General features: G+C 38.4%; 2 protein-coding genes across 8 annotated transcripts; both read right to left on the bottom strand.

Moving 5' to 3' along the window:
* Positions 1-6,337: 6,337 nt before the first annotated feature.
* Positions 6,338-121,623, bottom strand: RMDN2 (regulator of microtubule dynamics 2). 7 transcript variants are annotated; one of them, XR_001894023.3, is made up of 15 exons: positions 91,489-94,352; positions 89,578-90,546; positions 67,714-67,888; positions 66,592-66,694; positions 62,046-62,106; positions 53,544-53,619; positions 52,183-52,260; positions 45,500-45,598; positions 38,934-38,987; positions 38,761-38,841; positions 20,483-20,555; positions 19,614-19,750; positions 12,538-12,668; positions 12,233-12,418; positions 6,338-12,118 (listed from the first exon to the last, which is right to left on the bottom strand). XR_001894023.3 is itself a non-coding variant. In XM_017947438.3 (12 exons), the coding sequence occupies exons 1-11, from the start codon at positions 91,503-91,505 to the stop codon at positions 20,526-20,528; spliced, it is 1,743 nt and encodes a 580-aa protein (XP_017802927.2). In that variant the 5' UTR covers positions 91,506-94,352; the 3' UTR covers positions 19,508-19,750; positions 20,483-20,525. The 7 variants fall into 7 exon arrangements, 6 of the variants coding, with proteins under 6 accessions (XP_017802927.2, XP_017802928.2, XP_017802930.1 ...); XM_017947438.3 differs by lacking the exons at positions 6,338-12,118; positions 12,233-12,418; positions 12,538-12,668 and having other exon boundaries at positions 19,508-19,750; XM_017947439.3 differs by lacking the exons at positions 6,338-12,118; positions 12,233-12,418; positions 12,538-12,668; positions 19,614-19,750; positions 20,483-20,555 and adding an exon at positions 23,638-27,081.
* LOC116270266 (peptidyl-prolyl cis-trans isomerase FKBP1A) lies at positions 76,000-77,639 on the bottom strand. The gene has a single exon (XM_031655085.1). The coding sequence runs from the start codon at positions 77,502-77,504 to the stop codon at positions 77,178-77,180; it is 327 nt and encodes a 108-aa protein (XP_031510945.1). The 5' UTR covers positions 77,505-77,639; the 3' UTR covers positions 76,000-77,177.
* Positions 121,624-125,085: the final 3,462 nt, after the last annotated feature.

Here is a 125,085-nt window from a genome sequence, read left to right as displayed (position 1 = left end):
TAGATTTAAAAAGTGTGGTATATACCCAATGGAATACTGTTCAACCATAAAAAAAGTAAAATCATGTCATTTGCAGTAACATGGATGGAACTGGAGGTCATTACGTTGAGTGCAATCAGCCAGGCACAGAAAGACAAATATCTCACGTTTTCATTCATATACGAGAACTAAAAACTTTAATCTCACAGAGGTAGAAAGAGAGAGTAGAATGAAATTGGGAAAGGTATGTGTGGGGAGAGGATGAAGACAGGTTGGTTAATGGGTACAAACATACAGCTAGATAGAGAAATAAGTTCTAGTATTTGATAACAGAAAGGTGAGTATGGTTAATAACATATTGTATATTTCAAAATAGCTAGAAGATTTGAAATGTTCCCAACACAAAGAAATGACAAATGTTTAAGGTGATTGGATATCATAAATACCCCGATTTGATCATTACATATTTTATACACGTATCAGAATATCACACGTACCCCATAAATATGTACAAATAGTACAAATCGATAAAAAATTAAAAAAAGGTCACTCAGAATTTTTCCTTCCACCTGATTGCATTATACGAGGGAATTTAAAGTTCCATCACCATTCACAAGTGCCTCCAGACACATTCCAGTTGAATATGAGGGACGTACTATCTCTTAAACACTCCTCTCACAATTTTGTTTTTACGGTGAATTTGCATGGCTCTGAAGAAAGGGTTGGCAGACTTAGTCTAATCGCATAAATTCCAGATTAATGAAGCCTGATTCATTGAGGTTTCATGCCCTCAAGTCTAGCTTAATCCTTGTCACTGGTGTTGGTGATGTCTTTCCTAAAGACGCTCATTCCTCGGGGCACAGCCAGCCCCACTAGGCCATGTTACAGCTTGCTCTTCCTTCTCCACAACTCTTATTCTGGCACTTGTACATAATGTGCCCTTCATGATACTTTCTAGGTAATTTTTCTGGTTGGAACGTTCACAAAAGCAAAGGATTGCCCATGCTCCTTCTTCGTGTGGTGCCTTCTCTTTCTTACCACCTTCTTACTCATTCTTGCCCAGCTTGAGTTCTAAAATCCAATGAATCTCTCTCAGATCTAGGAAGCTGGATTCACATAAAGAATTACGATTCAGCCGGGCGCGGTGGCTCATGCTTGTAATCCCAGCACTTTGGGAGGCCGAGGTGGGCGGATCATCTGAGATCGGGAGTTTGAGATCAGCCCGGCCAACATGGTGAAACCTCGTCTCTACTAAAAGTACAAAAAAATTTGGGAGGCCGAGATGGGCAGATCACGAGGTCAGGAGATCGAGACCATCCTGGCTAACACGGTGAAACCCTGTCTCTACTAAAAAATACAAAAAACTAGCCGGGCGAGGTGGTGGGCGCCTGTAGTCCCAGCTACTCGGGAGGCTGAGGCAGGAGAATGGCGTAAACCCGGGAGGCAAAGCTTGCAATGAGCTGAGATCCGGCCACTGCACTACAGCCTGGGCGGCAGAGCGAGACTCCTCTCAAAAAAAAAAAAAAAAAAAAGTACAAAAAAATTAGCCGGGCATAGTAATGAACGCCTGCAATCCCAGCTACTACGCGTGATGCTGAGGTGGGAGAATTACTTGAACTCCGGAAGCAGAGGTTGCAGTGAGCCGAGATCGTGCCACCGCACTCCAGCCTGTGGGACAGAGCGACCCTCTGTCTCAGGAAAAACAAAACAAAACAAAACAAAACAAAAAAAACTAAAACAAAAAACAACCATGTAATGAGATTGTTCTTTGTTCTGTTCATGCAGAATTGTGTTTTCTCTCAACTCTAAGTTCTTAGGAGCTCTACTGGAAACTGAACCATGGTAGGATATCTAGGTCAGCTTTTCTGCCTAACTAAAACTATATTGGATCCCAGTCTGGCAGCAAGCACATAGGCCCTATGGGCTTTTTAAGGCTCTGCAAAAATGTCTGGGACCTGAAAAAATATGACCGGCTAGTGACATTGCTTGCTTTTTCAGGAACACAAAAGGAGTATCAGAGAAATTGGGGCTATATGTGGGGATATATGGTCAGGGAAGTTTTTATTTATTTATTTTTTTACAGGGGATAGTTAGGCATGTGTGTACACTGGTGATATTGGTGCAGCAGGGAGACAGAAAACGATGAGGCAGGGCAAATAAAAGTTGGTTGTAGGAGTGAAGTCCCTGAGGAGGCAAGCGAGGAGGGGAGGCACATCATGTGGGGTCATGGTGTGAGGTCTCACAGAGTTCATTTAATGTATGCTTAAAACTTTTCTTTAAATCTTGGGTTCAAATCCTCTTTCTGCCAGTTTATAGAAATGTGGGAATTGCAAGTGAACCTCTTCAAGTGGCTGTTTCCTCATGTGTAAAATGGAGATAAATAAGGTCCCAAATTCACTGATTGTTGCAAATATTCAAGTTAATAACACATGCTATTAGCTTAAGCATAGTACTTACAATAAAGTAAGCATGCGGCAATGATTGGCTGTAACAATAATAATTATTGACAGTATTAGGTGCAGGGCTGGGGAAGCAAGATAACAAATAGATGTATAAACCATCAATAATCTTGTAATCACCTGTAATCCTAGCATTTTGGGAGGCTGATGTGGGAGGATCACTTGAGGCCAGCGGTTTGAGACCAGTCTGGCAACATAGCAAGACCCCATCTCTACAAAATAAAAAATTAGCTGGGCATGCTGGCATGTGCCTATAGTCCTGGGCGTGGGGGCATGTGCCTATAGTCCTAGCTACTTGAGAAGCTGAAACAGGAGGATTGCTTGAGCCCAGGAGTTTGAGACTGCAGTAAGCTGATTATACCACTGCACTCCAGGCTAGGTGACAGAGTGAGACCTTGGCTCTAAAATGAAATAAAAAAATTTAAAATGTTATAAACCATGGAACCATGGTCTGTGACTGAGGATATGAAAATCCAGTGTTTGAGAGAAATGTGTAAAAAATGGTAATAAAACACAGAATGAAATAATCACTTCCACAGCCTTCACATTTCATTCTTAGCAGGGATGTGAAGGTCTGTGAGAAGCCTGGGGTGCCATCTCCGAGGACACAGGACAGGGCCTCCAGATGTCCATTTAATCTGGGATGGTCCAGTTCATTGTGAGAGCTTTGCTGCTTATGCTGCTTCTCTGACTGATGGTACTACCTTTCCCTCCAAACTTCCCTTCCTTCCTTCTACTCCCTTTTCTTTCTCCCCCATGGAGGAGGAAGGCTTCTAATGAAGTAGACTTTCCAGGTCTGACTTGCTCCATCCTAGGCGACCATGTAATAAGTAATGATCCCTCAAACTATGAGAGAGCTAGACTCATTTGAAAACCAGCTTCCTGGGAAACAAATGGGACCATATTTTCCATATTTTACAGACTCAAAAATAAACAGAATGATTTAAAATGTCAACAAGCAGGCTTCTAAATAGCATTGGCTAAGTTTAATTTTTCTTATAGCCCTATCACCATGTCTAACAGTAAGCAGATACTCAGTACCTATTTGTGGAATAATCATAAGGAGTTAGTCAATCAATTAAAGCCACATTTAAAATCTTTTGTGCAACTGAACATAGAACTCAGGTTTGCCAACTCATAGATTTGTAGTTCTCCCTGCATCTAAGCTGCAACAGTGCTAATAATCTCCACCCCTTCTCTATTGTCCATGTGGGATGGTGCAGTCCAGATGTTTGTAAGACTTGCTTCTTCTGCAGATCAGTCCCAAAGGTAGCAGATTTCACTGGGAAGGATCCCTGACTATCTGGTGGTTCTGTCATTTGTCGGAGGTCATTTTCCAGATGTGTTGACTCCAACTCTGAGTCCTCAGGTTTCTGTTTACAGATGTAGTCTAGATCCACACTTTTGCAGATCAGCTCTGGTACAGGAGAAGGGCAGAGCCAGTTCACATGACAGGTAATTTCTAGAACACAATGGTTCTCCTGTGCCCCTCTCTGGAGCATGAAGCCACAGGTAATCCTGAAAGCTTCCTGAAGTCCCTGGAGGCTGTTTACCTTTCTCTAGAGGAGACAGGGAATGGGGACAAGGACAAATTTGTAAAGTCCTGCCCAAGAAATAGCCACTTCAGTAAAGCCCGGTGTTCTTCTGGGGCCCATATCCCAGGTCTGTTATTGATTTATGTTTTAGCATCTGCTATATACACTTAAATGGAAATGGACCCAATCATTTCACTCTATCTTTAGGAAGAAGGAGTGTAAGAAAATGTAGCATATACAGAAGTCCCAGACAGGGAGGACTGTAGCAAAGCCAACTTTACTGCCTCCTATATATCTCAGTAACTGATTTCATACAAACACATTTGCCAAAAAAGGAGAAATGAAGTTTAGAATTATAGATCTGAAACTTTCATCTCAATAAAATGAACATGTGTTACATCTCAGGTAATCAGTACATTTGGCTAACCTCAACCCTTCATTTCAATGAATTTTCTGATTAAAGTAAGCGTGATCAGAGTATTTTTGGTAAGAAATAGCAGACAAAATTTTTGTCTCCCAAGTGCAGTGAACCATATAAGGAAGAGGTGGAATGAAGACATAGAAGAAAATAGAAAAAATGAATGAGATTGGGATGATAAAAGAGAAAGAACAGCCTTATATATCTGCTATAAAGACTTTGCTTCAGGAACTCAAGGATTTGCCATGAAGTGCAAACAGTTAACTGTCATGGCAGAGGTTTTTTATTTCAAAGTTTAAAATATAGAAAGTCAAACTTTTTTTCCATTTACATAGAAAAGAATGCAATATTTAGGAAAACATTTAACAAAAGAAATGCAAACTTATACTCTAGAAACCACAGAAAAAAATTGTTTAAAGAAATTACAGAAGGCCTAAGTGGTAAGAAAGACATCTCATGTTCAAAAATAAAAAAACTCATATAATATGTGGGGTTTTTTTGTGCATCTAGCTTCTTTCACTTAGCATAATGCTGGGAAGAGTCATCTATTTTGTAGGATGTATCAGTAGTACATTTTTGTTGTTGTTGAATGATATTCCATTATATGGATATACTACATTTTTAAAATATCACTAATTGATAGACATTTGGATTATTTCTACTGTTTGGTCATTATAGATATTGCTGCTTTGAATATTCACATACAAATCTTTATGTGAACATATTTATAGAGAATTATTTTTACTTAGGTATTTACCTTTTCAAGTATTCTTTACTTTTTCATGTGTATTTAAGTTACCATATGATGTCATTTCCTACTAGTCTAAAAACATAGTATTTCTTCTGAGGAAACTCAGCTGGCAATTAATTCTCTCTTTGTTTATCCGAAAATGTCTTTTATTTTGTCTTCATTTTCGAAGGACAGCTTTGCTGGATATAGAATTCTCAAATGACAGTTGTTTACTTTCAGAATATTTAATATTTCTTCTATTTTCTTCTGGTCTTCTGGGACCCCCTTTTTTTTTTTTTTCCAAGACGGAGTCTCACTCTGTTGCCCAGGCTGGAGTGCAGTGGCACAATCTCGGCTCACTGCAACCTCTGCCTCCTGGGTTCAAGCGATTCTTCTGCCTCTGCCTCCTGAGTAGCTGAAACTACAGGCATCCGCCACCATGACTGGCTAATTTTTGTATTTTTAGTAGAGACGGGCTTTCACCATATTGGCCAGGTTGGTCTCTATCTCCTGACCTTGTGATCCACCCGGCTCGGCCTCCCAAAGTGCTGGGATTATAGGCGTGAACCATCGCGCCAGGCCTGGACTCTTATTTTTTTAATGAGAAGTTAGCTATTAATTATTGTTCTTCTGAAAATAAGAAGTCTTTTTTTCTCTTGTTGCTTTTAAGATTTTTTCCTTTGTTGTCAGTTTTCAACATTTGACTATGATGTGCTTAGTATGTGGGTCTCTTAGATTTGGATTTCTTTGTGTTTATCTTATTTTAAATTCTTTGAGCCTCATAGATATGTAATGTTTTTCATCAAATTTTGGACATTTCTGGTTACTATTTCGTCAGATATTTTTCTGCTTTTTTTCTCTGCTGCTGATATCTTCACTCAGTTTTTTAAAATATTATTATTGGCTGGGCGCCGTGGCTCACGCCTGTAATCCCAGCACTTTGGGAGGCCGAGATGGGCGGATCATGAGGTCAGGAGATCGAGACCATCCTGGCTAACATGGTGAAACCCCGTCTCTACTAAAAATACAAAAAAATTAGCCGGGCATGGTGGCAGGTGCCTGTAGTCCCAGCTACTGGGGAGGCTGAGGCAGGAGAATGGCGTGAACCCGGGAGGCGGAGCTTACAGTGAGCCGAGATCATCCCATTGCATCCAGCCTGGGCAACAGTGCGAGACTCCATCTCAAAAAAAAAAAAAAAAAAAAAAAAATATATATATATATATATATATATATAATTGTTCTTATTTAAAAGCATGGTTTCTTTGGGGTTTCCCAGGAACAGCATAGTTTAGCAGTCAGCTGATGATGGGTTAGAGATTGTGCTTAACTACTTGCAGGCAGTAAGGCTTATATCCTTTGCTAATGAATCTTTGAGTGGGCTGGGATATGTTCTCAAAGGTCAGACAGTTTACAAGTCTACCCCAGACTTTTACTTTCTTGAAAGTTCTTATGTGTCTTCTCTGTGCATGTGGAAAGCTTCATATTCAGTCAGGGATATGTGAACAGCTAGGGCCATCTCTGGTCTCTTCTGAGTGGATGTGTAGCCTTGGGTATGTGTGCAGTCTTCCAGACTGCCAGGAATATATGAGAACTTAGATGAACTGGACTAATTCTTTGAAAAACACAAACTATCAAAACACACACAAAGAGAAATAAATAATTTAAGTAGGCCTATATTTACTAGAGATACGCAATAAATAATACATAACCTTCCAAAGCAGATAGCAGCAGACTCAGATGGTTTCTCTGGTTATTTCACCAAACAGTCAAAGAAAAAAACTATACCAATTTTCTAAAATCTCTTGTAGAATACAGAATGAACACTTCCTAACTCATTCTATGAGGCTAGCATTTTCAAGTACCAAAATCAGACAAAGAGGGCACAAGAAAGAAAAACAACAAACCGACATCTTTTATGAAAATGATAAAATAATCCTTAAGAAAATATAAGAAAATTGAATCTAACACTGTATAAAAACAACTACAACCATACTCTGTGACCAAGTGGGGTTTATTCAAGGTTTGCAAGGCTTAGTCTACATTTGAAAATTAATTAATACAATCTATCGCATTAACACACTAAAAAGGAAAATTCATATAATCGTATCAATCAATGCAGAAAAACCATCTGACAAAATCCAACACCCATTCATGGTAAAAACTCTCAGCAAAAACTCTCAGTAAAAAGGAGGAATTTTCTCGTCTTGATAAAGAAGATCTATTCAAAAGGCCTACAGTTAACATCATAGTTAATGGGAAGAAACTGGGTACTTTCTCCCTAAGATTGGGAACAAAGCATATATGTCTCCTCTCACCAGTCTTATTCAACACCATACTGGAAGTCCTACTTAGTACAATACATCCAAAATAAATAAATAAATAAATAAATAAATAAATACACAAATGAGGAAAGAAGAAATAAAACTGCCTTTGTAGATGACACGTCTGACTCAAATGCATCATGGACATAAATATAAAATTTGAAGCCACAAAACTCTAAAAGAAAACAGGAAAAACCAAGGAGGAAAAGATGCTAAGAAGTAGTAGGAGAGGAGGACAGATAGTAGACACAGTGTGCATTTGTCAGACACTGTGCTGGGTGCCTTAGTGTTTACTGTCTCATTTAATTCTTATAGCAAGGCCTGATGCTTGACATCCCGGGTCAGATGGTGAAACTGGACAAGTCAGTCTATGTAGAAAACCCCCCAAAATGGACCCAAATCTCCTTCAACTAATAAACAATTATAGCAGGATACAAGGTTAATATACAAAAGTCAATTGATTTCCTATATACTTGTAATAAACAACTGGAATTTGGAATTAAAAACACAATAGCATCCCAATAGCACAAAAATGAAATGCCTAGGTAAAAATCTAACAAAATATGTACACAATCTACATGTGCAAAAGTACAAAACTCTGATGAAAGAAATAAATCTAAATAAATGAAGAGATATCCCATGTTCATGGATTAAAAGACTCAATAGTGTTAAGATGTTAATTTTTCCTAACTTGACCCATAGATTTAATAAAATTCCACTCCAAATCTAGGCAAACTATTTTTAGATAATGCCACTTTGATTCTAAAATTTATATGGAAAGGCCAAAGACCCAGAATAGACAATACAATACTGAAGAATGATGTTAAGAACTAAAATTACCTGACTTCAGGACTGTCTTAGTGTGTTTGGCTATTATAACAAAATACCTTAGACTAACTAGTATGTTTGTAAACAACATAAACTTTTTGTTTACAGTTCTGGAGGCTGGGAAGTCCAAGATCAATGTACCAGCAGATTTGGTGTCTGGTGAGGACTTGCTCTGCTTCATAGATGGCACCTTCTTGTTGTGTCCTTACATGATGGAAGGGACAAGGGAGCTTGCTTTTATAAGGGCACTAATCCTATTCATGAGAGTAGAACCCTCATGACTTAATCACTCTCCAAAGGCCCCATTTCTTAATACTATCATTAAGTTCCAGCATGTGAATTTAAGGGGGATGCCAACATTCAGACCATAGCAAAAATAACTAAACAGCTATAAAGTTATAAAGACAGCATGGTATTGATAAAAGAATAGACACATAAAATAGAAGAGGCAAGAAAGTTTAGAAATAGATACACAAATATAGTCAACTGATCTTTGACAAATAGTAAAAGGCAATTCAATAAAGACGAGCCTTTTAACAAGTAGTACTGGAAAATTTGGATGTCCATATGCAAAATAATAATAATGAATCTAGACACAGGCCTTGACTCAAAATGCATCATGGACCTAAATGTAAAATTCAAAACTATACAACTTCTAGAAGAAAACAGGAGAAAACCAAAGAGGAGGAGATGCTAAAAAGTAGTAGGAAGGGGCAGGTAGGGAACACAGTATGCATTTGTCAGACACTGTCCTGGGTACCTTCGTGTTCATTGTTTCATCTAATCCTTATAGCACGGTCTGATTCTTGACATCCTGGGTCAGATGGTGGCACTGGAAAAGTTAGGTTCATGGGAGGGCAGGGCCAGCCTGGCACCATTCCCTGCTGTCCCTTCTGACCCCATGTGCACCTTCACTCCCTTCAGGGAACCCATTCTACAGCCTCAGACACTGGGTGATTTTCTGGCAAGGGAGTGAAAGAAATCTTCCTTCTTCTGTTCTCAAACCTAATTTATCTCCAAGTGGAGTCAGGGCCTTCTACTTAATGACATGAGTGAAAAGGCAGAAAAATGACAAAATCAGGGTGAGGGTGAATGTTCCCATCAAAGCAGAAATGATATATCAGAACCTTTTGTATTTTCCCAGAGAAGTAGGGGTTGTAGATAGCAGCAACGATGCTGCTTAAATAAAAGAAGGGTCAGCGACTTCTGAGCAATGGGAAAATGGAGTGCCTGGGAGTGCCCAAGAAAAACTGAAAGCACTGTGTGTTGGCTTTCATCCGAGGCTGATCTATGGACTTTGGGATCAGCCAGGTGTGAGTTAGAATCCCATTTCTGTGACTCACCGGTTGAGTGAAATTAGGCAAGTTCTTTATCCTCTCTGAGCCATAGTTTTCTCATTTGTAAAATAAGGACAATCCCAAATGACTAAATGATTTTAGGATTAAAACTAATCCATATGATTATCATTAAATTATATGAATATATAATCTTAATCCATGAACATTTAATCTGGTGTGTGTGTATAGCATCTGCCTTTTAAACTGTTGCTCAAAAAATAGTATTTTCATTGTTACTTGCAAAGCTCAAATCAAAACTGAGCAAAAGGGAACTCCCTTCTCTGTTTGGCTACCAGGCGGTACACCTCTATGGGAACCACTAGCCTGGCCCTCCGAGTGCTGAAAGCGGGGAAACCTATCAGGGCAGGGATGGGATAGCAGATGCCAAGAAATGACCCGGTGATCCTCCCCAGGATCAGGCCTGGCCAGCCCAAAGTGTCTCTGCCCTTACTAATGACAGAATACTTGTCAGTCTCAACCCTGTGAGCTGTGAGAAGCACCCAGTGTAATCAACCCACCTTCCATTCTGATTCCAAAAGGCTTTTACTGGGTTCCTGCCATGTGGCGGGTTTTATTCTAGATGCTGTGAATAGAGGTTGATGATGCGTGGTTGGTTTGGCGCTAGCATAGCTCAGCAACATAAAAGAGTGCAAACCACGCCTTCAAAAGCTGAGGCTTTAGCTCCAGGCGCAGCTGGCTGGGGCGGCGGGGGTTGCAGGCAGCGGTAACCGGGCCTGAACCGTGCAGGAGACAGTTCAGTTTCCCAGAAAACAGCTTGCTCAATACGGGGTATCAGTTTTCCTCCTGGCACTTTACCTCTTGTACCGAGATAACTGAATTAGTAACACAGAACTCAGCTTATTCTATTGTTGGGGAATCCCAAAAACACCCCAAGGGAGAGAAAGACAAAGTGCTGCACAAAGAGACTCGCAGTCGGCGTCCGCCCTCGCTTGACCACGTCCCCCTTGAGTCCGGGGGACGCTGCACTCCCTCCAGGAGAGGATGCTGCGTCTAAGTGTAAGAGCCTCCAGTGGAAAGTCCCTGAAGCCCTCCCCCGGGCTTGAGATTTTTGCTGGCTGAAATGGAGCCTGGAAGCTCTTTTCTGTGGTTTAGATGGGGAAGGAATGGGGGAAAGAAACGGTTCGGGAAAGGGGAGAATGGAGGTGAGAACAGGGAAGGAAGGTGGCAGGAGCCCCGGACGTCAGGCTTGCAAGCCAAGTAAGCACATACCAGGTCCCCGAGGCTTTTGCAGGCTACACAACACCGAGTTTCGAGAGAATCACGTTTATCTTCTCTTAAAAATTCTCATTGTGAACGATCTGGATGTGACTCAGCTCACGCAGTCGCTAGCTGTGGCACCGTGTGAGCTACTCAACCTTAGGAAGCTTGCCTTTCATCATCAGTAAAATGGGCATCATGACCTTGTGGAGTGGATTAAAAGAGCCGAAGTGCATAAAGCTCACGCAGTATCTTTTATAAGCAGTTTGTGGGTTTCCTTCCTTGAATTTCTTTCAAGCTCCCAATAGCCAACGGGAAGCTGAACACACTTTCACACTAAAAAAGGGAATTCATGGAAGTATCACCAGGTTCTGAACTATGTTTTAAGACTCAAGTCAAAAACCGAAACTGAGTCACCACCTAATATGTGTGCAGCACGTGTTAGGGGCAGTTTGCTATGTGATGACTTGAATGACAGCTTCTCTCTCCTGGGACTTTCATAAAATTCCTTTGGTGTTGCCACACACTTCTGGGATTCTCCACAATGAGCCCATTGCTGAGCCTGTTTCTGCAGCTGTTTATGAAACAAGCAGAATCTAGGGGAATAGTCAGCAAGCCTTCACCAAGTTCTTTTATGTGGGCAGCTTTGGTGGTGCGGCCAGGGTATGAGGATAAAGAGCAACTTGGAAAAGTCTGGGGAGAATTTAAGTAGCTAGAAGAATCTCTGCCCTCAGGGAGGAAAGCTGAGAAATCGTTTCCATATTTATGTGTCAATTGCTTTGTGTCCATTTATTTGATCTTCCTTACAAAATTTTGCATAGTAGAAAATTTTATCCTCATTTTGCAGATGAGGAAACTGAAGCTTAGAGAGCTTAGGTCACTTACCCAAGTTCATCCAGGTCATAAAGTGTCAGGTCTGGATTTAAATCAGGTTAAGAGTCCAGTACCTTTTTCTTGTTTATATCATGCTGCCTTTCCCTAGAAGCCAAAATTTCTAGAAAAGGACTGCAGTGACAAAGCAGCACATTTTCCCATGTTCTTTGCTCTTGATCCCTACCTACTCTTTTCCCAGAAATAGACGATAAAGCCACCAGGATACCTGAGACAGCCTTGGTCATCTTTGTACCGTAGCCAGCACAGTGGATTTTTGCCTAGTTACCTTCCCATCCGATTTTAGAAGAAAGAACACTATACTTGCCAGCTCAGTACAGCATATCTCTTGCTCTGTTTTCTCCCCAGCAGGAACCCGAGGGTCTGTCTCTTTATGTGCTATCATCAGACTGGTAGAGTTACCTGTGTCAGCAAAGAAGAAAAGAGCTTTGATGTGAGTTCAGCATGTAAGAAAGTCTTCACTGCTGTCATGCCCTGGCTTGAGCTCTGTCTTTCATCAGGCTCCCCATGACCCACCACTGCCTGCCAAGATGAATGTTAATGAAGCCGAAGTCTCACAGGGTAAATTCAGCTTCCCAAGACCTGCAGTTGGACAGGGTGGCAAGGAGATGATGATAATTCCATGGTTCCCAGCTTAATTTCTCTTGGGGAAGTGTATGTGGACTCTTGCTAGATCTACATAGTCCACATCATGCAGGACTCCTGTGAACATAAAAGGCAACAACAGTGAAGTGAGTGCATGTTACAAACAAGGCTCAACTCAAAGCTAACACTTCTTCTTTATTAGGATACCACTGATCAGAGCTGCAAAGTGTACTCACATTTGTCATTGCATGTCATTCTTATGTAAATCCTGTAGCTGGGCACAGCAGGAAGAAGTATTTTCATCATGGGCACTTGGCTTGCTCGAGATTACACAGAGCCATGCCTCTGGTTTCCTGGTGCGGTGCTCCTGCAGGTGACAGATACTCCTGGGTGACGTATCATGGATCTCTCTGAGATGAGATCTTCATGATTCTATATCATAGGCATCTCTTTATCTTCAAGTTGGGCAACATCAACAAGGTTCCCATGAGTATGTGCCCAGTGAGGCCATTCCGTTCCTCTCATCTTTTTATTTTTCTACTTGTCCTTGTTTTTCCTGAGATTTTATTTCCTTCCTAGCTGGCATACCTTTCCCTGCTGTAGTATTCAGACCTAAATAGTGTGTGCACCTATTACCTCTGCAGAGTAATTACTGTTTGGTACCATGGGAGAGTTACTGTGTCCAGATACAGTTGTGAATGCTTGGAATGTAACATTAGGAAAGACAGAATTATTGCTTGTAAGTGGATTTGTGGACATCATGGTGCTATGAGAAAACTGAGTTGAAGGTGCTCCTGCATCTTGCTGGTTAAACTAGATATAAACCAGTTGCTTAATAATTCACAGCCTATCCCATCTGTTTCCCACCCTCCTTATCTTCCAGGGACTCATTTATTGAATAACTCATTTTACATGCCCCTTTTATCATATACATTTTTATGTGTATTAGGATGTATTTATGGACTTTATATTCTATTTCACTGATTTGTCTATTTATTCATATTTCTTCGAGTATGATAGCCTTACGTATTTTTTCTTGTCTGGTAGGTATTGTTGCCCCTCATTGCTTGACTTTTTTCAGTATTTTCACAACTACTCTTACTTGTTTGATTTTCCATTTGAACCTTAGAACATAAAAAGAATCTTGTTGGTATTTGTATTGGAATTATATCAAATTTGTAGGTTAATTGAAGGACATTGGATAATTTGAGGATGTTGTCTTCCTAATCAAAATGTAGTGTGTCTTTTTATTTGTTCAAACCCTTGGGGTTCCTTCAATTTCTGCTTGCCTATCAGACATGATTCTTATGTTTATTCCTAGATATTTGATCTTGTTTTATTGTTAGGGTAAATGAGGCATTACCTTCTAGTACACCTTCTAACTGGCTGTCATCTGTATTTGTCATGGCTATTGATTTCTATATATCAATTCTTTTATTGTTGAACGCTTTGTAGTTAGTTCTTTCAGGTTTTTCACACATGTGAGTTTATCTGCCAACATAAATGATACTTACCATACTCTGTTAATGTATTACTTTCAAATATTCTAATTTGTCTTTTCTAATTAGAGCTAGTATCTCTAGAATATTCAATAATAGTAGTGACAGTGTCATTTTTCCTGTCCTTACTTCAGCATAAATGCTTCTAAATACTTTGTTAGTAGGCATGATAAGCTCAGATAAAAAGCTTTTTTTTTTTTTTTTTTAAATAATAAAACAGTATTCCTTTATTTCTACTTCAGGAAATTTTAAAATCAAGAAAACATTCTTGCCCTTTAAAATATTTTATATTTGTATATGTTTTATGATGAACATTTTAGTAGGATATTAATATGTATAATTTATAAATACATAAATAGATATAAATATATTAGGGGATGCCAATTTTTAAAACTGATTCAAGCATAAAATAAAGTTTGCAGACCATGGGTTTAGAGGATTATAATAAATTTTTAAAATTAAAATATCATTGTTTACCACATAGAATTTAATCCTTTTTGATAATGCTAAAGATACTTCAGGATCTCTAATGCTTTAGGATCAGCATTAGGGATATTGTTTATCTTATCAGTTGGTTGAAGGTTGGTTAACTAAGGATAAGTCACTGGAAGTTCACTTGTTCGCCTCTGAAAAAGTCCGATCTTTATGGCCCTCTGAATGTCTTCCTCTATGCCAGACAGTTCCAATAAAACATCTGTAACTAGGCTCCCCTAGCCCTCCTGATCTCCCCATCATGCAGGAACCTAATATGTCCAAGATAGTGGTAGAGGGTGAGCCTATGTGGCCTGGGCCCAGCCTCTCTGGATCATCCTCACACAAGCTGAGTGTCATGGCTGAAGGAGTGTCTTCTTCTCAGCAGAAGTGGGGTAAGAGCTGATACATCTACAGGCAGAGCAGTCAAAGGGTGGGAAGAAACCTGACCTCCTAAAGACCCACTGCCTTGCCTCAGCACAGTGGTGACTTCCTGTCGAGGACACTGCTAGAAGTCTTTCTGAGTAGATGATTCTGAAAAGTAAAGAAACACTAATATTCTTTGTAGTTACAAAAAAAGGAAAAGCTAGCTGGAGGGATAAACATCAACAGATTCCTTTTATGGGATGTCTGGCTTTCTGCAAATTTTTACTGAACCAAGACATGTGTTCTTGGTAGATTAATACATGCAGTGCAAAAACTCAAAACAATATGCTAATATATTCCGTAAAGATAATTCCCAGGCTAACTGTGGTTTGTTTTGCATTGTCAACAAGAGCAGGAGGATGGGGGAGGAATCTCATGAACTCCTGAACCTGGAAAGTTTGGATTCCCATGAAATGACTGATCTGAAATCTAGATCTCAAATTCTCTCTCTCTCTTAATTATATAGTGAATATTGCAAATTCAACTCAACTTTAAAAGTATTTATTGAGCCCTATGAAAACACAGAAGCAATATCGGATGTAGTCTTTTAATCTATGTGGAAAATGAATATGTGTCCATATGGAGTAGATAACAATTCAAAAAATATAGAATTGGATAACAATGTAAGAAACATAGATGGTGTTGTGAAAGGTCAGAGAACTCATGACTGATTGTTGGGATTTTATCACTAGGAGTTTCTTTAAGTACAGCAGAGCAAGAGAGGAAGAAAGACACAAGACTTTCATCCCTCTTCCATCAACAATGTTCTCAGACTACAGGCTCAATCTACAGGGGGTTTCTGAAGGTTTGTTTTGATGATCTCACCATGGAATGGGAAGGAAAGGAGAGCTACTTTTAACCAGTTTATGTACTGCCAGTGTTAATGCAAGAAAGAGAAAGTAAAAATCTGCTAGTAACTAACAAGGGTGCTTTTGGCTGCAGAATTATCAAATTTGGTGTCACTGAAGCCAAATGAGCACATGAAAGGATGCTTAACATCACTGGTCAGGGAAGTATGAATAAACCACAGTGAGATATTATTACATGTCTGTTAGAATGGCTAAAATTAAAGACTAAGACTGGCCATCACAAGTGTTGATGAGAACATGGAGCAACTGAAACTCTTTCACTGAGAATGTAAAATGGTACAGCAGTTTGGCAGTTTATTATAAAGCTAATGTATATTTACCATGTGACACAACAATGCCACTTTGGGGTTTTTATGTCCCCCTTCCCTCACCTTTGACCCAAAATAAAAACACGTCTGCCAAAAGAATTGTATGTGATTTTTTTTTAAGTTTTTGAGATGGAGTCTCGCTCTGTTGCCCAGGCAGGAGTGCAGTGGCGCGATCTTGGCTCACTGCAACCTCTGCCTCCTGGGTTCAAGCGATTCTCCCACCGGAGTTTCCTGAGTAGCTGGGATTACAAGCACCCACCATCATGCCTGGCTAGTATTTGTATTTTTGTAGAGACGGGGTTTCACCATGTTGGCCAGGCTGGTCTTGAACTCCTGACGTCAGGTGATCTGCCTCCCTCGGCCCCCCAAAGTGCTGGGATTACAGGCATGAGCCACTGTGCCCAGCCTGTATGTGAATGCTCATTTCAACTTTATTCATAATGTCAAACTGTAAACAACCCCAAATAGGTGAATTTATAATCAAACTATGGCACATTCAAGCTATGCAATATTACTGAGCAACAAAATGGAATGAACTATTGATATATGCAATATCATAGATGAATCTCAGAAATGTTCAGCAAATGAAGACGGATTTAAAAGAGTGCATGTTGTATGATTCCATTAATATGGTATTGTAAAAAAATTAATCTATAGTGACAGAAAGCAGATGTGTGGTTGCCTGAGGCTGGGGTGCAGGTAGGTGGGACAGCAAGTGGGAAGGAAGCCAAGGGAAGTTTTTGGAGTGATGTTCATGCTGTATATCTTGGTTGTGGTAGGGGTTACACTGGTGGGAAAATTTGTTAAAACCCATCAAACTGTACAATTAAAATTTGTGCATTTTACTGTATGTAATTTATATCTCAAAAAAGTTAATGTAAAAAGAAAATGAGGCACTCTTTCTATGAATGGGTTTTAGGGACAGGTAAACCAGTGAGAGAGAGAACATTCACTTTTGTTTTCTTTTTTAGAAGACTGAGGCTGAGTCACAGGCAGGGGCACTGTTGTGCACAATCTGCTTTGTTGCATGATTCTTTTGAGACCTGACTCAATTTATGGGCTCCTTCCTTGAGCAGAAAACTTAAGTTGAGGTCTCACTATTGTGTCCTGGGAGCGTTAGGTCACTGCATTCCTCATGGGCTCCGGGCATCCCAAGGAAGCGTCTGCTCAGGAAGCATGCTTAGCCTTGAAACCGAGAAAGGAGGTCAAAAGAGGATGCGCAGCTATTGCTTCCGCACCTCCAGTAAGTTCTTTGCTGTGTAAAGAAGCCAGGTGTTGATAATAGTCATTAATGGCCGGGCGCGGTGGCTCACGCCTGTAATCCCAGCACTTTGGGAGGCCGAGGCAGGCGGATCACGAGGTCAGGGGTTCGAGACCAGCCTGACCAACATGGTGAAACCCCATCTCTACTAAAAATACAAAAATTAGCCGGGGATAGTCACGTGCGCCTGTAATCCCAGCTACTCAGGAGGCTGAGGCAGGAGAATCGCTTGAATCCGGGAGGCAGAAGTTGTAGTGAGCAGAGATTGCACCCCTGCATTCCAGCCTGGGTGACAGACTGAGACTCTGTCTCAAAAAAAAAAAAAAGGTCGCTAATACTTAGTTGAGTGAGTGTAGGAAAATCCAGATGAACTTTCCTCTCACCCACAGATTTCTCTGGCCAGTTCAGGGAGACAAATGGAAGAGTTCAAGTTTGGGGGAGGGGATTTGCAATGGTTAGGTAGATCATAGTCTCAACTACTTTATGAAATGTAAATTACAGTTCTGTAGAAGTGAAAATTCACATCATTACATCAAAATAAAAAAGGAAACAAAGCACTGGTCGGGGAGGCTGGGAGGTGGGAAAGGGACCTGTACTTTCAGCTACTTGGGAGGCTGAGGTGGGAGGATCACCTGAGCCAGGAGTTCAAGGCTGCAGTGAGCTATGATTGCATCTGTGAATGGCCACTGCACTCCAGCCTGGGCAACATGGCAAGAGCCCATCTCTAAAAAAACCAAAGTATGACTATGAGCAACCCTCGTATGGAGAATTGGTTAGTATCCTATGCAAATAAGGGTTTCTTAAGTAGTACAGGGCACCTTACTAGGCCATTCCCATGAATTTATCTCATTTAGAAACCAAACTTCCTATCCAAGGCCCATCTTAAATTACTGTTTTCCTTTCCAATGAACCATTTTTTCTCCCTATGGGAGACACTTAAATGTTCTTGGCCAATTAAACAAATTTCAAGAAGTCTTTTTTTTTTTTTTTAGAAATCTATCTTTTTTAGCTGCCCTAAGCACTTTTTAGAAAAATGAAAACAAAGGAAAAGGAAACAATCAAGAAGTCCCTAAGGACACTAAATTTTAAGTAATTTAAGACATTGTATGGCTCTGAATGTGGTTATTTCCTTGCTGTGCAGGCTAGAGCTAGAAGTCAGTCACCTGGGCTTAGTTTTCACTATCTTAGGAACAAGGTGTGTGACCTTCGGCAAATCTAACCTCTGTACCACTTTTCTCCATGGTCAAATGATGGTGATATCATTTTCTTAACCTATCTTAGTGAGCAAAAAGGTTTCATTGAAATACTAGATGCGGTAACAGTTTGAAAAATTAAATGTTTAATAAAAATCCATGTAAAGCCAGCTTTTTACAATTAAAATTTTTAACATGTTATAAACATAATAAATGTGCTTTCACTGTATGGACTGGATCTCTAAAGCAATAAACATCATCAGTCATCTTTTACTTTTCCAATACTCTTAACAGGTTGTTAAGAATGATCCTCTGTGACTGCACTAAATCTTTTTTAAGTTTCATACTGAGGTGTTGCAGAAGTTACTTTATTATTAAAACAATAGACTGGGAACTGAAGCCTAGAAATGGGATAAGAATTATAATTTCAAGACAAAAGAAAGTAACTGGGTCACAGAAATGATACAATGATTAATCTTCGTATGTGGTCTGTACTCCATCCAATGAAGGGGGTAACAGTAAAAAATAAAGTAGAATGTACAGAGATCTGTAATGTTTTTGGAGGGAGTAAAAGAGTGTCATGAATTTGGTCTAAGGCTGGCACTGACATTGCCACAGACTCATTGTCTGATATGGCTTGGCTGTGTCCCCACCCAAATCTCATCTGGAATTGTAGCTCCCATAATTCCCATGTGTTTCGGGAGGGACCTGGCGGGAGATAATTGAATCATGGGGGTGGTTTCCCCCATACTGTTCTCATGGTAGTGAATAAGTCTCATGAGATCTCATGGTTTTAAAGGGGAAACCCCTTTCGCTTGGCTCTCATTCTCTCTTGCCTGCCACCATGTAAGGCGTGCCTTTTGCCTTCCACCTTCTGCCATGATTGTGAGGCCCCGCCAGCCATGTGGAACTGTGAGTCCATTAAACTTCTTTTTCTTTATAAATTACCTAGTATCACGTATGTCTTTATCAGCAGCATGAAAATGGATGAACACACTGTCTCTTGTGCCTGATCTGCTAGGCTTCCCCACTTCCTGCCCTCCCCTCCCCTCCACTCTCCCTGCTCCCTAGTCCTCCTCTCCCTCTTTCTCTAGTCTCTCCTTGTCACATCAAAGCTGAGGGTAGAAATTACTTTTAGTTTTTTTTTTTTTTTAATGAAACTTAGGAACACGTGAAATGTTTTTCTTCTACTTGAGTTGTTTAATTTGGTTTAACAAATGTTAATTGAGCACAGGCTGCCAGGCAGGAGATACAAAGGTAAATAATACAAGGTCCTTGTCCTCACCTTACTGAAGATCTTAGGGCAGGTCAAGCTAAATGAAGACACAAAAAAGTGCCCCATGGCTTTGAGGTGGGTGAGAGCACAGCTGGCCATGTGGATCAGAAGCTTTCGTGGCAAAACATCCATCCCTTGGGCCAGGCCTTGAGTGGGAAGGGAGATTTCTATGAGTGAACATGGGGGAAGGTGGCCCCAAAGGTAGAATAAAAACCAAGCAAAGGGTAGAAGAGCGACAGGTGGGTTTTAAGCAGCACTCAATCCCGTGTGCCTGGAATGCAGACAGTGTGCGTGTGCAGTCGGGGGTGCTGGAGATCTGCTAGAAAGGCAGACTGGGTGGGAGCGTGGGGAACACGAAAGGCCTGCTGAGAACTTCAGCCTTTATACTGTAGGTATTATGGAAGAAGATGGGAAAATATTGCTGTTAGTCTGCTCTTACTCACAGGACTTTATTTGCATGGATATATGCCCACTCAGTCTCTTGTTCTTTGCTTCCCTGCCCCACATAAAAACCGCTGCAGCCTCAGGACAGTGGTTTGAGAGAGCCATGGTAGATTTGGCTGTGAGGATGGTCAGGAGGCAGTTTCCAACCTCCACATCAGCTGGCTCTAGTTACAGCTTGTTTCTGGGGGCCTGCATTGAGCTTCAGACCCTGACTTTGACCCCCAAGAAGAAGGATATAAAAAGGGGCTTGCTTGGATCCCTGCTCAGAGCCCACAATGACTAAGGCTCTTATTGGGACCCACCCACGACTGGAGGTGAGATGGGGGTAGGAAAAGGAGGTGCAGAGGCTGGGCAGAGCTGGATCAGGGGCTGCAGCACAGCCATCTGCACCCAGCTCAATGGGCTCGAAGGGCTGGAGTTCTTGGAAGACTCACCCTGGGGAGAAGGGCTGCTGAGGAAGTTGCTGCATGCCATTACTCACAAGAAGTGAAGCTGAGAGGAGCTTTTCTAAATGATCCATAATAAGAAAGAAAAATGTCAATTAGTTGTGTTAGTGGAAAAACCAATATTTCATCCTCTATCCTTTCAATAGAAAATGACATTAAAAATCAATGCCATATGATGAAGCAAACAAAGAGTATGTAAAAGAAAGCATTCTAGATGTACCATGCAGTTAATAATAAAATGTTATTTTTCTGGATGTGATAACTGTGGTATTTGTCAGCTTTGAAAATTTTATAATTTGTCATGACGTCTTTTGCATTCTAAATAGTCACTCTCATACTTAATTTTGTGTTTGTAATTTTGTATTCTTTTTCTTAAGATTCTCCAAATTGTGTAAGCTTCAGGGTCCCTGAAATTTGGATTAGCCTCTGGATTGTCCCCATAATTTTAGCTCAATAAATGTTTGATTAATTACAATTGCAAAGTACACTGAGCTCCGAGGACTGAAGAACACAAGGGAAATAAAATGCATTTCAAACAAAGAGACAAAATAAATAAATGAATTAGTGGCTTGGCTGGGAAGTCACTATCGTTATAACTGGGATGTTTTAAAGATCAGGACAGTCAATGTTGGGCTCCAGATGAATTCCACACCCTACATGGTGGGGCCAGTCTGTCTGAGAGTGGCAGTCCAATTAGGGCTTAGCTATTAATGCCACAGTTATGTGGCATTAACAATTTCCAATGGCATTTCCACATGCGATTTTCAGCAGATTATTTTCCCAATTAGATTTCCCAGTTTTAAATTAGGTGGGCTGTGTAAACATAAAGTATTCAAGAAGGAGGAAAAGTATAATTTAACTCTCCCCATGCAATCTTATTTGCCAAAGCACAAGGTTACTATTGAAAAATGGACAAACAAAAAATTGTCTCAGAGCTCTAACCAAAGTCTAGGTTATTTAATAAGTAATTCCATAGCACGAGTGTGCCAATTTGCTTTATCGAGTGGAAGCATTTGAAACATTATAAAAACTTGTTTAAAAAAGAAATGTAATACTTTCCAGTTTTTTTTTAATCTATAAAATAATGGTTTATAGGACTGGAAAGTGTGGTGAGGAGCAGATTTTTAAAATATCACAATGCTACAAAGTTACAACTTTCAAGAGTTACAACTTCTGGCTTTCAAAATCTGAAACAGGGACACAATATAAAAAGAATGGTTTTCAAGATATTGGACAGCAAGAAAGAAAGTACAGCCACCCCTGAGAGATGGGTAACAAACAAGATGAACGTTCTAATTGTCTCAGCTTACTGCTTCAAGAGAGCATCCAGGCCCGTGTATGGAGCAGGAACACAAAAGGAGTCCAGAAGTCTCCTCGTGCTGAGGAGACACAGGGCTGAGGCTATGGAGAGACTAAAGCAGGTAGAGGGCTTGAAAGACACTTGATGTAATTCACCTTTAAAGAATATGCATGCTGTTTCAGTGTACATGGAATGTTTACCAAAATAGAACATATTCTGGGCCACAGAACAAGTCTCAACAAATCTGAACAGATTCAAGTCATCCAAACTGCTGACCATGATGGCATTAAATTAGAAATCAATTAAAGAAAGATACGGCCAGGCGCGGTGGCTCAAGCCTGTAATCCCAGCACTTTGGGAGGCTGAGACGGGTGGATCACAAGGTCAGAAGATCGAGACCATCCTGGCTAACACGGTGAAACCCCGTCTCTACTAAAAAAATACAAAAAAACTAGCCGGGCGAGGTGGCGGGCGCCTGTAGTCCCAGCTACTCGGGAGGCTGAGGCAGGAGAATGGCGTGAACCCGGGAGGCGGAGCTTGCAGTGAGCCGAGATCCCGCCACTGCACTCCAGCCTGGGCGACAGAGCAAGACTCCATCTAAAAAAAAAAAAAAAAAAAAAAAAAGGCTGGGAACTAAACAGACTTTTAAATAACCCATGAATGAAAGAAAAAAGTAAAATAGAAATTAGAAATTATTTTTCATTGAATGAACATGAAAACATAACATATCAAAATTTGTAGGATACTGCTAAGGTGGTACTTAGAAATTTATAGCACTAAATGCTTACAGTAGAAAAGAAGTAGACTAGGGATAGCATTAGGAGAAATACCTAATGTAGATGATGGGTTGATGGGTATAGCAAACCACCATGGCACATGTATACCTATGTAACAAACCTGCACGTTCTGCACATGTATCCCAGAGCTTAAAGTATAATTTAACAAAAAAGAGAAAAGAAGTAAAGTCTTACATCAATGACTTCAGCTCCCACATTAAGATACTAGAAGCATAAATAAAACCCCAAGTAAGGAGAAGGAAGAAAATGTTAAAGTTGAGAGTGGAAATCAATGAAATAGAAAATAGAAAAAGAGAAAAATCAATGAAACCAAAAGTTGTTTCTTTGAGAAGCTCAACAACATTGATAAACTTCCAGCCATTGGTTATAATGTTACCTGTAGGGTTTTTGTTGGAAGAAACATATACAAAACAGGAAATAGGGAAAACACAAATTATGAATATTAAGAATGAAAGAGGTGGCATCACTACATATTTTATAGATAATAAAAGAATAAGGGAATATTATTAAATTTGTGCCAATACATTTGATAACTTAAATGAAATAGAAAAATAGACAAATTCTTTGAAAGATACAAACTACCAAAGATCACTCCAGAAGAAAGATAATCTAAATAGCCCTGTATCTCTTAAAAGAATTGAAGTTGAAATTGCACTTGAAAACTTCCCCCAACAAAGAAAACTCCAAGTTCAGATGGGTTCACGAGTGAATTCCACTAAATATTTAAGGGAGAAACAGTATCAATTCTACATAAAGTTTTCAAGGAAAATGAAGACGGGGGATACTTTTCAACTCATTCCCGGAAACCAGTATTACTCTGATACCAAAACCAGAAAAAGACTTTACAAGAAAACTACAAACCAATATCCATTGTAAATATTTATGCAAAAATTTAAAATAAAATTTTAGCAAATCCACTGATACAATAAAAAGAAAACATGTTAGGACTAAGTTAATTTTATCCCAGGAATGCAAGGCTGTCTTAATATTTAAAAATTCAATCAAATATAATTCATCATATAAACTAAAACAGTAAAACCATATGATCATCTCAATGAACACAAGTTTGACAAAATTCAGTGTTAATTCCATAAAAAAACTCAGCAAAATAAGAAAAGAGAGTTTCTCAACCAGAAAAAGGGTATCTACAAAAAAACCTACAGGTAACATTATGATCAATGGCAAAAAATGGCATGCTTTCCCCTCAGATCAGAAATAAAATAAGAACGTTTGCCCTCTTATATTCAATGGTGTATTGAAAGTTCTAGTCTGTACAATAAGGCAAAAACAAAACAAAACCTTCAGATTAGAAAGAAAGAAGTAAAACTGTCTTTATTCACAACTAATATAATCACAGTTGTAGAAAATCTAATGGAATCTACAAAAAAGCTACCAGAAATAATAAGTGAGTTTAAAGAGGCTGCAGGATGCAAGATCAGTTTACACTATTGAATTTCTATATACAATAAAAAATCAGAAATTGAAATTGAAAATATAATATATAATAGCATCAAAATATGAAATACTTAGGCATAAGTTTGACAAAAATGTGAAAGACCTGTACATTGAAAATTGCAAAATATTGCTGAAAGGAACTAAAGACCTAAATATATTAAGAGGTACACTATATTCATGGGTTGAAAGACTTAAAATTGATGCCGATTTAAATTGATCAATGTAATCCCAATAAAAAAAAATCAGAGCCACTTTTTTCTTGATGGAAATTTTAAAAACTAATTCTAAAATTCATATGGAAATGCAAATAACCTAGAGCAGTCAAAACAAAACAAAAGCAAAGTTGGAGGAGTAACACTACCTGGTTTCAAATCTATAAAGCTACATTAATCAACATGGTGTGGTATTGGTGTTGAGATCAATAAATAGATCAATGCAACAAAATAGAAATTCCAGAAACAGACCCATGCATATATGGAAAGCTGATTTTGAGAAAGGTACAAAGCCAAGTCTATGGAGAAACAATAGTCTTTTCAACAGATTTGGAGGCAAAACTTCATTAGATATGTTATAGAGTATTAGACAGATGGCAAGTTTGTAAATGTAAATGTTGAAATAATTAGATATTCAAATAACAAATGAACTTCAAGGCACACTCCAGACTATATACAAAAACCAAAATGTCTCAATTTAAATAATGGGCAAAATATTTGAAGAGATACTTCACCAAAGAAGATACACAAATGACAAATAAATGCATGAAAAAATGCTCAACATCATTTGTCATTAGAGAAATACAAATTAAAACCCCTATCAGATATACTACACGCCTAGTGCAGTAGCTAAAATTAAAAACACTGACCCTACCAAGTGTTGTTAAGACAGTCAAGCAAGCGGAACTCTCAGGCACTGTTGGTGAGAATGTAAAATGGTAAAACCACTCTGGAAAACAGTTTGACTGTTTTTTATAACGGTAGATATAACATCTACCATACTTCCTACTTCTGGGTATTTATCCAAGAGAAATGAAAGTATATGTACATTCAAAGACATTTATATGAATTTTCATAGATGATTTGTTTGTTATAATCAAATACTGGAAACAGGCCAAATGTCCTATCAATAGAGGAGTGGAGAAACAAACTATGGTATATTTCTGTTATAAAATACTACTCAGAAATGAAAAGAAACGAATTATCAGTACATGTTACCACATAGATGAATCCTAATATAATTATGGTGAGTGAAAGAAGTCAGACAAAAGGGTATATAACACATAGTTCTACTTAAATAAAATACTAGACAATGTAATCTATAATGACAGAAAGCAGATGAGTCGTTATTTGGAATGCGGGTGCAGAGAGAGACGCAAGAGGGAAAGATTAGCAATGGGCATGAAGAAATATTTGAAGTGATGAAAATGTTTGTTACCTTAACTGTGGTGATGGTTTTGTGGGTGTACACATGTCAAAATTTATTAAATTATACACTTTAAATACATGCAGTTTTTTGTATGTCAATTGTATCTCAATATTTTTTAAAACTCAACCTTATGATTTGGCTTCAAGTATCTAAAGCAAAATATAGGTTGAGGGGCTTCAAAATCACAGTACTTCAAGTATTAACTTTACTTGGCTCTAAAATGTATCTTGTCTTTGTGAAATCAACTATTCTTGTTAATTTCCCAATCAACAGGCCACAAAGTCCATAACCAAAGCTTTCTCAACACACTCAGTTCAAGTAGATCAAGTCATTAAAAACAGGCTTCACTACCTTATCTTGTGGAGGAGGGGAAGGAAAAGGCGGGTATATAAAAAAATTATAAGATACAAAATACATAAATACATTGTTGGGAATTTATGATGCAAAACTAGAAAATGTCTATCAATATTCAAAATATAAATATAAGATTTTTCTTTACCTTTTCTCCCTTTTTCTTCTTTCTTTACTGCCCTCTACTTTTTAAAATTCTTTTTTCCCTTTCCCTTGTTTCCTTTTTTGCCTTCTGTCTTTCCACTCTTTCAATTCCCACAACTCAATTCTCCCATTTGCTGGCAGGATTGTACAGCGGCTGACTGCAGCATGGACTCTGGAGCAGTCCGCCCCAGTCCAAATCTTCTGCTCACGGGGTTAGACATGGTAATACCCTGTGCTTTAGCTCCCCTATCTTAAATGGGGTAATATCAAATGTTTCTTCCTCATAGGTTGCTGTGAGGTTCAAATGTGTTAATATAGGAAAAACACTTGGAATAGGTACTCACCAGGTAAGTGTTAGCATTTTACAGCCTCCATTCTACATCAGATACACTGGACTCCAATCAATTAGATATAAACAGCCCCGGACTCAAAGAAAGCAGAAGTGAGATTCCAAGGGCTGGAACTCAGTCCTGGCTTGGTCACTACAGTTGTCTGACCCCAACCCTGTTACTTACACATCAACGCTTAAACCATTTATTGGTAAAATGAGTTTAGTGTAAAAGCTAACCCCATTCAGCTTGTACCACTGCTTTTTGAAATTCAAAAGTATAAAAATATTATCAAATGAAAAGCCTTTTGATAACTTTTAGGCACAAATGAGAAGTGGCATGGATTTTCATATTACAATGAAGGCCATTTGTTATTTAGTAAGAAAGATAACATCGCAATTACATGGACATCACTAAAATTTTAGTGGACCACTAAGTTACCTCTTTAATGTTTTATGAGAAATTGCAACATACAGTTTGATTCTTATCTTCTGAAACCAAACATATTCAAAGTTTGGGTCAGAACTCCCCCTTTCCAAAGTTGTACACGAAGTCTCTTGAGAAGTTAGCAGTTTGGGTACTTCATCTGTGAGCGGCAGGTGTACCATCAGCTTGGACTTCGTGATCCAGCAGGAACAATCCTCATTTCAGGAACACTCTGCAGCTATTCTGTCTTCTCTGAGGTCAAGCAGCATGAGTGGTGAGTGAAGTAACCATAGAAAACCAGAGTCCCCATGGCTCACTTTGCATGAAATTCCTTGGAATAAGTGTAATATTCTACATATAATCCTGTCATTCAAGAAAATCACTCAGTTTTTAGAAAGTAGGGGTATTAATATAGAAACCATTTTTACTTGGCCTCATTACAGATAACTTCTTTATTTTGGTTTGTTTCCTCATCTTTATCTACACAGTACCTTTTATATATCTGTTGTGAGTAACTAAGACTAGACTAATGAGTCGAAATAAGCCATGTTTAAGTACCAACTCTTTCCACTTGTTAAGAAAGGTCTTTGGCAAGTTATTTACTCCAAGCCTCAATTATGTCATTACCTATATGGAAAGACCACCACCTCCCTCATTGGATTGGATTGAGGATTAAATTGACAAAATAGGCCAGGCGCGGTGGCTCATGCCTGTAATCCCAGCACTTTGGGAGGCCAAGGCGGGCGGATCACAAGGTCAGGAGATCGAGACCACCCTGGCTAACACAGTGAAACCCCGTCTCTACTAAAAATACAAAAAATTAGCCAGGCATGGTGGCGGACGCCTGTAGTCCCAGCTACTCAGGAGACTGAGGCAGGAGAATGGGGTGAACCCAGGAGGTGGAGGTTGCAGTGAGCCGAGATTGCGCCACTGCACTCCAGCCTGGGCGACAGAGCCAGACTTTGTCTCAAAATAAAATAAAATAAAATAAAATAAAATAATAAATAAATAAATAAATAGACAAAATATCCTATGTATCCTCTATAGCAGGGGTCCCTACCCTCGGGCCACAGGCTGGTAGTGGTACTGGTAACTGGCTTGTGGCCTGTTAAGAACTGGGCCTCACAGCAGGAGATGAGCAGTGGGCAAGTGAGCAAAGCTTCATCTGTATTTACAGCTGCTCTCCATTGCTCATATTACCACCTGAACGCCTCCTCCTGTCAGATCAGTGGTGGTATTAGTAGGGCGAATCCTACTGTGAACTGTGCATGTGAGGGATGTACGTTGCACACTCCTTATGAGAATCAATGCCTGATAGGTCTGCCACTGTCTCCCATCACCCCCGGATGGGACCATCTAGTTGCAGGAAAACAAGTTCAGGGCTTCCACTGGTTCTACATTATGGCGGGTTGTATAATTATTTCATTATATATTACACTGTAATAATAATAGAAATAAAGTGCACACTAAATGTAATGCACTTGAATCATTCTGAAACCATCCCCCTACCCCCGGGTCCAGGGAAAAATTGTCTTCCACGAAAATGGCCCCTGGTGCCAAAAAGGTTGGGGACCACTGCCCTATAGCACACCCTTCTAGGTTATCAGATTCTAGTCCTGTTCACGGTTTTTGAGCTATTTAGCAATTATTTCCAATGTTTTTAATTTTAAAAAATTATTTTTAAATAAAAAAAAATTTTTTTTTGAAACAGAGTTTCACTCTGTCACCCAGAGTGTAGTGGAGAGTGGAGTGGAGTGGCGCAATTACAGCTCATCCCAGCCTTGACCTCCTGGGTTGCAGTAATCCTCCCACCTCAGCCACCCGAGTAGCTGTAAATACAGGCATGCACCACCACGCTCAGCTAATTTTCGTAGAGATGGGATTTCACCATGTTGCCCAGGCTCGTCTTGAACTCCTGAGCTCAATTGATCCTCCAGCCTCAGCCTCCCAAACATAATTTCTCTGATTATATATGGCTTTATAAGGAATACAGATATGACAGTATGACTCTGGAAGGGGGCATACAGCAGGGAGTTAATGCTCTTTTGAAGGGTTATTACCATAATGAGGAGGGGAATTCCCTCTGTTAATACCCATTTGTAGAAATGGCCACATGTGTCAAAAACTCCTAATTCTCTAAAGAGTGAATTATGAGTACTGCATTTCTATTGGGTCAAGCCCATATCCAGAAATAACTATGCTGATTACCCAGTCAATGGACATCAACTTGTCCATTGAAGACACATTGAGAAACAAGAATTTTATTAAAATATAATAAATGAACACTGATTAGATCTTATGTCAGGTTCCAATTATGAGTCCTAAATCTCACTGTTACCCACCAGGAGTGTTTCTTGATAGTCCTCATAATTCATAAAGGAAGTGTTTGTACCACTCTGCTGGAATGAGTTGCTCCCACAAAACCTACAACATAGTTGATTCTATGTCATTTGCTCCCAGCTGGATTCACCTTTCTATACTTACATATTCCTTTAGCTGTTTAGAGAGCCAGAGGTATCCATAGCCTCTCAGCATATCCATGACAGAACCAGCAAGACTCTTGCCCTATCTAGCCATGAGTTTCAACATCAGACCAGTTGTCAGAGGAAAGTGGGTGAGAACCAGCTGGACTGATTCAGTATCTTGATTGACCATTATAGAAGATGGGGCTAGGGGGTTGCTTAATTTACCTACTAACCAGAATGTCTACATCAGGGCTTGAAAATTTGAGTTTATAAATGTGTGTGTGTGTATGTGCATGTGCGTGCACACCCATGTATTTGGGACAGTAAACAGAAAATCCAAGTTTTTACTCTGATTTCCAAGATTAGGCTGATTAAGAGGTAGCAGGGAATCTTTATAGCTCACTGCTAAGTTCAACCTAGAAAATCATTTTATTTATTATTAAAAACTGGGAAATATAGGAAATAAAATAAGCTTCACAGAAACATATACTACTACTATTTTAGTGTATTCCCTACCAGATGCTCTTCTGTGCTTATTTTTATACTGTTGAGATCCTATCGTTACCTGGTGGGGGGTGGGGACGGTCCTTGCTCCCAGAGCTCTCAAGATGGTGGCAGGCCACTTTCAAAATGGCAGTGGGCCACTTCCAAGATGGTGGCAAGCCTCGCGTTCTCTGACCTGGGGTTCTTGGCCTCACAGATTCCAAGGAATGGAATCTTGGGCCATGCAGTGAGTATTATAGCTCTATTAGAAGCCCTGGGTCATGGAACAGAATCATGGACCCCAGTGACTAGTGTTCAGCTCGATTAGGATGAACCCAGGCACTTAGCTGTGCAGGAACAATAGCAAGCCTTCAGCCCAATCGGGAGTGGCAATGGGCGCCTCACTGGATCAGCATAGCGGACACTCTGCTGGATCCGGAGGGAGGGAAGTCAGCGGCGGGTCTGTGACGGCGGCAAACAGCAGTGGTGGACGGCGACCGAAAGCTCAGCTCGAGCGGTAACAAAGCACGGACCAGAAGAGTGCAGTTGCAAGATTTAATAGTGAAATAGAGTGAAAACAGAGCTGCCATATAAGGGGAGGGGACCCAAAGGGGGTTGCCTGCTGGCTCGAAGGCCTGGGTTTATATCCTGATTCTTGTCCCTCCCGCTGTGCTCTCAGGCAATAGATGATTGCCTATTTCTTTACCTCCTGTTTTTGCCTAGTTAGCATTTTAGTGAGCTCTCTGATTGGTCGGGTGTGGGCTAAGTTGCAAGCCCCCTGTTTAAAGGTGGATACAGCCACCTTCCCAGCTAGGCTTAGGGATTCTTAGTCGGCCTAGGAAATCCAGCTAGTCCTGCCTCTCACTATGTATGTACTATTTTTGACTTATACTTGCACTTAAGATATTCTGTGCAGTTGCCTATATCATTTTTGTAATTTTTAATGTCAAAATGTTATTCAATTGTAGTTATATTTCAATGTGGCTGCTTTCTTACTGTTGGACATAGTGTTATGCTGTTATGAACATTTGTGAATCAGTCACTGCACTTTACTCTTTATGATTATTTCCATGACTAAAGATTTAATACTTTTCAAAAGCTGTCAATAAATTTTACCAAAGGTTTGTGCCAAAGTACTTTTTAAATTTCTTTTATATTTTCATATTTGATGTACCCAGGTGACAAAATATTCTCTCACTAACTGTGTATGAGAATGCTCCATCTCATAACAATACTGCCAGTGTTGAATGCTTCCTGAATGAAGAAAATAATCCTTGCTAATGTCAGGCCTCTGAGCCCAAACTAAGACATCGTATCCCCTGTGACCTGCATGTATACGTCCAGATGGCCTGAAGCAAGCAAAGAATCACAAAAGAAGTGAAAGTGGCTGTTTCCTGCCTTAACTGATGACATTTCACCACAAAAGAAGTGAAAATGGCCGGTCCCTGCCTTAACTGATGACATTACCTTGTGAAATTCCTTCTCCTGGCTCATCCTGGCTCAAAAGCTCCCCCACTGAGCACCTTGTGACCCCCACCCTTGCCAGCCAGAGAACAATCCCCTTTGGCTGTAATCTTCCATTACCTACCCAAATCTGATAAAACAGCCCCACCCCTGCCTCCCTTCGCTGACTCTCTTTTCAGACTCAGCCCGCCGGTCCCCAGGTGAAATAAACAGCCTTGTTGCTCACACAAAGCCTGTTTGGTGGTCTCTTCACTCGGACGCAAATGAAATCTAGTTTGATGGTAAAAGAGTATTTTATTGTAATTTTATTCACATCTTTTGATTACCAGTTACAATACTAAATCTGTTTGTTTTTTTCTCTTCTGCCAACAACTTGTTCATGTCCTTTGCTCAGTTTTCCATTTTTCATCCACATTAATGAAATTATTTTGTTTTATGAAGTCTCCATTGAAACAATAAAATACTCATGAAAATTCATTTTATTGGATTTAAATATTTAAAGAAATATTCTGAAGGCTGCAGTTTATTGATAAGAAAAATACAAAGCATACATGTTTATAGATTATGTATTGACATTATAGTATATAGATTCTCCAAATAACATAATTAATTTTGTAGTGCTACTAGTGGAATGCATTCTGCAGAAACATGGCTTTACCTTCAAATCTGAGCACAATACCCTTACATCAAAAATGAAGAAAAGGATAATAAAACTTTGATTCGTTTAAATTTTGGTAGATCACGTCTGATTTGTTGAAGAGTAAATTTGGTTATTTACCTCTTCAAGGAAGTCATTATTTTTTGCATCTCTTTCTGTGCCTCTTTATCCTATAAAGAAAATACAAATACATAAGGAAATTTCATGCATTCATCTTGATACTCTAGTATGCTGAAATAGACTTACATTAACTTGAGGAGATTCCCCAACATGAGAACTTCAAGGTTCACGAAGGTACGTGCAATCACCAAATACTTTCCCTAATTCAGGTCACTGACAGTGTTTTATTATTTTTTTTAATAATTTTCTTTTTTTTTATTTTAACAAGTTGCTTTTGTCTTAGTGAGTGTTTTATACAGCATTAATCCTCACATGTCCTGGAGTGTTGCTCTATGAGTAAAGGGTTTATCGTGTTTATTTCACTGAATTCCTTCTCCAGCATGAATTATCTAGTGTTTTCCCAACAGGTTTCTTCCTCCTGGAAAAAACTTGCCACTTTCTTTCCTGTTTTACTCTAAGTTTTTTCTGCATATCAAGGCTTGAGCTTTGCCTGAAGGGTGTAGGGTTTAGCCCTGTGGGAGCTCTCTGGTATCTAAAAGATGGCATCTTTCAGATAGATGGAAACTTGAGTGAGACCGCCTATAAAGGTTAGGGCTGAGGTTGAAGGCTCTTCCAAATGCTGTACATTTATAGGGTTTCTCTCCATGTGCATTGTCTCATTATAAGATGAGATCATTAAATGAAGACTTTCTCACATAGATCATATTCATATGGCTTCTCTCCAGTGTTAATTCACGGTGTTGTTTAAAGGATAAATGGTCACTGAAGGCATTTCCACACTGATTACAGACAGAGTTTCTCTCTTGAGTTCTCTGGTATGAATAAGTTAGCTCTCTGGATTAAGTGTTTCCTACATTCATTACATTTATGGAGTTTCCCTCCAGTGTGAGCTAACACACGTTGAGTCAATGTTGAGCTGTGATAACTTCCTCATACTTATTATATTCAAAGGGCTATTCTCCACTGTAACATCTCTGCCACTGAGGACATAACAGGCTGTTAAAGCCTTGCTCAAGTACCTTCATTTATTCATTTATTTTCCCACATATGAATCTGATGCCGAGCATTCAGTATAGTCCCTAGTTAACATCTTCCACGTTAGTTACATTCATGTGGTGTATTACTCTCCTTTGCATACAGAAGTTTTCTCCTTTGTAGTAGGTCAGCTGCATAGCTATATGATTAATTTTAAGATTTTCATTATATTTCAAGCACTAAATATATTTGCTATATTTATGCAATTGTCCTCTTATAAGAACTCAGGTTATGGTTTAGGGCTCCGGTTATTCCTTTTCTCCCAGATTTGAACTATCCACACCTTTGAGCTGAGATAGCACACTTTCTCTAGTCTCAAATTAAAGTCATGTGATTGTGCTGCATTCCTAATTTGGCCCTCCCCAGGCCAATTCTGCTGTGGAGGAACACAGTTCACCCTTACAAATCTCAGTGTTGACATGTTGTTAGATCGCTCCTTCCTGTAGATATTCTACATGGAAGTTCTGTCTTTGTTTCTAAGACTTTACTGCCTGGATGCTGGTTTTGAGGATTTTCTCCAGAATCACATGTCTGTGCAGCTTCCTCTGAGATGGGTCTAGCAGGGCCTGCTCTTTCTGAGTAAAATCCAAAGCCATATCCTTAAAGGTCAACATTTCCTTTTTTTTTTTTTTTTTTTTTTTGAGATGGAGTCTCTGTTGCCAGGCTGGAGTGTAGTGGTGCAATCTCGGCCCACTGCAACCTCCCCCTTTCGGGTTCAAGTGATTCCCCTTCCTCAGCCTCCTGAGTAGCTGGGGCTACAGGCACATGCCACCATGCCCAGCTAATTTTTGTATTTTTAGTAGAGACGGGGTTTCACCATGTTGGCCAGGATGGTCTCAATCTCTTGACCTCGTGATCTGCCCACCTCGGCCTCCCAAAGTGCTGGGATTACAGCCGTGAGCCACTGCGCCCAGCCAAGAGTCAACAGTTCCTATGGTTGCAATGTCAAGAACTCAGTCACCACCTGTCTTTCTCTGTAATCTCACCCAAGGGCCATCTGAGCACTAAGCTTCCCAGACAGAGGAAACTTGAGTGAGACCACGATGATACTGAGGTTGGGGTCACCACATTCGGGAGCTCAGAGCTTCTTTCTAACTTTCTAGAAAAAGCCAGGAACCTGTATTTTTAATGAGCCTTCTACTGTCCAAGCAAGTCTTAAATATTTAAACAACTGGGTTTAAATTCTAATTTCCTTAGATTATATATAGCAAAACCTCAGGATGACCTTTCCTGGCCTGTGGCCCAAGTTGTAGTACCAGTTTTATTTTCTCACAAATCTCTGTGCTTTTATTTCCAAAATACTCATCAAATTTTACTGCTATGACTTTTTCAGTGCCTGCCTTTCCCACTACACCACAGAATTCATGATGGCAGAGGTATCTGTTTTTTTCTCTTTGTATCCCAAGCCTCTAGCAGAGAACACCTCTATAATTGTAAAATAACTGAATAAAGATAATCTCCCTCTTTCACCCAAACACACACATTCAAAAATACAGATTTATTTCATCTGATAGTGTTGGAAAAATACGGTTTAGAAAACTACATCAATGCTCTCTGTTAAAGACTTTGGATAAATAAGAGACTTATTTACATTGAATTGTCATTATTCTCCTAGCATTTGGGTAATGATTATCACACACCAACTTCATGAGACTGGGTACTGGTTAAGAACAGCTAGTCCCAAACTGATGCTGTATCATCAATTATTTCAAGAAAATAAATAAAAGGGTTCTAAGAAACTTCTTTAGAGTATTTTTAAGATCAATTTAAATAACACAACCAAGACCATTATATATATTGCAAAATCTTAAGAAATAATACATTTTAAATGCAAATGACAAGAAGGTAAGAGTCAAAACAGTAGAAATATGGGGTTGTAAACAGACTTTCTACAAATCATGAAAATGTCCGTTTAGAGAGTGGGAAAAGTCTGTCTATACTATCTATACTATAATAGCCTTATTAATTTTTTTTTTTTTTTTTTGAGATGGAGTTTCACTCTTGTTGCCCTGGCTGGAGCGCAATGGCACGATCTCGGCTTACCACAATCTCCGCCTCCCAGGTTCAAGCGATTCTCCTGCCTCAGCCTCCCTAGTAGCTGGGATTATAGGCATGTGCTACCACGCCCAGCTAATTTTGTAATTTTTTTAGGAGAGATGGGATTTCTCCATGTTGGTCAGGCTGGTCTCAAACTCCCAATCTCAGGTGATCCACCCGCCTCAGCCTCCCAAAGTGCTGGGATTACAGGCGTAAGCCACCGCACCTGGCTGTCTTATTAATTTTTTAGAAAGTACTAGGAATAATTCTCCAGGCATGGATAGCACAGATGAGTTAATTTACAAGAAATAAGTTTCAACAGGAAAGAAATGGGCAAACAAGAATTTCTAGCAAATAAGACAATATTACAGGATTTTGGCAAGTGACTCATTTATTACCCTGAGTAGCATTTCTAAAACAGGAAGGCAGAGTGAATGGATACAAATTCTGTTTTATAAACCTATCCAGAAAACCAATGTCTTAATTCAGATAATCAAATATGATATCGTAACTCAGAAAGAACATTTAAAGCAGAATTAGGATTTTGTTACTAAGAGCAGTTACCAATGAGAATTGTGCTTCTCAACTCATAAAACAGGTTAGAAATATAGCTCAGAACTTCAATCAACAGGCCATTTCAAAGACAACTATACCACTTGCTAAATATAATGAGCTCTTAACTTTTAGCACTCCCAGAGTGCACTTCTTTTTGTGGTTGGTTTCTGGTAACATTGGATTTACTAGTCTATGAGTCTGTTTGTCTTAGAAAGGTGATTAATGCCATTTCAAAATGTTTCAGCAATTTTAAAATACGGGGTTTTCTTTACCAGCTTAGCACATCTCTTATCATAAAACAAAATATTACATAATGCTTTTTATATTTGAGCTTTCTCAGTAGGCTCCAAGTTGATGAACTTTAATACTGCCTCCAGGCAAACAATTTTCAGGTTGCCAGTGAAGTCATTATTTCATTCAGCAATCATTCTCACACTGTCTCAGACACAGAAATCCCTTTTTAAAAAAAAGAAATGTTTCTCAGGATCTGAGATTACTTTCCTAGGGTCAAGAAAAGTCCACATGAATAATAAAAATACCATCGTTCCAAATTCTGGGAATGTAAAGCTGCTTACACCTATGAATCTGGGCTCTAGAGACCAAATGACTGACACTCCCAATATCAAGTAGCAGTGTGATGAGCTGAGAGTTCCCTAACAGAGGACAAAAGACAGGTCCACAAATGACTACAATGCAAGGAAGAAGCTATAAATGCCACAAGAAAGAAACAAACATGTTATGAAATTTCACAAGAGAGAGCAAACTGATGGCTAGGTTGTCTTCTTGTAACTAGTGGCATTGCTAGACATTTTGGAAATGAATAAACTTGGTTAGCAAAATCACTAATGGGGTATATTTCAATCTGAAAAAACTTTATAGAGATGGAGGGGTATTACACATAACTCACTTCATACTATTTTCTCATTGAAAAAGAAATGGAAATATTCCTTACATACCTTTACTACTTGGAAAAACATTGCTAAGAATACAAATGGAGACATCACTGAGGGAAAAAAATGCAATGTGAGAAATATTTGCTCAAACTATTTTGCTTATTACAGAAATACTTCCAATGTCTAGCCTTCTTACATTCATTATGCGTCTTCTTTATTATTACTATTGACACTACTATTTTTATTTGCATGATATTAATGTCTTGGTTCTTTCTATGAACACTTACCGAGTGCTTATGATATGCTAGGCAGTATACTCAGGATTAGGGGTGTAGTGATGAATGACACAAACCTGGTTGTTACTCTCATGGAACAATCACATTAATAATGACATAGTAACTGTGTGAAATGATAGTAAGGAAAAGCATAGGGGGCTTTCTTGCCAGCAGGTGTCAAGAAAGTCTTTCCTGAAGAAACAGCATTCATGGTGAGGCCTGGAGGACAGGATGGAATAAAGCTAGTGAAAGGAGCGGAGGGTGGGTAGGAGTGTTTCAGGAAGTGGGAACAGTATGTTCTAAGGGTGAAGGGCAGGTTGGGCGGTGGAGGGAAGAACAGGGAACATATGAAGCTTGAGAGACTGTTAGGAGCTGGATCAGAGCCTTGAAGGACATGCTGAAAATTCTGACCCTCATCTTAACAGCAAAGGGTTTTGAGCAGGGAAGTGACATGTTGACGTTTACACTTAATCTGTTGCTTGGGCTGCTACTGGGAGTCAAGAGTGGCCTGGCGGGAGGCAAGGAAGCTGGGAGGAGAATGGCTGGGAGGCTGGCACACACCAGCTGTGGTCCGGGGAAAGTGGGCACATTCCTTTCGCTCCAGGCAAACAGAGCTTTGCTTTCTTTTGTGCCTCTGTTCATGACGTGCAATGTACTTGTCCACAACTCCATATTATATAGATCTTTCAAAGTCTGCCTCTGATGCCACCTGGCCTCTTCTAGGTGAAAATAATTTCTCCTTTTTCAAAATTTCCATAACTGAGGATTTGTACTTCTCTTAGTACCTCATGCTTTCTGCTTTGAGCTACAGTTATTTGGACACACACCATATGTTCCCTTCTAGGCTATAGCCTCCTAGAAGGCAACAGGCATGTCTTATTTGTTTATAGTTCAGATCACAATAAATATTGGAACCTGTACTGCTCCAACACAGAAAAAGAGGTGGGTTTTTTTTTTTTTTTTTTTTTTTTTTCTGGGGGCATTTCTTTTCTGTTATGATTTAGAGGATGATAATCTTTGGTGGTACGAGAAGAGGAGGAAAATATATACCTATTTTTTTTGTTGTTGTTCCCACAACACCAGTCAACAGCTCATAGGAGCAGACTGAGTTGTTAAGCCTGTGGAATGCTTGAAACTTACAGCATACCCAGAATCCTGAATTACTGAATAAAAGGGCAAGAGACAGGGCAATAGTTTTTTTCATTAATGGCAGTGTCCAAAAACCAAAAACATGTTATTACGTATTTTTCATCTTTGTCATGGCCTTGGATAGCCATAACTGCTGTGAGTTGGGCACCGAGGATGGCAACCCATGGTCGCTCCCCTTGCTGTAGGCTGGGCCACCTGTCTAGCTTGTTTGTTGCCTATATAGTTAATCCTCAGCTCCCCAGAATTATGCTGCGCCACCTCCTTCCCACTGAAGGAATTATGCTGGCTTCACTCCCTGCTGTCTTATATCTAACAAGCATCAGGATGCTTTAACCGCTAGGGCCTCCTGGTGACAGGTTATCTTACAGAGATACAGCAAATTTTAAAACTTCATAGTACATGTAAAATCCAAGTCAAAGGTTTTAGTATGAAAGAAAACTCCATCATAGAAGGAGAGAATAGAAGGGTGGCTGTCAGGGGCTGGGAGGGTGGGAGAAATAAGGAGATATTGGTCTAGGGTACACAGTTTCAGTTATGCAGGATGAATAGGTTCTGGAGATTTAAAGGACAGCAATGTGACTATAGTTAATAATACTATATTGTATATTTGAAATTTGCTAAGACAGTGGATCTCCAATGTTCTCAACAACAAAAAAAGTAACTATGTGAGGTGATGAATGTGTTAATTAGCTTGATTGTGGTAGTCATTTCATAACATATATGTCTATCAAAACATCATGCTGTATATATATAGTTTTTATTTGTCAATTATACTTCAATAAAGCTAGAACAAAAATAAATACATAAAATTGAATAGAGAAAACTACAAACGTATCTAAGGAAGTTATTCATATTTTGAGCTTGAATAGTACTAATAAGACAACAGCACTGTCACTTTCTGGACTTACCTCTTTGGTAACAGTAGGAAGCAATAATGCCAAATTACAGAACTTCAAAGCATTCTGGTTTTCCTCAAGATCAGCATAACACTGGAAATGAGAAATAACCAATATTAAACATAATCATGTTTTTATGTGACGGGTTCAAAGTGATCTTAAAGCAGAACAGTGGTCTTCATTACCTTTGCTAAGTACATGTAATTGGGATTAGAATAACCAGGGCATAGTTCTTCAGCCTGATTTGAGAGAAAAACAGGAGAGAATAAGAGGGCAATATTAAAATAACAATAACCACAAATGAAGAGAATATATTTAAATAAATCAAATATTATGAACCAAACTGCCGTAAGAATTTAGGTTGGTTGTTTCACATTTGAATCACTTGATCAGTTTAAGTATCTTTTGAGTGGAAACATAGCCTTTGCATTTAGCCATTAAAATAAAATTGATTACCATGGTCATAAAGCTTACAAAGCAATGAGATACTTTATGGTTTTGAGGTTTCTTTACATAATAATTTTCCTCAGTCTTCTTTCTCTATTCTTTTCAAGAACAAACAACTGGTAATATTTCTAGGACAAGATCCATCCATCCATCCATCCATCCATCCATCCATCCATCCATCCAATCCATCCATCCATTGGATCTTGCTCTGTTGCCCAGGCTGGAGTGCAGTGGTGCGATCTCAGCTCACTGCAACCTCCATCTCCTAGGTTCAGGTGATTCTCCTGCCTCAGCCTCCCGAGTAGCTGGGATTATAGGCACCTGCCATCATGCCTGGCTAATTTTTGTATTTTTAATAGAGATGGGGTTTCACCATGTTGGCCAGGCTTGTCTCAAACTCCTGACCTCAGGTGATCCATCCACCTTGACCTCCCAAAGTGCTGGGATTACAGGCATGAGCCACCACTCCTGGCCTCACTATCTATTTAGAAAATGAGAGTAGAGCATGACTGGTACCCCATGGCAAGCATCTCCCACTAGATTAATATTTGATTTCTTATGATTTCAACATATTCCACAGGAGTTAAATAATATCTGAAGTCCATCAAATCATGGACTTTTAAAGGAAAGACAGATCCTTGAAATAACCAATCCAGGTAGTAGACATGAGTGGGTATTATAAAGGTATTTTCTATTATCTACTAATCTTTTATGTACCAGTTCCTTTATCTCTGGGAAATAAGAATTATTTCAGGTATGGTATTGTTATCAGACAGCCCTTCTTAGAACCTAGGTCAGTCTTGTTATGTACCAGTTCCTTTACTTTATCTCTGGGAAACAAGAATTCTTTCAGGTATGGGATTGTTACTAGACAGCTCTTCTTAGAACCTAAGTCAGTCTTGCTTCAGAGTCAGCTTTCGCTGTTTTGAAGGCCCAGGCAAGCAAGCTTACAACCTGGAGTCTCCACCCTAGAGCGGGGTAGAACACAAGAGAAGAGGATGCTTTTAAATATTTACAAAAATATCCTTGTTTCACAAGATACGAACAATCCAGACATTTCCAAAATTAAAAAGTGAAAATTTCTCCTTCCTAGTTTTATTCTCAACTTCAATCTCATGCCCCAGGGGTAACCACTATCAGCAGTTTGACATGTATCCTACCAGACTCTTTGCCAAGTATAGGCAAATAAAAAAACAGATATTTGGCTTTTGAAAATGAAACAAAATGGAACCATTTTACATATATATATAATTTACATATATATAATTCTTGTCAATTATACCTCAGTAAAGCTAGAAAAATACAAATAAATACATAAAACTGAATAAATGTGCACATTGATAGAAAATCTACATATTGGCCCCAGACTTTTTCCCCATATTACAAACACATTTTCATGTTAGCATAGATATACTTCATCATTTTTAAGAGCTGTATTTCATATTCTGCATGAATCATAATGAAAGGAAGCATTTCTCATTGGACATCTTTATTTATTCTCCATTTTCATTATCGCTACTAATAATCAATGAACATACTTTTTCTCATATGTTTGTGTATATGTGTGTATATGCCTATAAGGGAGATTCCCAGAAGTTGAATAGCTGAATCAAAATAATATATATATATTTTAAAGAGATACTAATGAAGATAAATCCAAATCAGGGTGCTGAGGAGTGGTCCAACACCTTATGAGGGCACATCCCTTTTAAAAGACATTTTATTCTGTACAGAATCCAAAAGAGAAGGTTCTAGAAGGAGGAGGACAAAAATCTCCTAGGGTAGGGAGCCAGACTCGGTATAAAACTTTAAAATCAGGTAGCTTCACAGTGTCTGGGCATGGAATGAAACCTGCTGGAGAGACAGCAAAGCTACCAACAGATTAAAGGAAGTTGTCAATTTCAATCAAGCCAGAGCCTTGACCATCCTATAGTGCCATCCATGGATTCTGGTTCTTCTGCTTCTCTCTTGTCTAATCATCTCCATTTCAAGGCTTCTAGTTTGGTAAGAGAATTTCTTGAGCCATTCTAATAAGAGGGACTTAAGACTGAACTTTATTCAATTATACCTTCTTCTATGCCCGGTAGTTGCCTCAGCTCTGTCCGAATCCCATATTGGGGACAACTTGCCCCAATGTATGCATGTAAAGAGCTTATTTCTTTAGTACTGGCATTCTAATTCTGCATATATACCTTAACACCTATGTTTAGTAAACTAAAGTGATTATAAATAAGAACACCTCTTTTTGTTCTCATGGTTTAAAAAACTGAAGCCCAACAGAACACAGACAGGCAACTAACAACACTGAATTCCTAAGGTAAAACAGATTCTGACCTTTCATAAAAGGCCTTGGATGAATTACAAGGAGCGTAGCATTACTCAAATGCTAATGTTTCAATGTAATGTTCCAATGATGAGGCAGTTTCTAAAGAGGCCCTTAGAACATTCTTTATCATAACACCTGGCAAAGAATATTACACATATTTAATTTGTCTTGGCGATCCAAGTTCCTTGAAGACAGGAACTATGTTGGTCATTTCTGTGTTCCCAGTATTTGATGCCATGTTTGGCACTAGTTATGTGCTTAATAAACACTGTTGAATAAATTAGCTCTTCTTTAAAACATCTTATAAGCTCAAGCAGCAGCCTTATACCATATCAGGACACAGCTGAGAGTTCTGCAGCTGGGGAAGCCACTAGTACAGACTCAGGGATCATATGATTGCAAACAGTAAGTGCAATCAGGGTAGCCTGTCTCCCAACATTGCCACACCTGTCGTTTACCACACACACCCATCCTCTGATCCAGTGGTTTCCAGCCATGCCATCAGCTGCCATTGGAATCAATAGCTTTATGATCTTTAAAAACACTGATCAAGATTTAATAGCACATACCGTATGACCCAACAATTCCACCCCTAGGTGCTCACCCAAGAGCAATAAAATATGTTCACACCAAACTTGCATTTGAATGTTCACAGAAGCTTTATTGAAAATAGCATCAAACTAGAAACAACTCAAATGTCTATCAGTAAGTTAACACATAAACAAATTATGGTATAACCATATAATGGAATATTACTCAGCAATGAAAAGGAGCTGCTGATACACTCAATAAAATGAATGAATCTCAAAACAGTATGCTGAGTAAAACAAACCAGATATACACAAAAGTACATGTTGTGTGATTCCATTTATATTAAATTTTAGAATGGGCAAAACTAATTTACAGTGATAGGAAGCAGATCAGTGGTTGCCTGGGGCAGGAGATGGGGGAAATTGACAGCAAAGGGACAAAGATAACTCTCTAGGATAATGAAAACGCTATCTTGAAATGGTGGTGGTTACAGTGGTGGTTACATAGGTATATAAGTTTGTCAAACTTCACTGAACTGTACACCTAAAATAGGTACAATTTATTGCTTATAAACTACACTTCAAGATACCCAGAGGTTCTGAAACAATGAGTCTGGGTCATGGCCTGGGCTGCCATTTTGTAAGGTGCCCCAGATGACTGCAATGCACAGCCAAGGTTGAGAACCACTGCCCTAGGGAATCATGGCAGCATTTTGGATGAGGTGGGAAGCATGCTATAGTTTGAAAGAATTTCCCCAGGGGATTCACAGATGATTCATTCCTATAGGTGTCTAACCCACCTTCCTAGATGCTTTGAGGCTGTGGAGGGCCAATCTTCCCCTGCTATAATAGCAAAACAATAGTAGCTAACATTGATTTTTAGAAAGAACATTTAACATGTTAGACCCTGGGCCAAGAATATAAAATACATTATTTTTGTAACCATCACAAAAACTGTACAAAGTAGGTATTATTATGGCCATTTCACGGATGAAGAATTTGAGAGTGGGAGAACTAAGGAAATGTGTCCAGGTCATTCAGATAGGAAAGGCTCAGGTCTCAACTTCACTCATCCAACTCTAAACTCAGTGTTCTCAACCTCTACAGGACCCAGCTGGATGGTTCTAGAGACACATTCCTGGCCCCTGTGAATGCTCTTTGGAGGGGTGAATTCAGGGCAGGAGTCTTACAGTCTGGGTCCCAACAACACGGCCTGCTGTGCTGTAGGACCTAGGGGGTTGCAGACTCTCCTGGATGTGGGAGCCAGGGTCTGTAGCTGTTTCCCTTTCCTCTCCTCCACCTCACAGATTTCTTAGTTCCACCACAGCCTTAGCCTCAGCACTCCAGACCCCTCAGTCCCCTCAGCTGTTCTAGTAAATATGGCAAGAAGCATTCCTGATGCCTCCTCTCTTTCCTTTGACAAACAACATGGAATGCATTTTGAGACTAAAGTCTAAGTAATGACCTAATGCGGGGCTCCCCAGGATGGTTTGCTGAAGTGTTTAAATTTTAATGAAATTAAAATTCTGCGAGTTTTTGCTGAGGACTACTGGGTACTAGGCACACTCTAAGCAATTTACTTGTAGGAATGTAGATAATCCTTACAACACCACTGTGAGGTAAGTACTATTATCTCCATGTTATTGATTAAACTGAGAGAGATATTAAGCAATTTGCCCAATGTTAATCAGCTGGTAAGTGGTAGAGCTGAGATTTAACCAGGTAGTCTGTTTCCAAAATTTGCATTCTTTACCTCAACATTATTGTGCTACTTACCCACTTTTGATTTTATCTGTGTATTATTTCAGGCACATTAGCATCTCAAGAACTTTTCTACAGTGTTCTGAAAACCTGCTCCTCAATTACAACTTTGATATTATGAGGAAATGAGTTTTGAGTACAAATAATATTTTTGCTAGTTAACGTGGTATCTTTTATATAAATATTTTATCTTAAATAGATCATAATCTACATTCTTATACAATTTAAAATGAGGGAACTAATTTTCAGTGGTAGGAAAAAGGTGAAGACATGGGAGTGATACAGTCTTAGCCTTCACTCATATTTAAACCAAATCTTTGATTGCCATTGTGTGAAATGGAACAAATTAAGTTCCTGAGGTCTTGACTCCCTTTTTATAAAACAAAAAAAAGGGATCAATTACATAAAAAACAAGAAATGTACAGCCCTTTTCTTTTTTATTTTTTGAACTCTTTTCTGCTGGGCTTGTGCTTGATTTCAGGACACTTACTTTTTCACTTGAGGCAGCCACTGGCCATTGGGGGTGACAGAGAGAAAGTGAGAAGAAACCTACTCACCATCTTAGACTACATGATCTACAAATTCCCTCTCAGTTCTACAAAATTGACCCCTGAGGTACAGCACAAATATTAGCATGCACAAGACTTTTATTATTATTATTATTATTATTATTATTGAGATAAGGTCATGCTCTTTTGCTCAGGCTGGAGTGCAGTGGTGCGATCATGGCTCACTGCAGCCTTGAACTACTGGGCTCAAGTGATCCTCCTGCCTCAGCCTCCTGAGTAGCTGGGACTGTAGTTATGCCACCATGCCCAGCAAATTTTTTTACTTTTTGTAGAGATGGGGTGTTGCTATGTTGCCCAGGCTGATCTCAAACTCCTGACCTCAAGCAATCTTCCTACCTCAGCCTCCCAAAGTGTTGGGATTACAGAAGTGAGTCACCGCATGCAGCCTTGTCTGCATTTTTATAAACTTGAAATAGGTAGGTTGGGAAGGAAAACACATTTAGTAACTATAAAATTTTGAAGTTGGTTCCAGAGAAAGGTAAAGGGATTACTACCCCAACAGGAAGTTGATTATATGGGTGGCTATATTATACATTTACATGTGTGCTCACACACACATATATTACTGCTTGGAGTTGTACAGTACAGCGATTATACATTTTAAGACAGGATTGAGAATACTGATTTGGTCTGATATCCCAAGAATCTTCCAGAGAAATGTCTGCAACTTCAGGAGGTAGCTTTTAAAATAACTCCTCCTTTTGGCACTTTTATTTCTTTAAGATTAAACTGGTTCTGTGTTAGGCTAATCAGGAGTACTGGGACTAAGCCTAACCATCAGTGCGTGACTGTTTCTGCACATGCTCACATGACTCACAGAGCTGTTCTTGGACTTAGTAGTAAGGGCTGTCATACCTAAACCTTCATTTAAGCTGCTGAGTTATTTTTAAAAAGTAGTTTGTAATTCCTAGAACCTAGGGCATAACTAGCTGTTCTAAGGAGTTTAGACTTAAAACATATTAATAACTTGCATTATGAGGGGCTTAAAACAGAACATGCCAAAACTAGGATTCAAACTGAGGCTCTACATGGAGAAAAGATTTCCTTGACAATGGTAGCAGGGATTGGTGCAGAGGGTAATCAGTCTGACACTAAAATAATGAATAGACAAAATGTACCTTAAGGAAATTGTGTAAAGCTTCTTGCACAGTTGAAGATGGTATCTTTCCAAACAGAGTAGCAGCCATTTTTTTCTCAATCCAGCTCAGTTTTGAGACCTGCAAATACACAACAATATCACTCTTAGAAAGTTGTTCCCCTTTTGAATGGATTATCTCTCCCCAGTTAGATGTGTGTGTGTTATATGTATATACGTGTGTGTGTACATAGATATAACATATACAAATATAAATATATATCCATAAATAATATATATTAGAGATACCACCCTCATGGCATTAATGTTAATATTTTACCTTCCTTTTTCACAATTCTAAGGAACCATGGGGTCCAAAAGCACTGGTTTCAAAACCAACTTGAAATACTTTTGATAAGAAGATTTATGTCGAATCAGAGGAAAAAGGGATGGGGTGGGAAATAATGCCGATCCTGTTTGTTCATCTGATTCTGGATTCTGAGGCAACTATGGTGTATTTCTTCATACAGCACATAGGGGCTACAAGACTGCCTTTGCTCTCCTCCTGCCTACTCCATGCTGCCAACTGGCCTCCTGACCCAGAAGTAGCATCTCAGAAATATAAATAGAATAGGGATTCTCAAGCCAGAAGGAGTGGGGAATGGGGACCCACCATACATATTTTACAATCCTGAAGATTTTTTAAAGAATCAATAACCACCAAAACGAAATTTCATATTACCATTGATTTTTTGCTTTCTTCTAAAAAGTTTTCCTTTTTCCCCAAATAAAAATATTAGATGTTCATTCTAAAAGATTGAGCTGGCTCAAAAATGAAACTTAAGAGGGTATTGACCCTGTTGATGCTCTGTACAAACCCATAAAGTATCTTCCTTCTCAGTCCCATCATCTAGATACCTCGGTAGCCAATATCCTCTGTTTTTTAAATTTTTTTGACAATGTCTCACCTCATTGCTCAGGTTGGAGTGCAGTGGTATGATAATGGCTTACTGCAGCCTCAACCTCCTGGGCTCAACAATCCTCCTACCTCAGCCTCCTGAGTAGTTGGGAATATAGGTGTGCATCACATGCTCAATTAATTTTTTTACATTGTTTGTAGAGACAGGGTCTTCCTATATTATCCAGGCTGGTCTTGAACTCCTGGGCTCAAGAGATCCTCTTGCCTCAGCCTCTCAAACTGCTAGGATTACAGGCATAAGCCACCTCACCCAGTTCATTATTCTTTAATTAAAAAATCATTTCCTTATTTTTTGACATAATTTTTCATATTGGTATGCTTATTTTTGCTTTGCTTTGAACTTTGTAAAAAATAATATACTGCTTATTTCCAGTATGACTTGCTTTTTCACTTAATGGTATGGTTCTAAGATTTCATCCAGGATAATGAGTATGACTGAAGTTCAGTCATTTAAATAACTGAAATATTTCATCATTTCAACAGACATCAGCAATGTTTTTATCCACTGTTTTGTCAATGGACATTTGGGTCTTTTTAATTTTTTTGCTCTTAGGACCAAGGCTCCCATAGCCATTCTTGCACATGCCTTCTGGAGCACATTTGTGAGGCTCTGTGGGTAGGCATGATCACATGGCAGGCAAATATTCAAATTTAAAAGACACTACTCAATGGTTCCCAAGGTAGTCATGCTGATTTATGTTTCCACAGCAATGTAAAAATTCCTGTTGCTCCATATCCTTGCAACACCTCATACTGAGATTTTAAAATTTTTATAAAATGAGTAGGAATCGGCCGGGCGCGGTGGCTCAAGCCTGTAATCCCAGCACTTTGGGAGGCCGAGGCGGGTGGATCACGAGGTCAGGAGATCGAGACTATCCTGGCTAACATGGTGAAACCCCGTCTCTACTAAAAATACAAAAAACTAGCCGGGCGTGGTGGCGGGCGCCTGTAGTCTCAGCTACTTGGGAGGCTGAGGCGGGAGAATGGCGTGAACCCGGGAGGCGGAGCTTGCAGTGAGGAGATCATGCCACTGCACTCCAGCCTGGGAGACACAGCGAGACTCCGTCTCAAAAAAAAAAAAAAAAAAAAAAAAAAAAAAAAGAGTAGGAATCAAATGGCATCTACTTGGAGTTTTTATTATCATTTTCTATAATTTTGTTTTTTAAATTTTTAGTTTAATTGCATTATGGTCAGAAAAACTGCATGACATCAATTCTTTGAAATATATTAAGATTTGTTTCCCGGCCTCATATATGGTCCATTTTAGTACACATTCTGCATATGCTTGAAAAGATGTCCATTCTCCAATGGTTAGCCACATGGCTTCATAATTATTAGATCAGGCTTGTTAAATGTGAGGCTCCATGTTTTACAAACTAATACTTTTTTGTTTTCTTGTTCCATTAATTACCAAAAGGGGTGGGTGAAACTACCAGCATATGGTTGATCTGTACATTTATCCTTATAATTTGGTCAATTTTTATTTTATAGTTCTGAGGCTGTCATTAGAAGCACACTAGTTTATAAATACTTTCCTTGTGAATTAAACTTTCTATATAGTTATGCTCTTTATCTCTAGATATACTTTTGCCTTAAAATTTATGTGTGTGTGTGTGTGTGTGTGTGTGTGTGTGTGTGTCTGTAGTAGTAGTAGTCATCCCCTCTTCTTCATGGAGTATATTCCAGGACCCCCAACAGAAGCCTGAAACCATATATATATATATATATACACACATATATGTTTTAGTTCATTATTTATTTGCTTACTATTTGATATAACTTTTCTACATGTTTACTATCTATGTTTATTGGTCATTATGTATTTTTTAAATTGGCTTTATTGAAGTATAATCTACATAAAATCTCCTCCATTAGAAGTGTACGGTTCAATGAGTTTTGATAAATACATACAATCCTGTAACTGCCACAACAATCAATATATACTACATTTTCATCATCCTAAAAAGTTCTCTCATATCCCTTTGCTGTCAATCTCCTTAACCTGCTCCTAGCCCTAGACAAATACTGATCTGACTATAATTTGCCTTTTCTAGAGTTTCATATCAATGCAATTAGGTAGTCTTTTGTGAGCTTTCTTGGTATAACACTTTGAAGAGTCATGCATGTTGTTATGCTGCTAAAGTTGCTATGAAAATTCATATGCTAGTCTTTGTGTGAGCATATATTTTTATTTCTCTTGGTGAATACTTAGGAATTGATCATATATTCATTATTCACATATTCCCATTGAAACATGTGAGTTTCAATTGCTTCATATCCCTGCTGGTACTTGCTATTGCCATCTTTTAAATTTTAGCCCCTTTAAAAAGTGAATATATAGCAAGCAGTCTTTCTCTGTGGTTTTAATTTGCATTTTTCTAATGACTACTGATGACCAATATCTTTTCATATGCTTGCTTACCACTCACAGACTTTCTTTTGTGAAGTAATTGAAATGTGATCTGGAAAACAGTCAAACATATGTGGAAATACTTCTAGTTTTCATCTTTTCGATTTAATTTTATGGCCATAATAGGTGTTAGACAAAATGCTGTAATTAGCATAGGTAATGTTATAAAGACTGCCTGACATCCTGGAGTAAGAGAAAAGCTGTCAAGTCCTTTTGAAAGTTCTAGCTTGTCCTGTTACATGGCCATAACAAACAGTTTATTTTCAGAAAGGACTGAATTTTGCTTATGCTGTTCATCTATCCCCTGCCAATTCCTCTTATTTTAAAAAACACATTATATGTAGATATTTAATATTCTGTATCCCATATTTCCAAAATCTGAAGTCCTTTTAGGTCCACTGCTGGTTTTTTGTTTTGTTTTGTTTTCTGCTGTCATTGTTGTTCGTTTGTTTCCTTGTATAGTCTATAATTTTTGACTGTGAACTCATCATTGTTGGGATACTTTCTGTGAAAGTTTTACAAAGTCTATCTAAAGGTACCTTCTTCTACAGAGGATTGGCATGTGCTTTTGCCATTTCTCTATGGCATGAAGATCAGAGTCCATTTTGAATAAAAATTTCTTGGGCTTTTAAGCCTAGACAGGTAATGCACATTGAAGTTCCAGAAACTTGTGAGGTTGGGTAAATGGCTTTTAAATCTTAGGAGCATTTCCTCTTTTCAGCTCTATCTTCCCAATTGTTACAGCTAAAAATGAATTTTCACTGCTATAAGCTTCTGCTGAATAAATTTCATTTAAGTTCATCTTTTCCGCCCCCCCGGCCATTGTACTTTTTTGAGTCCTGTATATTTGTGGCAGTCTTTAAGCTGCTCTCTGCTCTGCTCAGGTCTGTAGTCCCCCAAACCCAACAAAGGTCTGCAGACTAAGCTTTAGGTTACCAACCTTAGTAAACGCCCCTGACTATCAGGTGGTTTCAAGTTGGTTTACCAGTCCTTGGAACTGGTATTCTTGCTTTGTTTCTGGCCTTTGGCTGTTTTATTTTATTTTATTTATTTATTTTTCTGTAGGTTCTTATTTTATTTTTATTTTATTTATTTTTTTTCTGTAGATTCTTTCACTGACCTGATTAGAAATAGACATACACACTTCAAGCTAACACACACTTCAAGATATTGTGTGGCCAGAAAATTCTGAGTTCTCTATTCTGCATATGCTGGAAACATTCTTTACACATTTGCTCATACTTGCTTTATTACCTTGGCGGAAGCTGATTCCCCCTGATGGAAAGAGTTCCAACTTCCTCTCCCACAATTCATATTCATTACCTATACTTATAATTTGTAGGCAGTAGAGCTTACTAGTCAAGAGCAAAGACTTTAGAAGCAAACTGCCTGGGCCAGGTGCAGTGGTTCATGCCTGTAATCCCAGCACTTTGGGAGGCTGAGGCGGGTGGATCATTTGAGGCCAGGAGTGTGAGACCAGCCTGGCCAACATGGCGAAACTCCGTCTCTACTAAAAATACAAAAAAAAGACTACCCGGGCATGGTGGCACACGCCTGTAATCCCAGCTACTCGGGAGGCTGAGGCAAGAGAATCACTTGAATCCAGTAGGTGGAGGCTGCAGTGAGCTGAGATCATGCCACTGCACTCCAGCCTGGGTGACAGAGCGAGACTTGGTCTCAAAAAATTTAAAAAAAGAAAAAAAGAAAAGAAAAAGAGAAACAAACTGCCTGTGTTTGAATCCTGTTCTACTTATTATCTACTGCTTATTAGCTGAGTGACTCTGGGCAAATTATTGACCTTATTAACCTTATAGGGTTTTTGAAAAAGTGAGTGAGCTACAATATATAAAATGTTTACAGTCACATAAAATGCTTACAAGAGCCATGTACATGTTAGCCATTATTACTACTGCTTTTCATATTCTTTGATTTTTGTACTTTTTCTCTAGTTTTAGTGAATCAATCATTTAAACAACAAATTCTTGTAGAAGCAGCTTATTTTAAGTGCCAAAAAATTGAACTAGATGCTGAAAGAAAATTATCAAAAAGTGTAAAATGTGGACTCATTCCTTGAAGAGCTTTCAGATAACTTTGGATCAACAGAAAATAAACAGTAAGTAAAACATGTGAGTTGTTGGGAGGTAATACAACCTTAGCAAATTAGTAGTGTACTCAACAGTGCAATATTTCACAGCATGAAGGCATCATTGTGTATTTTACAGCATTGAGTAGATTATAAAAATTTGAGTGTCATTCTATTATTTGACTTTGCCGTCTTACAACTAGGAAAAAATGAGAAAAACAGATGATATACCTTTGCTCCTTTTTCCTTAACAAAATGTAAGTTTTCTTTGTATGTAACACAATATAAAGAGCATAAATTTTGGAATTAAATTTGAATTTCAATGCTGCCTCTTTCATTGACCAGTTAAATGGACTTTGGGAAAGTTCTTAACATCATGAAGACTCAGATTTTTAATCTTTAAAACTGGCATAATAACAACTGCTTCATAGCACTGTTTTAAGGATGAAATGCAACAAGAAATATAAAGAACAAAATGCATATTTGGCATAGAGCAGGTGTTCAATAAAAGCAAACTTCTTTCTTCACCTCTAATTCTCTTTCAGCTGCAATGAAGAAGTTATCTCTTTGCCTACCCTAATTTTATCATTCAAAAATGGCATTGTCCTTTCACAATAATTTTTTTCACATATTCTTAAGATACATTTTCACATTCTGTAATTTTCTATAAACTAATAGTGTCATTTAAGGCATGGACCAACTGCTTTTATTTGAGCTATATATGTCGCGTAACCCTTCCAAATTAAGTTCCTTAAAAGCACGGAGTGTTTCATTCATCTCTGGCCAGTTAGTTAGCACATAATTTGTGCTCAGTATACACTACTGGATGAAAAAAAGTCCTCTTACAGAACTGTGAGTAGTGACCTAGACACAGGGCATGTGTGTGGATGGTTGATCCCAAACTGAGATATCTACAAAGGGAGGGAATGTGACTACTGCAAAAAGAAATGAAAGAGCAGGAAAGAAAAAGGTCACATATATATAAAACATGGCATATAACATACAAATATATATAAATTACAAGTTTATAAATTATAAAATCCTAGAATATAGATTTTAAAATTATAATGTATAAATTATAAATTCACATACAATTTTAACATATGTATTATACATTAAAATAAAATTTATATTGCTATTATAATTCTCCCTAAAGTAGGCACTGGGTAAAAATAAAACAACAAGTCATTGAAAATTTATCCTATAATCATACTACATTCAAATAAAGTTTATAAATAAAGACGTTCAACTTACAGTATAACAGTATCTTCCTTTGAGGTAATATAGAAAGGGTTCCTCTGGTAAAAGTTTGATTGCTATATCTAGATGTTCCTGAAAGAAGCATCCAAAGGAAAATCATCTCCCAAGTTTCAGATATTGTTGAATGGAACTACACCACAGCCTAGTAACTCAAAAGTGGTTTTAAAATGTTGTCTCAGTCCTCGCCATCTCTATCATTAATACAATGAAATCTTATGAATAATTAAATTACCAAAATGATTGCTTTCAACCAGAACTGGAACTGTGACTAGGATTTAATAAAGCTATGTGTAATTTAAAGCCAAAATACTGTTATAAAATTATAAAACACCAAAGTCATATGTTTGCCTACCTATGACTTAACTAGTGAATAGTTACTGATTCTGAGGTGAGCTTACAAATATCAAATGACATGGAATAGGGGATAATGGCAGAAAAAAATAGAAGAGTTAGATGGGAGAGAAATCTATTCCTTTGGCATTATCGAATGGTTATAGGGAGCTAGAAAATAGGGAAGAAATGTTTACTCATCTCTGTAATTATTGACATTGAGGGTTATGTATTGAGCTATGGAGGCAAATAATACATTATGTGTGTGTGTGGATTACTTACTTTATTTGTCTATCATGGCAAATTTGAATCCTAGATTGGATCCTACTTTTCCTCCACCAAATCAATATGCAGAGATTGTTAACTACTTAGTGCTGGTCACACTCATGCTGTTATTGAGCTTATGACCAAAAGGCTTTTTTTTTTTTTTTTTTTTTTTGAGACAGAGTCTCATTCTGTTGCCCAGGCTGGAATGCAGTGGCATGATCACGGCTCACTACAACCTCCGCCTCCTTGGTTCAGGCGATTCTCCTGCCTCAGCCTCCCAAGTAGTTGGGAATACAGGTGCCCACCAGCACACCTGGCTAATTTTTGTATTTTTAGTAGAGATGGGGTTTCACCATGTTGGCCAGGCTGGTCTCGAACACCTGGCCTCAAGTGATCCACCCGCCTCAGCCTCCCAAAGTGCTGCGATTACAGGTGTGAGCCACTGCACCCGCTGGCTAATTCTTAATCTTTGAAAAGGTAATACTCATCTACTCTGTGACTTCTTTCAGAATCTGAACTAATAATAATCTTTAATCACCCAAATAATTCTTTTTGTCATAGCACTATTTAAAGAGTATCATATTTCATTTTCTGATGTTTAAACAAAAAAGCAAATTCCCAGAGCTTAATCTGTTGAATAATCTGGTTTATGTCTGTTGATGGAACATATGGCTACATTAAAACATTTTTATTATTAATAAATACCCTTCCATAAGTCTGGATCTGAAAAGAAATATGAAAAAAAAAAAAAGAAATACCTTGAAGAGGTGCCCATAGTTGATTTTGTTTTGTAAACCCTCAAACTCAGACACATAGCCACACAAAACTGCATACCTGAAAAGGATAAAAACAGTGGCCATTGTGTAAATTTTCAATAAAATGCTACCAAAACATAACATTAAAAGAAACTCTAAAACATTCATTCATATTTAACAAGAGTATTCATATAAGGGCCCTAACAATAATAAATACTTGACATTAACATGAGGCTAGTTTTCTCACCTATAACTGGGGATACTAACAATAGTTATATGTATATTGTGAGGGTAAAATAAGCTAAAACAGGTAATGTGATTAGAACAGTGCCCAGGACATAGGGAGTTTCAATAAAAGCTACCTGCCACTATCATCATCATCAATATTAAAGTCATGAAGAAATTCTCACAAAAAGTCTAATCATTTTAAGTATTAAATTAGAAAAAATATAGTCAACAGATTTATAACATTAAAAACAGTTCAAATCAACTTAAAAAATTCATTCCCTCTTTTAAAAAACTTAAAATTTCATGAGCTCCTTTAATATGAATATGCAAATAAATACCATGATTAAACCAAAATCAAAGGTAATTTTAAAATATGCTTTTTCAAAAGATTTCCCCTTCTCCTTCAACCCTTCCTGGAAACACTGCATTACTAGAATAGTGCACCCCATCGGTCATTTATTTGTTTTCACTGGGAATACAAAATCTACACAAATAATTATTTGACTTTAAGTTGCGTGCAATATTTGTTCCGCAATTTGCTTATTTACTGGAAAAATTGAGGATATGTTGCTTTTCACATTCGGAGTGTTTCTATCTGTACAAAAATCTTTGAAGTATTTCAGAGTGTTTTTGTCTAAGGTAAAATATCCATTTACTTAAATATTTCAAGAGTAGGTGTTAATTTTTACTTGCATTATCATAATAACTAAGATGAAAAATATAACTTCAGATGTTATTTATCTCAGTCATTTCTGTGAATACACATAACTTCCAAGTACAAAAAAGTGAACAATTTTAATTTGGAACAGTAAGACCATTCCCAGACACAAATCCATACCACCTATGCACAACCAATAAAATGGACACTTTTCAGTTATGACCTTTTTGATCTCTGTTTTCAGTTTCTGTATAATCAGCAGAATCTGCTATAGTAGAAGCAAGGAGGAAGACCATACCAACCTATTAAAAACAACCTCAGAACTTAACTAGATTAGGATACATTACTACTCACAAATTCTAAAATCAGACTGAATTTCATGTACCTCTCTAGATCCACAATAAATCTTTCCAGAGATTTCAAATTCAAGAAAAGCAGATTGACAAAAAATGACTCTCAAACTGTTTTATAAAAACTGTTATTGTTGCCTCAGGCCTATGTTCTTTTATTCAAAAAATTAATAAACTACATTTTAGAGCACTTTTAGGTTCACAGCAAAACTGAGCAGAAAGTACAGAGGATTCCCATGTATCTCCTATCCTAGCCCCCACAACTTCCCCCACTATTATTTATTTATTTAGAGACAAAGTCACGCTCTGTTACCCAGTCTGGAGTGCAGTGGTACGATCTTGGCTCACTGCAACCTCTGCCTCCCAGGTTCAAGCGATTTTCATGCCTTAGCTTCCCAAGTAGCTGGGACTACAGGCATGTGCCACCATGCCTGGTTAATTTTTGTATTTTTAGTAGAGATGGGATTTCACCATGTTGGCCAGGCTGGTCTCGAACTCCTGACCTCAGGTGATCTGAGGTGATCTGCCCACCTCGGCCTCCCAAAGTGCTGAGATTACAGGCATGAGCCACCATGCCTGGCCAACTTCCCCCACTATTAACATCCCACCTGACAGTGGTACATTTGTTAAAACTGATGAACCTACACTGACACGTCAATATCATCCAAAGTCCATAGTTTACAGTATGGTTTGTACTTGGTGTTTGATATTCTACAGGTTTTGACAAATGTATACTGTTGTAATGTGTTACATAAAAGTTTTACTTCCTGTGAAAATCCTCTGTTTTCTGCTTATTCATCCCTCACTCCCCGCAACCCCTGGCAACCACTGATCCGTTTACTGTCTCCATAGTTTGGTCTTTTCTAGAATGTCATATAGTTGGAACCATATAGTATATTGCCATTTCAGATTGCCTTCTTTTACTTAGTAATATGTATTTAAGCTTCCTCCATGTCTTTTCATGGCCTTGATAGCTCATTTCTACTTAGCCCCGAATAATATTTCATTGAATGGATATACATAGTTTTATTCATTCACCTGCTGAATATTTAAGCATTTCTCATAGAGATCTTGTACATACTTTGTTCATTTTTATCTATGTATTTCAATATTTTTGGTGCTCATGTAAATAGTAATATGTTTTTAATTTCAAACTCCACTTCTTCATTGCTGGTATAGAGGAAACTGATTGACTTTTGTACATTAACCTTGAATCCAGCAACCTTGTTATAATTGCTTAATTCCAAGATATTTAAAAAAATTTTTTTTTACAAAGACAATCATGTCATTTGGAAATAATTTTATTTCTTCCCTCCCAATCTGCATACCTTTTATTTCCTTTTCTTGTTATATAGCGTTAGCTAGAACTTTCAGTATAATGTTGAAAAGCAGTGGTGAGAGGGACCATCCTTTCCTTGCTCCTGATCTTAGTTTCTTAATGGTTGGAAAGCAAGTTTCTCACCATGAAGCATAATGTTAGCTGTATGTTTCCTGTAAATGTTGCTTTTTTTTTATCAAGTTGAGGAAATTCCATTCTATTCCTAGTTTGCTGAGAGTTTCTCTCTTTGCATTATGAATGACTGTTAGATTTTGTCCAATGCTTTTTCTGCATCTGTTAAAATAATCATGTGATTTTTTTCTGCTTTGGTGTGTTAATGTGATGGATTATAGTAATTGATTTTCAAATGTTGAACTGGCCTTGCATACCAGGAATGAATCTCACTTGGTTATGTAATTCTTTTTATATATTGTTGGATTCAAACTGCTAATATTTTATTGAAGATTTCTGCTTCTATGTTCAGGAAAGATACTGGTCTACTACAGTTTCCTTCTAGTGTCTGATGTTGGTATTAGGGTAATGCTACACTCAAACAATGAGTTAGGAAGTGTACCCTCTACTTCTATCTTATGTAATTGGTATAATTTTCTCCTTAAATATTTGGTAGAATTTACCAATGACCCCGTCTGATCCTGATGCTTTCTGTTTTGGAAAGTTATTAATTATTTATTCCATTTCTTCAACAGAAGTAGGACTATTCAAATTGTCTATTCACTGTGTTATTTTGAAACAGTCTCTGCCATTCTGTTCAATCATTCCTCCCAACGAGTTCCAATTTGGGGAACAATTCTAATCCTTCCAAATTCAACACAACTACCTCCCCAGACTCTCTCTTTTTGTCATGGGCATTATCATTTTCCAAATTATCTGGACTTAAAACTTTAGGCCACTTTCTATTTAAATATACTTTTAGAATAGCTTTGAATTTACAAAAAAATTCTCATAGTACAATTTCTTTATATGCCACACCTAGTTTTCCCTATTGTTAACATCTTACATTACTACAGTTCATTTGTCAAAACTGTACCAACATTGATATACAATATTGATACAAAATTGTCACAATGAACCAATATTAATACACTATTAACTAAAATCTATACTTTATTCAAATTTCTATATTTCCCTATTATCCTTAGTCATTTTTGATACCTTTCTCTCCATCCTTCCTTTCATTTTTATTTCTATTAAATCATAACTTGTTAGGTATCTTTTTCAACATGTTAAAATCTTTTGAGTTACTGTTGTCATCCATCATATACCCTGTTACTCCTAATTTTGTGTTCTCTGTAACTTTTATAAGCATACCTTCTATCTCTTCCCCCATCAACAAAATTACTGAACACACTGGGGACCAAGATACAGATCTGGCCCTAGAATCGCCCCCAGACTGACAGTGATCTGTTGAATAACCAAGCCTCAAACTGTTCAGTCAGTATGGGTCAGCTGACTCAAAGCTGGACCACATTTCTACTTGTCCAAAGAATGTTATGAGTGAACTTGCCTCAGTGCTTTACTTCAATCCAGGTATACTGGATTGATTTCCCTAGTCTACTAGCAAAAAAAAAAATTAATTAATTAATTAAATAAATAAATAACAGATCATTTCACCTTTTTAGAAAAATCTATGTTGGTTCTCTTTCAACTTACACACTTATCTAGACATGCACAAAACAACCCATCTAACTCTTTGTGCTGGAATGAAAGGCATAGATGCTATGTTCACTGGTCTACAGTGGTAGAATCTATCTTCTGCTATTTTCTGCAAATCAGAACTACTTATGCACATCTCTAGGCTTTTATTTTGCTCTCTCAACATATTCTCTCCAAGTTACTCTGAGTCAAGGGAAAAAAACTCCATGATTTATAAATACAATTATATGAAATATATAATTTTCCTTTTTAAATAATCTGCCCTTAGAGTTACATTTTTCATATTTTTTTGGAATCTGCTTCTTTAAAGTTTAAAATATTATCTATCTTTTTATGTATCATAAATTCAAAGGTACCTGGTCACTTTCTCCCAAAGGGTCATTACTCCTTTTCTTTCAATCAATTCTACCTATGTTTGTGTGTGTATATGATTTTTAAATACTGTTCATTTAAAATACATAATTTTATGTTTTATTTCTCAAATACACAGGCTGATGGAAATTCTGAAGAAAGTTAATTCACAACACGGTATATTACCTCCATCTAGAGGTCATTCTAACTACGTACGTTTTGACAAGAACCCTGTATTTTCCTTTACGTTGATAGTGAATATATCCTTAATCATTGACTATCATACTGTTTCAACAATTACTAAAACAACTCCATGAATTTCCCTGCAGTATTTCTGATTCAGCACCAATGCCGTTTATACTATGAAAAAGCAGAGGCAGCATACTGTTAACAGAAAAATGACTAGGCATATAAGAATACAAAACTGGGTTCTAGTTTCTGTTTTTCCACTTATTGTGTGGCTCTGATTACTACTCAACACACACTCATGCGTGCACGCACACATACACACAGTACCTTGCTTACCCCATCTATAAAGTGAAAACAAGCTGTTCTGTGAATCACATGTTCTAAGACATGTGGATATAATTTGCAAACAGTAGAGCACAACCAATATGTAAGACATTACTTATAATTAAGGTCAGGTTTATTTGGCCAACAAACTGCAAATCCATTGGTCACTTTATTCTCATTCTCTTGATTCCAGAAGTATTAAATATTTTTTGTCAGTACAACAAAAACAACTGAATCTTATAGAAAGCATATACAGCCCTAAAGTTACAAAGCCATTTCACTTAGGAAAAGATAGAGATAAAACTAAGTCACTAAAATGATCTGTATTTTTCAATCATTTCCAAATAATATTAACCCTTTATGAAAATAATTCTTAAAGATTACATCTTTTGGACTGGGCGCGGTGGCTCAAGCCTGTAATCCCAGCACTTCGGGAGGCCCAGACGGGTGGATCACGAGGTCAGGAGATCGAGACCATCCTGGCTAACACGGTGAAACCCCGTCTCTACTAAAAAAAAATACAAAAAAATTAGCGGGGCGGGGTGGCGGGCGCCTGTAGTCCCAGCTACTTGGGAGGCTGAGGCAGGAGAATGGCGTGAACCCGGGAGGCAGAGCTTGCGGTGAGCCAAGATCACGCCACTGCACTCCAGCCTGGGCAACAGAGCGAGACTCCGTCTCAAAAAAAAAAAAAAAAAGATTACATCTTTTGTTTCAAACTGAAGGTTTATAAACCATCATATAATGCTGTAAACCACGGTCTGCAAACTCTTGCAGTAGGGCCAGATAGTAAACATTTTAGACTTTGGGGCCAGTCTTTTGCAATTACTCTGCCGCTGTGCAAAAATGCCTGTGTGTGGCTGTGATCCAATAAAACTTTATTTACAAAAACAGGCAGTCGAATTCATCTGCAGGCCATAGTTTGTCATTCATGCTGAATGAATGAGAAAACGTCTTATTAACATACTAATAAATTCAGTCTTAATTCAGTTTTAACATAATTAAAGAGAGTCCAGCAGAATAAGATTTCAACATTTTATTATAATTAATTATAAAATCAGACCACCTAAATTTCACCCATTGCTTCTCAAGTCAAAGTTTAAATTTTTTTCATCACCTCAAATATCTACTATTTAAGGAGGACTTTTGCATTCAGTAGGATATAGTACAAGAATTACGATTAAATTGACATTTAAAGTTCTTAAACCTTAATCAACTGATTAGATTTTAATTTTTTAAATTCAAAACTGATACTGAATAAGAAATTAGGTGAAACACAATTGGATCACTACTCTGTGTTTTGATAAGATTTAATATTGGGGTTAAATGCTATGATTATAAACAAGGCATTTGGTTCTCAACAAAAAGTAAAAGAAGATGAACAAAGGAGATGTAACCACATTAGTGGAAGACAGACTGGGAAAACCAGAGTTCAGCATAATTTATGTTCACAAGATACATTTCAAGGTACTTAATGAAGCCCTCAGAGAAAATTCAACATTGTTCCTCTATAAAAATTTGGAAACCCACACTGATAAATAACCTCAAATTGAGGATTTACACCAAATGCACATTTTTAATGTGATTCTTCGTGGGTACAGATGCATGTAGGAGAGAAGGAAGAGGACAGAGGATGGGAAAGGAAGAGCAATAGAGGAGGGGGAGAAAGAAGAGAAGGAAGAGGAGGGGAGGGAACAGAGGGGCCAGAGGTAAGAGACAGGAAGAGGAGGGGAGGAGGAGGAGTTGAGAGTTAAAAGTAGGACTTTAATGTTCTTTCTGCATCCTTATTAGGCTAACCAGTTTCCAAATACCTCCATTATCAAAGGAGATGAAGAGAGACAGTAGGGCTTGATCACCACAAATTTATTACAGTTACTACTAAAAGTAGAAGAACGAAAGTGCTTTAACATATATGTTAATCTACTAGTGTTATTATGTAAATTAGATTATATAGGTAAACCTGGCTAATATAATAGCCAAGACCCTCTGTTCTAGGGAAATGATCTTAAAAGTCTGTACCAAATTGTTACCTGGAAAATTACCTTTTTCCCTAGAATTTTGGCAGAGGCATCAAGAATACAAAACAATACTTTATCTATTAGGTACTCCAATCCCTAAAGCAAGATCCTCTATTACTCATCCGTGACATACTAAGAAATTATTCCCAGGTTTTGCCAGATTTAGCCCTTCACTCTTCTCCAGGCTACATAAGAGAAGGCAAAGAATTCACCGGAGGGAGGAAAAGACTGGGAGTGAGGATTTCTCCAGGGTTAGGGTGCTGTGGGTTCCAACTTCCACCCTCTCATGACAGAGGGCAGGGGCTAGGCTCGCATCTCATCTAAAACTATGGGAGGGCAGCATCAAAAAATCTATTCATATTTTGGCATGTGTCCTTTTGAGTTTGGACAAATAAAATGTTACCGGATTCCTCCCCAAGGAATTTGAAGTGAGAGTCTGTGAATGGAGCTCCCCCTGCTGGTGGCAGGTGAAAAAACAGGTCTACTTTGAGAAAATGGTTTGTACTTCAGATTTTGGTGGGAAAAAAATGAGTCTTCTGTGGGACAACTGTGGACCTGTGGAAAGGGAGCCATTTTAAGAGAGATTTTGCCTAAGAGTGCCCCTACATCATAGGGATGGGAAATAAAGTAATCGCAAAGAAGGGTGGATTTCTGGAAACTTAGGGCTGAAGAAAGCGTCATACATTTATTTTTGTATCTTCCCCACTATCTGGGGCACCTGTATTGCTGGAGAGAAAAAGAAACCAAGGAACTATAAATGTAAAAATGCAACTACAAGTAAAAGGAAGAATAATAATTAAAAACAATATATTCCTTCTTGTGTTTTATAATTTATAATTTATAATTTATATTTATAAAATAATGTTTACATAAACATACAAAGGGTCCAAACACAAGAATGATTTTTTTTTTTTGCTCTAAGAATATTTACCTATACCAATCTAACTAATTAGATTCTCTTTGTTTGAACTTTTTATATCATAAATGGCTTTTCCTTGATCTGTGGAATTTGTATATTACGACACATCAATGCATAAGAAATGGTTGACGTGCTTTTCTACATTTCATTTAGAAACATGCTAACATTTTAGCATTTGTGTTCAAACAAAATGTTATGCTGAACTAGATTTAATTATAACATATCATCTTCAAAGCCAGTAGACTTCGTAGATTCATTCAAGAATTTTTCAATAAGTTTCCCTTAAATATATTTAAAAGATGCATAATAACAATATGTGAATAAACAGAATAAGAACAGTTACTGTGCTATTATATACATTTTTCAGTGAATGTGACTGACAGATTAAACGTATGGGTCAACAATATTTTGAAAAATCCATTTAATTTATAAAGAGGCAGGTTAGAATTTAAAAGACTGCATAAAACCTATATACTTACCACAGATGACAATGTCCATTCATGGGTGCTCTATTAATAGCCCTTTCACTTAAAGTTCTTCCTGAAAGATAAGAGTGCTTATACTTAGTACCTTCGTGTGAGTTGGTAGGAGGTGGATTATTGAATTAGCTCAATGGTTCACAAAGTATGGTCCTAAGACCAGAAGCATCAGCATCACGTGGCAACTTTGAGAACTTTTCAGCCACATGGGAGATCTACTCCATCACACACTGTGGGATTGGGGCCCAGTAATCTGTGGTTTAATGAGCCTCCAATGATTCTGATGTATGCTAAGGTCTGACACACACTAGACTAAGCAACTTAACCAAGTGCAAGAAACGTCATTTAATTATTGCTTACAAAGCGTAATAGAAATTTTTTGTATTCCATTCAAACAACATTTACTGAGTACCTACTACGTGCTGTACTGTGTCTGGGAATAAAATGTCAAATAAGACAGAGTCCTTGACCTCCAAGGGCTCACTGTTCTGTATGCTGCAGGTATATAAACAAATAAGTTACATGCAAAAATAAAAAAGTAAGAGCACGATGAAAAAGAGGGCACAGCAGAGTGGGTAACTAACTCTTCCTGAAGGAGTAAGGGAAGGAGTCTGGGAAGCCTGAGAAGTTCCTGCCTAATCGTTCACAATAATGAACAAGTTCAGTGACATAAATAATTCCCCCAAATTATTTTACTTAGTTTTAGAGTAATTTTTAACAATGTAATAATTAATTTGGGGCCGGGCGTGGTGGTTCACGCCTGTAATCCTAGTACTTTGGGAGGCCAAGGCAGGTGGATCACCTGACGTCAGGAGTTCGAGACCAGTCTGGCCAACATGGCGAAACCCTGTCTCTACTAAAAACACAAAAATCAGCTGGGTGTGGTGGTGCATGCCTGTAATCCCAGTTACTCAGGAGGTTGAGGCAGGAGAATCGCTTGATCCCAGGAGGCAGAGGTTGCAGTGAGCTGAGATCACACCATTGCACTCCAGCCTGGGGGACAGAGCAAGACTCCATCTCAATAATAATAATAATAATAAATAATAATAATAATAATAATTTGGATACAGGTTTGTTTATGGCTTGGAAAATCAAAATACCTGCAATAAAACAGAACTGTATTCTGAGAATCTTTCTCAAAAGAGGCCATTTTGTTTTATAACTTCTTTTCTCCCTGATCCATTATTATTATTATTATCTTGAAGAGACTATCCAAGGATATGCAAAATGCCTTTCTAAATAAGTGGCCGAGATAATCTTTATAAATACAAATATTTTATTCTGAAACCACGGTTCTATTTGTTAATTTGTTAAGGTGCCATTCTACAGCACTATCCATTAAGAGAAATATTCCGTGTAGAAATCTACATAAATTTGAAAGAATTAAAAAGTGAAGTGTTTTAATAATAATTAACTGCACTGTGAACAAATATTAAAGAAATTAGCAATTTTAAATGATTAAAAACATGTTTTTTAATGTAGAAAACATTAAAAACTAAATCAATTTTTTAGCTACATTACCAAATGAATAAAACTTTCAGCGTACTACCAGAAGCCTGAAATAGAGGTGATTCCATCACTCCAAGAATATAAAAAGAAGCTGGGTAGTATACAAACTAGATTCATAGCCTCACTTACGTAGTCAGGACAAAAGTAAAGCTATTTCCTTTAGATAACTGTATTTTGTCATCTTTATGATGCATTCATATCGATTACTTAATTAGGAAAATTAGAGTAATGTTTCTTTAAATATAAGATTAATATCATAATACTTCAGAAACATACTGCATAATGATATACTCACTTTCAGTTTTATCAAAGAATTTTGTACTCTCCCGTGATCAAATCTTTCCTAAGCATAACAACCTTAATAATGCTATTATGAGAAGAAATCTTCTGCACTTCCTCCTCCCTCATGCTGAATCCCAACATTCTTCCATGGCTGGTCTGAGCCCCTGCCTTGCTCTCAGCTCCAGTGTACCTGGCTATTACCATTACTAAGCACTTACTCCTTATACACTGAATATAATTGGCTGTCCCTTTATTATCTTTTCCATAGAGTAAGTTCCTTAGTGTTGTGCAGCCTTCATCACATTTATGCCTCTCCTTCTCTCTCTCCTCCACTTCCCTCCACCCTTTATTTTCATACTGTTCCTTGACAAAATAATTTTGAATAAATATTTATTAAATGGATAAATTAAAGGAATTCTTTTACTTTTATTTCAATATCTGAATGAACACATCTGAGGCTTTTTCTACTCCTTTTTCTTTGGCACTATAAACTCTTCTCTCTTTTTTTTGGATATATCCTATTTCAATCCTATGCTTCATTTTTGCCCCTGAATTCCCTTCAACCTATTTCTTTATGAATTTCACCACCTAAGACATTAACTCAATTAAACTCCCATTCCATTTAAGAGTAGAGATCCAGAGCGATTTTACCTATGGGAAACTGTAACTTCCATAAGAAAGACTTCCCTGCATCAACCTCCATCCTCTGCCATCATATTCTCCTTTCTGCTACATGTGCTTGCAAGCAACCTGTTCTCTATCTATCTATCTATCTATCTATCTATCTATCTATCTATCTGTCTATCTATCTATCTATCTATCAATCAATCACAGGGTCTTGCTCTGTTACCCACGCTGGAGTGCAGTGGTGAGATCATGGCTCACTGTGGCCTTGATCTCTTGGACTCAACTGATCCTCCCACCTCAGTTGTGTGTTGTTTTTAGTAGAGACAAGGTCTCCCTATGTTGCCCAGGCTGGTCTCAGACTCCTGAGCTCAAGCTATCTGCCCCTCTTGGCCTCCCAAAGTGCTGGGATTACAGGCATGAGCCACTGCATCCAGCCTCTGTACTCTTCTTTAATAAGAGCTTACTTCCATTCGTTTTTGTATATGTATGATTATTTGAATAGTGCTGCCTCCCCTACAAAGCCATAAGCTCCCCTGTAGTCTGAAAACATGTCTATTTTGCTATCCTATTCCTACCTTAGCACATAATACCCAGGGTAGGGCAGGTACTTATGAAAAAAATGTATCTAATATTGATGAATGTTGGAACAGTTTACATAGATATACTTTGATTTTCTCAGTAGATATGAAAATAAATCTCCTTGTTCTCCTTGGTTAAGTTTTTATTCACATTGAAATTAATACATCTCTGCTCTAGAATTCTGTTTTGTATATGGTCTGCAAACTGGATTGCTACAGAAAAACTCCACAAAGATGATGACGAATATGCAAACAAGAGGGGGAAGCCCTCTCATTCTCCTCCCACTGGGGGAAACTAAAGCACAAAGGTCATTTAGCAAATGAATCTCCAAGTGGAAAAATATAATTACAAGGAGTTTAGTAAAACTTTCTACTTGAAAATAAAAATTACAGAGAACTAGACTGGGTAGAAATCTCTCTTGCTGTGTCTTCCTCTGGCTATCTTTTCTAGAAGAAAAGCCTGGAAAAGAGAAGCCTTCGGAATAAATGAAGAATTCAAAGGATTTTGATGTCAAAGTACTATACTGACACTCAGAGAGATGGCAGGTAAGGGCTTTTGCAGGAACACATTTTGACATCGAGTAAGAGTCAAGGTGAGGTATAAAAATAACAATTTGACATTCTATTTAGTTGTTCTTGTTGTGATGAAAAATTTCAAAAACATACAAAAAAGTATAGATGACAGAATAATGAACCAACATGTAATCATCGTTCAGCTTAGACAATTATCAGAGTTTTTAACAAGGTTAATCTTGTTTCATCACGATACATTTGGAAAAATATTAAAGTCTGCAAGTTTATTCTTTGTGATCCCTGGAGTTCTACATTATAGAAGTAAGATGTGTTACTTTAACTGTGGTTGACAATTGCTGAAGACACTTGTCCTCTGCCTGTTGTTTCTCAAACACTGCCACTACATTTCTTGTCTTTCTATGTTTTATGAAGTTAAAAGATGAAATTTAAGTTTTTTCAGTTACCTATTCTAATATACTCAAATATTTCTGAAGGACATACACTTTAGTCCTAAAATGCCTTTCTGTTCTGAGACTGCACATTTTTTTGCACCATAATATATTAAAATAGATTAAACATTTTGGTTTTAGCTAAGATAATTTAGCTTTAATTAAAATTCAGTAGTGGTTTACTATAGATCTTTTGTTTACTATACTTTAAGTTCTGGGATACATGTGCAGAACATGCAGGTTTGTTACATAGGGATACACGTGCCATGGTGGTTTTCTGCACCCATCAACCCTACATCTACATTAGGTATTTCTCCTAATGCAATCCCTCCCCTAGCTTCCCACACCCCAACAGGCCCTGCTATGTGATGTTCCCCTCCCTGTGTCAATGTGTTCTCATTGTTCAACTGCCACTTATGAGTGAGAACATGTGTTTGGTTTTCTGTTCTCGTGTTAGTTTGCTAAGAATGATGGTTTCCAGCTTCATCCATGTCCCTGCAAAGGACATGAACTCATCCTTTTTTACGGCTGCATGATTTACTATAGATCTTAATTGCTAGTTGAGAAAAATCTTTACAAAATGCTTACCAATATTAGCATAATGTTTCTTTTCTTGTGTGTTTGTAGATAGTTCATACATGTCTCCATAAGCACGAGCAAATCGCCACATAAACTCTATTTCATCTCTAAACTGAAAAAAAAAGATGGAGTTGCCTGTTAAATTAACTTGGTAACTTGTCTATTCTATTCTTGTTTTCTACTGCAACTTTGAAAAAACTTGGGCAGCTAAACTGGTATTTATAGATTATTGAATCTATGTATATGCATATTTCAGTGTGAAACATTTTTAATCCAAATACTCATGGCTAAGAAATATGACCTAATGTAGTGTTACATTTGGATCTTAAAACCAATTAATATTATCCAGACACTAGCTCCATCTATGCAGAGGAGAGATTTGATAGGCACCAAAATCTAGAAATTCTTCCTGAGCTGTCGTATCCTTTTCTTCTTTTCCTTTCCAAGTTATCTATTATCAATATAATGAGCATCTCAGTTAATATCTGTAAGTTGAAAATGCATACACTCAAAAGAGCAGTCAGTTTTTTTACTTAAATTACCTAAATATAATCCTGGAGATCTATCAGGTTTTAGACAATGTGTTTAGAGTTGCTAAATCCTCAGAGAAATAGAGATTTCTTTCTCCATGGGACACTGCAAACTCTTTTAATTTTAATTTTAAATTTTTTTTTAGTGGTGGTGGTGAGAGCTCTGGACAGGCTTTTCTTATTCAGACCCAACATTAAACACTGCAAAATTAACAAATGACCATTGGTAGAAATAGCTTTAAATACCCATAGCTGTCTCAAAATATTTGTTAAATATATAAATTAGTAAAAAAAAAAAAAAAAAAAAAAATCAAATAAAGGTAAATCTGCATAATTATAGCTCTGGTTCTCATTTTTATGACCTTAGAGTCTAATAAACGTTTACATTTACTTTTATAAATTTAAAAAAAAATTTTAGCCATTTTAAATAAAAAATAACATAAATTTAAAACAATTTTAGTCATTTTATAGAGAAATTTTACATCAATCATTTAGCTTGTGGGAAGGAACCATGACACAATTATTGTAGTCATAACTGAATGAGATGGCAGATTAAATAAAAAAATGAAACTATACGAAGTGCTATTGTCATGTCTCTTACCTTTTCTTTGTGGTCACAAAGTAGTTCAAAACTCTCCGACTTGCCAGACTCGTTCATACGTAAATGATCTACCTTCTGAAGAAGGACATCTAAATTTAATTCCTCTACATGTGTGTTAAATGCCTTAGGGACTGGGAAACTCTGTTCTTCTGTGTCAGTATTAGCTGTAATATACCTAAAATCGCAGAAATAATCATCAACTCCTTTGAAAGTTATGTATAACAGCCAGAGCAATCTTTTTAAAATGCAAGTCAAATCATGCCCCTCTTATGCTTGAAACTCTGCAGTGGCACCCACTCTCACTCAGAAAAAGTTCTAGTCCTAACAGAAGTCTACAAGTCCCTGCGCAATTTGCCCTCGATCCCATTACCTCTTTTCTCTCATTTTCTACCACTCTTCTCACTCATTCAAATCCACACAGGTCACCTAGCTGTTCCTTCAATATTCTAAGCATGTGCCTACCTCGGAACCTCCACTTGCCTTTCCCTCTAATGAAATGCTGTTCCCTTAGACAGCCACATAACTCTCTCCTTCACGTCTCTGCTCCAATTTCATTTTCTCAATGTGGCCCATCCAGACCACTCTAATACCGCAATCCCCATATTCCCTTCATCTCTAAACTCCCTTATCATGCTTTTTCTTTTCCCCCATAGCATGTATTACCTTCTAACACACTGTGTAATTTACTAATTTACTACATGTGCTGTTTGTCAGTATCCTCCCCAGTAGAATGCAAGCTCCCTGAAGGGTAGATTCATTAATTGATGTATCAAGTGCCTAGAACAGCACTGTTCACTGAATGTTGCTGAATGGATGATATAGAGTTGTAGGAACTCAGCAGGCACTCAAAACTGTGAGTATGTAAACTCACACAAACACATATTTATAGTTCAAGATGACGTTCTAAATTTAAATTTTAACTTGGTTTTTAAAAACTAATACTATTACCCATATTTCATTTTTGCCAGCAAACAATGCAAACAACTTTTTTTATTAATTCAGACTCTGTTCTAAAGGTTTTAAGGAGGTATACAAGGATATATAACATATAAGAGAATAAATTAGAAGTAGTGAAAAAAGAGAAAGGCCAAATGTGAATGAAGTCAATATGAAACACACACAAATTTTAGATAGCTATATCTTTGCTACAAAGGACACAAATGTTCTTCATTTTCTAGCAGGCAATGCAGTTTCACAACTTGCAGCTCCCATTAGATAGAAACAAACAAAAATACTGACAAAGCAAGTTCTTAAATTTCTTTCATATGCCTTATAAAGAAGACGCTGTATGAACTGATCTCCCACTTCTTCAATAACATTCTTTACTAATGGAAACTCTACTCTTCCAATTGCTCAAACCAAAAAACTTGTAATCATCCTTGATGCTTCTTTGTTCTTTCTCTTAAGCAATACCCAGTCTGTTAGCAAATCCTGTTGGTTCTATCTTCAAAATACATCCAGAATCTAGCCACTTCTCCCCACCTCTCCCCACTACCACCTTAGTCTAAGCTTCCATTATCTCATGTGGATAACTGCAATGACCCCTTATCACACCTCTTTGCTTTAATCCTTGACCCTTATATTCTATTCTCAACACAGTAGTAAGAATAACTCAGATCATGTCACTCCTTTGCTCAAAACCCTCCAACAGATGCCCAAGTCAGAGTGAAAACCTAAGCCCTTTCAGTGGTCTACAAGACCTAACATAATCTGGTCCAAAACCTCTGGCCTTATCTTCTATCACTTTCCTGCTTGCTCACAGCATTCCAGAAACTCTAATTCTTGATATTCCTTGAACATATCAGTCATGTTCCTGCTTTAAACCCTTTGTATTTTCTTTTTCTTCTGGCTGGTATGTTCTCCAGATATTCATATAGTTTACTTCTTTGCATATTTCATATCTTTGTTCAAATGTAATCTTATTATTGCAGATGTTATGATTATTTATATAAAAACAAAAAATCTATAAATTATGATTAACAGGAGTTTACCAAATTGGCTGAATATAAGATTAACTTATGAAAGTCAGTTTAATTTCTACATATCAGCAAAAAACTACAAACATAATCACATAAAACATTCCATTTGCAATGACCTCAGAGAATATCAAATGGCTAGGAATAAATCTAACAAAAGACATATGAAAATTTGATGGAGAAAATTATAAAAGCATATTAAAAGATGTTTATAAAATGACCTAAATTCATGGAGAAATATATCATGTTCATGGTTTAGAAGACCTAATATCATAAATATGTGAATTATTTCCAGGTTAATCTATAGATTCAATGCAATTCAAACTTTATAAGTCTAATAGGAATTTTCATAGAATTAAATAAGATGATTCTAAAAGTTATATGAAAGAGCAAAGAGCCCAGGACAGCCAAAGCACTCTTAAAGAAAGGGAACAAGGGGAGAAAACTTACCCCACCAGATATTAGGACCTACTATGAAGCTATAATAATTAAAGACAGTGTGGTATTGGTACAGGAATAGATGAGTGAATGATGAAACAGAACAGAGCCTAGAAACAGACCCACACGTATACGAAAATGTGGTACATGGGAGAGTTGGCATGTAAGATTAGTAGGAAATTCTGGCATTCAGCTGGGAAAAATGGTTATTTCTATGGAAAAAGATGAAACTGAAACTCTACCTTGTATTTTTAAAAAACATAACTCTGGATAGTATAAGAAAATATTATATATTTTAAAAATCTAGTACAAAATACAGATGAATATATTTTAGTCCTTGGGGTAAGACATATGAAATAGACATTATGGATCATCTATTCAGAATTAAGGGTCGAGAAATAAATTCTTAAAATTATAGTTTATTTTGATGAGTGCCAAGACAATTTAGTAGAGGAAACAATACTCTTCAACAAATAGTGCTAGAACAAATGGATAAGCAAACGCAAAAAATGAACTCTCACTTCCTATCATATATAAAAATTAACTCAAAATGTATCAAACCTAAGTGTAAGAGCTAGAACTATAAAATGTTTGACAACATTTCATATGTATACGTTTTCGTTCTCATAAGAAAACACAGGAGCAAATATTTGTGATCTTGGATTAGGCAATGGTTTCTTAGACACGACATCACAAGCACACGTGACCAAAAAAATGTATAAATTGGACTTTATCAAAATGAAAAACTTAGGTGCTTCAAAAGACACCATTAAAAAAGTGAAAAGATAACCCACAGAATAGAAGAAAATACATTATGAATCATGTATCTGATAAGAGACTTGTATACAAAATATATATAAAACAATTCAACAAAAAGACAAATAATTCAATTTAAAAATGGGCAACTCTGCAAATAAATTAAAACCACCAAATTAAATAATTTAAAAGATGGACCTTTATGGTAAAAAATAATATATAGCTTTTATAAAGGTACAAAGCTATTATCTTTATGTTATTCTTTATAAGAATAAAAACTCAAATGTTGCTATAGCCATTAAATGAATTACATCAGAATTATGTATCTACTCCAACTTGCTATCTCTTGCTCTCATTCTGTCTCTCCCATGCACACACAGAATAGTTTTATTGTGAAATCTGCCATATATCCAAAGAATTAGGCTTATTCAAATTCTTCTAAAGAATTACTAAAGATGGAATGCCCCTCAGGTTTATTTTAGCAAACTAATATAACTCACACAAAAACCAAACATGAATATTACAAAAAATAAAAATTATAGGCCAATCTTACACATAAACATAAATGCAAAAATCCTCAATAAAATATCAATCGAGCAATTGTAACAAACATAAAATTATGTATCACAGCCAAATTGAGATTATACTAGAAATTACAAGCACCGTTTGACATTAGACAATTTCTCCGGCGCAACAGATAAGACCTATCTGATCATTTCAGTCATTACCAAAAAAATTTTTTTTCCAATAAATTCCAACACCACTTCAGGACAAAAGAAATACCAAAACCTTAAACAAGAAATAGAGGGGAGCCAGGTGTGGTATATACATTCCCAGCACTTCAGGAGGCAGGAACATCACTTGAGCCCAGGAGTCCAAAACCAGCCAGGGCAAAATGGCAAAACACTGTCTCTTCAAAAAATAAAAAAATTAGCTGGGTTTAGTGGCCCACACCTGTAGTCCCAACTACTCAGAAGGGCGAGGTGAGAGGATTGCTTGAGCATAGAAAGTTGAGGCTGCAGTAATCTATGATTGTGCCACTGCACTCCAGCCTGGGAGAGCAAGAAACTGTTGAAAAGGGAAAGGGAAAGGAAATGGGAAAGGGAAAGGAAGGAAAGAAAGAGAAAGCAAGGAAGTAAGCAGGAGAGAAAAAAAAAAAAGAAAGAAAACATAGGAAGGAAGGGAGGGAGGGAGGAGACTTTCAAACCTGAAAAAGGCTATGAACTAAAAACAGTAATACATTTCACACTTAATTATGAAACATTAGAAGCAGTCTCTTCAAAATCAAGAATAGAAAAAGATGTCCAATATTGCTTTTCTATTCGACATTGTACTGGAGGTCTTCTTGGAACAATATTAAAAGAAAAGCAAAAAATTATAATAATTGGAAAGAAGAAACAATCTTATTTTTTGAAGATTATTCAATAGAGGACCTAACAAAATTTACATATAGGTAATTAGAACTAATTAAGATTTATAATCAATCTTCCAAAATCAATTGTGCTCTTATACTCTGTAAAACAAGAAAACAAAATTTTATAAAAATATAGCATTTATAATAGTAGGAAAAATATAAGATACCTATGGAAAAAATTCACAGAAGTTTTAAAATGACTTTTCTGGAGAAAATTACAAAATAATATCTGAGAACATTAAAGAATACCTAAGTAAATGGAAAACAATATATTCTTGGATAGGAAAATTTAATTAAAACAATTTCATAAGGCTCTATATTAATTAACACTTTTAATGCAATTCTAAGAAAAATTCCAATGGAATTTTCTATGGAACAGACCTGACCCTAAAATTAATATGGAAAGGCAAGTGCAAGAAGAGCCAACACAAGTTTGAAGAAACAATATCAGGACTGCAGTATAAAGGACAAAGCTAAAGAAATTGGGTCAATGTGGTATTAGCATAGCACCAGGCAAACTGGGCAACAAAACAAAAGAGAACATGTAGGCTAGTCTCTTCCCACATTAAAAAAAAAACCAGCTGTGGGAAAATTGGTTTCCTACTTTGAACAGGGATCTTCTATTTAAAACTGGGTATTTCTCAGAAAATTATGATAAAGTTCTGAAAGAGAATTTTAAAAATAGGACATATCCATGCATCATTGGGAAAATTTGACTGTCTTTATTAACTTTGGGTTAGAAATTAGATTTGTACTACCTAGCCCTCCTCCCAAAAGCATTTCATAGATTATCTGATGTCAAACCTAGAATTTTCTAATAGCCTTTCAGCAGGTCTAGAGAAGTTCATCTTAAGATGTCAAATTTGTTTACAAACATTTGTTCTACATATACTTTTCTGGTCCTTTCTTCTGCTCTAAATTTTCATAAAAACTATGCCTATCCCTTCAACTCTGCATGATCAGCTGTTTATTTCAATAGCAACAACAGCATCCCTGAAAGCATAGTTGCATTATTTAGGGAGAAAATGACATTATTTACTGTGAAAATAAAAGTGTATTTACAGAAGTACATCAGGAATGAGTTACATTGAAAGAGGTCCTCATTTCCCCATGAAAACACCAAGTAAACAACAACAGACTTTCTCTTTTTTTTTGAGACAGAGTCTCGCTTTGTCACCGAGGCTACAGTGCAGCGGCGTGATCACGGCTCGCTGCTGCCTACGCCTCCAGGTTCAAGTGATTCTTCTGCCTCAGCCTCCTGAGTAGCTGGGATTACAGGTGCCCGCCACTGTGCCCAGCTAATTTTTTTGTATTTTTAGTAGAGACCAGGTTTCACCATGTTGGCCAGGCTGGTCTCGAACGCCTGACCTCAAGTGATCTGCCCACCTCATCCTCCCAAAGTGCTGAGATTACAGGCATGAGCCACTGCCCGGCCTTGAGCCACTGCACCTAGCCTAACAACAGACTTCTGAAGTATCTTTGTGGGAGACCTAGAAACTATCACATACAACATATCCTGAAATTTTATGTCATCTAGAGCTTTGGTAAGTATGAGGGGACTTCAAAAAGTTCATGGAAAAAAGGAATTAAAAGATAAAAATACAATACATAAACTTTATTTCTCAGCACATAATTCATTAAGGTCAAGACAATTTTGTAAGTGAAGATACCAGCCATTTAGTCCATCTCTAAAGAACTGAGGGTCCTGGGAATTGAACCATATCAATGTTGTCTTTTGTACATTATTAACTGAAGAAAAATTGGTGCTTTAAAAAAACTTTTTTTTTAAGATTAGGAAACAAAAGTTGAAAAGAGTCAAATCCAATGAGGACTCTAAGGTGGAAGCCTAATGATTTCCCACCGAAAGACACTCTTGCAAAATTGCCCTTGTTTGATGAGAGGAATGAGCAGGAGTATCATCATGGTGGAGAATACTCTGATGACGCTTTTCCCAGAATTTTCCTACTAAAGCTTTGACTAACTTTCTCAAAACACTTTCATAATAAGTAGATGTCATCATTCTTTGGTCTTCCAGAAAGTCAACAAGCAAAATACCTTGAGCATCCAAAAATCTGTTGCCACGACATTGCTCTTCACCAGTCTGCTTTTGCTTTGACTGGACCACTTTCACCTCTTGGTAGCCATTGCTTTGACTGTACTTTGTCTTCAGGATTGGACTGGGAAGGCCATGTTTCATTTCCTGTTACGATTCCTTAAAGAAATCCTTCAAGATCTTCATCCCACTTGTTAAAAATTTCTCTTGAAAGCTCTGTTCTTGTCTGCAGCTGATCTGATGCAACAGTTTTAGCACTCATTCAATGGAAAGTTTGTTTAATTTTTTAGTCAGAATAATACAAAGAGAACCAATAGAGATGTTTATGGTACTAGCTATTATTTCTGCTGTTAATCATCGGTTTTCTTCAATTAGAGGACACAAACAAAATTAATTTTTTCCTTGCAAATTGATGTGGATGTGTCTCTGTGGGCTTCATCTCTAACATCACCTCATCCCTTCTTAAAATGAGTTCTCCATTTGGCTTATTTCTTTTGGGCACTGTCCCCATAAACTTTTTGTAAAGCATCAATGATTTCACCATTCTTCCATTCAAGCTTCACCATAAATTTGATGTTTGTTCTTACTTCAATTTTAGTAGAATGCATGTTGCTCTGATAGGGGCTCTTTTCAAACTAATGTTTTATCCTTCTTAGTGTCTCAAACTAGATCCTTTTCAAATATATTATGGTGAGTTAGCATAAGCTTATTCTGGTGCAAAAAACTGTGAAACAAGTGCATAGCTTCTTCATAATATTCATTTTCCATGAACTTTTTGAAGACCCCTCATATGATAACCAAACTAAAAATTTACTGGAAGGGACCAACAGAAGACTGAAACAGGTAAAAAACAAACAGCCAGGCAAACTTTAAGACAGGTCATTTGAAAATATTAGTCCTGAGGAACAAAAAGAATAAAAAATGAAAAAAAAAAGTAAATAGAGCCTAAAGGACTTATGGGGCCTCATGAAGCAGACATATACACATATTGTAGGGGTTCCTGAAGGAGGAGAGAGAGAAAGTGGCAGTAAGCTAATCTGAAGAAACAATGGCCAAAGCCCAAATCTAGGAAACACAATGAAATACAAATGCAAGAACTTTCTTTTCTTTTCTTTTCTGTTTTTTGAGACACAATCTCGCTCTGTTGCCCAGGCTGGAGTGCAGTGGCATGGTATCGGCTCACTGCAAGCTCTGCCTCCGGGGTTCATGCCATTCTCCTGCCTCAGCCTCCTGAGTAGCTGGGACTACAGGTGCCCACCACCACGCCCGGCTAATCTTTGTATTTTTAGTAGAGACACGGTTTCACCATGTAAGCCAGGATGGTCTCGATCTGACCTCCTGATCCACCCGCCTCGGCCTCTAAAAGTGCTGGGATTACAGGGGTGAGACACTGCGCCCGGCCACAAATGCAGTAACTTAACAAATTCCAAGTGGGATAAACCCAAAGAGTTCCACACCAAGAACATTATAGTTGAAGGACTGAATGCTAAAGACAAAAAGAATCTCAAAAGCAGCAAAAGAAAAGCAACTCATTACATTTAGGGATTCCTCAATAATAGATTCTCAGCAGAAACCTTGCAGGCCAGAAGGCAGTGGGATGATATATTTAAAGTGCTGAAAGAAAAGAGAAACCTGTCAACTGAGATTTCTTTTTTTTTTTTTTTTTTTTTTTTTTTTTGAGAAAAGCCAGCATAAAGCACTTTTATTGCAATAATAAAACTTGAGACTCATATATGGTGCTGGGGGGAGGGGGCAGCAATGATTTCTCTCACCAAATCACTACACAGGACAGCAAAGGGGTGAGAAGGGGCTGAGGGAGGAAAAGCCAGGAAACTCTGAGATCAGCAGAGGGAGCCAAGCATCAAAAAACAGGAGATGCTGAAGCTGCGATGACCAGCATCATTTTCTTAAGAGAACATTCAAGGATTTGTCATGATGGCTGGGCTTTCACTGGGTGTTAAGTCTACAAACAGCACCTTCAATTGAAACTGTCAATTAAAGTTCTTAAGATTTAGGAAGTGGTGGAGCTTGGAAAGTTATGAGATTACAAAATTCCTGAAAGTCCATTAGAAAAACCACAGGACGAAAAAAAATAAAAACAAAAAAAATAAGCCAGGCCACAAAGAAGGCTTCAGAGGTCCCTGCTGGCCCAGGGACAGATACCTGTAGTGTCCAGCATCGCAGTGAACATGATCTGCTTTCAAAGGCAGAGGGTTTAAGGGGAGGATGGGGTGGGAATGGTGGAGGCAAAGGCTCTCCCCATCCCCACCTCAGTTATAGGTAGGGCTTTTAATTTAACCCAAGGACATCTCCCAACTTGGAGAATAATTCAGTCCTCAACAGCGCCTCAAATCTGCTATGGCTTTGCAGCGCAGCAGCAAGAATGTTTAATATATAATAGATAAAAATTTCATCCAAAAAATTAAAATAAAATATTCTTGCAACCCCCCCAACACCAATTCCTATTCTAACGTTAACCTATCACTTGTGCTGTTAATACTTGACCATGTACTTAACTGGAAATCTATATCCAAAAGACTGAAACTGAATCTTCACCCCAAAATGAAAACAAAATAAAATGAATAACTTGAGGTTTATGGCATATAGTTTAGGTAAACACACATACGAGGAGAAAGGGGAAGAGGAAACGGAGGTGTCAGAAGCAAAGCTGAGTGACAGAACACATTCAGTCAGGGCAGATGTCTATACAGAGTGGAGTGGAACACCAGGAAAAGCTCCACATGGATTCATGTGCACACGTCTGGAGGCACCAGATCCCTCCATGGCAGATCCAAGAACAGGGAGCTAAGGGAGGAGGCCATTCCTGTCATTCCAGTTTTAGAAGCTCCACATCGAAGACGAGAGTGGCATGTGGTGGGATGATGCCTGGGTGCCCAGTGGCACCATAGGCATAATCTGGAGATATAGTCAGTTTGGCTCTCTGACCCACACTCATCTGGGCAACCCCTTCTTCCCAGCCTCGGATCACCTCCTGCTTGCCTAGCATAAACTTAAAGGGCTTGTTTCTGTCCCGGGAGGAATCAAATTTCTTTCCATCTTCAAGCATCCCGGTGTAGTGCACCACGCAGGTCTGGCCGCGCTTCGGGAAGGTGCGCCCGTCTCCTGGGGAGATGGTTTCCACCTGCACTCCCATGGCGGCGGCGGACGCTGAGCGGGCGGGCAGCGCGACGGGAGGCGTGGAGCGACAGCGACCTGCCGATGGTTCCACGGCTCTGCCTAGTCCCTCGGCTCGTCGCCTGCGCACGCGCACGCCCCCTCACGCCCAGCCCCGAGATTTCTATAAACAGCAAAACTGTCCTTTAAAAATGAGGGAGAAATTAAAATATTTCTAAATAAAAGCTGAGGAAGTTCATTATCACTAGAATTTCCCTACAATAAATGCTAAAAGGAGTCCCTCAAGTTGAAACAAAAAGGACCTTAGACAGTAACTTGAACCATACACAAATATAATATTCTCTGGTAAAGGTAAAGACATGGGCAAATACAAAAACCAGAATTATTGTAAGTTTGGTTCATAACTCCACTTTTTATTCTTTTACATGATCTAAACAGAAAAGCATAATGTAATTATGAATCTATATTAATGATTATACAACATAAAGATGTAATTTGTAATACCAACAAAATATATGAGTGGTGGAGTTGGAAAGGAGTAGAATTTTTGTATGCAATTAAAGTTAAGTTGGTATGAATTTAAAATATGTTGTTATAACTTTGGGATGCTATGAATAATCCCCATGGCAACCACAAAAAATATTTATAGAATGTACTTTAAAAAAAAAAAAAAAAAAAAAAAAAAACCAAAAAACTAAACACAAAGAGAGGCAACAAGGGAGAAAACGAGGGACCAAAAAAATCTATGGTATATACAAAACCAATAACAAAATGAAACAATAAGTCCTTTCCTATCTGTAATGACTTCAAATGTAAATGGGATTAAATTCCTCAATCAAAAGATATATTGGCAGAGTGGATTTTAAAAATTGGGATTTAACTATATGCTGTCTAAAAGAGACTAATTTTTGACGTAAAAACACACATGTTGAATGTGAAAGGACAGAAAAAGATGTTTCATGAAAATAGTAAACAAAAGAGAGTAGGAGTGGCTATACTATTAGACAAAATAGGCTTTAAGTCAAAAATTGTACAAGAGACAAAGAAAGGCATGACATAATAAAAGAGCCAATTCACCAAGATATAACAATAACACTAAATGCACTCAACATCATACTTCCTAAATATGTGAAGCAAACAATGACAGAATTGAAGAAATAGATAGCAACACAATAATAGTAAAAGTAAAATAATAATACCATAGTAATACCATTACTTTAATAATAAAGTAATAGTAAATGAATTCAATGACCCAATTTTAATAATGGATAAAACAACCAGGTAGATGATTAGTAAGGAAATAGAGGACTTAAACATCACTATAGACCTATAAACCTGCAGGACCTAACAACATACATAGACAATGTCACCCAATAATAACAGAATACACATCCTTCTCAAATGCATGTGGAATATTCTCCAAGTAGATAATATATTAGGCCACGAAATAAGTCTTAGTTAATTTAAAAACAAAGAAATTATACAAAGCATATTTTCTGGATCACAATAAAAATGAAACTAGAAATCAGCAGAAGAAAAACTGGAAAATCCATAAATATGTGAGAATTAAAAAACATACTTTTAAACAACCAATGGACCAAAGATGCAATCACAAGGCAAATAAGAAAACATCTTGAATCAAATGAAAATGAAAACATAACATACTTAAAACTTATGGGATGTAGCAAAAGAGGTGATAGGAGGAAAATTTATACCTGGAAATGCTTACATTAAAAGGAAGATTTTTGTATAATGGACTCAACCAAAGAAACTCACGTGTATGAAGCCAAATTAATAAATCCAAGGGTATAGTAACAGAAGCATCTGGAGAAGCTCAGGCTTAACTGCCAACTATTAACCACAGATCAACGGCTTTCAAAATGTTTCATGGAGCCCTAGATTTGAAAAAAGATGCTTCCATGGTTCCAAGCAAGATGGCTGATTAGGAACACCTCCAGCCTGCAGCTCCCAGCGAGACCAACACAGAAGGCAGGTGATTTCTGCATTTCCACCTGAGGTAATCAGTTCATCTCATTGGGACTGGTTAGACAGTGGGTGCAGCCCACAGACAGTGAGCTGAAGAGGGTGGGGTGTTGCCTCACCCGGGAAGCGCAAGGGGTTGGGGAACTCCCTCCCCGAGCCAAGGGAAGCCATGAGGGACTGTGCCATGAGCAATGGTGCTATCCAGTCTGGATGCTATGCTTTTCCTATGGTTTTTGCCACCCACAGACCAGGAGATTCCCTCGGGTGCTTACACCACCAGGGCCCTGGGTTTCAAGCACAAAACTGGGCAGCCATTTGAGCAGACACTGAGGTAGCTGCAGAATTTTGTTTGTTTGTTTGTTTTTCATACCCCAGTCGTACCTGGGATGTGAACCCCAGAAAGACAGAACTGTTCATTCCCCTGGGAAGGGGGCCAAAGCCAGGGAGTCAGGTGTTCTTGCTCGGGGGATCCCACCCCCATGGAGCCCAGCAAGCTAAGATCCACTGGCTGGAAATACCCACTGCCAGCACAGCAGTCTGAAGTCTACCTGGGACATTTGAGCTTGGTGGGGGAAGGGCATCTGCCACTACTGAGGCTTGAGCCCCAGTTTTCCCCAGACAATGTAAACAAAGCCACCAAGAAGTTCGGACTGGGCGGAGCCCAGGGCAGTGCAGCAAAGCCACTGTAGTCAGACTGCCTCTCTAGATTCCTCCTCTCTGGGTGGGAAATCTCTGAAAGAAAGGTAGCAGCCCCAGTCAGGGGCTTATAGATAAAACTCCTATCACCCTGGGACAGAGCACCTGGGGGAAGGCGGGGCTGTGGGCACAGCTTCAGCAGACTTAAACGTTCCTGCCAGCTGGCTCTGAAGAGAGCAGCAGATTTCCCACCACAGCACTCGAGCTCTGCTAAGGGAGAGATTGCCTCCTCAAGTAAGTCCCTGACCCTGGTGCCTCCTAATGAGGAGACATCTCCCAGCAGAGGTTGACAGACACCTCATACAGGAGAGCTTGTCAGCATCTGGCAGGTGCCTCTCTGGGACAAAGCTTCCAGAGGAAGGAGCAGGCAGCAATCTTTGCTGTTCTGCAGCCTCTGCTGGTGATACCCAAGCAAACGGTGTCTGGAGTGGACCTCCAGCAAACTCCAGCAGATCTGCAGAAGAGGGAGCTGACTGTTAGAAGGAAAACTAACAAACAGAAAGCAAAAACATCAAAATCAGCAAAAAAGACACCCATGCAAAACCCATCCTAAGGCCTTCACCATCAAAGATCAAACATAGATAAATCTACAAAGATGAGGAAGAACCAGTGCAAAAATGCTGAAAATTCCAAAATCCGGAATGCCTCTTCTCCTCCAAAGGATCACAACTCCTTGCCAGCAAGGGAACAAAGCTGGATGGAGAATGACTTTGATGAATTGACAAAAGTAAGCTTCAGAAGGTGGGTAATAACAAACTTTTCCGAGCTAAAGGAGCATGTCCTAACCCAATGCAAGGAAGCTAAGAACCTTGATAAAAGATTAGAGGAATTGCTAACTAGAATAACCAGTTTAGGGAAGAACATAAATGACCTGATGGAGTTGAAAAACACAGCACAAAAACTGCATGAAACATACACAAGTATAATAACCAAACCAATCAAGCAGAAGAAAGGACATCAGATATTGCAAATTAACTTAATGAAATAAAGCGTAAAGACAAGATTAGAGAAAAAAGAATGCAAAGGAACAAACAAATCTTCCAAGAAACATGGGACTATGTGAAAAGACCAAACCTATGTTTGATTGGTGTACCTGAAAGTGATGGGGAGAATGGAACCAAGTTGGAAAACACTCTTCAGGATATTATCCAGAACTTCCCCAACATAGCAAGACAGGCCAACACTAAAATTTGGAAAATACAGAGAACACCACAAAGATACTCCTCGAGAAGAGCAACCTCAAGAAACATAATCATTTGATTCACCAAGCTTGAAACAAACAAAAATGTTAAGGGCAGCCAGAGAGAAAGGTCACGTTACCAACAAAGGGAAGCCCATCAGACTAACAGGAGATCTCTCTGCAGAAACTCTACAAGCCAGAAAAGAGTGGCGGCTAATATTCAACATTCTTAAAAAAAGAATTTTCAACCCAGAATTTCATATTGAGCCAAACTAAGCTTCATAAGTGAAGGAGAAATAAAATCCTTCACAGACAAGCAAATGGTGAGGGATTTGGTAACCACCAGGCCTGCCTTACAAGAGTTCCTGAAGGAAGCACTAAATATGGAAAGGAAAAACCAGTACCAGCCACTGCAAGAACATACCAAAATACACAGACCAACGACACAATGAAGAAACTGCATCAACTAATGTGCAAAATAACCAGCTGGAATCATGATGACAGGATCAAATTCACACATAACAATATTAACCTTAAATGTAAATGGGCTAAGTGCCCCAATTAAAAGACACATATTAACCTTAAATATAAATGGACTAAATTCCCCAATTAAAAGACACATATTAACCTTAAATATAAATGGACTAAATTCCCCAATTAAAAGACACATATTAACCTTAAATATAAATAGACTAAATTCCCTAATTAAAAGACACAGACTGGCAAATTGGATAAAGAGTCAAGACCCATTGGTGTGCAGTATTCAGGAGACCCATATCATATGCAAAGATATGCGTAGGCTCAAAATAATGGGATGGAGGAATATTTATCAAGCAAATGGAAAGAAAAAAAAAGAAAGATAGAAAGAAGGAAGCAGGGGTTGCAATCCTAGTCTGTGATAAAACAGACTTTAAACCAACAAAATAAAAAAATCAAGGTCATTACATAACGGTAAGGGGATTAGTGCAACAAGAAGAGCTAACTATTCTAAATATATATGCACCCAGTACAGAAGCACCCAGATTCATAAAGCAATTTCTCAGAGAACTACAAAGAGACTTATACTCCCACACATTAACACTGGGAGACTTTAAAACCCCACTGTCACTATTAGACAGATCAATGAGACAGAAAATTAACAAGGATATTCAGGACTTTAATTCAGCTCTGGATCAAGAGGACCTAATAGACATGTACAGAAATCTCCACCACAAATCAACAGAATATACATTCTTCTCAGCACCACATAGCATTTATTCAAATACTGACCGCATAATTGGAAGTAAAACACTAATCAGCAAATGTAAAAGAACAGAAATCATAACAAACACTCTCTCAGACCACAGTGCAATCAAATTAGAACTCAAGATTAAGAAATTCACTCAAAACTGCACAATTACATGGAAATGGAAAAACGTGCTCCTGAATGACTACTGGGTAAATAACAAAATTAAGGCAGAAATAAATAAGTTCTTTGAAATCAATAAGAACAAAGATAAAACACACCAGAATCTCTGGGACACAGCGAAAGCAGTGATTAGAGGGAAATTTACAGCACTAAAGGCCCACAAGAAAAAGTGGGAAATATCTAAAATTGACACCTTAACATCACAATTAAAAGAACTAGAGAAGCAACAGCAAATAAATTCAAAACCTAGCACAAGATGAGAAATCTAAGATCAGAGCAGAACTGAAGGAGATACAGACACAAAAAACCCTTCAAAAAAATCAATGAATCCAGGAGTTGGTTTTTTGAGAAGATCAACAAAATAGATAGACTGCTAGCAAGACTAATAAAGAAGAAAAGAGAGAAGAATCAAATAGACACAATAAAACATGATAAAAGGGATATTACCACTGATCCCACAGAAATACAAACTACCATCAGAGAATACTATAAACACCTCTATGCAAATAAACTAGAAAATCCACAAGAAATAGATAAATTCCTGGACACATACACCCTCCCAGACTAAACCAGGAAGAAGTCAAATCCCTGAATAGACCAATAACAAGTTCTGAAATTGAGGCAGTAATTAATAGCCTACCAACCATAAAAAGCCCGGTTCCAGACGGATTCACAGCCGAATTCTACCAGAGGTACAAAGAGGAGCTGGTACCATTCCTTCTGAAACTATTCCAAACAACAGAAAAAGAGGTACTCCTCCCTAACTCATTTTATGAGGCCAGCATCATCCTGATACCAAAACCTGGCAGAGACACAACAAAAAAAGAAAATTTCAGGCCAATATCCCTGATGAAGATCGATGCAAAAATCCTCAATAAAATACTGGCAAACCGAATCCAGCAACACATCAAATAGCTATCCACCACAATCAAGTCAGCTTCATCCCAAGGATGCGAGGCTGGTTCAACATATGCAAACCAATAAACGTAATCCATCACATAAACAGAACCTATGACAAATAAGAACCTATGAGATAATCTATTGATTATCTCAATAGACGCAGAAAAGGCCTTTGACAAAATTCAACACGACTTCATGCTAAAAACATTCAATAAACTAGGAATTGATGGAACATATCTGAAAATAATATACTGAATAGGCAGAAGCTGGAAGCATTCCCTTTGAAACCCAGCACAAGACAAGGATGCCCTTTCTTACCACTCCCATTTAACACAATATTGGAAGTTCCGGCCAGGGCAATCAGGCAAGATAAATAAATAAAGGGTATTCAGAAACGAAGAGAGGAAGTCAAATTGTCTCTGTTTGCAGATATCATAACTGTATATATAGAACACCCTATCATCTCAGCCCCCAAACTCCTTAAGCTGATAAGCAACTTCAGCAAAGTCTCAGGATAAAAAATCACACGCATTCCTACAAACCAAAAATCACACGCATTCCTATAAACCAATAATAGAGAGCCAAATCATGAGTGAACTCCCATTCACATTTGCTACAAATAGAATACAATGCCTAGGAATACAACTTAGAGGGGATGTGAAGGACTTCTTCAAGAAGAGCTACAAACCACTTCTCAAGGAAATAAGACAGTACATAAACAAATGGAAAAACATTCCATGCTCATGGATAGGAAGAATCAATATTGTGAAAATGGCCATACTTCCCAAAATAATTTATAGATTCAATGCTATTCCCATCAAGCTACCATTGACTTTCTTCACAGAATTAGAAAAAACTACTTTAAATTTCATATGGAACCAAAAAAGAGCCCATATAGTCAAGACAATCCTAAACAAAAAGAACAAAGCTGGAGGCATCACACTACCTGACTTCAAACTATACTACAAGGCTACAGTAACCACAACAGCATGATACTGGTACCAAAAAAGATATATAGACCAATGGAATAGAACAGAGGCCTCAGAATAACACCACACACCTACAACCATCTGATCTTTGACAAACCTGACAAAAACAAGCAATGGGGAAAGGATTCCCTGTTTAATAAATGGTGTCGGGAAAACTGGCTAGCCATCCATACACAGAAAACTGAAAATGGACTCCTTCCTTACATCTTATACAAAAGTCAATTCAAGAAGGATCAAAGATTTAAATGTAAGACCTAAAGCCATAAAAACCCTAGAAGAAAACCTAGGCAATACCATTCAGGACATAGGCATGGGCAAAGACTTCATGACTAAAACACCAAAAGCAATTGCAACAAAAGCCAAAATAGACAAACTGGATCTAATTAAACTAAAGAACTTCTGCACAGTAAAAGAAACTATCATCAGAGTGAACAGGCAACCTATAGAGTGAGAGAAAATTTCTGCAATCTATCCATCTGACAAAGGGCTAATATCAAGAATCTACAAGGAACTTAAACAAATTTACAAGAAAAAACCAAACAACCCTATCAAAAAGTGGGTGAAGAATATGAACAGACACTTCTTAAAAGAAGACATTTATGCGGCCAGCAAACATATGGAAAAAAGCTCATCATCACTGGTCGTTAGAGAAATGCAAATCAAAACCATAATGAGATACCATCTCATGCCAGTCAGAATGGCGATAATTAAAATGTCAGGAAACAAGAGATGCTGGAGAGGATGTGGAGAAATAGGAACACTTTTACACTGTTGGTGGGAGTGTAAATTAGTTTAACCATTGTGGAAGACAGTGTGGCAATTCCTCAAGGATCTAGAACCAGAAATATCATTTGACCCAGCAATCCCATTAATGGGTATATACCCAAAGGATTATAAAGCATTCTACTATACACATATATGCATAGGTGCCATGTGCCATGGTGGTTTGCTGCACCCATCAACCCGTCATCTATGTTAGGTATTTTCAGGGACATGGGTGAAGCTGGAAACCATCATTTTCAGCAAACTAACACAGGAACAGAAAACCAAACACTGCATGTTCTCACTCATAAGTGAGAGTTGAACAATGAGAACACATGGACACAGGGAGGGGAACATCACACACTGGGGGCTGTCAGGGGGTGGAGAGCAAGGGGAGGGGTACCAAATACCTCCATCAGATCTCGTGAGACTTATTATCATGAGAATTGCACAGGAAAGATTGCCCCCCATGATTTAATTACCTCCCCCTGGGTCCCTCCCACAACATGTGGGAATTCTGGACATACAATTCAAGTTGAGATTTGGGTGGGGACACAGTCAAACCACATCAATACAACATAAACAAATACAAATAAAATACAACATAAACAAAATGAAGGGAAAAACAACCCATGATCATCTCCATTGATGCAGAAAAAGCATTTGACAAAATTTATCACCCTTTTATGATAAAAGCACTCAACAAACTAGAAATAAAAATTAACTGCTTCAATATATTAAAGGCTATATGTGAAAAGTCCACAGCTGACATCATAGTCGACGGTAAAAAGCTGAAAGCTTTTTTTTTTTTTTTTTTTTTTTTTTTGAGACGGAGTCTCGCTGTGTCACCCAGGCTGGAGTGCAGTGGCGCGATCTCGGCTCACTGCAAGCTCCGCCTCCCGGGTTTACGCCATTCTCCTGCCTCAGCCTCCGAGTAGCTGGGACTACAGGCGCCCGCCACCACGCCCGGCTAGTTTTTTGTATTTTTTTAGTAGAGACGGGGTTTCACCATGTTAGCCAGGATGGTCTCGATCTCCTGACCTCGTGATCCACCCGCCTCGGCCTCCCAAAGTGCTGGGATTACAGGGTTGAGCCACCGCGCCCGGCCCTGAAAGCTTTCTTATTAAGATTAGGAACAAGACAAGGGTGCTCTTCATCACTTCTAGTCAACATAGTACTAAAAGTCCTAGCCAGTGCAACTAGGCAAGATGATGAAATAAAAGGCATCCAAATTAGGGAGAAACAAAGTTATCCTCTGATCACAGACAACACAATCTTATAGGTAGGAAAAAAACCCTAAATATTTCACACACATACACAAAATAAGAATTAATAAAATTCAGCAAAGTTGCAGGATAGAAAATCAACACACAAAAATCAGGTGTTTTTCTATGCATTAACAATGAGCTATCTGGAAAGAATTATAAAAATACTCACATTTATAATTGCATCAAAAGTGTAAAATACTTAGAAATAAACTTAACTGAGAAGAAAAACCTGTACACTGAAAACTACAAAACACTGTTGAAAGAATTTAAATAAGATACAAATAGAAAGACATCCCATGTTTGTGGATTTGAAAGTTTATAATGTTAAGATGTCAATCCTACCCAAAATAATCTACAGATGCAATGCAATCCCTCTGAAAATCCCAATATTTTTTGTAGAAATAGAAACATCTATCCTGAAATTCATCTGGAATTCCAAGACACCCCAAATGGCCAAAATAATCTTGAAAAATAAAAACAAAGTTGGAGGTCTCACACCTCCTGGTTTTCAAACTTACCACAAAGCTACAGTAACCAAACAGTGTGGTACAGTGTGGCGTAAAGACAGATGTATAGGCTAGTGAAAGAAAATGGAAAGCCCAGAAGTCAACCACACATATATGATCACATGACTTTTGACAAAGGTTCCAAGACCATTCAATGGAGAAAGGGTAATCTCTTCAACAAACGGTGTTGAGAAAACTGGATATTCACATATAAAAGAATGAAGTAAGACGATTACTTAATATCACACACAAAAATTAACTCAAAATGCATCAAAGACCTAAATGTAAAACCTAAAGCTATAAAACTCTTAAAACATAACGCAACAGTGATTTATTGATTATCAATGATTTATTGATTATGGCACTAAAAGCATAGGCAATAAAAGAAAAAACTGATAAACTAGACTACCTCAAAATCTAAAAATTCTATGAATCAAAGGATATAATCAACAAAAAGGCAACTTACACATTGGGAGAAAATATTTGCAAATTATGTCTTTTTTAAAGTGTTAATATCCAAAATATATAAAGAACTCCTACAAATCAACAACAAAATAAAACCTGATTTTAAAAAAATGGTCAAGAGACTTGAATTGGCATTTCTCCAAAGAAGATATACAAATGGGCAGCAGTCACACAAAAAGATGTTCAATGTCACTAATCATTAGGGATATTCAAATAAAAACCCACAACGAGATGCCACCTCATACCCATTAGGATGGCTACTGTAACAAAACAAAACAAAATAATAAGTGTTGGCAAGGTAGTGGAGAAACTGGAATCCTTCTACATTCGTGGTGCAAATGTAAAATGGTGCAGCCACTATGGAAAACAATATGGTAGTTCCTCAAAAAATTAAAATGTAATTATCATATGATCCAATAATTCCACTTCTGGATATATACGCAAAAGAATTGAAAGCAAGGTTTCGAACAGATAGCTGCATGCACATGTTCATAGATAGTGCATTATTCACAATAGTTAAACATGGAAGTGCCCCAAATTGTCCACTGATGGATAAAGGATATGCAAAATGTGATATATACATACAGTGGAATATTATTCAGCCTTAAAAAGGAAAGACATTCTGACATATGCTAAAACATGGATGAACCTTGAGGACATTATACACTATGCTAAGTGGAATAAGCTGGTCACAAAATACCGTATGATTCCCCTTATATGAGGTACTTGGAGTAGCCAAAATCATATATATAAAGTAGAGTGGTGGTTGACAAGGGCTAGGGAGAGAGCCGAGTAGAGAGTTCTTATCTAATGGGTGGAGAGTTTCAGTTTTGCAAGATGAAAAGAGTTGTGGAAACGGATGGTGGTGATGGCTATACAACAATGTGAATGTACTTAATGTCACTGAAACACACATTTTAAAATGGTTAAGATGGTAAATTTTGTATTTATCACAATTTTTAAAAATTAAAATCAAAAGACCATTTTGTAAGACACACGCTAAGAAGAAGAGAAAACCACAAAAGTAAAAATAACATCTTAGCCCCATGATACAAATTTGGGGGATATTTTATTAGGATAATTAGAAATAATGCAAATTCCTTTCCTCTATAAAATCTAATTGTATTCTAACTTAAATGTTTTCAATTGCTTACACGCATTTTCATTCATTAGCTACTTTGATAAATGCTTTATAATAGTCTTTGTTCAATATGATGGTAAAAAAATGAAAAACATTCATTTTTAAAAATAAAATTTTGGGAGACTAATATACATACTTTTTCCTGATTTCAGAATTCCTTGAATGCCCAGATTTGCACAGACATGAATGTGTATTAAAATTACTTAGTTAAAATATCTGGTTACGAAATATTCTACATATTCCGCTAAACATTTTTAACTTCTAATTTGATTCTTGTGTTAATAAAAACATCATCTGTCAGTGGAACATCGGGCACGAGAAATCTAGCAAGGCTGATATATATGAAAATGTGTGTACTGATGAATATAACTCTAGAGATTATGTAAGAATACTGTTTCTAACGATTAGAGTATGATAAAAGGGGATACTAAACTCCCAAAGAATGTATTACTTTTAGAAGGTCCATACACCAAGGCTGATGTTATTTTTAGACCACAAAAGTATTACAACAGTCACTCAGAAATCTGAGATTAGCCCATCTTTAAGCAGTAAATCTGAAAAAAACTTGAAACAAAATCATCTTTGACTTCCATACTCCAATAACATCAATAAACTAACTTTCAAAAGTACAGCAATTAAATTTATACTGCAATGTAGGAATCTTTTTCAGAAAATGCAGTGAAGCTTGGTGAGGAAAGGGGAGTTATGAGAAATGAGTTCTACAGACTATGACAGTGACTGGTGGGAAAACTATTTGAGGTGCCCTTCTAAGACAGGGTAAAGTCTGAGGTGACCTTATTTTAGGAATTTCAATAGGCGAAGATCTGTCTTCATCTTGAAACAAGACAGCAAAGTCTTCATCTTCAGATGGGCCTGAAGTTACTTCGTTTTGAAATGGGATAAAGCAACCAGAATTTTTATAAGATGAAGAAAATCCAGCTTTATGGAGGAATGGGAAAGTTCCACTTTGAGAGGGATGCTGTTGAATCGTGATTGCAGAACGATCTGTGCTGTAACTTTCAGTACCAGGATGAAGGAAATCTTTTAAATCTTTACATAATTGGCCCCTTTGTTGAATATCAGTGGCAATTCCATTTTGTTGATCGGGAGAGGAAACATCACTTGCAAGAGAAAAGAAGGATGATGTGCTTTGTTGATAGGAGGCTGTATCAATAGTGTTTCCAAAGGCTGGAGAAGTAGTGTTTGTTTCAAAATTCTTAAAATTTTTAGTGTTATATTCAGGAGCAGAGATGGTTATATGTTTTTTAGCATCAGTATTATTTGAGGTTTTAGAAAAGATTTCGATTTCTTTTAGATTAAACACATTCTGGCCACTTGCTTGAGGATCAAAAAAATTGGCACTCTTGTAATAGGAAACTATACTTAGTTTACGGGATGAGAAACGTCTCCTGCAGGACATAAAGCTACCAAAATGGTCTGAGGAAGATTTTAAATCAGTGAAGCTTGTGTCTTCTTCAGAATCAAAGTTAGCTCTACTTTGTTGACGGTATGAGGAAGCATTTCTTTTTTGAAATCCAACAAATAGAGAACATCTTCTTTCAGAGAAAGATGGACTTGATAGAGATAACAACCTTCTACTTGCTTTGGCTGAATTGACTTTACATGTTATAGGGGAATAAGACATTTTATGACCAAGAGATACATTTGGTTGTGAAATAGAAGAGGCTCCACGATGCTGGGCGTCTGTAGTAACTTGATCTTCTGGAGAACATCGCTGGAAGCTCTGGTCCTCTTTGCAGCAGCTAGAGTGAGAAAAGGGTCAAATGAGGAAAAAAAAAAAAAATAGGGAGCAGAGTGGAGACCTGCCAAGCCTCCTGAAGGATAATATCCACCTTTTGGTGTCTACCAGCTGGTACTGTTTCCATACCAATACGGAAACAGCAGGGAATAAGAATAGGGGAGCTGAAGTTAATGGTCACACAGATGTACTCAAAAGAACATACGAGTCTAAAAGCTTATTTCTGCCTACATAGTACCTACCCACTCTATTAAACCTTGGGAAGAGAAGTTGATAAAATCAGGGAAGCAGGTAGAAAGATCAGGGGAAGCATATGCCAGGATACCAGAACAAAAAGATTCCCAAAGGAAAAGACAGAACTGGTTTTAAAAATAATAAACCAGGCCGGGCTCGGTGGCTCAGGGCTCTAATCCCAGCACTTTGGGAGGCTGAGGCGGGTGGATCACAAGGTCAGGAGATCGAGACCATCCTGGCTAACACAGTGAAACACCGTCTCTACTAAAAATATAAAAAAATTGGCCGGGCGTGGTGGTGGGCGCCTGTAGTCCCAGCTACTCGGGAGGCTGAGGCGGGAGAATGGCTTCAACCCAGAAGTCGGAGGTTGCAGTGAGCCGAGATTGCACCACTGCACTCCAGCCTGGGTGACAAGTGAGACTCCTTCTCAAAAAAAAAAAAAAGTAATAAACCACAATATCTGTTTGAGACTACTAAACTACTGTATTTAAAGGAGGTAAGGAGAATAAACTTATATTCTGTTGACTAATTGTATTTTAAAATATTAACCATGGATGAAGCAGAATCTCTCTGGGGATAATGATTCAAGTAAATATCCGGACAGTCCAGGATATCCAGTTATTATGGGAAACTAAAGGAAGCACTAAAGGTTGGTTTATGAATATTTTCAATGTTCCTTTAGCATATGTTGAAGTTTTTTTCTAAGGCTTACCTTAAGCATTTTCCCATTTTGAATTTAATCCAAAGTAAGTCTCTCCCCTCCCTTCTAGGCCATCATCTTTAAGCCATAAAATGCCCTTTGTAGGTGGAACAGGTCAGAAGACCGAATGCTCAAGCTGCATATGGAGTTAACATGGTAACAACACAGAATGTGATGACAGCAGACTCTAGAATCTCATTACATCAGTTTATATTAGAACTGTTCTGTAGCTCAGCTTTCTCAGAAGTTGGAATTCACATGGCTGTGGAATGTGTTTCTACCTTCACTGTTCAAGGAGTTATCCAACAAATCCAGGGGTGGGAAAACAGCTGTATGAGGACAATAACATATATGACACCTGCACAATCCTTTACCTTGGACCATCTCTCTCACCAGCTGCCTTCTACATCCCTGTCCTACTAACTCCTTCTTCTTTCACTTGAACATTCTTTACCCCAGATTTTTGCATCCTTCAGTGATACGGAAAAGCAACTGTTAGAGACTTTGGCCTAAAGATACATTGAGAAGGGAAAAAAAAGTTTAATAAGTAGCACATGTCCTTGCCCCCACAAATGAAACAAGCCTCATCCACCTTAGCAGTAAAGTATGCCATCTGACTGCTTGGGCCATTTGTACAGATTACGGGGATATGCTGTGCCACTATTACTCCTCAGAACAACTGATACTCACCTAAAGGCAAGGTTAACAGAGTTATTAGAAAAGAAACACTATCCTTTCTTACCCAAACCAATTTGGGTTACTGTCCCCATAACAGGTATATGTGTATTTGTATAACTACCTATGACATGAAACCCCCCCTCAAATACTTTCATTTACTGTGCAATCTCCTGATCCTAAATACTACTACTGCCTCTAGCCTTTGCTCCCTTCCTAACACCCTACTCAGGAAACCCTTGAACAAATTCCTTTTAAGAGACCCAAAGCTCTCTCTAATGTTCAACATACGATGATCGGATTTGTAATTTGATTTTAGTTTACATACAAACTAATAAATTAATCTCTTACTGTTTCATGGATGCCGGCAGAAGACATGAGATTCCTGGGTTAGAGACAGAAGACTTACGTTACTTACAGCACAGCAAAGCAGCATGATCACCAGGACATTTATATTAGTTTTCCTGGGTCCCACATTGCCACAGGGGCAATGCAGAGGGCCCAAGGACACTTGCATTCACAGTGGATTGTGTTACAGGAAAGAAGGCTGAGCTTAAATGATCTACCACTTCTACAGTAAGTAGTAAGCAAACCTGCTAAACCTGCTCTTGGTCCTGAAGGGAAACAGTAACTCATTCTTCAAGGTTGCTCACCACAACCCTGAAAAATGGCCCACATAAAGAATGACCAGGGCCTTACATGCGTGGCTCATGTAGCAAGATGTCTGGGAGCACAAGAAGCCCAAGGAGGACTGTCTGTCTCTGTAGCAATCTATTAAATTTTCCCTCGCTTGTGAGATTACTGTCTTTTTTTCCTAAGCCACACTAAGGTCTGATTGTCATTTTCCAAAAGGATCTCTTCTGCACATTGCAAGAACAGAATATGTAATGCTTATAAAGTTTCTATAAGAAATTTTTCTTTGAAAAATTGGGCCAGCTTGTTGTTTAACACTCCCACCAATGGCCTCTAAAAGAAGCATCTGCTCACTGAGCTACCCCAAAGGAAATAATTATTTGTAACTAAATCTCAACATTGTTAATCACTGCTGCTCAGTGGAGGTAATAAAGAGGTCAGATCACTCCCCCGACCCTATTCAAGCAAATCTATGATTATCCAGACACAAAAAAAAGGTGTTTGGGTGTGGTGCATTTGGAGGATGAGGAAGATCTAGATCTGCTCAGACATCAGAAAAGAAATATCATACCAGTACAGGTAATATCTAGAAGCTGTTTAATATTGTTCTACGTGAAGAACTTACCTAACCCTCTAAATGTCTGCAAATTGCCTCCTTTTGGCTTATTTTTAAGAGAACCAAAATTAGACTTAGCCCAAAAGCAAATAGTAACCCCTTATAATGACAAGCATCTAAAACATGTTCATCCTTCAATTCATTCCCAATTCTCTTTATTATCAATTCCATGACCCCAGGTACCTTCTGCTTTTATCATGCCCTATGGCCACCCAACCCTCCTCCTTTTCTACAACAGCCACTCTATTCTCACCAAGGTCAATATTCCATCATTATACTCACTATGCCCGATGAACCTTTTGTTTATCTCTAACCACAATTACCACTCATTAAAATGAAAAGTTCATCATGATTGCTCAGGTGGATATTAGAAAATCTTTTAGAATAAAGCTTCTCAAATGTTAGGGTGTGTAAGAGTCATCCACAGAGCTTGTTAAAACGCAGATTCCTGAGCACTGCTCCCAGACATTCTGATTCGCTAGGTCCGAGGTATGTCCTGAGAATGTGCATTTCCCACACTCCCACAGGCAAGATGGGATGCTGATGTTGCTGGTCCACAGACCACAGTTTGAGTAGCTCTGTTCCAGAACATGTGGGTCACTGACGACCCCCAGAGTCAAGGCAGAAGCATCTTTGGAGGTACCTTATAGCAGCTGCCTATCTAAGCTGGAGTCTAGAAAAGACAGTGAACAATACCAGGGCTGAATGTCCCCCTCCTGGAACCTAGATGACAAGTCTCTTCAGAGAATCTATATTACACATGGGGAGAAGTTGGAGGCACAAGGGAAGAGCCCTGACTGGGACTGAAACCTTAACACAAAGAACAAGCCCCAAACTAAAAATTGAATTAACTTGAATTGACAAATGTAAGTTTTTCCACATTATTCAAAACAAATATTGTGAAGTACTCTGAATTCAGCTATTGAAAAATGTACATCTGTAGCTGATCTGAGTGTAGTATTATTCTTCAATAATAATAATACAAACTATTCAATTCATTACATTAATTTAGTTGTTTTTATAAATAGTTTATCAAATGTGCCTGATTGTGGATAGTAACAGTAATGTTCATTTTTAAATTAGCACCAGGTAAACTGTTGTATTCCCTTTCACTACAACATTACACTCTATCCACATAAGTTCCCTGTTTGTAGTTGGTTACCAAGATGACACAGCTGTCTGTATGTGACTTGCGAGGCAGAAAAAGTATGGCTTTTTTATGAATATAGCACAAATATTGGTTATTTCTATTTTATAGAAATTCTACTTTCAGAATTTTCTCATCCATATATTATTTTCTTTTGAGAGAAAGAAGGTTATTAAAATTCACTGAATAACTCAGAAACAGAAAGTCAAATACTACATATTCTCATTCATAAGAGGGAACTAAATAATGTGTACACATGGACATTGAGCATGGAATAACAGACAGTGGACACTTCTAAAGGTGGGAGGGTGGGAGGAGGTAAGGGATGAGAAATTACCTAACAGGTACAATGTACACTATTTGGGTGATAGTTACACTAAAAGCTCATACTTTGCAAAACAGCCATGTAACAGAACTGTATTTTTATTCACTAAATCTACAAAAATCAAAATTAAAAAAATAATTTCAAAAAATAAAATAAATTCACTAGACAGTAGTTACTAAAAGCATTCTAGTCAAGAATATAGAACACGACACAATCAAGGGTTTGAAATGATGCAAAAACAAGCTGGAAGTAGTTTTGAAACAATGAAAACAAAAAGTATGTATTCTAGGCCAACAAGTACATCTGCATTCTAGCAACATTAGACAATTTGTTTTCTTCTCTATACTCTCCACATCCTCCGCCTTTTGCCTCTCTATCAAGCTCACCCTAAAAATCCCCAAATCTGAATCAACTCAACCACCAGGGTTCTTACTCTCATATATGAAATGGCAATAACTATTGAAAAACAGAATCAACCAACAGTGAAGACTGGTACATAGTCTTGAATCTCAAATGGGGAAACCACCTCCTGGGTAATCCTTATGAAAGTTTCTAGTTAATTCCCTCTTCTACTCTCCACACCTGCTCTTCCAAACTTTCTTCCTTCACGTGTTCATTCATCATTAACGCAAATACTTCATGATAATTTATCATGTGCTGGATGATAAACTGTGCTAAGCACTGGGAACACCACAGTAAACACATTAGTGCAGATTCTTAAGGAGGTCAAAGTCCTAAGACATGGAAACTGATAGAGGACAGGAGAGGGATAGTATAGGGAAGAGAAAAATAAAGCATCTCACTCTTCTTCCTCAAATGTGTCAGTGTCCATTCACCTCCACCCTAGCAGATGGCCTACAGTCCACCCTCCCTGAAAAAACTAAAGTTATAAGGCAGGAACTCTTTCAACTTCCAACCCCTATACCCACAAAGGTATCTACTTTCTTTTTTTTTTTTTTTTTTTTGAGACGGAATCTCGCTCTGTTGCCCAGGCTGGAGTGCAGTGGTGCGATCTCGGCGCACTGCAACCTCCACCTCCCAGGCTCACACCATTCTCCTGCCTCAGCCTCCCAAGCAGCTGGGACCACAAGTGTCCACCATCACGCCCGGCTAATTTTTTTGTATTTTTAGTAGAGACAGGGTTTCACGGTGTTCGCCAGGATGGTCTCGATCTCCTGACCTCATGATCTGCCCACCTCGGCCTCCCAAAGTGCTGGGATTACAGGCGTGAGCCACTGCGCCCAGCCAAGGTATCTACCTTCTATTTCATAGAGTCAGAAACACCATCAATTGTAAGAGGGAAAAAAAAATTGCCAATAAAATTATGATTCAGTTCTATAATGCTATTAATTGACGGTAAGAAATGCCTCCATTTACGAGACTTAAAATGTTAAAAATGTTCATCTTAGAATTAATGAAATACAGCAGGCTGAACCCACCTGTTCCTTCTTAGTCAGGTTAGGCTTAAAAAGGTATTCAAATGGAATTGAGGTGAGTTTCATACATGGGTATTCACCTTGAGAGGTGAAGTCTGAATTCAGCAGGTATTTCACATACACCTTCACCTTATCCCCCTTCCCTTTATCCCCTAGGATACTGTTTTTAGAGCATTCTGACACTGTGTACTTTCTTAAGTGGGGATGAGTAAGGCGAGAGGCCGTGCAGCAGAGTGGTAAAGTGTACAGACTCTATCCCTTACCAGTGAGTTGCCTAATCTTTCCCAGACTCCACTGCCTTGTGTCTAAAACTTCAGAGTTAATGTGTATATTAAATGAGATAATGAATATAAGACATTTAGGACAGGATCTGGAAAAAATTATTGATGGAGTTGACTTCCATTTTCTTCTGTAATATCTGTGTAGTCACAGAACTGGGGTCTTTTTTTCCCCCTTATATAACATGTAGAATTACCATAATTTTGATTTTGTATATATTGTATCGATTGTACTAAGCATTAGAGACTTGTAGAAATCTAAGTATTACTCTTGGTGTCAAGGTATTGGGGTACCCAGATTCATTTGTAGATGTGCTGGTACAGTGGATGGATGTTGGACACTTCAAGTTTTGAAGAAGGCACAGGAAGATCACTAGATGAGGCTTCTGAAGACAAATGTGTCCAAATTGGAATCCATGGCCAATAGCATATAAGCTCTAAGAGTGCAAGGGCTTTGTTACCACTGTACTCATCTACAAGTGTGTAGCTCATAGTGGCTGCTCAGAAAACATTTGTTTTAGAAATGAATGAATCTGCAAATGTGTTCTTTCCGTCTTTCTTAAGAATCTATTGGTTATTATATTTATAGATTTAATGGCAACAGGGACATTGATTAGGAAGATGACAAAATGTAGAGAAGAGCTTAACCTTTTCCAAGCTAGTACTTACTCCTTTACTAGGGGCAGCAATGCTACTTTATATTGTCAGTTTCCATGTTACCAGATACTATCTTGAGCTTAATAAAGCTTCCCTAGAGTCGGCAAGTGACACTATTCTTTCTTCGACATGTTATCCCAATACCTAAGGTGTACTGCTGCTAAAAAGGTCAGGTGACACTTTGTTTCATAGGTTATTTCCTTTGTTTTATTTTTGATATTTTTTTAAAAGGCCCTTTTCCTGCATCTTTACTCTTGCCCTCTGTATTGGCTTCTTCCCTGTGGCCCATAAATATGCTCAAGTATCTCTCAGGTGAAAACACAAAATACACGTTCTCTGAACCTGATACCCCTTCTTAATTACACATCCTCCTTTCATCTAAAGTCAAATTCCTTGAAATAAGCGTCCACCCTTCTGGTGTCTACATCTTTACCTCTCCTTCATTTGTCCAGGCCTAGATCAGGTTTCTGTACTTATCACTACCCACCAACTTCTCCTGCAAAGCTTCTCAATAAGTGACCTCCTAAGTCTCAAATCCGGCAAACACAGTTCAGTCCCTATTTTACTTGACCAAACACATTAGAAGTGAAAGGCTACTGTTAAATGTATTTTTCTAGTTCAGAGGTTGGCAAACTACACCCTGCGGGCCTAATCTACCAGCCCTCTGTTTTTGTAAATAAAGTTTTATTGGAATGCAGCCATACCCATACTGCCTATGGCTGCTTTCACACTACAATGGCAGAGTTTTGAGATGGAGGCTGTGCGGTCCTCAGAGCCTAAAATTCTTTTTTTTTTTTTTTAAGATTGGCTGTTTTTTTAAATTGTGTTTTCAATGAGAAATACATCATCTGTTTACAAAATGACTCTTGAAAAATCCAAGGAGTACAGATACTATAAAACTAAAGCAAACTCCAGTTATGAGACACTACATACATCATGAAAAAACAACAGCCTCATCTCCAGGTTATGAAAACTAAAACTAAAAAGTCACTACATAGAAAATGTCCAAGTTTTCAGCTTGGCAGAACTTGGGTGGTGCAGTTACACAAAATGTTTAATAAACAGAATTGTTTTCCCCTATGTGTAAACAAAATGACAAGACTAAACCTGTGCCTGGCAATTTCAATTTAACTCTGAAGCTACACATAATACACAGACACCTTATACACTTCACCTGTTGGCATGACCATATGACCACCTTTTTTTCTTAGTTGGTAGGGGGAAGGGCAAGGTGACTGTGCAGAGCAAAGATATGGGGAGTAGAAATATTGTATACTAGACATTATAAAGTCATGGTGAAAAGAAAACCTCAATTAATGCATAGCCTAAGGGGGAAAAGACTACACTCCAACTTCGCAAAGTTAATTTAGAAGGATAGAGGAAGAGTTTAACTGCAGTTTAACATGAAAAATGCATATATAATAGAATGGAGCGCAATGAAGGATTCGTGAAATATACAGCCTAAAATTCTTACAGAAAAAGTTTGCCAACTCCTGTTCTAGTACATTTAATACATCTGATCATTTCCTTCTAATTATAAAACAATTCATTTTAAAAAAGATTTTAGATATAGTGCAAAGCAACTTTATTATCTCAACTTTCATTAGCATCTAAAACAACATGAGACATGCATTATTAACCACATTTTAAGATAAATAAATTGAGGTTTGGAGAAGTGAAGTTACACGGCTAGTTAAAGGCTGAACCAGGATTCTTGCTTGGGTCAGAATGATTCTAAAACCTGTGACTTTTTACCACTATTATGGGAATCTTGCCCTCTCTTGGTTTCTGTGACAACTTTGTCCTCTGGTTCCCTGCTCACTGCTTTGACCAGTCATCCATCTTCTTTTGCAGGCTTATCCACCTCTATCCACTCCTTCAGTACTGGTTCCAGAAAGCTCTGTACTCCATTCTCTTCTCTCTTCCCATGCTACACATTGTGCTTGAGCAATGGCATCCGTTCCCACAGCATCCAGCTTCTTATAAAAGCTTCTTATGAAAGCTGGTATATACCCACTATACTAGTGGGATCCCCAAAATGTGAACAACTTTCCAGGGAGAAATGCTGCACTCAGCCTTTAGCAGTTCCTTTCACGGGTGGCACGTGGATGGCTGGCTGCTCATGCTGGCAGTGGCTTCAATCTCCTAGCAAGTCCTGCCCAGGAAGGTCTAGCATCTGGCTGCAGGATGGAAAGGTGCTTCGCACTTATTGCTTTTTTCTTGGCCTTTAGGGTTCTAGTTAATAGAACCCTAAAAGACCAAAAGCATCACTCTTAAACATCTTGCTAGATATTCTTTTAAAAAATCTGTTTTACTTGTGAGACTTTGCTTTGTTCCTGCTAGATCTCCAGGGTCCAGACAGTGCCTGTCACAGAGTAGACACTCACACTGAATGAATGTGGGGACTTCAATTGTTAATGTTAACTTTTCTTTTTTTAAAAGAAATTCATAGAAGAGGACTAAATGGCAAATGAATGAAGAAAAGTTCGATCCTACTGGTGTTCAGGGAAATACAAATTGAAAAATAATTAGTTACGATTTCATCTTCATCAGGTTGGCTAAAATTAAAAAGTCAGACAATATAAAAATTTGTATGGGAAGATAAGAATTCTCATATACTGCTCACAGGATAGTAACTTGGTATACTTTATGGAATAATTTAGTAATATATAATAATAACATAGTCTATTATATAGACTTCAAATGTATACTTTCAAGAAATTCTTCCACATATGCCTAAGGAACTATGAAGGAAGGTGTTCAATAAAGAATTGTTTATAAGAGCAAAAACATGAGGATTCCCGGGTAAGATGGCCAAATAGACACAGCTCCGGTCTGCAGCATCCAGCGAGACCAATGCAGAAGGTGGGCGATTTCTGCATTTCCAACTGAGGTACCTGGTGCATCTCACTGGGACAGGTTAGACAGTGGGTGCAGCCTATGGAGGGTGAGGTGAAGCTGGGTGGGGTTTCGCCTCACCCGGGAAGTGCAAGGGGCCAGAGAACTCCCTCCCCTAGCCAAGGGGAGCTGTGAGGGACTTGCCGTGAGGGACAGAGATATCCGGCCCAGATACTACACTTTTCCCATGGTCTTCACAACCCACAGACGAGGAGATTCCCTCCAGTACCTGCGCCACAAGGGCCCAGGGTTTCAAGCACAAAACTGAGTGACTGTTTGGGAAGATACCAAGCTAGCTGCAGGATTTTTTAATTTTTTTTGTACCCCAGTGGCACCTGGAACACCAGTGAGACAGAACCATTCACTCCCCTGGAAAGGGGGCTGAAGCCAGGGAGCCAAGTGGCCTAGCTCAGCGGATCCCACCCCCACAGAGTCCAGCAAGCTAAGATCCACTGGCTGGAAACTCTCGCTGACAGTAAAGCAGTCTGAAGTCGACCTGGGATGCCCCAGCATGGTGGGGGAAGGGGTGTCCACCTTACTGAGGCTTGAGTAGGCAGTTTTCCCCACATGGTGTAAACAAAGCCACCAGGAAGTTCAGACTGAGTAGAGCCCACTGCAGCACTGCAAAGCAGCTGTAGCCAGATTGCCTTTCTAGATTCCTCCTCTCTGGGCAGGGCATCTCCGGAAACAAAGGCAGTAGCCTCAGTCTGCCGCTTACACATAAAACTCCCATTTCCCTGAGACAGAGCACCTGGGGGAAGGGGCCGCTGTGGGCGCAGCTTCAGCAGACTTAAATATTCCTGCCTGCCAGCTCTAAAGAGAGCAGTGGATCTCCCAGCACAGTGCTCAAATTCTGCTAAGGGACAGACTGTCTCCTCAAGTAGGTCCCTGATCCCTGTGCCTCCTGACTGGGAGACACCTCCCAGCAGGGGTCAACAGACATCTCACACAGGAGAGCTCCAGTTGGCATCTGGCAGCTGCCCCTCTGGGACGAAGCTTCTAGAGGAAGGAGCAGGCAGCAATCTTTGCTGTTCTGCAGCCTCCACTGGTGATACCCAGGCAAACAGGGTCTGGAGTGGACTCCCAGCAAACTCCAACAGAGCTGCAGAAGAGGGGCCTAACTGTTAGAAGGCAAACTAACAAACAGAAAGCAATAGCATCAACATCAACAAAAAGGAAGACCACGCAAAAACTCCATCAGAAGGTCACCAACAAAGAACAAAGGTAAATAAATTCACAAAGATGAGGAAAACCAGTGCCAAAAGGCTGAAAATTCCAAAAAACAGAATGCCTCTTCTCCTCCTAAGGATCACAACTCCTCGCCAGCAAGAGAACAAAACTGGACAGAGAATGAGTTTGATGAACTGACAGAAGTAGGCTTCAGATGGTGGGTAATAACAAACTCCTCTGAGCTAAAGGAACAAGCTCTAACCCAATGCAAGGAAACCCTGATAAAAGGTTAGAGAAATTGCTAACAAGAATAACAAGTTTAGAGAAGAACATAAATGACCATGCATGACCTGATGGAGCTGAAAAACATAGCACAAGAACTTCATGAAGCATACACAAGTATCAAAAGCCAAACTGATCAACCGGAAGAAAGGATATAAGAGATTGAAGATCAACTTAATGAAATAAAGCGTGAAGATAATATTAGAGAAAAAAAGAATGAAAAGGAATGAACAAAGCCTCCAAGAAATATGAGACTATGTGAAAAGACCAAACCTACATTCAGGTGTACCTGAAAGTGACAGGGAAAATGGAACCAAGTTGGAAAACACACTTCAGGATACTATCCAGGAGAACTTCCCCAACATAGCAAGACAGGCCAACATTCAAATTCAGGAAATATGGAGAACACCACAAAGATATTCCTGAAGAAGAGAAACCCCAAAACACATAATTGTCAGATTCACCATGGTTGAAATGAAGGAAAAAATATTAAGGACAGCCAGAGAGAAAGGTCGAGGTACCCACAAAGGGAAGCCCACCAGACTAACAGGAGATCTCTCTGCAGAAACTCTACAAGCCAGAAGAGAGTGGGGGTCAATATTTAACATTCTTAAAGAAAAGAATTTTCAACCCAGAACTTCATATCGAGCCAAATTAAGCTTCATAAGTGAAGGAGAAATAAAATCCTTTATAGACAAGCAAATGCTGAGGGATTTTGTCACCATCAAGCCTCCCTTACAAGAGCTTCTGAAGGAAGCACTAAATATGGAAAGGAAAAACCAGTACCAGAAATGGCAAAAACACACTAAAATGTAAAGACCATCCACACTATGAAGAAACTGCATCAACTAATGGGCATCAACTTATGATGCCAGCTAGCATCATAAGGACAGGATCAAATTCACACATAACAATATTAACCTTAAATGTAAATGGACTAAATGCCCCAATCAAAAGACACAGACTGGAAACTGGATAAAGAGTCAAGACCCATTGGTGTGCTGTATTCAGGAGACCCATCTCACATGCAAAGACACTCATAGGCTCAAAATAAAGGGATGGAAGATTTACAAAGCAAACAGAAAGCAAATAAAGGGTTTACAGTACCAGTCTCTGATAAAACAGACTTTAAACCAACATACATCAAAAAAGACAAAGAAGGGCACTACATAATGGTCAAGGGATCAATTCAACAAGAAGAGCTCACTATCCTAAATATATATGCACCCAATACAAAAGCATCACAATTTCTTAGAGACATACAAAGAGACTTAGACTCCCACACAATAACAGTGGCAGAATTTAACACCCCACTGTTAATATTAGACAGATCAATGAGACAGAAAATTAACAAGGATATTCAGGACTTGAACTCAGCTCTGAACCAAGTGGACCTAATAGACATCTACAGAACTCTCCACCCCAAATCAACAGAATATACATTCTACTCAGTGCCATATAGCACTTATTCTAAAATCAACCACATAATTGGAAGTAAAAGACTCCTCAGCAAATGCAAAAGAATGGAAACCATACCAAACAGTCTCTCAGACCACAGTGCAATCAAATTAGAACTCAAGGTTAAGAAACTCACTCAAAACTACACAACTACATGGAAACGGAAAAACGTGCTCCTGAATGACTACTGGGTAAATAACAAAATTAAGGCAGAAATAAATAAGTTCTTTGAAACCAATGAGAACAAAAATGCAACGTACCAGAATCTCTGGGACACAACTAAAGCTGTGTTTAGAGTGAAATTTATAGCACTAAAGGCTCACAGGAGAAAGCAGGAAAGATCTAAAATTGACACCCTAACATCACAATTAAAAGAACTAGAGCAGCAAGAGCAAACAAACTCAAAACCCAGCAGAAGATGAGAAATAACTAAGATTAGAGCAGAACTGAAGGAGATAGAGATCAAAAAAATCTTCAAAAAATCAGTGAATCCAGGAGCTGGTGTTTTGAAAAGATTAAGAAATAGATAGACCACTAGCCAGATTAATAAAGAAGAAAAAAGAGAAGAATCAAATAGACACCATAAAAAGTGATAAAGGGGAGATCACCACTGATTCCACAGAAATACAAACTACCATCAGAGAATACTATAAACACCTCTATGCAAATAAACTAGAAAATCCACAAGAAATGGATAAATTCCTGGACACACACCCTTCCAAGACTAAACCAGGAAGAAGTCAAATCCCTGAATAGACCAATAACAAGTTCTGAAATTGAGGCAGTAATTAATAGCCTACCAACCATAAAAAGCCCAGGTTCAGATAGATTCACAGCTGAATCCTACCAGAGGCACAAAGTGGAGCTGGTACCATTCCTTCTGAAACTATTCCAAACAAGAGAAAAAGAGGGACTCCTCTCTAACTCATTTTATGAGGCCAGCATCATCCTGATACCAAAACCTGGCAGAGACACAACAAGAAAAAAAGAAAATTTCAGGCCAATATCCCTGAGGAAGATCGATGCAAAAATCCTCCATAAAATACTGGCAAACCGAATCCAGAAGCACATCAAAAAGCTTATCCACCATGATCAAGTTGCCTTCATCCCTGGGATGCAAGGCTGTTCAACCTACACAAATCAGTAAACATAATCCATCACATAAACAGAACCAACAACAAAAACCACACGATTATCTCAATAGAGACAGAAAAGGCCTTCAATAAAATTCAACACCCTCTCATGCTAAAAACACTCAATAAACTAGGTATTGATGGAACATATCTGAAAATAATAAAAGCTATTTATGACAAAACCACAGCCAATATCATACTGAATGGGCAAAAGCTACAAGCATTTCCTTTGAAAACTGGCACAAGACAAGGATGCCCTCTCTCACCACTCCTATTCAACATACCACTGGAAGTTCTGGCCAGAGGAATCAGGAAAGAGAAAGAAATAAAGTTATTCAAACATGAAGAGAGGAAGTCAAATTATCTCTGTTTGCAGATGACATGATTGTATATTTAGAAAACCTCATTGTCTCAGCCCCAAATCTCCTTAAGCTGATAAGCAACTTCAGCAAAGTCTCAGCATACAAAATCATTGTGCAAAAATCCCAAGCATTCCTATAAACCAACAATAGAGAGTCAAATAACACGCAAACTCCAATTCATAGTTACTACAAATGGAATAAAATACCTAGGAATCCAACTTACAAGGGATGTGAAGGACCTCTTCAAGAATTACAAACTACTGTTCAAAGAAATAAGAGAGGACACAAACAAATGGAAAAACATTCCATGTTCATGGATAGGAAGAATCAATATCGTGAAAATGGCCACACTCCTCAAAGTAATTTACAGATTCAATGCTATTCCTATCAAGCTACCATTGACTTTCTTCACAGAATTACCAAAAAACTACTTTAAATTTCACATAGAACCAAAAAGGAGCCTGTATAGCCAAGATGATCCTAAGCAAAAAGAGCCAAGCTGAAGGCCTCACGCTACCTGACTTCAAACTATACTACAGTAACCAAAACAGCACGGTACTGGTAACAAAACAGATATATAGACCAATGGAATAGAACAGAGGTTTGAGAAGTAACAGCACATATCCACAACCATCTGATCTTTGACATACCTGACAAAAACAGCAATGGGGAAAAGATTCCCTATTTAATAAACGGTGTTGGGAAAACTGGCTGGCCATCCATATGCAAAAAACTGAAACTGGACCCCTTCCTTACACCTCATACAAAAATTAACTCAAGATGGATTGGATTAAAGACTTAAGTGTAAGACCTAAAAACCATAAAAACCCTAGAAGAAAACCTAGGCAATACCATTCAGGACATAGGCATGGGCAAAGATTTCATGACTAAAACATCAAAAGCAATTGCAACAAAAGCCAAAATTGACAAATGGGATCTAATTAAACTAAAGAGCTCCTGCACAGCAAAAGAAAGTATCATCAGAGTGAACAGGCACCCTACAGAACGGGAGAAAATTTTTGCAATCTGTCTGACAAAGGGCTAATATTAAGTATCTACAAGGAACTTAAACAAATTTACAAGAAAAAAGCAAACAACCCCATCAAAAAGTGGGCAAAGGATATAAACAGACACTTTTCAAAAGAAGACATTTATGTGGCCAACAAATATATGAAAAAAAGCTCATCATCACTGTTCATCAGAGAAGTGCAAATCAAAATCACAATGAGATATCATCTCACACCAGTTAGAATGGTGATCATTAAAATGTCAGGAAACAACAGATGTGGAGAAATAGAAACACTTTTACACTGTTGGAGGGAGTATAAATTAGTTTAACCATTTTGGAAGACAGTGTGGCAAGTCCTGAAGAATCTAGAACTAGAAATACCATTTGACCCAGCAATCCCATTACTGGGTATATACCCAAAGGATTATAAAGCATTTTACTATAAAGACACATGCACACATATGTTTATTGCAGCACTATTCACAATAGCAAAGACTTGGAACCAACTGAAATGCCCATCAATGATAGACTGGATAAAGAAAATGTGGCATATATACACTACGGAAAACTATGCAGCCATAAAAAAGAATGAGTTCATGTCCTTTGCAGGGACACGGATGAAGCTGGAAACCATCATTCTCAGCAAACTAACACAGGAACAGAAAACCAAACACCGCATGTTCTCACTCCTAAGTGGGAGCTGAACAATGAGAACACAAGGACACAGGGAGGGGAACATCACACACCAGGGCCTGTTAGCAGGTGGGGAGTATGGGGAGGGGTAGCAGCATTTAGGACAAATACCTAACATAGATGACGGGTTGATGGGTGCAGCAAACCAACATGGCACATGTCTACCTATGTAACAAACCTGCACGTTCTGCACGTGTATCCCAGAACTTAATAAAAAAGGAGCAAAAACATGATGACCTAAACATCCATCAACAGGGAAATAAACTAAGGTATATTCACTCAAAGGAATGCAGCATAGCAGTTAAAAAGAATGAAATAGTTTTATGCATATACATATCGATATAAAAAAAAAATTTATTGCAAAGCATGTTACAAAACGTGTGTGCCATATAATGACATGTATGTAAATTTTAAGGAAAAAAAATGCACACCAACTTCAAGATGATAATTTCCCTGAGAGAAAGGAGAGTGGGTACTTCAATTACATATGTGATGTTTCATTTTTTAAAAGATCAGAAGTAGAAAATAACTTTGTTTTGCAAATTTAGACAACCATAATAGCAAGGCATATAAATCACCACACAATGAGCTTCTGAATCTCTGTTTATCTCCATGCTTTTAACAACTGAAGTTCCACATTAAAACTGACTTGACAGGAGCAAATAATGGTAAGAGTAAAAACACAAATGAACAAAAAGCACTCTATATTTTTGGCTCATGAAAGTGAAAGTTAAAGTTTCAAATAAAACCTCAAAAACGTGTGTCTGTGGCCTTACTTCCATCATCATTCTCTATTATTTATGAAGTAATATTATCTAAGGTAATACATACTATGCCTGCTACTATGGTATTCTGGGAGTGGATTTGTGGGGTTTTGTTTTCTTTTCAAATAATCAGTACTGTTTCTGTTGATACTATATGAGGGTATCATATGAACCTGACACTAAATGAAAATACGTAGGGCAAGAAAAAAAGAAAAAAGACCCATATGGTCACTATACAACCCTGAGTCTAATTTTGAAACTCATCTATTCTTCCTAAAGCTCACAGTGAACTGAAAGAATAATGAATTTGTTACTTTCAACTGGAATAAAAGTTAACTTTTTAAAAAGATGTTTCTAAAGCTTCATATAATATTGTAATTCAAATAATAGTTTTAGACCCATAGAATGATAAAGCAACATAAGTCAAATATGACAAAGAGAGGTAGGAAGCTTAAAAAATAAAATGAACTGAAAAGTTTTCAGAAATCACTCAAATTTAAATGAAAACATGAACGTGAACTAGAGACCTTAAGAGTATATTTTTTACCATGTCCTCAAAGGGACCCAACTAGCCTCTGATACCATCCTCCCTAAAAATAGTACTCCCCCATATACCCAGCTTTTGGGGTCGAATACTATTCTCATCGAAAGAAACTGATGCTGCCACAGCAGTAGCTGATTCTGTCTTGGAGTGACAAAAAAATTAAAAAAAAAAAAATAAGTAAAAACATGTGATTACCAAGAAGCAAAGATGCTTTCCAAAATGTTAACACTAGTGCTAAAAAGGACACAGACACAAACTTAACAGACCCCTCTGAGGGCCACCTTATGAGAATCTGAGCATTGTTCATCACCACCATACCTAGCAGAAAATCAGCTGAGCCCCAGAAAAGGCATAAATGCATAGGTCCATAATAATACTTGTGTACTAAGAGACAGCACACAAGAGATTCTAACGGTTACAGAAAATATGTTCAACTGATCTACCCAAATTTCATGAGTCCTCCACTCAAGTTTTTGTCAACAACTAAGGACAGAATTAGATATCTTTCCTTTCTTATGTGAAACAAATAGTATCAGAAAATTGTGGCTGATATCCATTTTTTGAAAAGAAGTAAAAATCTTCAGGTACCTATTGTAAAAGAGAAATGTTACATATGGAACATGTAACTGTCACTTAATGTTTTAATTTTTGCTGTCAAGGACACTTGTGTAGGAAGAGCACATCCCACCTTAAAAGTGGGAAAGAGGGATGACTCTATCTCCCCATGGCCAGTCTTCAGTCCCACAGGAGATTATAAAAAGACAGGCAATCTAAAATTTACACAAATATACTTTACAAAAACCTTGTTTTTTAAAAATATTTTATTTATTTAAAGTTAGTTTCTACATGCTTATTTAGAAAAATTTCACATCTAAATTTTTTTTATCTTATTCCTTTCTCAAAAGAATCCAAACTGTTTGTCTGCTTGTTTTGTTTACTTTTCTAAAGGAGAGCTAAACAGGAAAAAGCTTCTCCCCTTCTTTACTGAGTGCCATTTTCTGTAATATAGTCCAAGGCACTGGGGATGTACTGCATCTACTCTAGTGTTTTATTGCTAACAAAGGCACCTAGGATCAAGCAAGAGGAGGGAATGTCTCTCCTGACATCAGTCTTAAAGTTTTGGCATGTCTAGTTTTTTCAACTAGCTGTACATTACTGTCATTCATAAATTTTACAAATCCTTCTTGAATCCACATAAAAAATCTGTGCCTACACCATTACTTGCAATTAAGTCCCATAATTATCTTCTTTATACTTGTCCTAAATGAATCCTAAACTTATCAAAGTTTGCCTCTTTTTCCAGAATTTTAGAACTTCTTGAATAAGCCTATGCTCAACTTAACCCGTGTCTTTTTAGATCGAAGGCCATTCACCCTTTTGGTCTACACTCCTTTAGCATAAATGGATTTTTCCTCTCAGTCTAGCGGATCTTCTCTGGTTAGTCCCTAGTTCCATTAGGTCTTTTCTAAGATGCAATTGCCAAAACTGCACACAGGACACACGATGAGGAAATACCACAGATTTACGTACAGGTAGGATAACCATCTGGTTTGTCTTTGATAACTCTCAATGATGCTCAATGCTATGTTGGGATTTTTGTTATTATTAGAGTACTAACCTGCTGTTTTCTACATCCATAATAAATAAGTACTAGGTCTCTTTTCTGAGTTACAGTTTCAAATGATTTAAGATTATTTTAGATTCCTTCTGAATAGTTCCCTTCCCTATTTTAAAACCAGTCAACAACTTTTTGTTGCTGTTCAAGAACACAAATTTTTTAGATCTTCCTAGAGCTATCATTTGTGGCTCTGCCCTATTTGAAAACTATTGAGAGTCATTGTTCTAGTTCACTTACAAAGAGGCTAAACAATTCCAGTCCTAGCACTGATGTCAAAGACCTGATCAACTATTTACATTTTTTAATCTATGAAATTATGCTTTTATCCCTAGCACCTCCCTCTAGATCCTTTGTTTCCTCCTTCCAGATCCCTTCTCCCAATTCCATGGTAATTTAACAGATCATTCATTCATTCAAGAAATCTTTACTGGCATCTACTCTGTGCTAGGCACAGAAATAATGTGTTAGGACTACAACAATGAAAACACAAGGTCACTGCCTTCAAGAATTTCAGGCTGTATCATATTCACTAGGGCTCCTTTTTTTACCTGCCTATTTTATTCCTCAAAAACACTAGTCAGGCACAATTTCTTTATTCACACGTTACTTCCTTTTCCCTAAAAGAATATTTGTTGATGTTTCTGGTGTTAGAATTCAATGGATTAACCCATGCAAAAACAAGACAGAATCACCTATATATTCTCAAGTCTTTTTTGACCTGCATTACAATTCAGTAGCCAGTAGCCCAAATGGCTATTTAAATTTAAATTAATTACAATTAAATACAATTACAACTTCAATGAAATCAAAGAAAACTTCAGTTCCTCAGTTGCATTAGCCACATTTCAAGTGCTTTGTGGCCACAGGGGGCTAGTGGCTACCATATTGGGCAGCACAGACTTGGACCATTTCCATCACTGCAGAAAGTTCTTTTGAATAGGAGTGGCTAGAGAATTCTCACATAAGGAGTCACACAGTGGCCACATTAAAACAATAGGTTATACACTTCGGCAAATAATTACTGCCTTCCTCAATATTCACATAATACCACCTGCTACAAGTTATTTATATTCCTTTGGTCAGTATGGTCTACACTAGCTTAAATACTGACTACTGAATATGACTTTAATTATAATCTAAGTCAAAATATCACTCCTTTTCACTTTATGTGAGCAGCAGAATACATGACTGGAATCCATAATGAAAATACCTAAATAATAGTAATAATGGAGACTTGAAGCAAGATGGCCGAATAGGAACAGCTCCAGTCTCCAACTCCCAGCGCCAGCGACACAGAAGACCGGTGATTTCTGCATTTTCAACTGAGGTACTGGGTTCATCTCACTTGGGAGTGCCGGACGATCGGTGCTGGTCAGCTGCTGCAGCCCGACCAGCGAGAGCTGAAGCAGGGCGAGGCATCGCCTCACCTGGGAAGCGCAAGGGGGAAGGGAATCCCTTTTCCTAGCCAGGGGAACTGAGACACACAACACCTGGAAAATCGGGTAACTCCCACCCCAATATTGCGCTTTAAGCAAACAGGCACACCAGGAGATCATATCCCACACCTGGCCGGGAGGGTCCCACGCCCACGGAGCCTCCCTCATTGCTAGCACAGCAGTCTGTGATCTACCGGCAAGGCAGCAGCGAGGCTGGGGGAGGGGCGCCCGCCATTGCTGAGGCTTAAGTAGGTAAACAAAGCTGCTGGGAAGCTCCAACTGGGTGGAGCTCACAGCAGCTCAAGGAAATCTGCCTGTCTCTGTAGACTCCACCTCTGGGGACAGGGCACAGCTACACAACAACAACAACAACAACAACAAAGCAGCAGAAACCTCTGCAGACGCAAACGACTCTGTCTGACAGCTTTGAAGAGAGCAGTGGATCTCCCAACACGGAGGTTGAGATCTGAGAACGGACAGACTGCCTGCTCAAGTGGGTCCCTGACCCCTGAGTAGCCTAACTGGGAGACATCCCCCACTAGGGGCAGTCTGACACCCCACACCTCACAGGGTGGAGTACACCCCTGAGAGGAAGCTTCCAAAGCAAGAATCAGACAGGTACACTCGCTGTTCAGAAATATTCTATCTTCTGCAGCCTCTGCTGCTGATACCCAGGCAAACAGGGTCTGGAGTGGACCTCAAGCAATCTCCAACAGACCTACAGCTGAGGGTCCTGACTGTTAGAAGGAAAACTATCAAACAGGAAGGACACCTACACCAAAACCCCATCAGTACATCACCATCATCAAAGACCAGAGGCAGATAAAACCACAAAGATGGGGAAAAAGCAGGGCAGAAAAGCTGGAAATTCAAAAAATAAGAGCACATCTCCCCCGGCAAAGGAGCGCAGCTCATCGCCAGCAACGGATCAAAGCTGGATGGAGAATGACTTTGACGAGATGAGAGAAGAAGGCTTCAGTCCATCAAATTTCTCAGAGCTAAAGGAGGAATTACGTACCCAGCGCAAAGAAACTAAAAATCTTGAAAAAAAAGTGGAAGAATTGACGGCTAGAATAATTAATGCAGAGAAGGTCATAAACGAAATGAAAGAGATGAAAAGCATGACACGAGAAATACGTGACAAATGCACAAGCTTCAGTAACCGACTCGATCAACTGGAAGAAAGAGTATCAGCGATTGAGGATCAAATGAATGAAATGAAGCGAGAAGAGAAACCAAAAGAAAAAAGAAGAAAAAGAAATGAACAAAGCCTGCAAGAAGTATGGGATTATGTAAAAAGACCAAATCTACGTCTGATTGGGGTGCCTGAAAGTGAGGGGGAAAATGGAACCAAGTTGGAAAACACTCTTCAGGATATCATCCAGGAAAACTTCCCCAGCCTAGTAGGGCAGGCCAACATTCAAATCCAGGAAATACAGAGAACGCCACAAAGATACTCCTCGAGAAGAGCAACTCCAAGACACATAATTGCCAGATTCACCAAAGTTGAAATGAAGGAAAAAATCTTAAGGGCAGCCAGAGAGAAAGGTCGGGTTACCCACAAAGGGAAGCCCATCAGACTCACAGCAGATCTCTCGGCAGAAACTCTCCAAGCCAGAAGAGAGTGGGGGCCAATATTCAACATTCTTAAAGAAAAGAATTTTAAACCCAGAATTTCATATCCAGCCAAACTAAGTTTCATAAGTGAAGGAGAAATAAAATCCTTTACAGATAAGCAAATGCTTAGAGATTTTGTCACCACTAGGCCTGCCTTACAAGAGACCCTGAAGGAAGCACTCAACATGGAAAGGAACAACCGGTACCAGCCATTGCAAAAACATGCCAAAATGTAAAGACCATCGAGGCTAGGAAGAAACTGCATCAACTAACGAGCAAAATAACCAGTTAATATCATAATGGCAGGATCAAGTTCACACATAACAATATTAACCTTAAATGTAAATGGACTAAATGCTCCAATGAAAAGACACAGACTGGCAAACTGGATAAAGAGTCAAGACCCATCAGTCTGCTGTATTCAGGAGACCCATCTCACACGCAGAGACATACATAGGCTCAAAATAAAGGGATGGAGGAAGATTTACCAAGCAAATGGAGAACAAAAAAAAGCAGGGGTTGCAATCCTAGTCTCTGATAAAACAGACTTTAAACCATCAAAGATCAAAAGAGACAAAGAAGGCCATTACATAATGGTAAAGGGATCAATTCAACAGGAAGAGCTAAGTATCCTAAATATATATGCACCCAATACAGGAGCACCCAGATTCATAAAGCAAGTCCTTAGAGACTTACAAAGAGACTTAGACTCCCATACAATAATAATGGGAGACTTCAACACTCCACTGTCAACATTAGACAGATCAACAAGACAGAAAGTTAACAAGGATGTCCAGGAATTGAACTCATCTCTGCAGCAAGCAGACCTAATAGACATCTATAGAACTCTCCACCCCAAATCAACAGAATATACATTCTTCTCAGCACCACATCGTACTTATTCCAAAATTGACCACGTAATTGGAAGTAAAGCACTCCTCAGCAAATGTACAAGAACAGAAATTATTACAAACTGTCTCTCAGACCACAGTGCAATCAAACTAGAACTCAGGACTAAGAAACTCAATCAAAACCGCTCAACTACATGGAAACTGAACAACCTGCTCCTGAATGACTACTGGGTACATAACGAAATGAAGGCAGAAATAAAGATGTTCTTTGAAACCAATGAGAACAAAGATACAACATACCAGAATCTCTGGGACACATTTAAAGCAGTGTGTAGAGGGAAATTTATAGCACTAAATGCCCACAAGAGAAAGCAGGAAAGATCAAAAATTGACACTCTAACATCGCAATTAAAAGAACTAGAGAAGCAAGAGCAAACACATTCCAAAGCTAGCAGAAGGCAAGAAATAACTAAGATCAGAGCAGAACTGAAGGAGATAGAGACACAAAAAACCCTCCAAAAAATCAATGAATCCAGGAGTTGGTTTTTTTGAAAAGATCAACAAAATTGACAGACCACTAGCAAGACTAATAAAGAAGAAAAGAGAGAAGAATCAAATCGACGCAATTAAAAATGATAAAGGGGATATCACCACTGACCCCACAGAAATACAAACTACCATCAGAGAATACTATAAACACCTCTACGCAAATAAACTAGAAAATCTAGAAGAAATGGATAATTTCCTGGACACTTACACTCTTCCAAGACTAAACCAGGAAGAAGTTGAATCCCTGAATAGACCAATAGTAGGCTCTGAAATTGAGGCAATAATTAATAGCCTACCAACCAAAAAAAGTCCAGGACCAGATGGATTCACAGCTGAATTCTACCAGAGGTATAAGGAGGAGTTGGTACCATTCCTTCTGAAACTATTCCAATCAATAGAAAAAGAGGGAATCCTCCCTAACTCATTTTATGAGGCCAACATCATCCTGATACCAAAGCCTGGCAGAGACACAACAAAAAAAGAGAATTTTAGACCAATATCCCTGATGAACATCGATGCAAAAATCCTCAATAAAATACTGGCAAACCGGATTCAACAACACATCAAAAAGCTTGTCCACCATGATCAAGTGGGCTTCATCCCTGGGATGCAAGGCTGGTTCAACATTCGCAAATCAATAAACATAATCCAGCATATAAACAGAACCAAAGACAAGAACCACATGGTTATCTCAATAGATGCAGAAAAGGCTTTTGACAAAATTCAACAGCCCTTCATGCTAAAAATGCTCAATAAATTCGGTATTGATGGAACGTACCTCAAAATAATAAGAGCTATTTATGACAAACCCACAGCCAATATCATACTGAATGGGCAAAAACTGGAAAAATTCCCTTTGAAAACTGGCACAAGACAGGGATGCCCTCTCTCACCACTCCTATTCAACATAGTGTTGGAAGTTCTGGCTAGGGCAATTAGGCAAGAGAAAGAAATCAGGGGTATTCAGTTAGGAAAAGAAGAAGTCAAATTGTCCCTGTTTGCAGATGACATGATTGTATATTTAGAAAACCCCATTGTCTCAGCCCAAAATCTCCTTAAGCTGATAAGCAACTTCAGCAAAGTCTCAGGATACAAAATTAATGTGCAAAAATCACAAGCATTCTTATACACCAATAACAGACAAACAGAGAGCCAAATCAGGAATGAACTTCCATTCACAATTGCTTCAAAGAGAATCAAATACCTAGGAATCCAACTTACAAGGGATGTAAAGGACCTCTTCAAGGAGAACTACAAACCACTGCTCAGTGAAATAAAAGAGGACACAAACAAATGGAAGAACATACCATGCTCATGGATAGGAAGAATCAATATCGTGAAAATGGCCATACTGCCCAAGGTAATTTATAGATTCAATGCCATCCCCATCAAGCTACCAATGAGTTTCTTCACAGAATTGGAAAAAACTGCTTTAAAGTTCATATGGAACCAAAAAAGAGCCCGCATCTCCAAGACAATCCTAAGTCAAAAGAACAAAGCTGGAGGCATCACGCTACCTGACTTCAAACTATACTACAAGGCTACAGTAACCAAAACAGCATGGTACTGGTACCAAAACAGAGATATAGACCAATGGAACAGAACAGAGTCCTCAGAAATAATACCACACATCTACAGCCATCTGATCTTTGACAAACCTGAGAAAAACAAGAAATGGGGAAAGGATTCCCTATTTAATAAATGGTGCTGGGAAAATTGGCTAGCCATAAGTAGAAAGCTGAAACTGGATCCTTTCCTTACTCCTTATACGAAAATTAATTCAAGATGGATTAGAGACTTAAATGTTAGACCTAATACCATAAAAATCCTAGAGGAAAACCTAGGTAGTACCATTCAGGACATAGGCATGGGCAAAGACTTCATGTCTAAAACACCAAAAGCAACGGCAGCAAAAGCTAAAATTGACAAATGGGATCTAATTAAACTAAAGAGCTTCTGCACAGCAAAAGAAACTACCATCAGAGTGAACAGGCAACCTACAGAATGGGAGAAAATTTTTGCAATCTACTCATCTGACAAAGGGCTAATATCCAGAACCTACAAAGAACTCAAACAAATTTACAAGAAAAAAACAAACAACCCCATCAAAAAGTGGGCAAAGGATATGAACAGACATTTCTCAAAAGAGGACATTCATACAGCCAACAGACATATGAAAAAATGCTCATCATCACTGGCCATCAGAGAAATGCAAATCAAAACCACAATGAGATACCATCTCACACCAGTTAGAATGGCGATCATTAAAAAGTCAGGAAACAACAGGTGCTGGAGAGGATGTGGAGAAATAGGAACACTTTTACACTGTTGGTGGGATTGTAAACTAGTTCAACCATTATGGAAAACAGTATGGCGATTCCTCAAGGATCTAGAACTAGATGTACCATATGACCCAGCCATCCCATTACTGGGGATATACCCAAAGGATTATAAATTATGCTGCTATAAAGACACATGCACACGTATGTTTATTGCAGCACTATTCACAATAGCAAAGACTTGGAATCAACCCAAATGTCCATCAGTGACAGATTGGATTAAGAAAATGTGGCACATATACACCATGGAATACTATGCAGCCATAAAAAAGGATGAGTTTGCGTCCTTTGTAGGGACATGGATGCAGCTGGAAACCATCATTCTTAGCAAACTATCACAAGAACAGAAAACCAAACACCGCATGTTCTCACTCATAGGTGGGAACTGAACAATGAGATCACCTGGACTCAGGAAGGGGAACATCACACACCGGGGCCTATCATGGGGAGGGGGGAGGGGGGAGGGATTGCATTGGGAGTTATACCTGATGTAAATGACGAGTTGATGGGTGCAGCAGACCAACATGGCACAAGTATACATATGTAACAAACCTGCACGTTATGCACATGTACCCTACAACTTAAAGTATAATAATAATAAATAAATTTAAAAAAAAATAGTAATAATGATAATAATCAATTCAACATGAGAAATATCTTAAAGAAACTTACCCTCCTTCACTTTCTGCTTCCTCTGAACTATTACTTGTTGCTGAACTTTGAATTGTAGGGAGTCTTCTTTTTCTTGCTCTGTGCTGAGGGCTTACCTTATGAACAGTTATTTTCCCTCCAAGTTCATCTTGTATATATTCCTCCAGCTTTGGAACAGTTTCTTTAAGAAATCTGATTTCCTCTTTGAGTTCTTCCATATTTGTCAGTAATTCGTTTAACTTCTCCAGTATCTGAAGTTGCCTTTCTTGAAAGATCACTGTTGTTCCTTGGTCATTATGTATTTCATCTTGCAAAGTTATTGAATTAAATGTATTATCCAGAGAAAGAAATTTAGGTAACTTCATTGCTTTCTCTGGTTTACGGACCTTGTGGTACCACAAGAGCAGCAAGCTGATTCCAGCAGTGCCCACCATGATGCCAAATATCAGCTCTTTGTTTGTGGAATGAGGCATTTCTTGGTTTTTGTTTCTAAAATTAAAAACATAAATGTAAATGACTGTTTATGTATTTGTCCAAGACAAAAATATAGGTGCTTTTTCAATCAACAAAAGCCAAGTTTATATCACAAAAATCACTCTATGCCTATCACAGGGCTTATAAAAAGTAGGACAATTGCCCAAAGGATGGGAAAGGACAAATGGAAGTATACTGTTGTAAGAATCTTAGATTACAATGAAGAATTATCATATTAAGTTAAAGATGCAAAACCACTAAAAAGCAAACCACTAAAACAACCACTAAAAAGTAAAAAAAAAAAATCCAAGGTGATACATAATAAGCCAATAATAGAGATAAAAATAGAACACTAAAGATACTCGCTTGGTCTAAAAGAAGGCAGGAGAAGGAGAAAAAAGAACAGATGGGCAAATAGAAAACAAATAGAAGAGAAATTATGCCATTATTAAGTGGGCAAATGGTGCCAAAAGATCAAGAAATAACAGTTTTTGTTTGCCAACAGAAAAGACCCCATAAAAAGAAAAGAAAAATTGATGAAGTAGACATACAGAAAACTGCATAGCAATCAACTTGAGAAGGCAAAGGAGGTGGACTCTATTGTACAAGTACAGGAGTTGACCTTTGATGGGAACATAAACCATTCATTCATAGTCATAAAAGGCAGATTATGTGAGCAGAGATTTAGGTAGGTGGGTAGATGCAGTGCTGGGAGGTTATGCAAGCTCTCTTTGATGGCTTCACTGTTCTAAGTGAGATAGGAAGCAAAGTAAATAGCTGGGAGTGAGAACTGGGGAAGAAATATCAGTAAGATGAAAATTCTGAATTAGGTTGTATACCTGAAATTCACCATCCTCTGCTATATATCCTATGATTCCACATATTCTATCAAGCATTGTTTCTTACACTTTAAATGGCCAACTAAATGTAATGTTTCAAATGCTTCCTTGGTGGTCTAATGGTTAGGATTTCTGGGCTCGCAAATGCCCTATGGAAGAGGGTCTGAGAGAACAAGCAGCCATAATCTATTTCCGAAAAACCTGCTTAAAAGAATGTCTTTGGATTCCTATTTTACTGGATTGTATGCCTGGAACACAGAAAGTATCCTGTTTGGATGCTCTACACTTCATTACAGGCCTAAGTGTCAAAAGAAGGATTGACTTTAAAATAATCTTCCAGAAATTACCTCAGGTGTTAGTAAACATTATATCCAAGAGATTTAAGAATCCCTTATTTTAAACCAAAGATTCCAGAGAAAGCCTTGGTACTTAATCTGGCCTGCTTTACCTCACAGAAATTTGCCTGGAATTAACTTGAAAATTTTTTTTTCACCTAATTGGTAAAACTGGAAACTGTAAGTCTAACCATCTGCCCACTCCCAGCTCATCCAGGAGACAGGCCAGCAGCAGATTCCAATCAATTTGTAACTTCAGCTGAAATTGTAGCTAATTATTGCTAGATGTGTAAATGTATTCCTACAAAAAAATTATATCATGAAACTAAATTATCTTGAAAGCTTATTGCAAAAAGATAAGAAAAATCACTCTATGCCTATTAATTACAATTGCATTCCAGCTAATAATCACACATCAAGTTTAATCATCTTTATTTTTGTCAATAAAATTATTAAGGCAGGATGTCCATTCGCTGATATAGAGGTCTATTAAAGGGAATTTTCCTATCGTGTTTGCTTTCTTTTGCCCATATCTTGGACTTTTACATTAATATAGCCTAGTTTGAAAATATTTTCATTTAATAAGCAAATAAGCAGAAGTAAAAATCTATCTAGGAAGGAGAACTTATTCTTGAGACAGGACCAGGTTTCAGCAGTCATATTTTGGTTGGCCCTTTCTTTAGGAACTGCACCAATTCCAAATCATGTCTTCCATGCAGGACCTATTCTTATTTTGCAGATAAGTGAACTGAGGCACACAGGTGTCAAGTCACTTACCCAGTGATCATCCAATTAGGAAGTGAAAACTGTCACCTTTCTTAACTCTTGACACCCTGTTCTTAACTCTTGGATGCACCCACAACATGTGGGAGATTTGGAAAGCATCAACAAGGAGGTGGGAAGGAGAGTGTTGACTGAGCAAAGATGCTCAGAGCTGAAATATTATTTCAGAACCACGAAAATTAACTAGAAAAAAATAGAATCAATGGAGCGGATATGTTTTAAACAAACACAATTAAAGACTAATAGTTCAAGCTATGTTTGAGTTTTATAAGAGTATAAAACAAATGTGCTTCCACACAGGTAATTTGAAAAATGACACATTAAAAATAATGTACAAAATACATCAGAATACTTGCTTGCCTTCAGAATAATTTCAAAGGTTGTATGAAGTCATTTACATAGCTTTTTTTTTTTTTTTTTTTGAGAGTCTCGCTCTGTCACCTAGGCTGGAGTGCAGTGGTACAATCACTGCTCACTGTAGCCTTGACCGCTTGGGCTCAAGTAATCCTCCTGCCTCAGCCTCCCTAGTAGCTAGGACCACAAGCATGGGCAACCACGCCCGGCTAATTTTTACATTATTTGTAGAGAGTGAGTCTCCCTTTGTTGCTAGACTGGTCTCGAACTCCTGGGCCCAAGCAATCCTGCCTGCACCTCTCAAAGTGCTGGGATAAGCAGCATGGACCACCACGTCCAGCCTTGTTAGCTTTCATACTTCTATGTTAATAGTATGCACTTGTAGTATGAAAATATAGTAATTAAAAACTTTACCAAACGGATTTTAGAACTCTAATATTTTAATAATCAGATGCAAAGTATTATGTTACATTGCAATTTGTAAGGTGCTAGTAAATAACAATGGAAAATGACATTTTAATATAGATTATCGCACTTAATGTGTAAAATTAATTAAAGGTTAACAGAGATGAGAATCAAGTATTCTAAAATGGCATCAAAATGTTGACTCTAGAGTATGAAATGTTTTCCGAAGAAATGTCTGAAGAAACATTTCATTTCCATGTTCTAGTTTTAATTTTTAGAAGTAGAAATTATGATTTACTAAATTAATTATAATGCTTTCACCATAAATCTAGCATATATATTCATTTACTTCATCAGCAGACCCTTATAAAATGCATAACTAATAAACTCGGGGAAGTTATGAAAAATTTTGCAAGGATAAAGATACATTACAAAAAAGCCCAAGGTTTAAGTTTCCTAAGAGAATTGCACTGAGACTTGAACTAGTGATCAGATTTCCTACAGTGTCCCGGAAAACCTGGTACTTTCAAAGTGAATTCTATTGTTCATTTCATCAGGTTTTCATGGTTTTTTTTGTATTTTATAATTTATTTTAAATTCAGGGCTCCCAGGTGTTCGGCTTATTCCCCAATGTTGGCAGCACTGATAATCTGGCCTTCGTTTTTGCGTGAAACAGGCACAGACCAAGTCTGAGAGCAAAGAAACCCCACACAAAAACAAAATGCTTGCGCAAGGCTGAAAGGTTAAGATCCAAGATGCCGAAGCGACAGCCCAGCAAGTGTCTCTGGTGAAATTCTTTGGGGTTTGCAGGGACCAGCCGGGCCGAGGCACCAAACTGCCTGTTCCCCACGCACCCCACAAGGGGCAGCGTGCGAGGAAACACCGGCGACCTCCGGGGCTAGGGCTTCCGTGGCGCAGGGTCAGCGAGGGATACACCCGGGTAGCCACTACGATCCGCAGCTCCGGGCCCGGGAACGCAGAGCAGCCCTCACTGGCAGACTCAAGCTTCGGGAGGGACACACCGACCCGGAAGTGCAGTCGTCCCCACCGCAAGTACTTCCGCTTCCCTCCGTAAGTCCCCGGCCCGGTCCGGCCCCCACCGGCTGAGCCGCCCCCTCCCAGACTGCGCACGCACCTGTGTTCAGTGCTCCGAACTTTCAGCGGTCGGAGAGCGGAGACTAGCACCTGCTGGCGGGCAGTGGCGGGCGGACAGTAGTCCCGGAGTCCGCGGGTCCTAAGGTCCCGCGCCGCGGCCGTCGCGTCCTGACCCAGATAGCGGAGGCGCCGGGGGAGGAGCCCGCGGCCGCTCGGCCCGCCGCTCCTGCCCCCTCTCGCGGTGGGTTCAACTCTACCGGAACCGGCGCTGGGTGCACCTTTTGCAGAATAAAATTGCACACCGCTGGGCGCTTGGCTCGCGCCGGACAGTGTGTCTCGGCCGTCGCCTCCCTTCGAAGCCAGTCGGGCCCTTTTCCGCCGCCTGGACTCTGGGCCTCCGCGCTAGCCCCAGCGGGTTCCCTTTCGCGTAGCTGCCACTCCGCACGCCCACCCCCAGCTCGCTTCGTTCCGGCTCCCAAATCCACTCCCTCTCCCCTAGATAACCCTTTTTTCTGTGCCGTTTCTAGGCACAACCTTGCACTTTACTCCGCACGACTGAGTCAAAGGCAGACGCCTTGCACTAATTACTGATATCCGCAGCCCCGTGTTCATAGCTTTAACTCACATTTTCTTTTAATGAGAATTTTGCCAGCCTCTTCTTTCTCCCCGCCAGAGTTGCCTTTAGATGAAATCCCCTATTTTTTCAGATGCCTGACATTTAAGGTTTTACCCAGCTTTTTGTGGTTTGTATAATGAAACTCACTCTACTAAATACACCCTTAAAAACTGGGCCGGGCGCAGTGGGTCACACCTGTAATCCCAGCACTTTGGGAGGCTGAGGCAGGCGGATCACCTGAGGTCAGGAGTTCGAGACCAGCATGGCCAACATGGCGAAACCCCTATCTCTACTAAAAATACAAAAAATTAGCCGGGCGTGATGGTGGACGCCTGTAATCGCAGCTACTCGGGAGACTGAGGCAGGAGAATCTTGAACCCGGAGGCGGAGGTTGCAGTGAGGCGAGATTGTGCCACTGCACTCCAGCCTGGGTGATAGAGCGTCCCCCGCTCCAAAAAAAAGCAGTACATACACCCCTTCTGTACTGTCCTCACCTTAAGTATTACTGCCTTAAGCCTAGGTTTGCATAACAATCTCTAAACTTCCCACCAATATATTGAGCAGAATTAAAAATGGGTACACTCTTTCTTAAAACAGCAACAACAGACAACACCCATAAAGCTATGAAGAATCCAGAAGGCTTCTTTTGCAATCCATATGCTACTGCTTACGGATAGGGATTCAGGGATTCTATAGGCTCTTTAAAATGCTTTCTTGAGCTTCAAGCAAGCCGCATTGAAGAATAAGTAAGCCTGGCCATGGTCATTTTATTAAAAGTAATTTGTAGCCTGGCGCAGTGGCTCACGACTGTAATCCCAGCACTTTGAGAGGCCGAGGCGGATGGATCACTTGAGGCCAGGAGTTCGTGACCGGTCTGGCCAATATGATGAAACACCATCTTTACTAAAAATAGAAAAATTAGCCGGGTGTGGTGGCACACTTCTGTAGTCCCAGCGGCTCGGGAGGTTAAGGCATGAGAATCGCTTGAACCTCAGAGGCAGAAGTTGCAGTGAGCTGAGATCGGGCCACTGCTCAACAGCCTGGGACAGAATGAGACTCTGTCTCAAAAAACAACAAAAAAAAACCTAAGTTGTGTTTGGGAAAAGAGCAGACTAATCTTTAATCTCTCAGATTCGAAACTAGTAAGATACAAACCCACTTTCACTCCTATTTATTATGGTTTGCAGCAACCTTGCAATGTAATACTAGCTTCATTTCACTAGAATACAATATGATATAAACCGATCATGCAAAAAAAAATTTCTCTTTTAGCAAGATTTAGATACCAAAGAAGCTTGACTGTCTCTTCACTAATACTTAAAAGGAGCTTTTTAGTATTTAAAACAAAATTTAAGCTTTTCCAGGAGCCCACTGATTTTTCACTGCTGCATCCCCGGCACATAACACGGAAGAGGCTTGCAATACAAATGTGACGTCCGGGCTGTGACCAAGGCCTTACCAGTCGATTCCAAGAGGAAGATGGCAGCTGATACTGACTTGATCTTCAAGTTCAGGACATAGACTGTGTCACACTTGCTCCTTTCCAATACCTTTGTTTCTATTCCTTGACCAGTAAAAATTATCTGAAAGGTAGAAACTCAGGGACAGTGACAACCATTGACCTTGGCAAAGCTGAAACTAAATAGCAAAGACAGGCACCATCTTTACCAGGTACTGTTGCAGGGATGACATTAAAAAGAAGAAATGATTCCCCTCACCACTACTAGGAACGTTCAGTCTAAAAGGAATAGCTGAAGGAAAAACTAGAACACACTAAGAATCTCAGAGTTACTGTTATTCATCAGAACCAGTACAGCATTGCAATCATTTGGGAGGAGTGGGTACAGACCCTTCACGATTTGCCCCAACCTACTTTTCCAGCTTTTCTCCACGACTTCCACCAGACATCATTCTACACTTCAGCTCTAGCTAAGCTAGATCGTCTCCTCCACAAGCTATATCCTTTCTATCCTGTTCCTTGTGCCTGGAATGTCCTGCTGCTTGCCACCCATCCAAAACCAATTCATCCACTTCAACCTCTTTCCCTTGAGAAGGTATACACTCTCTCCTTCCCCATAAGGAGTATTCATCCATGCCCCATCAAAACTTAAGGAAGGACCAGGAGTTTAAATGAATACAAAACGCCTCCCTGCTAGCTTACAGCAGACCTCTGTCATGTACGCTATGTAATTACTGCTTGCTAGTGACTGTGTTTGTGAGGCTGTGAACATCTTCAAGGATGGTAGCATTTATCTTTGTATCTTGAGAACCTGGCATGGTACACACCCTCTATATGAGATAACTATTTGAAAAAAAATATTTGAAAGTAATATGTACATGTGAGGGAAAAGCATGAGGAAATGTATAGTCCTTCATTATAGTAATTTGAGACAGGTATGTCTTTTTTTTTTTTTTTTTTTTTTTTTTTTTTTTTTTTTAGGTTTTATTTGAGTGGTTTTATTTCCAGGAAGCAACTGAATGGCAAAGTTCGTTTTAACCCTGTAACAGTTACCAATATGCTGTATAACTATTCAGTTTTCTAGTTCCTTGTTAAGTATTTCCAAATCTTATTAAACTTACACTCTGAATTTCTTTATTTGTAAACTGAGGGCTGAGCTGCAGATGTAATTAGTACCACTATGCAATTCCCAACCCCCACTTCAAAACAGCAGAATCAACCTTCTTCATTTCCAGGCTGGTTTTAAGGAAGTATTTTAAGGAAGGGGTTAAGGAAATATTTTACTGCAAATAGCTGGGAAAAAATTTTTAAAATTAAGAACACCCTAACCATTGAGAGAGGGAGAAGTGCACAGGCAAAGAGCAAGGGCGGAGGAAGAAGTCTGCCAGGTGTAACTGAAGCTGTAAGTTCCCTGAATCATTTGTAAACGAGGAGGAGCAAAGGGCAGCAGCAACAGCGACAGCAAGACCATTTATTGAGTCTTCTACACAGTTTTCAAGCTTCGTTCTTCATATGAATTATCTTATTCCATTTTCCCAACAATCTAATGAAGTAAATAACATACAGGTGAGGAAACCAAGCCTTCAAGAGGTGAAGAAACTTGTCCCAGGCCATGTCAGTTTTAGAGACAATAATCAAACTTAGCTTTGTCTGAGAGCCTTTTCTCTTAACCTAGCCCAGCTTGGACCCCCAGACCCTGCCTTTGATAGAACACTTGAAGGGGCCCTTCATAGCACCATTTACAAGAACATCATAGCCCTTTTGATGTGATATTACATCGTTTGTATCCCCCACTTCAGTTATTTAGGGTTCAGCTTTCACTGCTTCTGTTAGAGAAGAAACTGAATTCTCAAATCTGATCATTTACCCCATGGGGGGTTTTCTGCAGTTTACCACAACCTCTAATCCACAGAGTATAAAATTACTTTGTCTTCATGATATTCAGGTTAGGCTAGGAATGGAATTTGGGGAAAATAGGAATATAGTACTATGTCTGATGTAGTTTTAAAAAAATTAGGCAGTCTCTAGAGCACAGGAAAATTACAAAAAACATTTCTGAAAAGAAACTAACTTGGACTTTCTAAGGGAAAAATGTTTTCTCTGAAAAA

Source organism: Papio anubis, chromosome 14 (assembly GCF_008728515.1).
Source record: "Papio anubis isolate 15944 chromosome 14, Panubis1.0, whole genome shotgun sequence".
Classification (NCBI taxonomy): domain Eukaryota; kingdom Metazoa; phylum Chordata; class Mammalia; order Primates; family Cercopithecidae; genus Papio; species Papio anubis.
Note: the sequence above shows the minus strand (reverse complement) of the source record. Positions and strands in the feature narration are given on the sequence as shown.

What these genes read in the sequence shown, in the direction of transcription:
- RMDN2 (XM_017947437.3), bottom strand. An exon ending in GAAACATTATGCTAATATTG is followed by an intron (nt 62,107 to 66,591) that starts GTAAGCATTTTG and finishes CTTATCTTTCAG; the next exon opens with GAAGAACTTTAAGTGAAAGG. An exon ending in TTCCTACTGTTACCAAAGAG is followed by an intron (nt 31,959 to 38,760) that starts GTAAGTCCAGAA and finishes TTTTCTTTATAG; the next exon opens with GATAAAGAGGCACAGAAAGA.
- LOC116270266 (XM_031655085.1), bottom strand. Translation starts at nt 77,504, where the DNA reads ATGGGAGTGCAGGTGGAAACCATCTCCCCAGGAGACGGGCGCACCTTC.